Source organism: Sorex fumeus, unplaced genomic scaffold (genome assembly GCF_029834395.1).
Source record: "Sorex fumeus unplaced genomic scaffold, SorFum_2.1 ptg000047l, whole genome shotgun sequence".
Lineage (NCBI taxonomy): Eukaryota > Metazoa > Chordata > Mammalia > Eulipotyphla > Soricidae > Sorex > Sorex fumeus.
The window spans coordinates 48343481-48444928 of NW_026606104.1; the positions used below are offsets into that span (position 1 = coordinate 48343481).

At 52.4% G+C, this 101448-nt stretch overlaps 2 protein-coding genes and 1 pseudogene across 3 annotated transcripts; 1 reads left to right on the forward strand and 2 right to left on the reverse strand.

Annotated features, from left to right (window-relative positions):
• The first annotated feature begins 18887 nt into the window (after positions 1 to 18887).
• On the forward strand, positions 18888 to 50259 carry AZIN2 (antizyme inhibitor 2). Of its 2 annotated transcripts, none has more exons than XM_056123444.1 (10): positions 18888 to 19014; positions 19576 to 19772; positions 21735 to 21908; positions 32296 to 32468; positions 33718 to 33852; positions 34411 to 34576; positions 36888 to 37050; positions 38210 to 38322; positions 46544 to 46758; positions 49793 to 50259. In XM_056123444.1, exons 2-10 carry the CDS (start codon positions 19668 to 19670, stop codon positions 49926 to 49928), a joined length of 1380 nt encoding a protein of 459 aa, XP_055979419.1. In that variant the 5' UTR covers positions 18888 to 19014; positions 19576 to 19667; the 3' UTR covers positions 49929 to 50259. The 2 variants fall into 2 exon arrangements, with proteins under 2 accessions (XP_055979419.1, XP_055979420.1); XM_056123445.1 differs by having other exon boundaries at positions 19011 to 19126.
• A 1746-nt stretch (positions 50260 to 52005) lies between these two features.
• On the reverse strand, positions 52006 to 52105 carry LOC130032196 (uncharacterized; annotated as a pseudogene).
• Positions 52106 to 72340: 20235 nt separating this feature from the next.
• On the reverse strand, positions 72341 to 101226 carry TRIM62 (tripartite motif containing 62). The gene is made up of 6 exons (XM_056123443.1): positions 101071 to 101226; positions 100298 to 100853; positions 87592 to 87687; positions 81713 to 81969; positions 80617 to 80732; positions 72341 to 74289 (listed from the first exon to the last, which is right to left on the reverse strand). The coding sequence occupies exons 2-6, from the start codon at positions 100703 to 100705 to the stop codon at positions 73739 to 73741; spliced, it is 1428 nt and encodes a 475-aa protein (XP_055979418.1). The 5' UTR covers positions 100706 to 100853; positions 101071 to 101226; the 3' UTR covers positions 72341 to 73738.
• Positions 101227 to 101448: the final 222 nt, after the last annotated feature.

The window sequence follows — 101448 nt, forward strand, 5'->3', positions numbered from 1 at the left end:
GAAGCAGGGAGGGGAGAGTTTAAAATAAGCAGAAAACCCAGGTGGGCCGGTCAGCTTGGGCACTGAGCTCCATCTTCATCTGGGAACCCGGTCCTCTGCTTTGTTGCTCTGACATCCTCATCATCCTTTATCTCTTTGGGGGATTGTCATACCTGGCGATGCTCAAGGCTTACTCCTGGATCTGTGCTCTGGAATCACTCCTGGTGGACTTGGGGGACTGGATGTGGTGCTGAGAATTGATCCTGGGTCAACCATGTTCAAGAGAAGGGCCCTACCAGCTGCACTACCACGCCAGCTCCTAACCTGGTTTTGATACCTGGCACCACTTATGGTCCCCCAAGTGCCACCAGGTATCACTCCTGGGCATAGAGTCAGGAGTAGCACTGTAGCTCTGTAGTACTGTCCTCCTGTTGTTCATCGATTTGCTCGAGCGGGCACCAGTAATGTCTCTATTGTGAGATTTGTTACTGTTATTGGCATATCGAATATGCCACGGGGAGATTGCGAGGCTCTGCCATGCGGGCGGGATACTTTTGGTAGCTTGCCGGGCTCTCCGAGAGGGACAGAGGAATCAAACCTGGGTCAGCCACGTGCAAGGCAAATGCCCTACTCACTGTGCTATCGCTCCAGCCCAGAGTGAGGAGTATGCTCTGAAAAAGAAAAGAATTTTTACCTACTGCAATCTGTTCCTTTCCTTCCCAATGGACTCTCTCCCTTTGATGATATTCTAAGTTGGTTCCAAACTTTCCATCATTTTCAACTCCTAGTGCCTCTTGGGCATTCATTCCCCAGTATCCCCTGGGCCCCTCTCAGCCACTCCACTCATGTGTAAGCTAAGTTCTATAGACAAAACCTCCAGTTCCAGGGGCTGGAGAGATAGCACATCGGGTAGACGTTTGCCTTGCAAGCGGCTGACCCAGGTTCGATTCCCAGCATCCCATATGGTCCCCTGAGCACTGCCAAGAGTAACTCCTGAGTGCAGAGCCAGAAGTAACCCTTGTGCATTGCCGGGTGTGACCCAAAAAGCAAAAAAAAAAAAAAACTAAAAAAACCTCCAGTTCCAATGACTGTTGCCAGTTCTCATTTTCTTACTATGTTTCTGTATATCCCAAATATGAGAGAAATCTTTTATTTATTTATTGAGGAGGTGGTGATATCTATACACATATAGTTGACTAAATCTGTATAACTGCGATCATACAAAATTATAAATCAATGGTAAGTTAAAAAAATTTCAAAACTGCATCTTTCTCTTTTTGTAAATATGTAAGTTAAAAATTAATAATGTTAATAATCTTATGCTAATAAATCTTAAAATTAATATGTAATAGATAAATCCCACAAATACATAGTTTAGTAAGAGTGAGGAGAGGAGAATTAATAAAAATTTAAGGAAAAATCTGAATAGGCCAATAAAAGTATAAAAATGTGTTTTGTCCTAAAAAAGGAATACTGACTTTATGTTAGAAGTATATTAATGTGGGGCTGGGGTGATAATTACAGTGGTAGGGTCTTGCTTGTGGCTGCCCATATGGTCCCCCAAGTCCCTCCAGGAGTGACCCCTGAGCTCAGAGCCAGGAGTAAGTCTTGAGCACTGCTGGATGTGGCCCCCAAACAAAACAAAACAAAATTATTATAGATAACGCTTAAATATCTGCATTAATAAGTAAAATAAATTATAATAGAATAACTATACATGCAAAAATAATCTGAATTGACATAGAACATTCAATAGAAATGAAACATTAATTTACTACTGAGAAAGTATAAAATTCCTTAGCAAGCTAAGAATAAATAGACCTTCCTTTTGTGTATGTCTGTGTGTTTTGGGTCAAACCCAGCAGTGCTCAGGACTTACTCCTGACTCTCCATTCAGAGATCACTCTTGGCACTCTTGGAGGGTTCAGAGGATCATATGGGATGTTGGGGATTAAACCTGGGTCAGCTGCATGCAAGTGTCTTACCTCTTGTAGTACCAGACTGGCCCCCATGAACAGATCTTTCTTAATTTAACAGGGGACAATCATAAGCGGCATCAGCGAATGTCATACTTTATGGCTATGCTGTCTTTTAAAGCTTTTTTAGGGTTCTTGCAAAATTCAAGTCTATAAATTCCCTAACATGTTGCCTGTCCATAAAACTCGATGTCATTCATCCAAATCTGAATAATAATAAACTAGGTGGACGGATCATTCTTGCTGAGGTGTTCATTGCACTGCATTTTTGTGCTGTGTCCCACCCCTTCTCTTCTGGGTCACAGTCTCATTTGGTAGGTGTGCTGTGAATCTCATGGGCTGTCCTCGGCATGTAAGTACCTTTTTGGACTGCTTTCAATACTCTCTGTCTTTGGCTTTTGTCTTTCTGATCACAATGAATCTTGAGTCCTGATGATGAGGCGGGGGAGGGGCAATTGGGGTGAGAGGGAGAGCTCTCCTCCCTGCCCTCTGGTGCAGGTGACCCCAGCTGGCCCTCCCTGGGGGTTGACTCCTTTAGTTTGCAGGTGCTGTGTGCTGTGTTCCTATCCTCTCAGCCATCACACCTACTAAGCTATAGACTCGTGTGTGTGTATGAGTGTGTGTGTGTGTGTGTGTGTGTGTTTGGGGGCTAACAGGTGGTAGGCACCTCCAACAGGCCACAGTGATGACACGCTCTGTGCCAAATAGGTCTCAGCTCACCTTTCTCCTCCCACTTCTGCCCCCACATCTGTTGGTCCTCACATCTGTCCTCTGCAGCCCCGCTCTCCAGGACCTGCGGATGGAGGCACAGCCCATCTTTCTTCCTCATCTTGCCCACCCAGCGCCTCTCTAAACACTTGTTGCCCTTCTCTCTGCAGCGCTCATTCTGTTTCAGCACCTGTAACCCAAGAGAGGACCTTCAAATGATGCTGCTGGTGCGGAGAGTTCAGGCGCCCTCTAGTGGCACCGAGAACCAGACACCGCCCCCCCCCCCCCCCCCCCCCCCCCCCCCCCCCCCCCCGCCTGCTCCGGTTCCGCATTGCCCTGTCGCATCAAAAGACCCTCCACCTGATCTGACGCCCGCATTCTGTGGTCGGGAACTTAATGAGAAGTAGCAGCAGGAATGGCCAGGTTCGACCTCTGACATTTTCTTTCCACGATGGCTCCCGCCCCCTGTTCTGCACAGCCCTGTCTACGCCCCTCCCACTTTGTGTCTGTCTGGGTCAGCCTGTGTGGCAATTGAATATGACAGATGTGAGAGTAGGTCACTTCCGAATCCAGGTTAGGAGAGATACTGTGGCTTCAGCCTCCAGCGCGGATCACTTGCTCTGTAGGAAGGCAGCTGCCACGTCTTGCGGAGACTTCAGAGGCAGAAAAACCCATCTGGTGAGAGTTCAAGGACTTCATCAAAGGCACAGCAAAGGCTTAGAAGCCCTGGCCACCAGCTTGAGTGCAACTTCATGAGAGATCAACTTTAACCCCCTGCCCCCCCATCCAGACCTTTGTACTGCCAGAAACTACATGAGACAAGAAACATTCGTTTCATGCTGCTACTCTCTCTCTCTCTCTCTCTCTCTCTCTCTCTCTCTCTCTCTCTCTCTCTCTCTCTCTTTTTGGTTCACACCCAGCAATGGTCAGCAGTTACTCCTGGCTCTGCACTCAGTAATTACTACTGGTGGTGCTTGGGGGAACATATAGGATGCTGGGAATCGAACCCGGGTCAATTGTGTGCAAGGCAAATGCCCTCCCCACTTGAGCTCAGGCCTCAAGCTGCTACATTATTTTTAAAGCTGTTGCATTCTGAGGTAACTAGTTATATGATAACATATCACTTATACACTGTGTCTGGACCTCTGGCAGAGAAGACCCCTAATGCTTGGGGGTAGACCCAGATGTGGGCTGCTTTCTCACACAGCTAGTACCTGGGCTGAGAACCAGCCTACATGTGATTGGCCTCTCATAGCGTAGTTAGCTGGGTAGATAGCACAGCGGGTAGGGTGTTTGCCTTGCACGTGACTGACCCGGGTTTGATCCCCGGCACCATATATGGTCCTCTGAGCACCGCCAGGAATGATCCTGAGCACAGGGTTGGAGTCAGCCCTGAACATTACCAGGTGTGGCCCAAAACCCAAAAAACAAAACAAGCAAGAAAGTAGTCACAGCATAGTGATTGGGCTCTGAGAGGGAGTGTCTTAGGAGGGAGCACTTAGGGAGTGAGCTGTCTTAGAAATCAAGGAAGAAGATGAGCACTTCCTTTTGGCCCTACCTCAGAGGTCATGTGGCATAACTTCTGCTGTGTCCTGCTGTTACAAGTAGCAAGTAACCAAGGCAGCCCAGGTTCCCGAGAAGGGAATTTGACAGAAGAACAAGCAGGTTAGGAGCTGGATGGTGCCTTGGGTCTTGAGTCTAGGGGACCCGAGTGTAGATGGAGTTCAATTTGTTTTCACTTATTTATCTGTTCTTTATAACAGGGGCATCTCAGCCAAATATCTAGAAGAGTAGAAGATAAATAACAAATCTGGCCCCATAAAGTGACGCAGATCCCAGTAATAGCTCTGCCCCGGAGGGGATAGCGCTATGGAGAGCTTCCTAATGAAACCCTCACAGGCTTTGCTCAGGGGCTGGGATTTGATCCCAAGAGCAATAGAAAGTTGTCTCCTGGTTAGGCTTAATTTGTATTTTGACATTATTTGCATTTTCATATGAACGCTCTGGCAGCACTGTGGGGACTAAATTGGCAGGAGGATATTGGTGGGGAGAGTATTAAAAGTATTATTGCAGGTGTCCAGACTAGTGATGAGGGTGACAGTGCGTGTGTGTGTGTGTGTGTGTGTGTGTGTGTGTGTGTGTGTTTCTTGGATTTGTGACCTTGAAGGTCAAAGATGATTGCCACTGAATCTTGTCTCCCACTACTCATGCACAGTGTGATCCGACGGCACGTGGAATCTGGGACAGCTCAGTAATGATGGAATGCTCGGGCAGACACTGCTTTCAACAGCAGCTGTCCTTGTTCTCGAGGACTCTGCTTTGTGATTCTATGCCGGAGCTTACCAGAAGCATCCAGGTCTGTCCTGGGTCTTGGACCTGAGAGGCAGGAACGTGCTCTCTGGCTCCCTCTGGAGTGGGATCTCAGTGCATCCACCTGACCGACTGCTCACTGGTTGCACTGGGATCCATGTGTGTCCCGGATCTCTGTCAGCAGTTGGGGAGGCAAGGACAGGCAAGGACATGGCGGCCTGGATTCATGCTTCCTTGGGGTCAGTGCATGATTTTCTGGGACAGAACGACTCCTGCAATTCAGAAAGAGCATAGCCCAGGTCAGACTGGTACGAACTAGAGCTCAGCACACGGGCCTCTGCCCCTGCGAATCCCCACAAGAAATGGAACAGAGTTCCTCTGCCTACCCCCTGCCATATCAGCTACCTACTTCCTGAGCCCCTGAGCCCTGCAGTGTGTGCTGCAGCTCAGCACCCAAAACTCCCTAGGGACCAGTTTACTGATTTCACTCTGGCAGTATCCCTCTGACATTCCTTTTTTTTTTCTTTTTGGGTCATACTCGGCAATGCTCTGCACTCAAGAATTGTTCCTGGTGTTGCTTGGGGGACCATCTGGGATGTTGGGGATCAAATCCGGGATCAGCCATATGCAAGGCAAACACCCTACCCATTGTACTATTGCTCTAGCCCCTGACGTTCGTTTTATTTGCCACACCCAGCGATGCTCATGGCTTACTCCTAGCTCTGTGCTCAGAAATTGCTTTTGGCATCCTTCTGACATTCTAAATTTTCTCCTCTGTCACCTTGCACTTTGGCTCAGGATACCAGTACTTTTAAAGCTACTATTAAAAATACATAGGCTGGGGCTGGAGCGATAGCACAGCGGTAGGGCGTTTGCCTTGCACGCAGTCAACATGGCCAACACAGGTTCGATTCCCAGCATCCCATATGGTCCCCCGAGCACCGCCAGGAGTAATTCCTGACTGCATGAGCCAGGAGTAACCCCTGAGCATTGCCGGGTGTGACCCAAAAAGAAAAAGAAAAAAAAATACATTGGCTGGGGCCAAAGTGATAGTACAGTGGATAGGGCATTTGCCTTGATGTGGCTGACCTGAGTTCAATCACAGATGGCCCCTCAAACACCACCAGGAATGATTCCTAAGTGCAGAGCCATGAATGACCCCTGAGCATTGTTGGGTGTGACCCAAAAAATAAACCAAAAAAGTGCATTGGCTAATTTACATGTCAGAGCTTCAGTGTGATCCTGAAATTCTTATACCAACGGAGAAAGTAGGTCCTTATTATGCCCATTTTATAAACGAATACAGTCGAGCTCCCAGAAGCTGAGTAACCTTGTCCTGGATACTATAAAACATATGTGCCCCTGAAGTGTGTCCTTTATTGGCTGGAGGTAATGCAATCACTCAGCTTGGGTTGCTTTGGCTCCTTCCAGACTTCCTACCAGAGAAGGGCTGAGAGCATGACAGTTTCTCTTTTTTTCCCTTTTGGCCACACTTGGCTGTGCTCAGGGCTTACTACATGGCTCTGCGCTCAGGGATCACTCCTGGCAGTGCGCTGGGACCATATGTGGAGCTGGTATTCAAACCACGGTTGGCTGCATGCAAGGCAAACACATTCACCCCTGTACTATCTCTCTAGTCCCTGAGACTTCCCCACCCCACCCCACCCCAGGGGAAAACATAACATCAACCTCTTGCCTATTGGGACTCAAGTTTGTTTGGGCTAGCAGTTGTCAAAATGAGGGTCCTATCAGCAGAAATGTCATTTCTCCAGGGCCACGAGGGACTACAGACTCAGAAAGTTGGAAGGTCACGTGGTGGCCAGTCATTGGGATTTTATTGAGAGGGGGGATACTCCGGAGGTGGTGGGGGAGACCCCCAGGGGATCGAACCCAGGGTTCCTCCAGACTTTTGTGTCATCTTCCTGGCCCAAAATAAGTTTATGGATTAGCAGCTTGTGGGAACAGCAGAATCTTATTCCCTCATCTCCAACTAATGAATAAGAAATTACTTTGTGTTTGTTTGTGGGCCATACCCAGCGGTGCTCAGGGCTCATTCCTGACAATGCTTGGGGACTGCATGTCATGCCAGGGGTCAAATCCCAGTCGATCACTTCCAAGACAGGTGCCTCCGCCACTGTTTTATCTCTCCAGCCCCTTTTTGAGAACCTTTGGAGAATAGATAAGAGCTCTGCTATCAAATGTTCCTCCAGTTCTTCTCAGAGATTCTCTGGATTGTGACACCTATGCCACTAACGTAGCTTCAAGAGTACATTTGACTGTTTGCATGTCCAGCTGGAAGCTTGATTGGTTCACAGCTGCCAAGCCACAGCCACCTCAAAGGGCCAAGTTTGTAACGGGGCCATGTGCATGGCGGGCCAACGTGAACCCTCACACTTGTTATCCTTCTGTGTCCCTTTATGGAAGTTTTATTTTTTCACCTCCAGTTATTTATTATTGTTAATAACTTACTTTTTCTTTTATTTTTCTCTTTTTCTTTTTGGATCACACCCAGCGATGTACAGGGGTCACTCCTGGCTCTGCACTCAGGGATTACTCTTGGCGGTGTTTAGGGGACCATATGGGATGCTGGGAATCGAACCCGGGTCAGCTGCGTGCAAGGCAAACGCCCTACCCTCTGTGCTATCACTCCAGCCCCTCTTCTTTTCTTTTCTTAAACTTTATTTCTATAAAGTTGTTCACTATAATTTATTACGTTTAATATTTGAACACTAATCCCACCACCGGTCTCATTCTCTTAATCCTGAGAGAGCATTGAAATGTCTCTTTTCAAATCTCAGGGCTAGGAAGAAGGAGACGTTACTGGCGCCTGCTGGAGGAAATCGACGAACAACAGGATGATCGTGATCGTGAATCCCACCTCCATTACACCTTCCCACCACCATTTAATTTACTTTTTCTGACATACTGTTGTAAATAAACTACAAAGCAACTCTTTTCTTTTCTTTTTTTTTTAAAGAAGCCAATTTATTTATTTATTTTCCCTTTTTTGGAGGGGAGGGGTCACACCCAGCAATGCTTAGGGGTAATTCCAGGCTTTGCACTCAGGAATTACTCCTGGCGGTGCTTGGGGGACCATATGGGATGCCGGGGATCGAACCCGGGTCGGCCGCGTGCAAGGCAAACGCCCTACCCGCTGTGCTATCGCTCTGGCACCTCTTTTTTTTAAGTCTTTTTTCCATCACACTCCCAGTGGCAATGAAGAAAGTGAGAATTTGCAGCTGAGTCCATTTTTTTCCTGCTTGTTTTCGCATCACATTTGTCAGCCATGACTCAGGTCTGACTTGAGTGGAAGTGTGTGAATTCTTTAATTGTCACACACTATTAGTATTTTTCCACGTTTGTGCTCAACCTGAGAGTGAAAATAAACACGGAGAAACCCACGCTACTACCACGTTCCACAGCTGAACTTCTGACCAGCCAGTGAAGGTTCTGACTATGTCCCTAAATTCAGCCAACATGGAGCTATTTGCTGCCTGGTATCAGGCCCTGGCAGGGTGCTAAGACACAGACTGGGCCCCTGTCTTGCCTGGTCCCTGTGCCAGAGGATATAGTCACCTCCCTAATAACTAGAATCTGGGGAGTCGCAAGGGTTGGGGCCCCTGGTCTGCTCCAAGATGACCCTGGGCCACACCATTTAAAAATTCCTCACTGGTGCTCATTCCTGAGTTTGAGTCCAGGCCCTGTGCCTTACCAGCTGTGTGACCTTGGGCAAATTCCTTGACCTCTCTGAGCCTCAGTGTCCTCCATTGTGAAAATAGAGTGATAATTGCAGGTTTGTTGTGAGGACCAAGTTGTATATAGATTAGTGGTGACACTAACAAGCTACGGACCTTGGGCAGGTTTCTCAGACTCTCCATGCTTATTCCCTCTCCAGTAATACGAATAACATGTACCTCACAGGTTTGTGTGAGGTGAAGAGTTATAAAAATTTACATACAATAGTCGAAGTGACATCTGCAATTGTCTGTTTATTGCAGCACTCTTTGCAATAGGCAGAATCTGGAAAAAACCTGAGTGCCCGAGAACAGATGACTGGTTAATGAAGCTTTGGTACATTTACACAATGGAGTACTATGTAGCTGTTAGAAAAGATGAAGTTATGAAATTTACATACAAGTGGTACTACATGGAAAGTATTATGTTAAGTGAAATGACTCAGAAAGAAAGGGATAGACATAGAAAGATTGCATTCATCTGGGGAACATAAAGTGACAAAATAGGAGACTAACACCCAAGAATGGCCGAGATTAGTACCAGGAATTTTACTCCATGGCTTGGAGGCCAGCCACACATGCTAGGGAAAAAGGGAACTCAGATAGAGAAGGGAGCACCAAATAAAGGGTGTTGGGAGGATCCTCCCAGGATGGGAGAAGCATGCGGAAAGTAGACTATAGACTAAACATGATTGTCACCCATTGCTTCTTTTGCAAACCACAACACCCAATAGGAGAGAGAGAACAAAAGGGAATGCCCTGCCACAGAGGCAGGGTGGGATGGGGGGGATGGGGGGTTGGAGGGATACTGGGATCCGTGGTGGTGGGAAATGGGCACCGGTGGAGGGATGGGTATTTGACCATTGTATAATTGAAACCCAAGCACAAAAATGTGTAAGTCTGCAACTGTACCTCATGATGTCTCACTTACTTCACTTAATCACTTAACTTCCTGTTAGTCGTCGATTTGCTTGAGCGGGCGCCAGTAACGTCTCCATTTGTCCTTGTCGCGTGCTAGTGTAGCCCAATGGCATCTGTTCGCTCTGGGAACATGAAGAGCCTCAAACCAATCGTTCATGATCTTCACGAAGAAGTCTGACCATCTGGTAGGTGGGCGGTCACGCGGTCTTTTGACATCCTGTGGAATCCAGTCAGTAACAGCTCTATTCCAGCGGTCGTCTTTAAATCTCATTACGTGACCAGCCCATCTGATTTTTGACACCTTGGCAAATGAGACAGCGTCCCCGATTCTTGATCGTCGATGGATGTCGGAACTCTGGATTTTTTCTCTCATTTGAGTGAAATGTGATATTCCAAGCATAGCTCTTTCTATTCTTCTTTGGAAGACCTGAACAGCGTTCTCATCTTGTTTGCGTAGGGCCCAGGTCTCTGAGGCGTATGTTAATGCAGGAAGAACAGTGGAATCAAAAAGATGTGCCTGGAGCCGGAGGTTCTTCGTCCTCTTAGCTATTTCTTTGACGTTCTTGAAGGCGTTCCAAGCTGCTCTCTTCCTCCTGCGCAGCTTGGGTGCCAGGTCTTTTGTCATGTTGACTTCTCGACCTAGGTACACATAGCTGTTGCATTCGGAGATGGTCGTTCCATTGAGAGCGAATGGGGCGTCAGGAACGAGGCTGTTTCTCATAAACATTGTCTTCGTAAGATTCAGCTGTAGTCCCACCTTTCCACACTCACGGTCAAAGTCGGCCAGCATTTGTGCCGCTTGGCTGATGTTTGGTGTAATTAAAACAATGTCATCAGCAAAGCGGAGGTGGTGTAGTTGCCGACCATCTATCTTCACTCCCATTCCTTCCCATTCCAGTCGTCGCATGATGTTCTCGAGGGTGGCACTGAAGAGTTTCGGTGAAATGGTATCACCCTGCCGCATCCCTCTCTTGACATCAACGATCACTTCTTTGTAGAATGGTGAGATCCTGGTAGTGAATCCGCAATACAGCTCATGGAGGATCTTGATGTATTGGGCTTGAATGCCCAATTAAAAATTTTTTAATTAAAAATAAAACCTAAAAAAATTTACATACAAATTTTTTATTGGACTTTACATACAAATTTACATACAAATTTTTTAATTGGGCTTGAATACCCAATTAAAATTTTTTTAATTAAAAAAAAAACCTAAAAAGTTTACATACAAGTTATAAGATAGTACTATTATTATTGGTAAGTACATAAAACAGTGCCTGGATATAGTAGACATTCAATAAATAGTGAACCCTATTTCTAGTTTCTATCATTTTATGGGGGGGTGCACACGCAACAGTACTCAGAGGCCACTCCTGCCTCTGTGTTTCAGGGGAAACTCCCGACAGTGTTTGAGGGACTGTCCAGTGGCATTGAATCTGGGCCTCTTGCATATAAAGCATACAATTGAGCCATTGAGCTATCTGTCTGCCCCCTCTATCCTTTTTAAAAAAATAATTAAAAATATATTTTTTGTTTTCGTTTTTAATCCACACCTGGCAACGCTCAGGGTTCATTCCTGGCTTTGCACTCAGGCATTACTCCTGGAGATGCTCGGGGTACCATATGGGATGTTGGGGATCAAACCCAGGTCAGCCATGTGCAAGGTAAATGTCCTACCCATTATACTATTGCTCTGGCTCACCCCACAAAAAATTAATGTTTTGAGGGGGCAGGCAGAGAGATGACCCAGAGAACTGGAGCGCAGACTTCTCATGCTGGAGCCCTGGGTTTCAGTCCTAACACCTCATGGGCCTGTGAGCATGGAGCTGAGAGCAGCTCCTGGACACTTCAGGTTTGGCCCCAAACCAAAACAAAATCTGTATCCTTCCCTTAGTCATTTGTGTGGTGTCTGGGAGTGGGGGATGTCACACACCCTTGGTTATAGCTCTAGAAGTCCTACACAGCAGAGCTACAGGCTCTCTCAGGCCTGTGGGGTTGCGCTGGATTGAACTCACAGGTTCACACTCGCAAGGCAGGCGCTCACCATTGTGCTCTCCTCAGGGGCCTTCATTTCCATCCCTAACTTGAAGACATCAGATCCTGAACCCTCCTGTTGTCTGCAGAGGGGTGCTGGCTGACTTCGTGCCAATCCCCCTTCTGCCAGCCGGCGCCTGGCTCTGACCACCTGGCTCTTCTCTCCCTCTGGACTCCAGCTTGTTGCTCCCGGCCTGGTCCCTTTAGTCTTCGTCCTGATTGTGTGGCTTGTTCCTGGGGTCCTTCTCACAGGCCTGAGGTCACTCAGAGCAGAGCTAAGTCCCCACTCTATCACTCACAGTTGTGTGGCCTTAGGCTGAGGAGTGAACCCACTTTCTAACCTGTGAGTGGGGCTAACGATGCCTGAGCTGCAGGACTGTCAAAGATGAAGGGCAGATCCCGTAAGGAGCAGGCAGGACTCCACTGCCCTCCCCTTCCCGCCACAGCCACCAGCTTCCTGAGTCCTTGTTCCCTGCAGGGCACTCTTGGGCTCACGTCCCCAAACTCCCAGGGGACTGCTTTTTTTTTTTTTCTTTTTGGATCACACCCAGCAATGCTCAGGGGTTACTCCTGGCTTTGCACTCAGGAATCACTCCTGGTGGTGCTCGGGGGACCATATGGGATCCTGGGAATCGAACCCAGGTTAACCGCATGCAAGGCAAATGTCCTACCCACTGTGCTATCGCTCCAGTCCTGGGACTGCTTTTCTTAACCCAGCTCAAGTCCTGTCTCTGACCTTTCTGGCCACATGCACCTTGGGTCCGGGTACTAGTGCTAACACCTACTACTTTATTTTATTTTTTGAAAGTTGTTCATGAGAGGCTGGAGAGATAGCACAGCCTGGTGCAGGGTCTGGAGGCATCTCTGCATACAGCTACTACTTCAAATCACTGGCCTATCCTACCACATGCCACTGTCACTGTCACTGTCCTCCCTTTGTTCTTCGATTTGCTCCAGCGGACCCAGTAACATTGTGAGACTTGTTGTTACTGTGTTTGGCATATCGAATACGTCACGGGTAGCTTGCCAGGCTCTGCTGTATGGGTGAGATACTCTCGGTAGCTTGCCGGGCTCTCTGAGAGGGGCGGAGGAATCGAACTCAGGCCGACCGGGTCGGCCATGTGCAAAGCAAATGCCCTACTTGCTGTGCTATCGCTCCAACCCACCACGTGCCACATGCCCAATAAATGCATCTTTGCTACTCTGTCCCCTCTGCCAGGGGAGTGAATCTCACAGTAATCCTAGACCAATCAAAAGGGAAAATAACCTTTCCTGATAAGGTCCGAGTCTGCCTCTTTCCTTTTGTTTGTTTGGCTTCAGGGGGTCACACCCTATAGTAGTTGGGGACTGCATTGAGTTTTGTGCTCAGGGGCTGCTCCTCTGGTAGTGATTTGGGGACCATGTGGTGTTGGGGATTGAACCTGGGCCTCCTGTGTGCCAATCACGCACTCTGACTATTTGAGCTTTTTTTCTCTGCCCTTGTCCAGTTTCCTTTTCTGGTTTAGTGTTTTGACTTTGGAAGGGCATGAGAAAACAGTAAGATACTCAAGGAAAGACCGCGTCTTCCCCCTTCCCTCAATGATATGAAAGGAATTGCTGTCTGTGTCCTCCAGAAGTTATGTAGCGGTTCTAGCTCCAGTACCCGGCAGTACCTTATTTGCTTATTTGAAAATAGGATCGTTACACAGGTAAGAAGTTAAAATGAGGTCCTCCAACTGGTAGCCTTATTCGTAAAGAAATTGGGGTATCAAAGTAAAGTGCATTCCTTGCAGTGGCAAACCCCAGTCTGATCCCGGGCACCGCATGACCCCCGGAGCATCACTGCATGCAATCCTTCAGACCACTGAGCACAGAGCCAGGGTGGTTGGGTCATCTCCAGCACCCTCAGGACCCATTAGAACCACATCCTTGGGCCCTTGCATTAAGCCACCTGCCTACTTGGCCAAGAATCACTGGAAGGGGTCTCAAACTAATTGGCAAAACGGGGAATTTTGTAAATTATTTGAATCAGAGAAATTTGGCCACAGACTTGCAGAGGAAAGATGACATAAAAACACATGGGCAGAGACTCTATAATGATCAGAGCGAGGCCTCTACAAGCAAGAACCCGTGGATTGCTGTTAAACCCAGGAAGCGAGACGAAGCTCAGAAGGTTCTCCCTGGAACCATGAGAGTGAGGGGGGAAGAGAGAGAGAGAAAAGAGAGAGAGAGAGAGAAAAGGAAGGGAGGAGGGAGAGAGGAGAGAGAGAGGGAGAGAGGAGAGAGAACGAGAGCGAAAGACTTTTGACCCTGAGTTTAGCTTCTGTCTAGAACTGTGAGATAACACAGAAACGCTGGAAAAGAAACACAGGTGGGTTGGGGAGATGATTATTTAAAGAGAGCTTTCCTGTTACCTGAAATGTGCAAATTTGGTATTCAAACATTCAAATCAGTAGAGGGATGGGACTGATCAATCAGAAAGGACATGAACCATGAATAGTTTTTCTGATCATCGTTTTATGTAGTGGCTAAATACTAGCCTCAAGGACAGGCCTGCAGCTTTAGCAAACATTTTGGGGCTATGAGGTTGGAAGCCAGGAGGTGAGGATGGCAGAGTTGAGAGAGGAGATACACCAGTCCTCAAGACTGTGCAACAGACAGTTTAGATTCCCAGGGAGACCTTCAATCTTCTGCTACCTACACAGGAGAGTAGACTCAAATTTGTTTATGGCTCCGTTATTTTGCCTTTTAAATTTTCCTTAGTTCCAGACCTAAATTTAACTGCTATCCAATCTCATGAAGTGCAGGTAAACCTCAATGAATGATGGCTAGGAAAATATTTTGCAAACTCTCCAGCCTATAGATGTATTATATCTCTGCCCCTGTGTTAAAGCCTGTGTTCTTTATTTTTTTCTTTTCGTTAAAGAAAATAAATAAATTTAAAAAGTAACTTGGAGCCAAGGGAAGCACTAAATGCTTTCCTTTTATCCTCAGCATGGTCTGAATAATTGCTTAGGAAATACAAATTAATTCTTTAAATCATGAGTTTTTCAGAGGAAGAAAAATATAAAAATAGGACTAGAGGACTAACAAAGCAAGTAAGGTAATTGCCTTGTACATAGCCAACCAGAGTTTGATCCATAGCACCATATATGGTCCCTCAATACTCCTAGAAGTGATCCCTGAGTTTTCAGAGTCAGGAGTTAAGTCCTGAGCACTGCCAGTTGTAGCCCCAAAATAAAGAAGAAAAGGGAGAAGGAGAAGAAGGAGGAGGGGGAGAGGGAGGAGGAAGAGAGGAAGAAACCTTTTATTATTTTTTTAAAATTTGCTCTCCCTCCCCTTTTCATCGTTGTTATGGTAGTTATGGTGAGTGGGGGTTGCACACACACTTGACAATGCTGTGTGGCTGTGTGCAGATTGTCGTGGTGTCTCAGGTTAGTTATTATGCACTGGGCCACAGTGCTTCCCGAGGGTTGTGTACTTCAGTTGTGGTGCTTGCACATGCGTTTGCTGCAGGTTGCACTCTCCACTGAGGTTCACAAGCTCTGGCTGTGGTGCATGCTGGGCCTTGCTCTAATGCTACACACGTGCTTACTGAATTTCCTGAGTTTGGCACTCATGCAGCCTTCTAGCGGTGCTGCTTGCCAGGGAGAAATCCCCTTCCTGTGGAGCATATGCACACCCGACTGAGGAATGGCTGGGAATTATTCACGAAGTTGGAGAGTGCAGATATAGAGATGTCAGGTTCAAACAGCAGAGCTGCCGGGATCATACTTGGTGCACATGGGACACTGGGGATTTGAACTCATGACCATAAGCTTGCAAAGCAGAGTGCTAAGCCTCTATGCTGTTTCTCTGGGCCTTGTTAGGTTTATGCTCCTGCAGGCTCTATCCAGCATCAATCCTTGGATAGCAGTGGCACAAAAGGCCAACACAAGAGTAGCCACCAGCTGGGCTGATTGCCAGCAGGATAACTGAGCAACATTGTTGAGCGGGGGCCAGGATGCTCAACCCCTGTTGGATGTTAAGAATGAAGTTTAAGGGTTAGGACAGATGAACATAAATCTGGGCTCCACCTCTACTTACTGTGTAATCCTGGACAAGTTACTGAACTTCTCTGAGTCCCCAATTCCTGATCAGTGAAATGGGAACAATATAGCCCCTATGACATGGGGTTGTCATGGAGATACAGTGATGTCACATACCCAGTAGGGATAAAGATAAATCCATGACCTATTTGTACCCAACCCAGATAAGGCGTTGCACAGGGGTTACTCCTGGCTCATGCACTCAGGACTAACTCCTGGAGGGGCTTGGGAGACCATATGGGATGCTGGGAATTGAACCCAGGTTCACCGCATGCAAGGCAAACGCCCTACCCGCTATGCTATCACTCCAGCCCCCCAGATAGTTTTGTTTGTTTGTTTGTTTTTTGCTCTACTAATCCTTGACAGATTACAAATAAACAGACTGGATTCTGGTTCATTTTCTCTTTTATTGATTCATTCAATAAGCATGTAAGGATGTACCTTTTATATACTAGGTGATAAAAGAGTTAAGGAAACAGAGCTAGACTATTGTTTCCAGATATACTCAGCTGAATGATTTTAAAAAATAAGTAGAGTCAAAGTGATCCCATCTTCTAACTAGTTATATTTTTCTTCAATGTTTCTGCCATGCTACTCCTTTCTATTCCCTATAATAGATGTTTATTCAGTTACTCATATGTTGTACAAATGTTTACAAATCACTTAAAGCATAAGCCTGCAAATGCTCCTTTCCATAAACTGAAGGCCTCCTGAAAGCTTCTTCCTTCCTTCCTTCCTTCCTTCCTTCCTTCCTTCCTTCCTTCCTTCCTTCCTCTTTCTTTCTTTCTTTCTTTCTTTCTTTCTTTCTTTCTTCCTTCCTTCCTTCCTTCCTTCCTTCCTTCCTTCCTTCCTTTCTTTCTTTCTTTCCTCTCATCTCTCTCTTTCATATTTACTTATTTTGTTTTGGGGCCATTCTCAGTAATGTTCATGGGTTACTCCTGGCTCTGCACTCAGGAATCACTCCTGGCAGTGCTCAGGGGACCTTAAGGGATGATGGGGGATCAAATCCAGGTGGGCCATGAGCAAGGCAAGTGTCTTATCCCGTGTATTCTTTCTTCCTCTCATTCTTTTTTTTCTTCCTTCCTTCCTTCCTTCCTTCCTTCCTTCCTTCCTTCCTTCCTTCCTTCCTTCCTTTCTCTCTCTCTCTATCTCTCTTTCTCCTTCCTATCTTTTTTTTCTTTCTCCCTTTCTCTTTCTTTTTGTTTTTGGGCTACACCTAGCTGTGATCAGGGCTTACTCCTGACTCTGCACTTAGAGAAAATTCCTGGCAGTGCTCAGAGGAGACCATATGTGGTATGGGAAATCAAAACCAGGTCAGCTGTGTGCAAGGCATGTACCTTACTACTCTACTATCTCTCCAACTCAGTGAAAGTCTATTTCTCTCTCTGTCTCTTCCCCACTCTCTCTCTCATCTGTTTTTATGCATAGAAGACAAAGGTAGAAGGACCCAGAGAACAATTCAGTCGGAACCCTCTCCTTTTACAGGACAATATTAAACCAGCATAAATGACATTGGCTCCAACAGGATTACTCAGTCAAAGACAACTAGTACTCAGATGGCCAGGATGAGTGGTGACAGCAATTGCTCTTGAAGATTCCATGGCCACTGTCATACCAGCATGAGCTGAGTTTGAATGCTTCTGACTTTCCAGAAACCTAGTCTGTCAGAGAACGTGCATATGAGTTTGTCCCAGAGCCTTTTGACATGTAGATTTGAAAGATTCCATAAAGTGGAGCAAATTTTCCACTATGAAAGGGGTGATCTAGACTGCTTTCATCTTTTCTCTTTCTGCACCAGCACCTTGAAGTTTTAAGACTATAATTTTACAAAGAATCCTGATATCTGGTAGAGGACATTCTCACTTTTCAAGATTGTCTTGCTGTTCTTGTACAATTACTCTTCAGATGAACTTTGGAATTATATATATATATATATATTTTTAAAAATACAGGAAAAAAATTAAAAAATTAAAAAACAAACAAACAAACAAAATACAGGTATTGAATCTTCAGCACTCTTGTCTATAGGTGCAGGGCACTCTGAGGGTGCCAAGCCCTCCAGTCCTGCCCTTGAACATTCCCAGCCTAGTTGGGAAGTATAGCCAAACAAGAAGTGTAAAGCCACAATGCTGGGACATTGGGGTGTCCCAACGTGAGAGTGAAGAAGTGAGGCGTCCCACGGTGTGTAAATGCTGGGAGTTCCATCGCTTCTTCCAGCTCAGATTGTCACGAGGACCTTAATTGAAAAGGTGACACTGCACTGAACTTCAGTGGACAAGGAGGGACTTGTAAATTATAGAAGAGAAGTAGATTTCACTGGAGAGACAAGCAGGAATTGGCCTAATTCCGAAGGGAGGATGACGGGAGGCATTGCCCCGAGCTGCGGGAAATCACAAGAAAGCTTTCTGAAGGCATTTCAGCTAGGTTTTGAGCTGGAGGAATCAGAGAAGATGCTGAAAGAGACAATTTAATAAAAGGGATTTTATTACAAAAGCAATACAAGAGCATGACATTTGACCTGGGCTTCCAGGGATGCGTGAAAACGAGAAAGAGGAGTTCCACGGAGTTCAGGGATCACTGAAGTCTTCCCGGAGCAAGGAGGAACTCTCCTCGCTTCCTGCCCGCTCTCTAAGAGGCAGGATCTGAGAGTCCCACCGCAGAAACACGCTGCAGGGCCCCAGCAGGTCTGATTTTCTCAGCGCTGGGAAAAGACCGGCCCGGAGCGCTGAAGCTCCAGTTTGCGGAGCCTGCACGCCCAGCGGAAAGCTTTATGTCGGAATCGACCAATGAGAGAGCCGCGCCTGGTTGCCAGGACGACGGGGGCGCGGCGGAGGCGGGGCCTGGGCTGCGGGGCGGGACCTGGGAGGGGCTTATATAAGCGGGCGCGGGCGGAAGGCGGGCCGTGGGGGTCGGAGGCTGCTAGGCGGGCGGGGCGCAGGCCGCGGGGCCCGAGCCCGGGGGGAGCGAGGGAGCGGAGGTGCCGAGGATCCGATTCACTCGCTGGGGAGACCTATGGGCCGAAGCCGTGTAAATGCGTTTTAAGGCGAGTGTGCGGTGCGACTCGGGCAGTCTCGGCGGGGTGCGGGGAGCGGGCGCCCTGGAACCCGCTGCTGACCTCCCGCCGCCTCCCCCCTCCCCTCCCACCTCTTCTTGCCTCCTTTTAGCAGGGGCCTCGGCTCCGCAACTGCCACTCCTCCTTGGGGTGTTGCACAAGTTTCGAGGTCACCGGCGACCCCCCCTAGCAGCGCCCCTGGCTCTGGCCCCCGTGAAGGAGGACGGGGCTTGGTAAGGGGTTGCGGGGGGCGGGATCTCGACTCTGCACTCGGAAGGGGGCTCCAGGACCGAACCTCAGCCTTGGGTTCTCGCCGGGGAACCCGCGCCCCCTCCCCACCCTGAGGTCACCCCTGTGCACGCTTAGAATCCTGGCCCGCTTTGACAAACGGTGAAAGTGAGGCTTCGAGAGAGCGCGCGCCGCCGCGGTGTGTCCAAGGTCACGCACCAGTGGGGGCGCGGACTCAGACCCCAGACCGCGAGCTGCCCCTTGGGTGGGCGTGATCAGGAGTGCGGGGAGCACTCGGGAAACTCGATCGCCGCCGAGGTTCCACGCTTCCCTGCTCCCCCCATCCCTTCTCAATTCCCTCTCTCCGTGCCCCCCCCTACCCCGGTCCTCAGCCCTCTCCGCCCCATCGCGAACTTCAAAACTTGCATTTACGGTTGGGGAGGGGGTGGCGCACTGAGATTGGGCGTGGCCCCGACACCTGGACCTGCAGGGCACCGGCCAGCCGGGTGCAGAATCCCGCCTCCGGGTGCAGGGTGCCCGGCAGCGCCTCCTCCTTCTCCCCGCAGTGTGTTGCATACTTCTAAGGAGGCTGCAGCGGCAGCGGCGGCGGCGGCAGCGGCGGCGGCTCCATCCCGCCCACCGGCCCTCCCTGCGCGGCATGGCAGGTTACCTGAGTGAATCGGACTTTGTGATGGTGGAGGAGGGCTTCAGCACCGGAGACCTGCTGGAGGAGCTCACTCTGGCGGCCTCACAGGCCACCACGGTGAGGGGCCGGGAGCGGGAAGGGGCCGCGCGCCTCCGCGTCTGGGGAGCCCGCTGAGTCTCCGACAGCGGCCCCGGGACCTTCCTTCTCCTACTAGTTTACTAAACTTGGGTCTAGCCCATGCTTGTGGCAGGAAACAGCCTCCTTTTGCCCTTGCATTTCTGGCCCTTGTCCCAATGGGTCTCTCCTGTGTTCCTCCGTGATGATCAGTACCTTCAGACCTTGATACCCACCTCCCCCATCTTCATCACCAAGCACTGTGCGTTGGTGGAAGGCAAACCTGAAAGGCCTCTTAAGTGGCCTTCCAGAACCTCACCCAGCTCGGCCCTCCTCGCCCCTCAAGCTCCCCTCCTTGTCTCATCCCACCCCTTTTGACTGTTACAACCCCCACAGAATCAGAATTCTTTTTTCCTGAAGGGCCACACCTGGTGGTGCTCAGGGCTTACTCCTGGCTCTGCACACATGAATTACTTCTGGCCTGGCACAGAACCATGTGGGATGCTGGGGATCTAAACCCAGTTGGCTGCAGGCCATGCAAACGCTCTGCTTGCTGTCCTAGTGCTTTGGTACCGGAAGTCAGAATTCTTGGGCAGGCTCCCAGGGCTGGCTCTGAGGTGGAGTCAAAGCATTGCTCCTGGCTTCCCCCACAGACTCTGAGCAGAATTGTTAGTGGTGTTCCCCTGATGCTAGGCATGCCCCTCAGGCCTTTGCCCAGGCTTTTGGCTCTGCAGAGGGTACCCCCTCCAGCCTCCTCTCCTCCTTTCTCTCTAGCTTCCTCTCCTTCTCTCTCTCCATCCCCTATTTCTCCTCATTCCTTGAGATCAGTCACTGTCACCTTTTCCTGATTGCCCCAGGTAAACTGTGTATCTTCTTTCTCTAGGGTCTCTTTACCACCTTTGCAAGAAACTCCCATTTGTTAAATGAACTGGCATGTGGTTGTTTGTGGGTTTGTTTTCGTCCAAGGCTCTGAGCCGTGCCCAGTCATCTCTGACCCTGAGCATGTTGTCAGATACCAAATGGATGTCATCAAAGAAGTGTTGCATAAAAGGGAAACTGTGGGGGCCAGAAATAGAGAGTACAGAGGATAGAGCACTTGCCTTGAACATGGCCAACCCAGATTAGATCCCCAGCACCCATTATGGTCTCCCCAACCCACCAGGAGTGATCCCTTGAGCCAGGAGTAAACCAAGTACAGCTGGATGTGGCAAAAAAAAAAACAAAAACAAAAACAAAAACAAAAACCCACAATAAAATAAACTTGTTTTGTTTTGTTTGGGGGACACACCCAGAAATGCACAGGCATTGCTCTTGGCTCTGCACTCAGGAATCACTCCTGGGAGTACTCAGGAACTATTTGGGCTTCCTGGGATTGAACCCAGGTCGGCTCTATGCAAGACAAACACATTATTCATTGTACTATCTCTAGTACCCAAATAAAATTTTTAAGAAAGGAAAACTGAGTCCTAATAAAGTGACCTTTGATGACCACAGGGAGGCATATCAGGGATGGTGGGGCCAACCTCAAGTTTTCAAGGGAGCGGCCAAAGTTTCTACCTTTAAGGAGCTTGCTGTTTTCTGGAGAAGGCTGCTGGGTCTCACAGTTTCGAGATTTTTGCAGAGCACCTACAGAGTGCAATGGTAGCAAGTAAGGCAGGGTTACCTTGTGGGGTTAGAAGAGGCAGCATCTGAGCTCCAAACTTGCCAGACATGGGTCGGGGAAGGGGATTCCACAGGGAGGGCATGGTGGGAACAGGCTGGGAGGAAGAAACAATCCAGTCTGCAGCTAGCGCTCCAGCTGCCTCCCAGAGCCTTGAGCGCCTGACCAGAGTCACCTTTCTTCCCCGTCCTGCAGAATCTGACATTTTCATGGCCAGGGCTGAGCTTGCACATACTGGGAGGATGGTGGATGATGTGCCCGGGGCAAGCTGGGTGGGTCTCACGTCCACCCCTCTTGTCGTGCAGGGCGAGGTTGCTGCCTTCTTCGTGGCTGACCTGGGAGCCGTAGTGAGGAAACACTTCGGCTTTCTCAAGTGCCTGCCACGCGTCCGGCCCTTTTATGCTGTCAAGTGCAACAGCTGCCCAGGCGTGCTGAAGGTCCTGGCCGAGTTGGGGCTGGGCTTCAGTTGTGCCAACCAGGTGAGCCGCTGTCCTTCCCTGCCCCAGCTCCCGACCGGCCTTGGGTGTCCACGGAAGCACGGGTCACCTGCACTTGGACCACCCCCGTTGGGAGAGGGTTGAAGGGATAAGAGCAGAGGAAACATGGAATCTGCTGGCCTGGAAATTCCAAATTGGAACCTGTGTGTTCCTGGGAAGATGGGTCACTTTTTTCTTTTTCATTTTTTTTGGGGGGGAGGTGGGTTGGTGAGTGGGTGGGAATCCATACCTGGTGGTGCTCAGGGACCACCAGGGTTATAGACTTTGGTGGCCCTGGCTGGGGTGGGCACATGAGTGCCAGATATTTAACTCAGGGATGTGCCCTATCACAGAGGGTATTTTCCCTGTCCCCACGTGTAACTTTTGCCAGGGCAGGGGCGGCGCTGTGTTCAGTGCTTACTGGAGGCTCTGTGCTCAGGTCACTTCTGGTGAAACTCAGGGAACTTTATGGTGTGCTGAGGTTTGAACTCAGGTTGGTTGGCTATGTGCAAGGCAAGTGCCTTACCTGCTATACTGTCTCTCCAGCCCTGAGTTATGTTTTTGCTTGTTTGTTTTGGGGCTATATCCTGTGGTGCTCAGGGCTTACTCTTGAAGGTACTTGGGGTCCTTATGCAATGACAGGGATTCAAACTAGGGTTGGTTGGTTGTCTGCTAGGCAAGTACTTTACTTGCTGTACTTTCTCTCCAGCCTTTGGAGGTTGCATTTTTAATGGAGATCTCCCTCCTTTCCTTTCCTTCCTTCCTTCCTTCCTTCCTTCCTTCCTTCCTTCCTTCCTTCCTTTCCTTTTATTTTCTTCTCTTTATTTTTTTTTAATTTCTTTTTGTTTTGGGATCTTACTCTGCAATGCTCAGGGGTTATTCCTGGCTCTGCTCTCAGGAATTACTCTGATGGTCCTCGGGGATCATATGGGATCCTGGGGATTGTACCCTGGTCAAGCTGTGTGCAAGGCAAGTGGCCTCCCTGCTGTACTATCTCTCTAACCCAATTTTCAAATTTTCTTCGGATTGCATGATTTATTGAACTATATACAGAGCTGTACATAGAACTATACATTATTAGAGCTATTCTTCAAATAAAATGTCTTTTAAGTTTATTTTTCTTTTTTAAATCTTAATGTGTACCTGTGTATTTTCTTATCTGATCATTTTAGAGTTTTGTTACCTTTCTTTTTTTTTCTTTTTTTCCCACTTTTTAATTTTGTTGTATCACCGTGAGATAAGAGTTACAAAGCTTTCATGTTTGAGATTCAGCCATACAATGGTGAAACACCCATCCCTTCACCAGAGCACATTTTCCACCACCAATGTTCCAAGTATCACCCCCCCCCCGTCACATACATATACATCACAATCCCCACCCTGCCTCTATGGCATGCAATTTCCCCAATACTCTCTCTTTTATTTGGGGCATTAATTTTACTTGAATTTTCCCACCATGATTCACACCTACCTGCCAGGGGCAGATAGTAGATAATATATTTTCCATAGCTCATTTCGAATACCAGAGAGCTCACGCGGGTACAATTGTAAATGTAAATTTCTAGATTGTAAATGGTTGGGTTCCAGAGAAATCTCTATATGGCACTAATCCGTTTTGGGATTCATTTGGGAGCCTCTGGGCCAGGGCTGTTGGTGTGCCAAGATGGTGTCCCGAGGCAAATTGTGGGCGTGACGGCCAGTATTCTGGTCAGGTAGTGACCCAGGGAGGGATAGCCGGGGTCCTCTGCTACCATGTGGCCTGGAGATTTAGTCCTGGAACCCACATACCTGGGCCTTGCTTTGAAAGCTCTGAAAGCTCTTGGTCACCAGAATTCCATCTGGAGTAGGTGGGGAGACTGCACCTGCTCCCTGTGGAGTGTCCCGGTGATATTGGCTCTGTATGGGGCCCAGAGAGATCTCCGGCACTGCGGTATCATCTGGGACTTGCTGCTGTGTCTCTGGGCAGGGCTCTGGGTGTGCTAAAATGGTGCCCGGATGCTAATTGTGGACATGACAGCCAGTCTTCCGGGTGGGAGGGGGCCCGGGGAGGGACAGCCCGGGTCCTCTGCCACCATGCGACCTGGAGATGTAGTCCTGGAACCTGCATACCTGGGCCTTGCTTGTGGAAGCTCTTGGTCACCAGTATTCCATCTGGAGTAGGCAGGGAGACTGCACCTGCTCCACGTGGGGTGTCCCGGTGATATTGGCTTGGTATGGGGTCCAGAGAGATCTCCGGCACTGTGGTGTCTTCCGGAACTTGCTGCTGTATCTCTGGGCCAGGGCTGTTGGTGTGCTAAGATCCACATTACAGAATTTTCAGCAGATTATATCTTGGTGAGGTCCTTCCTGAGACAGTGGAGTCAGGCTTGGGATATGGCGGCAACTTTGGATTGTGGAAGCAAGTGGCTGCCGGGGACTCTGCTTGGGTGGGCACAAGCCGACCCGCCCTCTCTAATTTACTCTGGACTGTTCAGCCATGTATGGGTCTGAGCTTAACTGCGGCTCTTTGATCTCTTTCGAGATTTATTTAGGGGTCTCTGAGGCAAGGTCAGTAGTAGAGCTTACAGGGTAGTGCTGGAATTGGTTCATGGGGATGACTGCCAGTTCTTCCATGTGTATTGGGAAGTTGGGGAGGTAGCCCTTCCCAACTCTGAGTGAGCTTGTATAGCTGAGCTGGGGGTGGTTTGTGGGTGTGACTCCCACATACCTAACTTTTGGCCATTTAATTTCTTGGTAAACTTGTTCCCAAGTTGTTGGGGTCTGGCTGAAGGCACAGCGGCAATTAGAGGCTATTAGGAAGCCTGAAGGCAACATCAGGCTGCTGATGCACTCACCCTGCAGGTACAGGTTGACCTGTTGGTGGCACCATACCCCCAGTTTTGTTACCTTTCTGATTTGCTGAATGCTGTGGGCTTCCCTGCCCCCCCCATCTATATTTATTTATTGTTTTTTGGGGGGGTCATATCTGGCAATGTTCATGGTTTATTCCTTGATCTGCACTTAGGAATTGCTCCTGGTGGTGCTCTGGGAACCATATGGGATGCTGGAGATTGGGGTTGGCCACACGCATGGCAAACTCTTTAACCAATATACTGCATAGCCAGCCCTTCCCTTCTAGTCTTTAGATTGATGGAGACACTTCCCATTCACTGAGCTTCTGTCACATGACCGTGTCCATGCAAGGCAGGGCCAGCAGGGTAGCAATGCAGATAGACCCTGAAGGAGTGCTTAGCTTTATCTATCTACATTCAGGGTTTTTTTTTTTTTTCTTTTTGGGTCTCACCCGGTGATGAACAGGGGTTACTCCTGGCTCATGCACTAGGAATTACTCCTGGTGGTGCTTAGGAGACCATATGGGATGCTGGGAATTGAACCCGGGTTGGCCACATGCAAGGCAAATGCCCTACCTGCTATGCTATCACTCCAGCCCCTGCATTCAGGTTTTAGTAAGTAAAATTTTATCATCTTAACACTATGCTGTTTACTCAGAGTGAAGCTTTGAACATCTTTGTTCACTGAGCAAACCAATGTGTGGAGCCTACGACAGCCCCAGGTGGGGATTTAATGAATCAAACAAACAAGGTTTTTTTTTTTTCCATGGAGCTGAAGTTAAAAGAATGATAATCTGGAATATTTTAGACTGAAAATGCTGTGGGGAAAATTAAAGTAGGAGGGGAATCGAGGACTGAAATCTGAATACAACTGAAGGAAGCCTGGCATCAAGCCAGGAGGATAACTAGGATAACTAGGAGGAAAATATTCCAGAGGGAGAGACCATCAAGGAAAATATTCCAGAGGGAGAGACCATCAAGTGCTCCAGTGTGGTGGGAGCGTGTCTAGGGGGTGTTGATTTGTGATATGGCCATTACTGGGTTTTGTTTTCAATTGCTTTTAGGCTATTTTGTTGTTGTTGTTGTTGTTTTGGGGGTCACTTCCAGTAGTGTTCAGGAACTGCTCCTGGGATGGTGCTAGGGGGTGGTTCCTGGAGGTGCTGGGACTATGCAATGCTGGGGCTCGAACTTGGGGCTCCTGCATGCAAAGCTTACACGCCAGCCCTGGGAGCCATCTCCCCAACTGCCAGAGTGATGTTTTAAAGAGAAAGCTCTTTTATTTTTTTATTTAATTTAATTTTATTTTTGCTTTTTGGGTCACACCTGGCGATGCACAGGGGTTCCTCCTGGCTCTGCACTCAGGAGTAACTCCTGGCGGTGCTCAGGGGACCATGTGGGATGCTGGGAATTGAACCTGGGTCGGCCGCGTGCAAGGCAAACGCCCTACCCGCTGTGCTATCTCTCCAGCCCCGAAAGCTCTTTTATTTTTATTTATTTAGTTTTTGAGGAGCATTTTTTACATTATGGACAGCAGTGTGGCTGAGTGTTGGAGGAGGATTCTAGAAAGAGTTCCTGGTTAGAGAAAAGAGAGTTGGTCTGGGCAGGCTGACAGGGCTGGAGGGATTGCAGCGGGGGAGGCGGTCAGAGCAAGCAGGCTCCCTTTGTAGAGACTGAAGCCTCCTTTGCGTTAGCTCTTCCTTTGTATATTTAGTCAGGTGAGTGTGTGGTACAGTGGGAGAGAGATGGTTATTTCCCTTCTGGGATGCTGTGGTCCCCTGGACGTACTCGCAAGTAAGCAGAGCCAGGATTTACCACCTTATCACTTTCCTGTAGGTTGCTGGGCCTCTGTTCTGGGTAGAGAAGCACCCCTCCTTTCCCGCCTCCTGGGTCTAGGGGTAAAGTACAGTCCCGAGCCCTCGGACCAGAGCCCTCACTTCTGGAAATCCAGGCCTTGGGCCCTGGTCTTCTAGCCTCAGAGGCTGGTCTCCAAGAGCAGAGTTATGGGGTATCAGGGCAGAGAAAGATCTGGAAGTCAGTGGGGACATTAAGCGTCTTTGCAGTTTGCGAGTGCTTCTGTATGCCAGGCACTTTACTGAGCGTTTTTTGTACCTGCGCTCACTTTATTTCCGCAAACCCCCACGAGGCAGACACGAGGTCATCTTACTGCAGTTCTGACAGCAGCCCTGTGAGGAAGCATCTAATGGCAGGCAACAGCCGGAGATGGAACTGCTTCTCCGGAACTGTTTCTCGGGAAGTGGCCGCTTCTGGGGTTGATGGGATCTGCCTCGATTGCGTCTGGCTTTTCTAGGTGCTCAGGGATAGGGGTGGTGGATGCTGTGGGCTAAACCACAAGGTCTGGCCCCCTCCTGGTCAGAGGATGGGTGCAGCCTTGGGTGAATTGTCTGAGGTGGCTCTGCTTTTCCTGGAAGGCCAAGGCTGCCCTCTTCTGGTCAGCAATGGTGGTGACACATTTAACAGACACTGAGGGCCTGCGGGACCTGGTACCCTGCACAGGGGCATGGCAGGGTCTCTGGCTGGTGGAGAAGGGCAAAAAGCCAACGGTCTCCTGCCTTGTTCATTCCTGCCGGTTTGTGGACAGCTTTGCAGGGCAGTTGAGGAGGTTGAAGAATGCTGGTCTAGGGCACAGGTTATACTTGTGTGGGGCTCAGGCTCACGGAAGCACTTCCCATAGGTCTGTACTGACTCCTGCCCCCGGCCAGTCCCCTCCTGACATCCCCCTAGACACCACATCACACCTTCCCACCCCCAGACAATTCCTTGTTCCCTCTTTGTGGCCAAAACAAGTGGCACCTGGTGAGCTGGCACCTGGTGAGCTGCTCTTAGTCACCTTTCCCTTGTCACAAACACCTTAGGTCATTGCTTTGTAACCCCTCACTCTTACTCTTCCATGGAATCTCTTCTTATCAATGTTCTGATCATCTCCAGGATCCAGGGAACATGCTTTATTTAAACACTTTAAATAAAATATTTGAACACCTTAAATAAAAAAGCGATTTATTTAGAAAAATAAGTGGGACATCAACTAATTTTATTTTGTGTGTGTTGTTTTTGGGCCACACCCAGCAATGCTCAGGGATTACTCCTGGCTCTGTGCTCAGGGGTCACTCCTGGCGGTGCTCATGGGACCATAAGCAGCTCCAGGTCCAAACCTGGGTCAGCTGTGTGCAAGAGAGTGCCTTCACCTCTGTGCTATCTTTCTGGCCCCCTTTTTCTTGGGGGTAGGGGGTGATGTGGTGGCATAAGCCTTTATTTTTTATTTTTTTACTTTTTGTGTAAAAAAAGTAAACCCCTGGCGATGCACAGGGGTTACTCCTGGCTCTGCACTCAGGAATTACTCCTGGCGGTGCTCAGGGGACCATATGGGATGCTGGGAATCGAACCCGGGTGGGCCTCATGCAAGGCAAATGCCCTACCTGCTGTGCTATGGCTCCAGCCCTGGCATAAGCCTTTATATTTCCAGAGATAACCAGCTTGGACATATAGTATTAAAAAAATGCTTACAAATAGGATTTTGTGGGAAAATACAGGCTATTTTGTGATCTTGTAGCAATGTGTAAACGACACTCATGATCAGTAGTGGACCCCAGTTACTTTAAACTTAGCAGGTTTTGGGGATATGTTCTTGCTGATGCATGCGAGACACTCTTTGGTCATCTATATTGGTAATCTATTTGGTCATCTATTTGGTCATTGTCCTCTCAGCATTCAATACAGTAACTTTTACTTTCTACTCAGATCTATACTCAACACTTTAAAAGCAATTGTATCTTGCCTGCATGGCAAAGCTTGGCAAGCTACCCGTGACATATTCGATATGTCAAACACAGTAACAAGTGAGATGTTACTGGGACCGCTCGAGCAAATTGATGAACAACGGGAGGACAGTGACAGTGACTACGCCCGTTAGTACTCAGAATTCCCAGTAAAGTTCAGGAGACCAGGCAATGTTGGGATCAAGCCCAGGCCTCTGACCTGCAAAGCAAGTGCTCAGCCCTTTGGGACATCTCTTGGGGCCTCTGAGCAAACTTTGAAGGAACTGGAGACAATTGGAGCCCATAGTCTTCTAGAACTTCTGCTGGCACCAATTCATACCCATTGAATGGCACCCCTGTGAGTGACAGTGCTTTTCAAAGACAGTCCCAGTGCTCCCAGTCTTCAGATTCAGATGTGAGCAGGAAGTGGGCTGCTGCTCTGCCCCTGGTCGGGCCCCTGTGGTCCTGAGACAACACCCGCTTTCATACCAGTTGGCCTGGTGGAGGGCTGGGGTTTGTGTGTGCAGGTATTGGCTAGACTCTCCTAGTGCTGCAGTTCTTCCCAGGCAGCACTGTGGGGACCACATCCGGCTGTTCTCAGAGCACCTCTGGATTCCACCTCAGGCTTCCTTGAAAACTCGCCCTCCAGGAGTTCCGGCTGCGCACACAGATCTGCCCAGACCCGTCCGACTGGCTGCTGACCGGCTCCAGAAAGCTGCTGGGAAGCCAGTGTGTTGGGTCATGCTGGGGCCATCCCCTCCGTGGTGAAGGACCCTGCCTAGCTCTGGAAGGCTTCCCCAGTGACTAATGTCCATGCAAATCAGACCCGTCAGGTCCCTTCCTGAAACCTGTGCTATTTCCTGTTGCCCCAGGGCAGCAATGTAAATCCCCTGGATTTCCCAGTTGACTCTGTTTCCCTGGCCCTGGCCTCATTGTCTCTCCCGGATCCTTGACCAAGCCCAACACCTGTTTCCCTCAGAGCCTCCGTTCAGCTCACTCCTCTGCGGGAAACGTTCTTCCATTCCGTCATGACCTGGCCGAGGCCTCAGCTTAAACTCAGACCCTCCTTATCTCCTTTCCTTCCCACTCCTCTGTCTGCCTCTTCCATCTTCAGTCTTCCCGATCCCCCCTCTAGCCTGAAAGCTCTGTGGCTTTATCCCCACTGGTCTTAGGCCAGCCCAGGGCCAGGCGGTTTGCTTAAGCTCAGGAAATGTTTCTCAGCTCAGAATCTTCTCCTTAACAGCGCCAGCTGAGACACTTAAGTCATGTTTCACCTTTTCTAGGCAAAGCCAAACAAAGCCCTTTTCTCTATGTCCCACTTTACCTTCCTTTTATTGTTCCTGCAATGGCTGGGGTTGCCCTTTGGCCCTATGCTTACCCGAGGGCTGGGTCAGGGGTGCAGGTTGCATACTCAGGAACTCACCAGGGCCCTCACACTGACTGTGGCACTCCCAGGGTTTGGTAGCAGCTAAGCGGTGTGACTTTGGATAAGTGACATAAGCTCTGGTTCCTGTCTCATATTGGGGTCAGTGAGAATGGACGTAAAATGGAGACTAGGGCCCTGAGACCTGAGTTTGCCCCCCATCAGGACTGGTCTCTGAGCACAGAATCAGGAATAAATAAACCCTGAACGCTGCCGGATGTGCCCACCCCTTCCCCCACAAAAAGGAAGGCGGAGTAGGATGTAGGAGGAGTCTGTCATAAGGTGCCCAGCTCCTGTGATTGGACTAATTAATCCATGATGTCGTAGTGTGACTATTCCAACCCACAACCAAGTGTCAGGCCCTGTGGTCAGGACCTCCATGAGCTCAGAGTGCCTTCTTGTCTATTTGAATCTGGGCCACACCTGGTAGCTCAAAATCTGCACTCAGGAATTACTCCTGGTATTGCTTGGGACCTTAAGGGATGCCGGATCGAGTCAGAGTGCCTTTATGTGCATTTGAAAGTGATCTGGCACCAAATGGCCCCCAGAACTTAGGGTGGGGTGGGGTGGGGGAAAGCTCTGATGGGCTCATTGGGGTGACTCTGGAGACCCCTGAGCACCCTGAGATTCTGGGGCGGCTTTGTGACTCCAAGCTGCACTTCATCCTTGGGCCCTCACATTGAACCTGACTGGCTGAGAATTGCCAGGAGATGCTCTGAGTTCCCTGAGTCCTGTATGGGAGACCTCCCCATTCTGCCCCACAGAAAGAAAAGTTTCCTCTTCCACAAGATGTTTGCCATCACCAGTACCTGACTAGGCCTGGAACTTCCCAGACCAAGCTCTGGGTGCCCTTTGGTGCCCTGCCCTCTGTGCAGACGCCTCCACTGCTGCAGGATGGCCTGCCTGCCCACGCTGGGTTTGGGGATCTCTAAAAGTGAATACCGCGGCTGGAGCGATGGCACAGTGGGTAGGGCGTTTGCCTTGCGCACAGACGACCTGGGTTCAATTCCCAGCATCCTATATGGTCCCCCGAGCACCGCCAGGGGTAATTCTGAGTGCAGAGCCAAGAGTAGCCACTGAGCATCACTGGATGTGACCCAAAAAGCAAAAAAAAAAAAAGTGAATCCTGGGGCATGGAGCCATGGGACAGTGACCAGGGCACTTGTCTTACTGGCTGTTTCAATCCCCAACACCCTGTTTGGTCCCTTGAGCACTGCCAGGACTAAGCCCTGAGCTTAGATGGGACCCCAAAAACCAAAGTGAAAGTGAATCCCACTTAAAATTAAACTTCGTGGTTTACCAAGTTGTTCCTAATAGAGTTGTTTCAGACATTCAGTATTCCAACACCAATCCCACCACCAGTGTCCCCATTTTCTCAACTCTCCCCCCGCCCCCAAGCCTTGCCCCCTTAGCAAGAACACAATAATTTCTTTTATATTGCCTGTTACAACTAAATGGCTAATGGAATTATCAAAAATACTCCAGTAAAACAAAATTTGTGAAAACTGTTCAACTCACCATGGGGTCCTTAAGTCCTTGTCCGAGGGTTTACTGAGCTGGTTTGTTGCTTGTTGAGCCTCCCTTGTTACTGTTTTTGTTACTTGAGTTAGTTGGTTTCTGTGCTATTTTCCCATCTTATTTGGTGTGTGCCTACCAGGATGTCAATCTTGCGGAATTTGGAGGGTCTCCAGGATCTGTAGAACTGGGTTGGTGAATGGGTTGACACGGCAGCAGCTGTGGGGTATGGGCGTGGTTGCTGGGGCTCTCAGAAGTTACGAGAAGACTCCAGAGTTCTCAGCCTTAAAACTGCTGTACCTGGAAGGGTTTCCGTTTGTTCTCCACAGAGATTAATTGTGAGCTAGAGAAGCTGGGCCCTTGGCCTGGTGGCATTGTGGGGATGTGGGTGCCGCTGCCTTAGCTTCGGCAGGGCGTGGGCTCGGCCTGCCCCTCTCCTGAGGGTGCCCCGGAGTTTGCAGCCAGAAGACCCGAGCTTCCGTGAGTTCTTAGCGGCTTGGCATGCATCTCCTTGGAGGTTTTGTCATGACTCAGTGGAGCAGGACCGGTGGGTGAGCCCACATGGTGACGCCTGTGAATCCCACTTCTATTTTGTTGTTTTCTTGAGGCCGCAGTTGAAGGTACTCAGGAGCACTCCCAGCTCAGTGCTCAAGGGTTACTTTGGTGGTGCCAGGCTGGCAATTCAGGCTTTGACAAGCAGAACCTGTCCTCTGGCCCCCCTGTGGCCCCTGCCCAGACCCTGGGTCCCCCTCCTCACAGCTGCGATGTCACTCCTGTCTTGTGCGGCTCTGCCCTGGAAGGGCTGCTGGGCCCCGGGGCCTCCTCACCACCACCCTCGGACCCCACAGGCAGAGATGGAGTTGGTCCAGCGTCTGGGCATCCCCGCCAGTAAGATCATCTACGCCAACCCCTGTAAGCAAATCGCACAGATCAAGTACGCTGCGAAGCACGGGGTCCAGCTGCTGAGCTTCGACAACACCCTGGAGCTGGCAAAGGTGGTGAAGAGCCACCCCGGTGCCAAGTAAGGCGAGGAGCCCGCCTATGTGAGGCTTCACGCGTGCGCACATGTTTGTGTGTGGGGGGGGAGGGGGTGTAGGGGAGTGTGTGTGTGGAGTGTGTGTGAGGTGTGTGTGTGTGTAGGTGTGTATGTGCGGTGTGTGTGGGGGATGTGTGGGGATGTGTTTCAATGTGTGTGTGCAGTGTGTATGTATGGGTATGTGTGTGGAGTGTGAGTGAGGGTGAATGTGTGTAGGGTATGTGTGTGTGTGTTAGGTGTGTGTGTGTATAGGTGTGTGGGATGTGCGGGTGTGTGTGTGGGGTGTGCGTGTGTTAGGTGTGTGGATATGGGTGTGTGTGTAGGTGTGTGGGTGTGGGTGGGGTGTGTGGGGGGAGTGTGGGTGTCTGTCGGGTGTGTGGGGGGTATGTGGAGGTGTAAGGTGTGTGTGGTGTGTATGTGGGTGTGTGGGGAGCGTGTTTGGGGTGTGTGGGGGTGTGTTTAGGGGGTGTGGGGTGTGTGCGTTAGGTGTCTGGGTATGGGTGTATATGTTAGGTGTGTGGGTGTGGGTGTGTGGGGTGTGTGTGTGGGGGGGTTATCAGGGCCACAGGGCAGGAAGTCCAGCTGGAGCAGCAGGCCCTACCTCACACCCAGCCACAGGGGCAGGAGGGTGCGGTGGACCCGTGGGGTCCTGAGCCTGGACAAAGGGAGCGGGTCCAGCCCATCATCCCTGTTGGGTCCCGGGGAGAGGTGTCTGGCGTGGGGAGTGGCTGGTTCAGGCGTACGGCGGGTCAGTGTGGGCGCGGGTGTGGGGCATCCCAGTACCCGGAGCTAGAGGCTAAACAGGTTTATGGCCTGGCTGGAACGGCAAGGGACGCACAGGGCTTGGGAAAGGGCCAGGGCCCTCAAGCTGTGGCTTTCATAGGTCACGGTGGGGGTGTGGATGTCCAGGGAGGAACCTGGGGGTGACGGGGAGGCCAGCTGGGGGCCATTCTGGCTTACCCAAAACCTCTTTCAATTCATCTGGATTATTGGGGTGCTTATGTTTAAGGTCTGCGTCCCCTCCTAGGAGAAAAGCTGGAAACTAGTTGGGGTGCAGGCTAACTGGGAGGAACGGGGGCTGTGGAATGACAAGGTGTGCAGGGGAGATGTGGGGGGGACCAAGGCAGGAGCCCCAGGCTGGGCAGCTCGGAGCCACCAAAGAGCATGACTGAGACCTGTGGTGGGTGGGGGCGGCGGGAGGTCACCCGCAGGGGCGCCCCGCTTGTCTCCCCAGGTTGGTTCTGAGTATCGCCACCACCGACTCCCACTCCCTGAGCCGCCTGAGCCTCAAGTTTGGTGCGTCCCTGAAATCCTGCAGGCACCTGCTTGAGAACGCCAAGAAGAACCACGCAGAGGTGGTGGGGGTGAGGTGAGTGCCAGGAAGCCCAGCTCTGGAGCACAACCACACTCTCAGGAGGGCCTGTGCCAGGCATGCAGCTGGAGAGGCTCCTCAGGAAGGAAGGTCTGGGGTGCCCAGATAGTCCCGTCCTCAGGGCTTCCAGGAGGACCCGGCTCTCCCACCGGAGGGCAGAGGTGGACAGCCCCACCCTTGCCCTGCCTCTTCTCCTGCAGGGCCAGGGCTGAAGGAATCTTGTGACAGAGGTTTCATCTGTTTTGGATTTAGGATGTGTTAGGCACGGTGCTAAATGCGTGACGTACAGAATCTTCCAGCCTGTGGGATCTCATGCCCGCTGTGTTGATCAGGAAACTTGAGCCCGGGCAGGCTGTAGTGTTGGGAATGCCGTGCCCAGAGGCGGATGGCCGGAGCACGCTGTTCCACAGGGCTCCAGCGTCTGGCCTCCCGTTCACTCCTGACTCAGGGCATCACTGAAGTGGGCACAGTGTCCTGTGGACCTGCTCAGGGTCTCTCTCCAGGGAGGTGCCCCAGGACCCTTCCCGTGAGACAAGGCTCTTCCTCCTTCCCCAGTTTCCACGTTGGAAGTGACTGCCCCGACCCCCAGGCCTACGCCCAGTCCATCGCAGATGCCCGGCTCGTGTTCGAAATGGCCACTGAGCTGGGCCACAGGATGCACATCCTGGACCTCGGTGGTGGCTTCCCTGGAGTGGAGGGGCCCAAAGTGAGATTCGAAGAGGTAACCTGCACCTGTGGGTGTCACACGGGGCTGGGTGGGGGCTGGGGGGCATAGCGGTCATCAGCCTGCAGTGCTGTGGGCTCAGCCTGTGCCCTACCTGGATTTTTCTTTTTCTTTTTTTTGAGGCCTGGCAAGCTCCCCGTGACGTATTCAATATGCCAAACACAGTAACAACAAAATCTCCAATGGAGACGTTACTGGGCCCGCTTGAGCAAAATCGACCAACAACGGGAGGGCCTTTACCTTTACCTTTACCTTTTTAAATATTGAACAAATACAGTTGTTTCGGGCATTCCATGTTCTAGCACCAATCTCACAACCAGTATGGCCTACCCCAACCATTGTCCCATTTCCCACTTCCCGCCCCCAAACCAACCCTCTTAGTCACAAAATCATTTATATTGCTTGATATAACCACATGGTAAGTGGAATTATTTAAAAAAAATAGTTCGGGACTGGAGCGATAGCACAGTGGGTAGGGAGTTTGCCTTGCACATGGCCAACCTGGGTTTGATTCCCAGCATCCCACATGGTCCCCTGAGCACTGCCAGGAGTAGTTCCTGAGTTCAGAGCCAGGAGTAACCCCTGTGCATTGCCAGGTGTGACCCAAAAAGTAATAAATAAATTAAATAAAAAATAAATTAAAAAAATAGTTCAGTAAAAGAAAAGTAAAGTAAAAGTAAAGGCCCACCCGTTGATCGTCGATTTGCTCGAGCGGGCCCAGTAACGTCTCCATTGGAGACTTTGTTGTTACTGTGTTTGGCATATCGAATACTCTCGGTAGCTTGCCGGGCTCTCCGAGAGGGGTGGAAAGTTGTGGAAATTGTTATATCTCACGATGGGGTTGTTAGTCATTGTCTGAGGCTTTACTGAGCTGTTTGTTGTTCATTGAGCAACAATGACCTTCTGTGTTACTGTTTTTGCTCACTGAGCTCAGTGGGCTTCTGTGCTACTTTCCATCTATTTTGCTGGGCCCCGACTGGGCTGTCAGTATTCTGGGATTTGGAGGCATCTATGCGGCCACTTACTGGCTTTTCTTCACTTCTTCCAGTCCTGTGTTTGCTTCAGTGGCCCACAAAGGTCATAGCTCTGCAGCAGAGTGGGATGCAGTCTGGCTCTTGCCTGCCTCCCACCCGGGGCCATTTTGAGGTTTAACCGGCATATATCTGCATAAGTCACAAGTCTCGCTGAGGGGGTGGGCTAATGAGAATTCATGGGAGGGCAAGGGAAGGAAAACCAGCCTCCTGTCCTCGCCCTTCTGACTTTCCCAGCTATGAGCTGAAAGTAAAAAAAGATAAAACCCTGTCCCATTACTATCCCCACTTTAACCACTAGGGGTCGCTTCTCCTTAGGACAAGCCTGGGATTGCCACATTCAGGAATGGACCTGAGAAATCCTGGAACTGAATGCCAAGAATTCTAATCTGCTGTGCTCCTACTGGGCTGTCAGTATTCTGGGGTCCCAGCTGACAGAAGTCCGCTGTCCGTCTAATGCTTGGGGGTTATTGATGTTGATGAAAGCATTGCAGGGTGCATTACTTAGGTGAAAATATTTACTCAAGACAAAAGCGGAGTTATGTCCCTTAGCAAGTTTCTCATAAAAATAGTATTTGTATAAAAAATAACTAAAATACTTTCTTCAAAATGTTAACATTGAGCAGGTAAGGTGTTTGCCTTGGAGGCACCTGACCTAGGTTTGATCCCTGGCACCCCATTTCATCCCCCGAGCCCCCTCAGGAGTGAACCCTGAGCAAAGCCAGATGTGTCCCCCAAACCAAAAACAAACTAACCTGAAAAATGAGACAAAAAATTAACATTGTTTAATTTAATCTGGGTGATAGAATTAAGAGTGGCTATAGGGGCTGGAGCAATAGCACAGCAGGTAGGGCGTTTGCCTGGCATGTGGCTAACCCAGGCTTGAGTCCCAGCATCCCATATGGTCCCCCTAGCACTGCCAGGAGTAATTCCTGAGTGCAAGAGCCAGGAGTAACCCCTGTGCATAGCCAGGTGTGACCCAAAAAGGGAAAATAAAAGAGTGGCTATAATCTTTTCTCTGTATTTTCTGTAAAAATAGACAGTACCAAGCATTTGGGGGCTTTGGAAAGGTGGAGTCATACAAGCCTGAGGGTGCGTCCAGCTCTGCCTTCCACTTGCTTTCTTGGCCTGCTGTTTGCAGCTACCAGCGGGGGCCTTAGCAGCTGCCAAGTTTCTTCTTCTGGAAATCAAAGATGTGGTCAAGAAATCGGTTTAGCATTGTCTTCAGCATGAAGCCTCATTTCAAGCATGATTGTCTCCCATCTCCCTGTCATCAGATTGCTTCTGTGATCAGCTCAGCCTTGGACCTGTACTTCCCGGAGGGCTGCGGTGTGGACATCCTTGCCAAGCTGGGGAGGTACTACGTGACCTCGGCCTTCACCTTGGCCATCAGCATCATGGCCGGGAAGGAAGTTCTTCTGGACCAACCTGGCCGGGAGGGTAGGTACCAGGTGGGCCATGGAACCCCATTCTTCTCCGAAGCTTAGGACAGAGAGTAGCTGAGCTGGGTCCCATTTTAGGGATTGGGCGGGTGGAGTCTGGTGAATGAGTTCTTGCTTTAGGGATTTATTTTTTAATGGGGTGGGGGCCCACACCTGGCAGAACTCAGGGGTTTCTCCAGGCTCTGCACTCAGGAATCACTCGTGGTGGTGCTGGGGGTGGATCATATGGGATGCTGGAATTGAACCTGGGTTGGCTGCATGCAAGGCAAATGCCCTACCTGCTATACTATTACTCTCACCCTGACTTTAGGGAAACTTAGTGTGGGTACTGATTCGGGTCCTAGGATGTCCCTTCTGAACCCTCCCGGTCATTCTACTGAGTGGAAGGGGTCAAAGAAAGATGCAAAGAGATAACGCTGGTGAGAGCAATGTACCAGGCTCTCTAGAGGCAGGGCTGGGTATGGAGAGGGCTGTGATGATCATATGACTTCACTGTGAGTGGATGCTGGTACTGTGCTTGGTGCTTAGCTCGCTAGTAATTAACCCCACTTTACAGTCGAGCCAACCAAGGCTCACAGAGGTTACCTGACTTCCGAGTACATGCTGAGCTGACTGGATGGCCGGCTTGGTCTGAGTCCAGCCGGGCCACGTTAGGTATCTGAGATTTAATCAAGACATGTTTGCATAAATCAAGTTCCCTCTCTCTGCTAGGTAGCATCTTTGTTTCCTGGGCATGCTCTTATTTGATCAAGGTTGTTATCAAGGCAACCTTAGGAAGAATCGACACTATACCATACAATCTCATCAAACAGACGAAGCTGAAAACCAAAGATGTGCAAGTGAATGTCTTAAATATCTAGTAAGCAGGAAAGCCCTGTTGGACCTCCTGCCTGTCTCCTCTCCACAGCCCAGACCGCTGGTCTTTCTCTTCTTGGAACATGATACAAAAAATTTATGGCAGAATGTAGACACGAGAGGCTGAGTCACAAGCTCAGGGTCACACAGCTCCAGGCCTGGGAGTCAAGTTTAAGCTGGCCTGCCTCAAAGCTTCTCGGCCCACGCTGCTAATATCAGCACAGGACCCAGCCTGGAGCTGGGCAAGGGGCAGCCAGCTGTGGCCGCCTGCCTGACCCTCCCCTCCCCCTCCCTCCCCGCAGAGGAAACCGGCTCCACCCCCAAGACCATGGTGTACTACCTCCCGGAGGGCGTGTATGGAAGCTTCAACTCAGTCCTGTTTGACAACACCTGCCCTAGCCCCATCCCGCAGAAGGTGAGCCCACAGGCACGGCCTGTTTCCGTTCTTTGAAGCAGATGGTTTCAGGAATCGGAGAGGAGAGAACGAGCCCCTGAAGCAAAGGAAGAGGGACCGGAGTGGTAGTACAGGGGGTAAGGCCCTTGCTTTGCATACGTATAACCCAGGTTTGATCCCGCAGTACCTCATGTGGTCCCCTGTGCCCCACCAGGAGTGATCCCTGAGCAGAGAGCCAGGAGTAAGTCCTGAGCATTGCCCGGTGTGGCCCCAAAATAAAGCAAAGGAAGAGAAATGATGCCCCTCCCCAAGTTGGGGTGTGGACAGCTCCTAAACTGAATGTGAGTGGCTGCATTTCAGTTGGGTTATGTGCACGCGTTCAAAAAAGATTTTTCATGGGCTGTGTGTGTATGTCTGTGTGTCTGTGGATGGGTATCTTAATTTTAAGGTTTTTGGCTTTGGGGTCATGCCCATTCATGCTGTCTCTGTGTTCAGGGATCACTCCTGGCAGTGCTCAGGGGACTATATGAGATGTTCAGGGTTGAACCCAGGTCAGGCATATGTTAAAGCAAGCACACCTGCTGTAATATCTCTCTAGACACATGTGTGTGTGTGTGTGTGTGTGTGTGTGTGTTTGTGTTTTAATCTGAGTTTTTGTTTTTTTGGGTCACATCCAGCTGTGCTTAGGGATTACTCCTGGTTCTGTACTCAGGGATCATTCCTGGCATGACTTGGGGGACCATATGGGACCCCAGGGATCAAACCTGGGTCAGGTATATGCAAGGCAAGCACCCTGCCTGCTGTAATATCTCTTTCGCCCCCAATCTTATTTTTAAAAAGACGAAACTGGTAGAAAAGGGGCCAGAGCAATAGCACAATGGAGAGGGCGTTTGCTTTGCACGCAGTCAACCTAGGTTCAGTCCCCAGCATCCCATATGGTCCCCTGAGCACCACCAGGAGTCATTCCTGAGTGCAGAGCCAGGAGTAACTCCTGAGCATCGCCGGGTGTGACCCAAAAAGCTAAAAAACAAAACAAACAACAAAAAAAAGCAAAAACAAAAACAAAAATCCAAACAAACCACAACTAGTAGAAAATGGATGACAAAGAAGGATAAAAATAACTACCTACATATTTCTTCCCAGTCTATTTGGAGGTGGGGTCTAACCCGGCAGTGCTCAGGGACTATCTCAGCTCTGTGCTGGGGAGATCAGATCTGGACCTCCCGCGTGTAAAGTGCGTGCTCGGCCCATTGATTTATCTCTCTGTGCCCTCTTTTTCAGTCTTTTAGAAAATGTGTTGGACTTACCTCTCATAAAATTGGGGATCACATTTTTTGTAATCCACTTTTATGGTCCTGTTAATTTGGGGTGTAGCTATTGCATGCTATTAACCAAGGTTTGATAACTTGCCTTTTGATTATCACATAGTATTTTTGTTTGCTTTGGGGATACCCTGGTTGTTCTCAGGGCTTACTCCTGGCTCTGAGCTCAGGGATCACTCTTGATGAGGCTTAGGGGGTGAGGGGTGCCAGGGATTGAGCCCCAATCAGTCATGTGCAAGGCAGGTACCTTACTGGCTGTAATATTTCTCTGACTCCTTACACAGTATTTTAGCTGATCTAACAATAGTGGTTAGCTATCTAGTTTTCTGTTTTTAGGCATTTGGGGTAGGGGAGTGACAACATGGTGATGCACAGGGGTTATTCCCAGCAGTGCTCAGATGCTGCGGATCTAACCTGGGTTGGTCACATGCGAGGCAAGCACCCCACCTGCTATATTATCTCTTCAGCCCTAATTTTAAGCATTTTGAGGATATCTGGATGTACATCTCTGGTCACTGCTCTGAATAAAGTCCTAAAAGTAAAATATTTTATTTATTTTAGTTTGGGGGACACACTAATCCGTGCTCAGGGATTATTCCTGGATCTGTGCTCAGGGGTTGCCCTGGGGCTCCAGGGGTTCCAGGGATCAAACCTGGGTAGGCTGCACACAAGGCAAGTGCCCTACCTACAGTACTATCTCTCTGGTCCCTCCTAGACGTACAAAAAATTCATCTTCAAGGGTTGTTCTAAGTTAGCAAGGGGGAAAAAATGGATAAAACAGGGTTGGAGAGATAGTACTTAGGTAAGGCCCTTGCAATGCACATGGCTGACCTAGGTTCAATCCCTGGCACCCCATATGGTCCCTTGAGCTCTGCCAAGAGAGATCCCTAAGTGCAAAGCCAGGAACAAGTTGGATGTGACCGAAAAACAAAAACACAAAACATACTTTCCAGTCTCTAAAATTTCAGCCCAGTTTGAATTTTGAAAGGGGTGAAAACATCGGACTCCTCAAAATGTTTCCATATGCTTTTGTTGGGGGGAGGATCAGACTTGTGTGCAGAGAAGGTCGGGTGGTACTGGGGACCAAACCTGTGCTCTCTCCTTGCACTTCATTTTATTAGTTTATTTTTTTATTGTAGTAAGAACACTTGATATGAGACGCCCTTGTTCACAGATTCTAAATTGTGCAGTACAGTATTACTATATCCACACACTGTTCAACAGCAGACCTCTAGAAAACACTCTAACCTTGCACAAATTTTAACCTGCTTTTTGGAAACTCCCCATCCCTCCCCCACTCCCCCCGCCCCAGGCTTGGCCTGTCCTTTACTTCTATGACTTTGACGGTATCAGATAACCCATATATGGGGAGCTTGCAGTTACATAATGTATTGGAATTCCCCCACCTTGTTGTAAGTGGCAGAATTTCTCTTGTAAGGCTGAATAATATCTCATTTTATGATATGCTCTGCTAAGATTTAAAAAAAATGTACTGGGGCCACTCCTGTGGTGCCTGGGGACTGAGCTGCACCTGAGGGTGCTGCCCTCAGTCAGCCAGTCCCGGCATCATCTGACCTTCCCTTAGCTTCTGCTTCCTCTCCTGCCACTTCCGTCTCACCTGGCATTTCTTCCACACTTGCCCCTGACTGCTGCCTGCCTGAGGCTTCTTCAAACCTGTGTGGGCAGATACTTCCCACCATGCTCTTCTAGACCAAGGATTTTAGTGACTGATAGACTCTTGTCAGTCCAAATTTATGTCTATTGTGGACCAGACCCCTGAGCTCTATATTTGTGCTTCCAAATACCCACCTGACTTTTTTTGGGGGGGGGGGGGGGAGGTGGTGGGAATCACACCTGGAAATGATCAGGACTTACTCCTCGCTCTGTGCTCAGGAATCACTCCTGGCGGGCTCTGGGGACTGTAGGGGTGCCAGGGATCGAACCCAGGTCTGCTACATCCAAACCAAATGCCTAACCTGCTGTACCCCTTCTGGCTCTGCCCCTTCTCCCACTTGATATTTTTACTGTTTCAGTTTAATCTCAGCCACGCTGCCCACTAGTCAACTGCTGCAACTGAAAAGACCTGCCATTGTTCAAATTCTTCATTTCTTTATCTTCCCACCTGCAAGTTCTGCCAGCAAAATTCTTGACTCTAATTCCTATGCATGTATATAGTTTTGTTTGTTTTTGGTGTTCAGGGGCTATTCCTGGCTCAGTACTTGGAGGATGATCACGGCAGGGCTTGGAGGATTGAATCCTGACCTCATGCATGCAAAGTATGCTCCAGCGTTTTGAGCTATTTCTCTAGCACCACGGTCTGTCTTTAACCCATCTGATTCCTTTTCGGTCACTAACACAAGCTACCATCACTTCTTCCTGGGCTGCTGCAGAAGCCACACTTAGCCTCCCCTGCCTAACACCCTCCAGTCTTTCCTTCGACTACAAAGTGAGCTTTATGTTTTGTTTGGGGGCCACATTCAGTGGACTCAGGAACTACTCCCAGTGTGGTGCTTGGGCTTCACTACTGGCAGTTCTCTGGGGACCCTACGGTGCCAGAAATCAAACCCAAGGCCTCACATATGCAAGGCAAGTGCTCGTGCTCTACCACTGACTCAACGTCCCTGGCTCCTACAAGTGACTTAAAATCCCAAAGAGCCTGTCCTCTGTGTGCCAGACCCTCTGTTCCTACAGCAGCCCCAGCCTGTGGGCACTGTGGGCCAGACTCCAATGACACCTGCAGTGGCTCCCTGCATCCTGCCCCCTGCACTGACACTTGCACCCCGGCCTCCTTTCTGCTCCTGGAACACACAGCCCGACCTTGCGGTCCCCCGTCTCAGCTCAGAAATCACTGTTCCAGGGAGCCCTTTCCAACTCACTCTCTCCAAAGTGCACTCAGGGGTCACACTTGACAGGAACAGGGGACTAAATGGGGTGCTGGGCATCAAACCTGGGTCAGACGCGTGCAAGTCAAGCATCCTACCCACAGTATAATGGCTTTGGTCCCTAAATTTTTTTTCTTTTTTGGGTCACACCCAGAGATGCATAGGGGCTACTCCTGGCTCATGCACTCAGGAATTACTCCTGGTGGTGCTCGGGGGACCATATGGGATGCTGGGAATCAAACCCGGGTTGGCTGCGTGCAAGGCAAATGCCCTACCCGCTATGCTATCACTCCAGTCCCTAATTTTTTTTTATGGTGAAAAAAATTGTATTTAGGATTAGCCAGCTGGACTGTTTACATGATCCCAGTTTTGTGGCAACATAATCAGGAGCCATGCCCTTTTCTCTCCATCAGGCCTAATCAGGGTGTTGACCTTGACTACATCAATGTCCTAGAGCTTCTTCACAGTCTGTTTAATTTGGTGCTTGTTGGCCTTGACATCCACAATGAACACAGTGTGTTGTTATCTTCTATCTTCATGGCTGACTCAGTAGTCAGAGGAAACTTGATAATTATAATGGTCATTATAATGGTCAATATAATGGTTAAAACACATTTTAATGGTCAAGCTTGTTTCTCCTGGGGGCGCTCTTCCAAGGGGATTTGGGTTGCCTTCTCAGCCGCAGAGTTTTGGGTCTTCTGGAAGGTGGGCGACGTGCAAATCTTTTTCTTTTTCTGGCTGTGGACGCCTTTCAGCACTGCTTTCTTGGCCTTCAAAACTTTGGCTTTGGCTTCAACTTTGGGAGGGGCAGGGGCTTCCTTCTTGGCTTTCGGCACCATCGTCATAAAAAATGTTGTTTTCTTTGGGAGGGGGGCATCCCCAGCAGGGTTCAGGGCTTATTCCTGGCTCTCCACTCAGACATCACTCCTGGCAGGGCTTGGGGGATTGAACCCAGGTCTGCCTACCAGCTGTACCATCTCTCTGTAGGCTGAAACTTTTTTAAATGGGAAAAACAAGTAAAAAAATTTAGTGTCCTTATAAATCTGTGGTTGGGTATTTGGACCTTGCTTTTGTTATTCTTTTTTCTATGGGTGTTCCCTCTATCCAGCCCAGGGTCTCAGGCCTCAAGGAACAATAATGCAGGGACTTAGAGCACCTGCCTTGCAAGCGTGTGGTCACAAGTGCAACGCCCTCCTGTTGCCCATGCTTCACGGTGCAGAATCCTGGCAGCTCTGTCACTTGCCTTCCTTGGTACTGAAAGTCGTTTTTGATTGTATTGCAGCCAGGTGTGTGTCAGCACCACAAAAGGGGTGTGACCCCTGGTGAGCACCAGAAAGTGTGATATCTGGTAAGCATCTGTGAGCATCACAGTGACGACCCATCCCCCGCCCCCAGCACACAGCCTTAACCAGTGGGCCTCAGCCAAGAGTGTTAAGTGTTAAGAGCATGTGTGTGAGCACAAATGAAGGAGTGTGCACTGTGGCCCAATGTGTAACATGGGGAAGGCTTTGCATACAGCTGACCCGAGTTTGATCCACAGCATCTCTTATGGTCCCGTATGAGTCTGCCAGGAGTGATACTTGAGCACAGAGCCAGGTGTAAGCCCTAAGCACCACCAGGTAGGGCCCAACCACCACCCCTCACCAGCAAAAAACAAACCTCAAAATAGCAAACATTTTTTGTTTGTTTTGTTTTCATTTTGTTTTCGTCGGGCTGGAGCGATAGCACAGCGGTAGGGCGTTTGCCTTACAAGCGGCCAACATGGTCGACCCAAGTTCGATTCCTCCACCCCTCTTGGAGAGCCCGGCAAGCCACCGAGAGTATCTCGCCTGCAGGGCAGAGCCTGGCAAGCTCCCCGTGACATATTCGATATGCCAAACACAGTAACAACAAGTCTCATGATGGAGATGTTACTGGGCCTGCTTGAGCAAATCGATGAACAACGGGAGGACCGTGACCGTGATCCACACTTGGTGGTGCTCAGGGCTTACTATTGGCTCTGTTCTCAATGATCACTTCTGGTGGGCTTGGGAAACCATATAGGTTGTCAGGAGTTGAACCTGGGTAAGCTGCATGCAAAACAAGCATCCTACCTGCTGTACTAATACTTCGGCCCCAGGAAAGGGTACTTCTGTATTATTTTTTGGGGAAAGTTTTTAAAATGATCTTTTCTGTGATGTTTTATTTATACCACTCATAAGATGTGGGAGAACTGTAACTTGCCACTCAAGGGTGCCTTTTCTTTTTACAGGATGTGTTGAAACCTATTTTCTTAGGGACCCTCATGGATACGTTTATACAGCATTTCTCTCCTAAATCTTTAAAAGTTAGCTTAATGTTCTTTAATGGTTGGAGCTAAGGGAAATAACTGAAGCCATTGAGATTGATCTCATTGAGGAAAGCTGGCAAATAGGAACATGATGTTGTGTGCACAAGGATGGACTTCCTCCTCCCATCCTAGTCTGTGAGCTGTGGGAGCAGGAGTGAGTGGGGGCTGGGGCTTTGGTTCTGTGTGTTCAAGGCACCCCACCCAAGACCGGAGCCTAGTATACAGTAGGTGCTCATTCAGTGCCTGCAGCATGAGCTCAGGGATATAGGCTAGTGCCTACTGTGTTTTGTTCTGTTTTGGAGTCACATCTGACAGTGCTCAGAGCTTATTCTTTTTTTTTTTTCCAGTTTATTTATTTATTTTTTTGCTTTTTGGGTTACACCCAGCAATGCTCAGGTTATTCCTGGCTCTGCACTCAGGAATTACTCCTGGCAGTGCTTGGGGGATCATATGGGATGCCAGGGATCGAACCCAGGTCAGCCATGTACAAGGCCTACCGCTATGCTATTGCTCCGGCCCCTCAGAGCTTATTCTTGACTCTGTGATCAGGAATCACTCCTTGAAGTGCTCAGGGGAATCATAGGTGGTACAGGGGACTGAGCTCGGAGCAACCTCATGCAAGGCAAATGCCTCGCCCACTGTTCTCTCTCTCCAGCCCCTAATTCCTGCTTTTGATTCTAAGAGTCTATATCTGGTTTTCTTTGTTAACAAATTGCTTTCAGGGGGCAGTTTTTGTTGAGATTCAGAAAACAGTTGGGAGTCTCTGCAAGGCTAGGGTGGAGGGGAAGCAGGGAGTTCTCTTGGGGAGCCCGGGACAGCTGCAGTAAGTGGCGGCCAGGGGGTTCGGCAGATGGCGGGGCACAGGGCCTCTCACGGGGGGTTTCAAACCAGCTCTGTCGGTCATGACTTTTCTCCTCAGACCCCAACAGGATCCTTCCCAGGTGACAAATCTCACTGATATCTTGGTGGTGCCCAAGGGATGTATGACAGAGGTCCTTTCTGAAGCTGGAAGTCATTTAAGGCAAAGCGTCAAGTTCTGTGTCATGGGTGGTGGTGGCCTTGGGCAAGCCCTGTGACCTGGAGAGTCTGAGCCTGAGTGATTCTATCGGGGCCCCTGTGGCAAGGGCCAGCTCTCCCTTTGCTTGTGTTGGAGCCCCGACTTTTTTTTTTTTTTAAGGCTGGGGATGGGCTTCAGGGCCGTGTTCCCAGCCCCTAGCAGGCCCGACCTCAACACAGACTGAGCCAAGGACGTGGGGATAGGCCTCCCTACCCCTAGCGCTTAGACCCCAGTTACTGGACCTGGCTCAAAATGAGGGTGTCAGGGAGGCCGTCGTAGGATCCAGAGAAGTGGGTGGGAGGAAGGGAGAGGCATGGAGGTGGGAAGACCCTCACCCAGGGTCTGGGAAGTGTCGGCAAGGCCAGTGCAGACCCCGGCAGAGGGGGATGGCAACAGGAGCAGGAACACTCACTGCCTGGGCCCTGGTATGTGCCAGACGTAATTCTCTGCCTACACCCATTTTTTCTTTCTATGCCCCTGGGGGCCCTACAGCCAGGATCCCTGCTTTCCAAGGGAGTATACTGGGCACAAAGAGATGAAGGATGGTGCCCGGGGTCCTGGTGCCGGCGAATGTTGGAGCGGGGTCTGAGGTTAGCACCGCTGGGAGGGAAAGACCCCAAAAGCTGACCGCAGCTCTTGCTTTTCCCCGCAGAAACCATCCTCAGAGCAGCCCCTGTTCAGCAGCAGCCTGTGGGGCCCGGCGCGCGAGGGCTGTGACTGCATCGCGGAAGGCCTGTGGCTGCCTCAACTACGCGTAGGCGACTGGCTGGTCTTTGAGAACATGGGCGCTTACACCCTGGGCACTGGCTCCCTCTTTGGAGGAGCCCAGGCCTGCCGCATCACCTGTGCCATGTCCCGGGTGACCTGGTAAGGGGCCCTTGCTGGGAGGAGGCGGAATGGGCAAAGTGGGCAGGAAACTGAGCACAGAGATGTGCAGGTTGCATCCTGGAGCCCGCTCCTGCTGCGGCCCTGAATGAGCCTGAGCTTCCCCTGAGGAGCTCAGAGCCCTGGGAGACACAGGTCATGGTGTGTGTGTGTGGGGGGGGTGCATGCATGTGTGTGCACATGTGTGTGCGTGTGTGTGTGTGCATGCCTCTGTGTGTGCGTATGCATGTGTGTGCATGTGCGTGTGCGTGTGTGTGTGTGTGTGTGTGTGTGTGTGTGTGAGATGCCCTCATGGTCATACTCTGGGGGTATGCTTGGGTTGTGGGTGGGCGGTAGGGTATGTGAATGTGTGATTGTGTGTGTGAGAATGTGTGGGAAAGAGTTTTAGTGGATGTGAGAGTGTGGGCATGCAAGACTACGTGTGCATGTGTAAGAGAGTGTGTGAGAGACCGTGAGAGTGTGTGTGAAGTGTGTGAGTCTGTGAGAGTGTGTAAGACTGTGAAAGAATTGTGTCATTGTGTGAGAGTATGTAAGAGTGTGAGTGTGTGTGAGACTGTAAAAGAGTGTAAGACTATGTCAGTGTGTGAGTGTATGTGTGTGTGTTTGTGTGTGAGAGAGAGATAAAGAGAGAGACAGAGGCAGAGAGAGACAGAGAGAGAGAGGGAAAGAGAGAGAACAAAGAAGAGCACAAACACAGAGCTCTCCCTGAGACCCACACCTGCCCTGTGAGGAGCAACGCAGAAGGCAGAGCCTGGCAAAGGAGTGGGGTTTGCCAGCAGGAGGCAGAGCAGGTGGCGGGGCGCCCAGGTGAAGAAAGGGAGCAAGGCCAGAGCCTGTGGTGCCTCCAGGGAAGGCCACGTGGTGTGTGGGGAGGAAGCGGGGCTGTGCCCCGGGAAGGGCTTTGAGCTTGGAGACAGACTGGCTTGAAGCAAGGGAGCTGGATCTTAGGGCTCCTCTTGCTTCTGGGTGTGGGCAGGGAGGATCTGCCAGAGTCAGGTGACCCAGGAAGGATTTGCCTGTTCCCTGAGCCTCCTGGGGGGCAGGGGGCAGTGCTGTCCCGGAGAGGACGCCTGCTTGAGGTCACACAGCTGGGCAGTGGAGAAGACCCCTGCTTGGAGGGCTGAGATGGGGGGAGGCACTTAAGCAGGGTCCCCGCTGGGAACTGTGCTGTGCACTCGTGAAACCCTCCCCCTGCCCCGGCTGCTGCAGGACCCAGACCCGAGGAGGGGGCCCCAGCCTCAGACTTGGGGTTTGTTTCTCCAGTCAACAAGGCTTTCATCTCTCTGCTCCCTGCGGGGTCTGGGGCCAGACTGAAATGTCATTTGCTATCAAGGGGGAATTTATACAGGCTGAAAAAGCAAACTAAAAAAATAAACAAAAAACCATTCACCGGGCAGGGGTCAGGGATGTGGCTCCGGGGAGAGCACATGCCCGGGCTGACTCCCAGAACTACAGACAAACACGCACGCCTGTAGCCTTCCCACGCCGGCGCCAGCAGCAGTGGGCAAGGTATAAGGCGTGGGCAATCCATCTGCACCAAACCAGGAAGGAAACTACAGTGTCGATGGCCCTGCCGAATGCTATTCCCCGGTCAGAGTGGCCTTTTCATAGTGTCCTGCAGTGGGCAGGGCCTGGCCTTGTCCTGGGAGCTGAGGGAGGGGAATCAGAGCTTCCGAGCCAGTGTGGTGGCTGCGTACAGGCCTGAATACATGAGCACAGCAGTGATGGCCCCACAGGGAGGGCAGAGGGTAAACAGGCAAGTGGGTAACGGCTCCCAGGGAGAGCTGAGAGGACGCACATGCGCTCACGCGCACACACATACACACACAGGCACACATGGGCACAATGGGTGATGGCTCCTGGGGTGGGGAGGGCTGAAGGCACACAAACACATGTGCGGGCAGTGGTGACGGCTCCCTGGGAGGGTGTGCCAAGCGCAAGTCTGTGCACACATTGGGAAGGGAGTTCAAGGTGCAGGTCAGGGGCCCCTCATGGATAAGTGGTGAGCCAGGCGGTTGAGCCCCGAGGGGCAGATTTGCTGGAGCAATAGCACAGCGGGTAGGGCATTTGCCTTGCAAGCGGCCAACCCGGGTTCGATTCCCAGCATCCCATATGGTCCCCTGAGCACTGCCAGGAGTAATTCCTGAGCACAGAGCCAGGAGCAACCCCTGAGCATCGCTGATTATGGGCCCGAAATAAAAGAGAAGGACCTTGAGGTCCAGTTTAGACTTTACCGCGAGGGCAGCAGGGAGCCAAAGAGAAGGCTGAGAGAAACAAGTTGGCATGTGCCCCCCTCCTCAGGGTTCACTCTGCCCTCTGTCCGTACACGCAGTGCTCCTTCCTTCCCATCTGCGCCAGGTGGGTCAAAGCTGGTGATGCAGAGGCACCTGTGCGAGTCTGGCCCTGATCTCTTGGGAGGGGGCCCCGGGGACAGTGGTGAGGGGTGCCTGCTGACAGGCAGCCTCCAGGGGACAGTCCAGCTCCAGAGTGGGCTGGAGAGAAGCAGGGACCTGAGAAGGAGCGTGGGAGCTGGCGGGGAGGGGCTCAGCCCTGTGGGCCAGCCTGCATCGAGGGAGACGTGGGCACAGTCTGCTAGCCTGGGCCCACAGGAGGGGAGCACTCTATAGGTGCTGAGGAGGACTTGGAAACATCCCGAGTCTTGGGGGGGATGAACACAGAAGGTGGCTTGGGAGTGAGAGTTGGTTGAACCCCAGTCCACTTTCTAAGACGGGGCCTCTGGAAGGTACTTCTGAGTCTGCACAGCCACACTGCATTGAGTAGTGGGTAAGGGATTTGGGGAGGACCCGCTGCAGAGAAGAGCTCTGGTCTTGTCTCTGCCCACAGCCGGTGCTGGTAATTGTGGGTGCTTCCACATGGAGATGCTACCGTAGAGGTTGCATGGCAGAAACCAGGGGGCCTCTGTGTCCCTGCACGCACGCTGCTGTGTCTGTGGGGGTGGCGGGAGATGGGGTTCTCAGGAACCCACAGCCCCACTGTTCTCCTCTCTCGCCCACAGGGAAGCGCTGCGAGGGCGGCTGCCGGCAGAACAGGATGAGGGAGCTGACGGCGTGTGCAAGCCTCTGTCCTGTGGCTGGGAGATCACAGACACCCTGTGTGTGGGCCCTGTCTTCACCCCAGCGAGCATCATGTGAGCGGGCCCCGTTCCCCCCAGAAGCCCAGCGGGGCCGCAGAGCTGCCTGTGGGAGAGGCAGGCAGGGCATCCTCTGGCCAGGACTCTGGTGCCCACGCGGCCACCCCCCCACCGTGCTCTGCCCGTAGTGTTTCTGCCCTGTAAATAGGACCAGTCTTACACTCGCTGTAGTTTCAAGTATGCAACATAAATCCTGTCCCTTCTAGCCGTGTCCGCCTCCTCTGCAGCGCAAGCAGGTCGGTCAGCCAGGTGCTGGGTGTTCTCGGGGTGTCCCGGGGTCTCCTTCCCACCTTTGTAAATATGAAGCAAATAAATATTTAGGTTTTTCAATACTCGAGTGGAGTCCAGATGTTGCAGTCACAGATCAGCTGGGGCAAGGCCCAGGGTGCCGTTGACAGAGTGGGCGTCTCTCGCACCCCACTTCTCTGCCATCTCCCAGACCCCTCCCAGGCCTTGACATTTGGCAGGATGGGTTATTGGGGGGAGGCGGGGGGGTCAGTTATGAGGGCAGAGTTGTCTCCTTCCAGGTAGGGGCTGCCGCTCATGAGTGGGAAGGGGCCCCAGGGAGCTTAATGGGGCGATCATGGAGCTTTTGAAGCTGTCTGCACAACTCAGGAAACACAAAGTTCAAAGAGAGATGTGGGCTGGGGGAGGGGTTTGGCAAAGACCCTGAATCCTCCCTTTTCCTCTTTGTAGTCAGCAAAGCAAAGGAAACTGTGATGCTTTTGGAAAGCAATGCAAAATAAAACAAAACAAAAGGGGGAATTTCTGCATAATCCAGGAATGATGGTAGAACAGCCTTGATCACAGACTGTTGCTTCACGCAGAACCGAGACCCCAAGCTGGTCGCCCAGACAGGCTGTCCTTCGGCAGGAGCAGGCTCCTTTAAGTCCTGGGATCAACAGATTCCTGATTTTTGTTTTTTCAAAGAACCAACTCAGGGATCACTCCTGGTGGGCTTGGGGAACCATATAGGGTGCTGGGTGCTGGGGATAGAACCTGGGTCAGCCGAGTGCAAGGCAAATGCCCTATCCACTGTACTGTCATTCTGGACCCAGTCTCAATCGACATTTTGGATTTATTTTTTGGATTACAGTTCAGACATTTCTGTTCTCAGTTTTATTATTTCCTTCCTCCTGTCTGCTTTGCTCTTTTTGTGGATCATTTTCCGGTTTCTTAAATTGTGCAACCAAGCTATTTATGTGGTCCCTTTCTTCCTTCCTGATGAATGCTTTGCATAGCTATGAACTTTCTTCTTAATAACGCTCTTGCTGTGTCCCCCAAGTTCTAGTAGGTCATGTCCTCATTCTCACTTGTTTCCAGGAATCCTTTAATTTCCTCTTTGATTTCCTCTCTAATTCATTGGTTGTTCAGTAACGAGCTATTTAATTTCCACACATTTGAGTTGTTTCTCCATTTCTGTTAGTGATTAACATCTATTTTCAGTGCATCATGGTCTGAGAAGATTGTTGGTATGATTTCTACTCTCTTGACTTTGTAGAGGTATGTTTCATGTCCCAGCATATGGTCTATCTTGAAGAGTGTCCTATGAGCAATTGGAGATGAATGTGTATTTGGTTTTTGAGAATGAAAAGCCATATATATAAACATACATATATATATATGTTAGTAGTATATATATCTACTAACCAGCTCTCTTCCATTTCTTTCTCCAGTGCAATTATTTTCTTTTGAGCTTTGAGCTAGCTGATCTGTTGGGAGCTGACAGAGCAGTGTTGAAGTCTCCAACTATTGTGTTGCTGTCAATGACTTTCTTTAAGTCTATTAACAATTGTTTAAAGTATTTTTCTGGTCTCTGATTAGGCACAAGTATATATAGGATTGTGAGTTCTTCCCAATGTACTTACCCTTTGATCGTTAAAAAATGACCTTCACTGTATCTTATATTTTTCAGCCCGAAATCTATGTCATCTGATACTATTATGGCCGCTCCAGCCTTTTTGAGAGACTTGTTTGCTTGAAATATTCTCTTCCAAATTTTGAGTCTGTGTTGCTCTGACTGTTCAAATGTGTTTCTTACAGGCAGTAGAATCTTGGGTGCAAATTTCTTTTTTTTTTTTAATATGAAACACTTCATGAGTTTGTGTGTCATACTTGCGCATACTTATTTTCTCTGTACTGTTCCAATTTTAGTATACATGCTGCCAAAGCAAGCACAAGGGTTCAATTTTCTAATCCATCTTGCCACTTTGTGTCTCTTAATTGGTGCATTTAAGCACATTGACAGAGAGATTATTGTCATGGAGCTTCGTGCCACCTTTTTTGCAGGAATTTGGTGTGTTTGTGGGATTCATCTAGTCTTAAAGTAGCCCCTTTAGTGTTGTGAAGATAATTCTTGAGTCTATGAAGTTCCTGAGTTGTTTATCTGTGAAATTTTTTATTATTCTTTCAAATATGAATGACGAGTATGGCTGGTAAAGTTTCTTGGTGAGGCATTCATTTCATTCAGTTGGCTTTTTCTTTCCTTTTTTACTTTATCCAATCATAGATAGTCTTTGGGTCCAGAGTGTTTTATTTGATAAATATGCTCTATTCCTTTGTATGTAATTTCTTTTGATCTTGCTGTTTTTCAGTATTCTATCTCTATGGCTTTTGTCATTCTGATTAGCCTGTGTTTTGGGGTATTTTCATTTGAATTGCTTTTAGCTGGTACCCTTCCGAGTCTCCTGGATCTGGGTGCATGCACTCTCCAGCTCTGGGAACTTCTTGGCAATGGTCCTTTGACTGTTGCTTCTTCGTTCAAGTTGCCTGGCTGCCTGCTGGTATCCAGATAATTCTTGTTTCTCTTGGTTTTACCCCCTAGTTCTCTCGTCAACTGTTCATTTATTTTGAGCGGTTTTCCATCTTCTGCTGTTATCTTGAGGTTTTCTGCACCTCATCTTGGAGCTCACTGATTCTGTCCTCAGCTGCTGTTTCTCTGCTGCTGAGGCCTTCCAGTGAATTTTTCATTTTGCCTACCAGATTTTTCAGTTCTGTTCTGTTCGTGCTTTGATCGTTTCTGCTCTCATATACTCTTGTGTTTTCTTTTTGGGTCATACCTGTCTATGCACAGGGCTTTCTCCTGGCTCTGCACTCAGGAATTACTCCTGGCGGTGCTCAGGGGACCATATGGGATGCTGGGAATTGAACCCGGGTTGGCCGCGTGTAAGGCAAATGCCCTACCTGCTATGCTATTGCTCCAGCCCCACTCTTGTTTTTTTTTTTTTGGTGGTCCATTTCACTGTTTCTTTAAGCTCCTTAAACATCCTCCACATTTCCTCTCTAAAGTCCTTATCAGAGCGGCTATATCGCTCATTATTGCTGGTTGAGTCTTCAGGGCCACCATCTTTGGTGACTAAGCATGTAGGATTCTGCACTGCTTTCCCATTGTGACTTTTGCAACTAGAGTGTTGTTGTGTGGCTGGGTGATTGGGGCTAGGATGTCTTTGTATGTCCATCTTGAGATATGAAGAGATGAAGAAATGCCTGGCCAAATAGCAGATGCATGCTTTTCAGGGCCTCCTAACTTGGGGGCCAAATGGCTCAATGACTCGGCAGATTAGCAAAGGAGTTTAGATTTTAGAGTTCTCCCAGCTGCTGCAGGGAATCCTATTTATTTGTGTATTTTTCTGTAGTTGGAAAAGGTTGCTATAAAATCCACAAGTTTTAAAATTCACCCTTACAAAGTGTAGAATTTTGTGATTTTCAGTTATTTGCACCATCGTCACCATTGTCCTAATTCTAGAACATGTTTATCTCAGAAAGAAACTTTGTACTCGTTAACAGTCACTCCCGTATTTTGCTTTTTCCCAGCTCCTGGCAACTCATCCCACTCAGTCAATTTGTCTATTTAATTTCAACTGCTTAACCTTTTTTGAGATTCTCCCTAAGTAAGGGCGTGTGTGTGTGTGTGTGTGTGTGTGTGTGTGTGTGTGTGTGAGATTTAATTTCAACTCCTTAACCTTTGAGATCCTCCCTAAGTAAGGGTGTGTGTGTGTGTGTGTGTGTGTGTGATTCTCCCTAAGGGGGTGTGTGTGTGTGTGTGTGTGTGTGTTGCCACTCAATGCCAACCCAGCAGGATCCATGCCAACCCAATTCTGATACACTCTACCTGACATTGTCAGATCGCCCTAGGCAGACACCAATGTCCATGTCACCTCTGCTTCTGATCCACTGGCTAGACTGAAGGTTCCAATGACTGTTCTCCTTGGGTTTTCTAGAATGGCTCCCAGAATTCAGAAACTTGAGCTACCTCACTGGTCCATTCCCTCTGTTAGAAAGACATAAATGTATCCTCTTGGAACACCTCTCGGAGCAGCCAGGACAGAGAGGCACAGGGCAAGACCTGGGCCTGGGAACAACTTCCAGACTGCCCCAGCTCCCCTCTTTACTTCCCTCTAAAGCAATGCCATGTATGTGTGTGCCGGGCTCAGCCCCGCTGTAAGGCTTTATCAGAGGTTTCTTGTATTCTGGAGATGCAAGAAGATATGGAACCACTCAGGACTCCTTTTTTTTTTTTTTAATTGAAGAGGTGTGTGAAAAACACGTTTTCCTGCTGGGCTGGACCAGGGTGGTCGCTGGGGAGAGCCCTCTGTGGCAGCAGCTGGCACTGAGACTGAACAGATCCCTCACAGGACTGCTGCAAAACTTTTCTGAGAAAGAAACAGAGCTGGGAGTGGCCTACTTGAGCATAGCAGTCATTCCTTTTCAGTTATTTTGTTTTTATTTTTCTTTCCATCTCTTTCCAAAGAAGAAAGCTAGCCAGGAAGCCTATGGGGAGCTATGCGGCTTCAGCTGCTCAGAGGCCCCTGGGAGTCCCTGGCACAAGCCCTCCCCTCTTAGGGCACTCCTTGCATGCCAGTGCTCAGGCCATCTGGCTGCCCCAGAAGTCAGACGGTCTTGCTGGCCCCTCACAAACTTCTGGCTCTGAGTCCTCACCTAGGGACACCCTCCAACAAAGGTCCCAGCACCCAACCTGTGTTTCACAAAGGTTCTTTCTGAATCTTGCTCTGTCACTCAGATTTCTTCCCCCGACACCTGGTGTGGTTCTCAGGGTTAATTAACCCCGGTGGTTCTCAGGGTTAATTCCTGGCTCTGTACTCAGGGATCACTCCTGACCATGCTCAGAGGACCAACCATATAGAGTGCCGGGGAACTGAATCAGAGCCGGCCGCCTGCAAGGCAAGCACCCTAGCTGCTGGACTGTTTATTGCTCCTGTCCAGTCAGTCACTCACTGTCCCTCTCTCACTCTCACGCATGCTCACTCACACTCTCCCTGGGAGGTAACTAGAGATGCTTTGGACCCAGACCAAACTGCTATCATCTCACGCAGGGCCCCTTCCTCTCCACAGACCACTCCCCATTGCACAGCAGAGCCTGTCACTCCTGTGATTCCCTAAAAGACACTTCCAAGTCCTCACCCCTGGCCTTATAGACTTTCTCTGCTCCCCACTTTTTCACAGCTTCTCAGTCACACGCCCTCATATGCTGGGTTTGGGTGGTCCTGCTGGGCCTGTATTTACTGTCCCCTCTGGAATGACCTTCCCAATTTATCTGCAGGGCTGGTTCACTCAAGTTCTGCACGTCTTCTCTCAGGCAAGGCTTTCTCTGATCATTCTTTAGAAAAGTCTCCTCTCAGCGGGTTTTCTGTGTCTTCAGGGCACTGGTGTACCATTGGGCCTGGGAGGTTTGTTTGTGTGTCATCTGTGGCTCCTCCATAAATCCTACCAGTGAAACCTGATTTTCTTTTCACTGCTATGTCTCATCACCTGAACAGAGTCAGTTCTCGACAAGTGTTAAATGCACCAACTAATAGACACAGCACTTAAATAGCTATTTACTCACTTGAAAAATGTAGCTGTAGGGGTTGGAGAGATAGTACAGCGGGTAGGGTACTCGCCTTGCATGCAGCTGACCCAGGTTCAATCCTTGCACTCCAGATGATCCTCTGAACACTGACAGGAATGATCCCTGAATTCGGAGTCAGGAATAAGCCCCAAGAACTGCCAGTGTGGCCCAAAACCAAAGTAAATACATAAAATTAAAAAAAAAAAGAAAAATGTAGCTTCTAAAGATACTTTCCTTAGAGGGTTACTATGAGAAGAAAAATATTTTATCCCAGGATCTAGCACATAATTAGGTGCTTAATAAATGTGGAAAGGCGGGGGCCCGAGTGATAGTACAGAGGGTAGGGCGTTTGCCTTGCATGCAGCTGATACAGGCTCGAAGCCCAGCATCCCATATGGTCCCCCAAACACCACCAGGAGTGATTCCTGAGTGCAGAGCTAGGAGTAACCCCTGAGCATCGCTGGGTGTGACCTCAAAATCCAAGATCAACCAATCAATAAAACGTGGAAAGGCAGTTCCTTGAGCCTTCACTAATCATTTACTGGGGCCATGTCCTGTGGCCGACAGAAACAGAGACAAGTCCTAGGGAGTCGAGCAGCTGGAGCAGGCCCTGAACAACAGGCAAGGACCCTGCATTTCATTCTGAAGGGAGCCGGGAGCCCTGGATGATTCCGCAGATGATTGCTCCGGAGGGAGATGATGGTTTCGTGGATATCATCATCCCCTAGAAAACCCATCTGTTCAACTGGGCTCATTCTAACTGTAAAGGAAATATTGGGGAAATGGTTGGGACCCCCAATTAGCCCTCTGTTCCATTTAATCATAGTTTAGGTAAGATGGTTCAAGTTTTAAGCATAGAAGTTTGGAATTGATGTACAGTTACTGCATAGCACCATTACCTCCACCAAATGCCCATGACCCTCCACCACTGTCCTTATGTCACCTCTGGCTTGGTCTCTCCCTTACACCTTTTTGCCCAGGCTTTGTCATGGTTCGATGACAAACCATGTCATCTTTGTCCCTTTGTCCCTTTGTTTAGTCTCTATTCCACAAATGAGGGCATCTGGTATTTATTCTCTCTTTGACCTATTTTGCTTAATATAATCTACAGCTCCATATACCTCACAGCAAGCTTGGCTGTTTGAAAACTTTCTGGCACACAAAGAACTGAGTCTATATACATCTGACCAGCAAAATGATCTGATACAAGGCTCAGGGATGTGGCTCGTGGTAGTGTGCCTGACTTATAGGTGTGAGGTCACAAGTTTGATCCCTAGGACCACCCCACCTGCAGAGTGCGACCATGGCAGCCTAAGCATGCACAAACTAAGCATGCAGCCCCCATGAACACTGCCACCAAGGGTTTGTGTGACCCTCATACGTAGCAACAGCAATCTTCACCACTGATCCCATATAATCTCCAAACATTCAGAGTCTTCTTATAAAATGTGGACTCGATGTCAGTTCTTTGCTGAAAACCTTCAGCCGATTGTCATGGAATGCCAATGCAAGCCTGAGACCTCAGCCCACCTTCCCGATCTCCTCTAACACCATTTGCCTCAGTGTACCTCAGCCAATAGGATTCTTCTCACGTCCTCACATTTACCAAGTTCTTTTCTGCTTCCAGGTCCTTGTCCTTGCCATTTCTTCCACCTAAACAGCTCTTCTCTCCGGTTCTCAAGGGCTAGCTCATTTGCCTCATAAAGGCATGCTAGGGAAGTCTTGTTCTGAACACCCTATTTGAAGACTTTACCTTTGCCTCCCCATTATATTAAGACACATTTTATAAAATTGGATTCTAAAGCCAATACTCAAGAAGTGTGATCATATCCCTTAGAAAGCTACTTTATTATTATTATTTTTTTAATGTAGGAGTACTGCTATTTATTCAGCCACTAATTAGCTGATTGAATTGTGCATGAACTCCACCTTACCTTTTTTTCATTTTTTATAATTTTATTGAATCACCGTGAGAGCAGTTACAAAGCTTTCGGGTCTAAGTCTCTGTCATACAATGAAACACCCGTACCTTCACCAGTGCCCATTTTCCACCACCAAAACCCCCAGTATACCCCCATCCCATACCCTCCCCCTACCTATGGGGCAGATGATTTCCACATTACTCTCTCTCTACTTTGAACACATTCAATATTTCGACACCAGACTCACCATTATTATTTGAGATTTTACCCCAACACTAGGATCTGCTGAAAAGGCAACAGTAGACAATTTGTATTCTATTGCTGGTTATAAATAACATATGATGTCGCATGGCTGCAATAGGGCCATGTGATTTTGAAATTCTGAAATTTTAACACTTAAATCTGGAGGTATTTCTGCCAAAAGCCACCGGGTTTCGAGATTTGCTCCTGAGTCTCTGGGATCATGGCCATTGAGCAGCCTGATCAGGAGCCAGAGAGGCCGTTTGTGGGCAATGACTTGGGGTCTCATTGGGGTGGGGAGGACAGGCCTGACTCCAACCCCATCCCGTGAGGCCCAACAAGTTTTGTCACTGCGGGCCCAAGCCTGACTGTCCAATGGCCTCTGGAGGATGACAGCCACCGAGCCGCCAGGGGGAAGCAGGCAGAGGGACAGCACCCTTTCCCCCCTGGGGTGGCCCGGTGACAGTAACCTACTGTGTGGTTCGGATGCATTTCTGCCCAAAAATGCTGGGTTTCGAGATTTGTTTCTGAGTCTCTGGGATCATGGCTGTTAAGCAGCTTGATCAGGGGCCAGAGAGGCCATTTGTGGGCAATGACTTGGGATCTCGTTGGGGTGGGGAGGACAGGCCTGGCCCCACCCTCATCCCGTGAGGTCCAAAATGTCTCATCACTGCGGGCCCAGACCTGACTGTCCAATGACCTCTGGAGGATGACGGCCACCAAGCCGCCAAGGGGGAGCAGGTCGAGTGACAACACCCTTTCCCCCTGGGTGGCCCAGCAACAGTAATGTACTGTGGTGTCCGGACGCATTTCTGCCAAAAGCCACTGGATTTCGAGATTTGTTTCTGAGTCTCTGGGATCATGGCCGTTAAGCAGCTTGATCAGGAGCCAGAGAGGCCGTTTGTGGGCGATGACTTGGGGTCTCATTGGGGTGGGGAGGACAGGACCGGCTCCACCCCCATCCCATGAGGCCCTACATGTCTCATCACTGGGGGCTCAAACCTGACTGTCCAGTGGCCTCTGGAGGATGGCAGTCACTGGGCCGCCAGGGGGAACAGGCTAAGGCACAAAACCTATTCCCACCTGGGTTGGCCCAGCACCGGTGACCTACTGCAGGGACCAGACGCATTTCTGCCAAAAGCCACTGGGTTTCAAGATTTGTTTCTGAGTCTCTGGGATCATGGCCATTAAGCAGTTCAATCAGGAACCAGAGAGGCCATGCCTCCAATTATATAGCTGAGCCAAAGGTGGTTTGTGGGTGTGTTTCCCACATACCTAACTTGTGGTCGTTTACTTTCTTGGTAAACTTTGCCCCAAGTTTTTGGGGTCTGGCCAAAGGCACAGCAGCAATTTTGGGGTATCTGTAAGTCTGAAGGCGCCATCAGGCTGCTAATGCACTTGCCTCACAGGTACAGATAGACCTGCTGGCCAGAAAGCTACTTTATCCATATCCCCAGAAAGCTACTTTAGAGGCAGGCTAGTGTTCCTATGTGCCTCTTAAAGGTTGGCATACCTCCTTCTCCCCATATCCTTCTGACCCCCTCTCCCTCACCCCTTTAGGCCTTGGCTCAAATGTCACTCACTGTGCAGCAAAGCCTTCCCAGACACACTTCTAAAATGCTCCACCCCACTCCCACATTCCATATCTTTTTGGTTGTCTTACTCCTTGCTAACCAATTGAACCCCACCTAACTCTTTTGAATAAAGCTGCTCAGTACAGAGAGACTTTTGTTTACTGCTGTGTCCTCATTATCTCCACCAGCATTTTCCAACCTTTCACATCTGCGGACTACCACCTGTCTACATACTCCTCCATGCACCAACCATTATGACCACTACAGTAGACCTTTCTACACCTGCCAACTGGCAATTGAAGTCTAGAGGGTTGGCTATCCCTTTCCCACTGTGAACCCTTTTTGCCCAAGAAATTGTTAGTCCGGGTATATAAAATGAATATACAAAACAGACATTTACTGATAATGAGCTGTAAATTTATTTAACATTTTATCAAGCCTCATCATTAGGGGACCACCAGTTTAAGAAGCCAGGCTCTTGATGCCAAAGAGACGCATGCAGGCAACTGACCCGGATTCTACCTCTGCACCGCTAGCACACTGCCCTAACTTGAAATGTTCGGTAACTGTTGATCAACCTTTCAGGCCTCTGCCTGGGTCTCTGTCCCTTTTCTTCCGTTTTACACCTTGGTTAGGTCTCACTTCTTTTGAGTTTTCATAGCAAGTGATATCGGAAAACTATCTGCTTTTCACCTTTCTGCCAAACGTCATTCTACAGCCTTCCTCCTACTTGTCCTTGTGATCTGGGTTTGTGCTTAGCAGAATAGGTGCTTAGCTTCTAAGAAATAATTTGTCCGGGAGGGCTGGGGATTCTGGTCCCTTCTCAGCCCATAAAGTAGAGCTTAGTTCCCGCCCAGGGCAAGTCACTGACTGGCATGAACTTGGGAGGTCTGCTCTGGAAGACCCCTGAGCAAGAGCACAAGGCTACACGCTGTGGTGGCGGGGTGTGTGTATGTAGACTTGATGCCTCCCGGGTCCTACCTACCCTTCCATTCAATACCTCCTCGTGGCCAGGGCCTCCTATAAAACACAGAAGGACCGATTAATCCCGAATCCAGAAAAGCCATGAGACTTTCTATCCGTATATAGTCGTGTGCTCCACAGCAATATTTGAGATGTTACACTAAAGCATCTTTTGTTTAACGGAAGCGCGACTCAAAAGGGGTGCCCTGAACTTTCTTTGGTAAATTTGGCACCCACATCCTGGGAAGACCCTGTCTCACGCTGGGCCCCGGTTTCCCCGTCCTTGCCACGCGCATCTTCCTGAGACCTGCCTCTCAGGTGTCCCCCTACGGTCCCCTCCTCACACCCCCAACCGGAAGCGCTGGGTATGGGGAACAGGAGCGAGCGCCTTCTCCAGAAGCCTGGTTTCTCATCAGAGCAGCTCAAAATTTCAGAGTTGGAAACCAGCTCATCAACGAGCCTGATGGAGCATGGACCACTCGGTCCCCAGCCACGGTAAAGCCCACGCGAAAGTCCGCGAAGCACCCAGCAACCCGGTGCCCAGGAACTTCCGGTGTCTTGACGTCACTTCCGTGCCCGCGAGGCCCCGTGGTTCCGCGCCAGGCGCGCTCGCGCCCTCTGCCGGCCAGGAGGAGCGGTGGGACTCGATCCAATTTTAAGACGAGCTCGTGGAGCCCATTGGCCGAAAGACTCGGCCTCCGCCAATGGGAAGGCGGGCCCTGGGCCGGGGGCGGGGCTCCCACGGGCAAGGGGGTTAGCCCGGGAAGGAGGCGGTTGGGGGGCCACGGGGACGGTCTGCGGGGATGGGCGGCGCAGAGCCTGCCCACTTCATACCGAATCACACGGAGGGGGCTCCTTGCCAGCGTCGCAGGGTCCTAGAGTAAAGGCACTGGCGATGGGGGTGACTCAGGCCGCATCCATCCGCGTCTTAGTGGAGGAGACGCGCCTCGAGTGTTCTCGCCGACGGCCCGGAGCTTTAAACGGATTCGTAACTTCCAGCCCAAGGTGTTTGACATTTGGGAGTCCGTTCTCTGCGCTCGCTCTTCACCGTGATTTCATCGGATGCACACAAGCCCACGAAGGGTGTGTTATGCCAGACGCGCCACCAGTCGTTACCTGTGTGCCACTGTCTGTGCATCTGTGATAGGGAACGCTACACACTGTTGTTCTAAGAATTAATGCATTAACACCCAAGGGCGCTGGAACCCGAATAACCACAGAGTTTCTCCGTCCACAGATTAGGGAACAGGTGCAGACAATGAAGTAACTTGTCTAGAGCAGTAAAGCCAGTGGAGGCAAGTTGGGAAGCGTCTGTGCCACTTAGTCACTGTACCCTACCAGCGTCTTTCTGGACTTAGGGGAAACCTGTGGTCACCATTCTTGCCTTTAGAGCGTCATCTGTGTTTACTAGGTAGGTTCCTATTACCAGTGGCTGCTGGCTGGGCATTTAACATCTCGAGTTTAAGTGGGGAAGCTTCTCTCACTTGTTCCCCAAACCAGGAACAAGACTTTGGAGAAGTCAGGAATGGATGGCAAAATCCCTGCTAAATACCATTGACAGAAAAATGACAGTAATAGTTGTAAATGATTGCTTTGGACAAGAAATGAATTTTGAAAGCAGGTAAAGGGATATACCTGACAACCTTTCAGTATCTGTATTGCAAACCATAATGGGAAATGTACTTGGTGAAGGGATGGGTGTTGGAACATTAGCACTGTAGCACTATCCTCCCGTTGTTCATCGATTTTGCTCGAGTGAGCACCAGTAATGTCTCCTTTGTGAGACTTGTTGTTACTGTTTTTGGCATATCGAATCGCCGTGGGGAGCTTGCCAGGTTTTGCTGTGCGGGCAGGATAATCTCGGTAGCTTGCCGGGCACTCCGAGAGGGGCAGAGGAATTAAACCTGGGTCGGCCACGTGCAAGGCAAACGCCCTACCCACTGTGCTATCACTCCAGCCTGTTGGAACATTATATCACTAAAACCAAATCACGAACAACTTTGTAACTGTGTATCTCATGATGATTCAATTAATAAATACATTTTTTAAAAATGAACAGAAATGACTCTGAGAGTGTTGGATTTTGAGTTCCTGTGGGTATCTAAGTGGAGACATTGTTTATGGTGAGCTATGAGCTGCGTTAGCGGGAAGCACAAGTACCACAGGAAGTCTGGTCAGGGACATACAGAATTGCCTGCCAGGGTTATGATGGCGGCAGCAGCAGGCTTTGGTGGATGAGTAGGAGTTAGCTGGGTAGGAAAGCCTGGGGAGTTTGAGAGAATCATTCCAGACCAATGCAGTGGGGTGCACAAAGGAATAGAGGTACAATAATGTAGTCATTTCTTGAGAGCTGAAGTACTGTATGGAAGGAGAGAATGGAATGGAAACTAGAGCACGCTGGGAAGGCCGTGCTCCTGAGGCAGCAGCAAGGGGGAGGAGAGGTCTTATACTTTAGGCCACTCCCTGAGAGGTTGTGAAGAGAGTGTGGCCAGCCTCACTACTACAGCATTCTGAGATCCCACAGCCAATAATCACACTCTTCCAAACTTTCAGTCAATTGTTATATAGCAATGGAAGAGTTGAACATCAACAGAGAAGAGAGAGAGCTAGGGATAGAGAGGAGACGGTTGTAGCTCTAGGCAGAGAAGTTGTTAAATGAGGCAATGAGTGGGGATGTTTGAAAAGCAGGGGGTGCACTGAGATAAGAATGAACAAAGAGGGGCTGGAGCAATAGTATAGTAGGTAGGGCATTTGCCTTGCTTGCGACCAACCCGGGTTCGATTCCCAGCATCCCATATGGTCCCCGGAGCACCGCCAGGAGTAATTCCTGAGTGCAGAGCCAGGAGTAACTCCTGTGCATCGCCAGGTGCGACCCAAAAAGAAAAAAAAAAAGAATGAACAAAGAGCAGAGAAGGAGCACTGTTAGTGGAACTGTATGTGTGAAAGAGGCAGAAGGCAGAGAGGAGAACAAAGCCAGTGTTGGGATAGCAAGGGAGATGGTATTAGTTAGAGCTGCCAGCATGTGAGCCACTGGGGATCAGTTTAAAAAGTAGCTCCTTGAGATTTCTGGGCAACAACAAGAGAGATTATCAAGCTAGATGGGAGGAAGAGAGAGCAGCTGCTGCTTCTCTAAGGAAGAAATGATGACGTTAGAACAGAATCCAGACTTAGTCAATGGCTGAATAAAGAGCAGTGCTCCTACATTAAATAATAATAACAACAATGATAATAATAATAATAATAATAATAAACAATCCAGATGGGAAGAATGTGAAACCACTCTTGCCTGAGTTAGCTTCCCTTGTCAAGTGTGCAGGGTAATCCTCTCCTCTTCATCCAGTCCTTCCTTCAGCCAAGAGTCACAATGTCTTCTCTATGCCAGGCACTGTCCCAAGCCCCGGAGACACGGACATGAGCTTTCTTTAGTGCCCTACGGACACGGCATTCCTGTCTCGGTTGTAGGAAGAGAAACATGACTTGTAGCTTGTGGCAACCACTTTCTCTAGCTCCGCTTCTCTCTGACACTTTGATTTCAACATATACAGGGATGCTCTTCCCATTTTCTGTCCCCTGTGTCGTGGCCTCTTTCAAAGCCTCGTCCTTTCCTCTGAAGTCTCTCCCCTGTGTGGTCAGACCTTAGGCATTGCCACATCGAACCCTCTAAGCAACAACCCAAGCTTCCTCAGTTATTCTCCCTCCTTATTCAAACTCCATCAGTCTTTCAAAGCCAGGAGCGGAAACATTCTCTCGGCCTTGCCCAGGGCACCATGCAGTGCTGGGGATTGAGCCCAGGGCTCTGTAATGTGTTCCAGCCATCTTCCAGCACCTTGGGTGCTTTCCTTAACTCTCCTTCCCTGCTTGGTTCATGGTTTCTTTTCTTTGCCCCCCCACCACCCGGCTCCTGCACCCCACCCAAGAGCTTCTCATACTCAGTTGCCATTCTTCTGTTCTTACCCCAAGGGACTAACCGGTGCTTCTTTGTAGTTATGAGCCAGCATGTGACACATGTCGAAAGTTGTCTGTAGACAGTGGACTGGTGGAAAGTGGGAGCACATGTCTGAGACCCTGGGATTCAGGAAAAAGCCCAGATTTTTGTTCTGATGGTGTGAGACCCAGGTCTCTCTCTGTGGGCCCTTGAATCCTGGAGCCAAGGCAGTCGCTAAGGGATGGGGGAGGGAGTCACCAGCTCAGGTGCCAGTCTCCCAGCAGTTCCCAGGCCATTCAAGGTGTGTGGGTCAGGGGTACTGGGACTCTGCTTCCCACAGAGTCATGCCATGAGCAGCTGCTCCATGACCTCAGAAAAGAGGTATTTTCAGATGGGGCAGGGGGTGGCTGTGGGGAGCTCAATGGGTTAAGCACATGCTTTGCATGCAGGAGGCCTGGATTTGATTCTTGGCATTGTATGGCCCACTGAGCACCACTGTGAGTGAGCCAGGAGTACCCCTGAGCACTGCTGGGTGGGGCCCCAGACAGAAACAACAAAGGTGGGCAATTTTATATTTTTGGTGTTGTTCTTTTGTTTGTTTTTGAGGGGGCCACACCAAGTGATTGTATATATATACACATATATATACATACACACACACACACACACACATATATATATAGCACTGTAGCACTGCCCTCCTGTTGTCCATTGATTTGCTCAAGGGGGCCCAGTAACGTCTCCATTGTGAGACTTGTTGTTATTGTGTTTGGCATATCGAATACATAGCTTGCCAGGCATTGCCGTGTGGGCAAGACACTCTCAGTAGCTTGCTGGGCTCTCCGAGAGGGGCGGAGAAATCGAACTCAGGTCAGCCTGGTCAGCCATGTGCAAGGCAAACACCCTTCCCGCTATGCTATAGCTCCAGCTCAGTAAACAGTTATATATATATATATATATATATATATATATATATATATAATTGTTGTTCTTTTGTTTGATTTTGGGAGGCACACTCAGGGGTTACTCCTCGCTCTGCACTCAGGAATCATCACTCCTGTTGATGGTGCTTGGGGAACCATGGGATGCCGGGGATTAAACGCCCTCCCTACTCTCTCTCCAGACTCCAGAGGTGGAATATTATGAGGACTACAAGTCCTCGATAATGTGAGAGACATGCCCCAGTGAGTGCACCCATCCAGCCTGGAGGATTCCTGCTCCTATAAAGTTCCCCATGGAGGCCTCCGCAAGTCAGAGCGGGTATCCTGGGGAAGGAGGAACAGTCTCGGCCCACAGTCCCTCAGGGCCTCATCCAGGGCAGCAGATGCGCTTCCAGGGTCTGAGGGACTGGTGAGTGACGGCCACTGGTACTGGTGCCCAGCCCAGGAGCCTAGGCAAAGGGGCTGGGCCTAGAGGAGCCTTATCCAGCTCAGCCCAGCATCCCTTTAGCTCTGTGCACACCTTTACAGTCTCGATAGGGCTCCAGCCACAGGGCAGAGGAGACGAGAGCAGAGGTGGCACCCCTGGCCTGTGTGCACGCGCCATGGGACTCACCTAGGCCCCTCGTGGGGACGGTGTGCTGGGCCTGTTGAGCCGGGACCACCGGCGGCAGGTCCTCCAGAGGAAGCAGCTGACGAGCAGCAGAGTGGAGGAGCAGAGCAGGGTGGGGATGACGATCACCTCGGCCGTCAGGCCCACGTCTGGCCGAAGGGAAAGCGGCATCAGCACAGCTCCCGGCTGCTCCCCCGGTCCCCAGCAGCCAACCTGGGCCCCAGGTCCTGAGTGGGCAGCACGGAGGGAAGGTTCCGGTGGGGAGGCGCGTGTGAATGACTCGGAGCAGTGGCCAGGGGTTCTTTTCTGCTGGTGCTCAGACCATGTTGTCCTGAGCCCGTACACAGCAGACTAAAACACCGAGGGCTGTACACGTGTACGCGCGTGTTCTGGCAAGTGTGCTGTATGTGCCTGTTTGCAGCAAGCCTGTGGCACCAGGCGTGAGGCTCACTGCCTCCTTCCGAGGGGAAAGAGAAGGGAGCGTGCGGCCAGTGACACCAGCTCTCGCTCTGTGTTCCTATGTTCCTGGTCTTCTCTGGCCCGCAGGCTGCCTCTGCGCTTGCCTTCTACCAGATGGAGAAGCTGAGGCTGAAAGGCTGGAAGTTAGGAGGGGGCCAGGGATGTGGCTCAAGGGGCTGAGGGCTCTGCAGCCCTCATGCAGACTCTGCTCCAGCTCTGCCTGCCCGTGTGGAAGAACTACATCCCTGCTTCCACCTGGCGTCACTTTAGAGGCTTTGTAGGAAGTGGTGCTGTCTGGTCTTCTCTCTCCTCTCCCCTCTCCACTTTCCCTTCTTTCTCCTCCCCTCCCCTCCCCTCCCCTCCCCTCCCCTCCTTTCTCTTTTCCCTTCCCCTCCCCTCCCCTCCCTTCTCCTTTCCCCTCCCCCCTCCACTCCCCTCCCTCCCCTCCCTTCTCCTTTCCCCTCCCCTCCCTTCCCCACCCCTCCCCTCCCCTCCCTTCCCCACCCCTCCCCTCCCTTCCCCTCCCTTCCCCTCCCCTCCCCTCCCTTCCCCTCCCTTCCCCTCCCCTCCCTTTCACTCCCCTCCCCCTTCCCTCCCCTCCCTTCTCCTTTCCGCTCCCCTCCCCTCCCTTCCCCTCCCCTCCCCTTCCCTCCCTGCCCCTCCTCTCCCCTCCCTTCTCTTTTCCCTTCCCCTCCTCTCACCTCCCTCTCCTTTCCCCTCCCCTCCCCTCCCTTCTCTTTTCCCTTCCCCTCCCCTCACCTCCCTTCTCCTTTCCCTTCCCCTCCCTCCCTCCCTTTCCCCTCCCCTCCCCTCTCCTCTCTCCTCCTCTCTTCTCCTCTCCTCTCCCCTCCCCTCTCCTCCCCTCTTCTCCTGTCACCCTCCCCTCTCCTCTCCTCTCCTCTCCTCTCCTCTCCTCTCCTCTCCTCTCCTCTCCTCTCCTCTCCTCTCCTCTCCTCTCCTCTCCTCCCCTCCCTTCTCCTCCCCCCTTTCCCCTCCTTCCCGCCTCCTCTTCTTCCCTCCCCTCCTCTTCTCTCCCCTCCCCTCTCCTCCCCTGTCCTCTCCTCCCTCAGCCCTGTATCCCACATGTGTGCTCCACCCTCCTATCCATTGTTCTGGAACACAGAGCTCTGCTCTTGCTAGGCGGGCATGGCTAAGCGGGGTGGAAATGGTCCTCTCAGGCCAACGTGAGGATTAGACGAGAGAGAGGAGAGCTATGGCATGCATAGTGCTTCACAGTGTAGAGGGACAGGTCGTCAGTGCCAGGGACTTTGAGAGGACAGAGGAAGCACATTCAAAGTCATGGATCTGAACAGGTTTTAGATTCCAGAGCTCGGAAAGCCCTTTGGAACCACACAGTGAACTGGTGAGGAGCCAGAGCACCCTCCCCCCCCTCCCCCACACACACACCTTCAGCAGAGGAAGGTTTGCCCAATATTCATGCTCTATCCCACACTATTTGACTAGTAAAGTCCCCGGCCGAGCATGGGCTGGGCTTGGGGAGTTGGATATTTGCTTTGGGAACCCGCGTTTCCAAGGGGCTTTGCTCCACCTCCCACCCCGTCCGTCCCTTCCCCAGGCTGGGGCCCTGTCCAGAGGCTCCTGTGCTCCTTCTGCTTTGCTGCTCTGGCGCTCTGATGCCAGGAAGGGCAGCTACTTACGGCGGCGGTGCCCGGCAGAGAAATTGCAGGGAAGCTGCGTGCCCATCAGTGGGGTGCAGGCGGCAGGTGCTCAGGGTCTCCCGGGGCCTCCTTTCCTAAAAGGCAGGGGCAGGTGAGACTGCCCGGACCCACCACGGAACCCTCCCCGTGGAAGAGCAGGCTTCCAAGGCTCCCTGCAGTCCATCGTCCCTTATGCTAAGCTGATGTGTAGGAAATGACAAACACTGTGAACGGCTCCCGGTCTGCTTTAAGAGTGACAAATCTGGTTGCAATAAGAGGGGGTCAGAATTATTGAAGAACGTCTCAGGAAGGGGCTTTGCGGCCCAGGCCCAGTCTGCTGGGAAGCAGGGGACTCCGCCGGCTGTTCCTTCTCTGGGCGAAAGATTCCCCAGTCCCACATTGCCCGTGGGCCAAGGCCCCTCTCAGTCGGGGCCCAGGGGCCCAGTGGACCGGGCTCCCTGCCCGCACTTACCGACCACTCCCAGGTCCCCTGTGCTGCGTCACACGTGGCCCTGCCACAGCTCTGACCCGTGGCAGTGTGGGAGGTGGGTGAGGAGGGGCCCAGCTCCCGCCTCCTCTCCTGCGGAGGCTGTGGGGGCCTGACCACGCCTTCTCCCCTGGGCTCCGGTCCCCAGGTGTGGGGAGGAGGAGGGCGAATCTACAGTGGGGCGATTAGAGGTTCAGAGCAGCTGGCGGGGAGTCAGGAGGTCTGGGTCTCGGTCTGGCCCTCCCTGAGTCTCCCTGTTCTTCTGGGTACAGGACAAGGCTGATTTGGGGGCGGGGGTCTGTGATGAGCTGTCCGGGAGTCCATGCACGGGCCACCATGTGACCCAGACTGCCTCCACGCCAGGGGTTGCTTCTTGACTACGACCCCAGCTTCTCATCTGTCCCCTCTCCTGGGAGCTGTGTCCCTGTACCCCAGCCGGCCTTGGGCAGGGTAGCCTTATCCTCAGCGCGCTCTCTCTCTCCTCAGCCTGCCCCTGCCCCCTCATACACATCCACCCTCTGGGCATCGTCTCTGGCCTGGCTGGGCCCCTCTTGGGTCCCATCCTCATCCCCTGTGACCCCCTGCACGCTGACTGGCCCGGAGAGATGCTGACTGTCACGGCGTGGGCCTGGCTAGAAACGATGCTCTCTGGACCTCAGGATCGGCAGCAGCTGCCCCAGGCCCCGCCAGCTTCCAGACTATCAGGCCAGGCCTGCAGTTTCCGGGGATTCATTAGACCCCAGGTCTGGTACCTCTCACCCTCGTGCCATGGCAAGGGTAGGAAGTTCCTACTCGGGCCCAGCGCCTCAGTCTCCATTACATTCCTGGAGCAAGTATGGGCATTTTTGTGGGCACTTGGGCACTACTGCAGAGTCATCAACATTCTGCGAGGAGGTAGAAGACCCAGCTGTATCTCTGGTTTAAAAACAGACATAATTTCATTTAGATAGAAAAACACAAAACAATGAGTGTGTTTCGAAACACAAGCCGCCCCCCTCCTCCACCAGTTTCCTTATGGGGTTCAGAATCCCGGGGGCCGTGGGTGGAATCACGGGGGTCAGAGCAAGGAGTAAAAACACATGTCTGGTGAGAAAGATGAGTCTTCACTCTGGCCTGTACCGCACCCCTCCCAGACCCCCCACGCCTCTCCCCACAGCTCCCTTCCTGGAAGCCTAGAACACACCCTTTGCCTCTGCCCCTGGGGGCTGTACTGGGGAGATGAAAGCGCTGCCCCTCGCCCAGGCAGGGGGCACCCTGAGGCTGCCCTGGCATGAGCAGTCAGCTCCCGGGATGGGGATGACGTCTCTAGAGCAGGGGAGGCTGGTCCCCGGATCCCCTGAGACAGCCCCGTGCTACCAAGAAACCTTATCGCTGTTGTTTTCTGCTGGCGTTGCCTCCCTGGGGAGGATCAGAGCTAATGTTCTGGTTAGAGGCCTCAGGGGCCCATCCCTGCCCCCTCAGACAGACTCACCCAGCTCTCAGGTGGGATAAGGAGGTGCAGAGTGGGGGAGAGGGACCTGCTTGCAGGAGAGGGGGTATGAGGGTGGGTACGAAGTGCCTTCACGAGATGAAGGAGGCGCCACTTGCCAAGTGCACCCTGGCAGGAAGTTGGGCACACTCTGAATACCGGTCACTCTTCACCCTGTCTCTAAAGTGGTCCAGGAAGTAGAAACGCATTTTCTCTGTGTGTCTGTCTGTCTGTTGTGTGCATGCGTACATGTGTGTGTGTGCATGCATGCGTGCGCATGTGTGCGCGTGCGTGTGTGTGTGTGTGTGTGTGTGTGTGTGTGTGTGTGCGCGCGCGTGCACTCTGGATGGCCCTGGGTCTGGTTTGCAGCACTTTGGAGTCCTGGCTGTGGGTCCCCTGAGAAGCAGCATCTTGGCTCTCAAACATGGGGCTAAGGAGACCAGTCCACAGGCTCACTCTGTGATTGTGGAGCAGAACAGCATCTGTGAGCCAGCAATGGCCACTGCGAATCAGGTGACTGGCGTCTGTGGACTCTCTCTCTGAGGCTGGCTACCTTTGTCCCCACTTCACTCGCCCATGTCAGTGTGGGGTGTCTGCTATCAGCCTCCCACTTCAGATTCTTTAGCTCAGAAATTCCCTGAGGCTTAGCACTGCCCCGCATGCCAAAACTGATTTCCAGGGCACTGCCATCTGGTGCCACCCTAGAGTGTGAGAGACCACAGCTAAGGGTGCGTGAGCACTGGTCACTGCAACACCGACAAGGGGTGGAGGGGAGAGAGTTCTCTAAGGCCGGAGGAGCCCCACTTTCCTAGAATTTCCAGATCTGCATGCAGGTTAATCCCTATAATCACACCAGATACTCGAAGTGGATGCTGGGACGGGGCCAGCGTTTGTGGGACCTGGAGCTGAGGGGGAGGGGAAAAGGGCAGGATGGATCAAGGAGGGGGTCCCTGTGCCCCAGAGGGAGATGAGCAAGGACAGATCCACGGAGCGTGTTTTGGGGGACCCTCAGAGATGTGAGGCAGAGGAAAATGAGGGGTGGGCTGGGGGAGACTCAATTTCAAACCCCACCTAATGAGGCTGGAGATAGAGAACAGTGGGGAAGGTGCTGGTTTGCATATGGTTGGCCCGGGTTCCATCCCGGGCATCCCATATGGCCCCCTGAGCACTGCCAGGAGTGATTCCTGAGTGCAGAGCCAGGAGCAAGCCCTGAGTATCACCGGGTGTGGCCCCCAAAACAACAAAAAATCAAATATTCCCCAAGTTCTCCGTGACTGGGATGTTCTCCCTCTTCCCAACAATAGTTCCTTGAAGTCTTTGCCCATGACCCTCTTCTCCCTAGAACCTCAGACCAGCCAGTGACTGGGCAGTCCCCCTCTCGTCCCTCAACTACTGAGGCAGGGCTGCGGGGACTAGGGTGTCTCACGGAAGAGCGAGCAGGCTAGGGTGGGCCAGTTGCCGGCTCTTCACAGCAGGCCCCTGGGGACTCCGACTTACGGAGGCGCAGCAGTATGTGTATGTGGGGATGGGGGAGTGGGGGAGCACATCTGGGCATGTATGTCTACACAGCAGGCCCCACGGCTTCCAGGCCAATGGGCTCCCAAACTCCTCACAAGGCATGAGGGGGAAGGTGGATGCCTCAGGTTCTGAGCCAGCTCAGAGATTCAGACCACACTCCCACACACCCAGTTTCAGCTGCCAACTGGGAGGCAGGGCCTTGCTTATTACCCCTATTTCCAGGTGAGGAAACAGAAACAGAGGTGAAGTCGCTCCTCTGAAGTTCACAGTGGCTTTGGATTCATGCTCATGTGTATGGGGTTCAGAGATGGGGCTCTTGATTTTATTGTTTTCTGGTCACACCTCGCTGTACTCAGGGTTTACTCCTGGCTCTGTGCTCAGGGATCACTCTTGGAGGGCCTCAGGGTACCATAAAGGGTGCCAGGGTGCTGGGGATGGAACCAGGGTCAGCAGTGTGCAAGGCAAGAACCTTACCTGCTGCGCATCTCTCAGGGTCCAAGTCTCATTATTCCTATGAACCTCCATCTAGTCTTAGGGTACCCACACCCTTTCCCTCAGGCAAAGACTGGCTGTGTTTCTGGGTTGTGATGAGTGCTGGTTTTTAACTCCAGTATGATCTCGACCCATTCATTTACCAGTGTAGGCCATGGGCCAGTGGGCAAGTCATCCCTTCTCTTGGATCTCATTTTCCCTCCTCTGTGAAATGGGCACAAGAGGGACAACCTAACAGGACTGCTCCCATACAGACACGCAGAAGACAAGAGAGACAGGCGTTCATGCTTGTCAACAGGGACAGAACATCTCGCAACTTTATACAAATTCAAAATTCACAGAAGTGGGCAACACTTAAAATAAAAAATACTGCTTCAGGGTGGGGTGGGGTGCCCAGATTCTGGTAGCTGAAAGGTAGAGGATGACCCTGGGGAACCCACCCATGCCCCTAGGTTCTGTGGGTCTGTCTCTGCTGGGGTGGGTGTGGTGAGCCCCCTACCTTGCTCTCCCAGTTCAGAATCTGGGCTTGGGACCAGAGAGGAGAGACACAGCTGGGGAGTCCTGTCAGCTGCTGCCGATTCAGCTAATACTCAGGGGCTGGGCAGGGGCCGAGGCCCCTCACACGTCCCTTGGAGGCTCTGCTGCTGCTCCAAGGCCGTGGCGAGAGCCGGGACTCCAGCACGACAAGCTTCTTGCTCTAACTTCCTTCTAATGCGCCTGTTTGGAGGGTGGAGGCCGGGAAGAAGAAAACTACATTTCCCAGGCCCCGTTGCAGCCAAAGCTCTGGATAGGAGTGAAGTTACCCTGAATAAAATCCCTGGGCTAGAGATCGGAGTGGGGGGTTGAACTGAGGTGAGAGAGGCAGGCCTAGCTAGGAGGTCCATGTGCTGGAACTGTCTGTCTGCAGAGGCATGCTGAGTCCGGGAGCTTCTCAGGGCTGCTCTGCTAAGTCCTTTTCCACTAGACAAGTTCAAGCAGCGTCTGTGCCCTGCAACAGGATCTTCAGAGAGGATGACTCTGAGGCTGATGCGGGGCCCAGGGCTCAGGCCCCAACTGCCCCTGCTCCCCTCAGCAACGAGACCCGAGCATCTGAATCCTATTCCTGCTACTACTACCTTTGGGTTCTTGGGCTCTGCGTCACTGGGCGCACAGACCTGTGGGCAGGAAGGTGGAGGCATGGTGATAGGAATGTGCTCGGCGACCGGGACACCTCCACGAGGTCTCAGGTCACCTCTATTTTTTGCAGAGCAGTGGGGCAAGCAGGACCCCAGAGCTCTAGGGTGGGTCTGGGACAAGCCAGGACCAGCTAGGATCTGGGTCCGTTGTGTGCTGGAAGCAGGGCAAAACAGCCTGTCACTAGCGTGGTTGGGGGCCAGTCTGGAGCCTGGGAGCCGAAGGGGTCCTGTGCATCACGGCTGGCAACACTCAGTACTTTCTGAGCCAGGGCATCTGGGGAGGAGGGAGAGACCAGGAGGCAGAGCTCTGCCCTGGACAGGAGGGGAGAGAGGAGAGGCAGGCGGCACCCTTACACCACAGCTGCGTCCCCTGCAAGGTCGGGGCTACAGCACATTAGCACCGGAAGAGCGAGCTATCCCGGAGCCCAGCTTTCGTTCCACAGACGGGGACCCGGGGACCGCCAGGGAACCCGCTGGCCTGCGGTCTTGGGGAAGCCCTGCGGGCTCCCGCGTGGTCCTGGCCCTTGGCCTCTAGATGCGGACGGTGTTGATCCGCAGGGGCTGCACGTTCTTGCCGTTGGCGTGACTCTGCCCGGGGCTGAAGTAGGAGCACAGCTTGCCGGGGAACTTCTCGCGGAAGGTGTAGAGCCAGGACATGTCGTCGGCGTTGTAGAAGATGAGCAGGCCCTGGTCATAGTCCAGGAAGACGCCCACCTTGTCCAGCTTGTCGCGGACGTTGAGCCGCGTCCAGGGCTCAGTGCAGGCACTGTACTGGTTGCCATCATGCATGACGATGCAGTAGAAGCCGCGGCTCGGCTGGATCTGGATGCTGCCCTTGCGGCTGGCGGCCTCGTGGGCCAACCCGATCACCCACTGGGTCTTCTCGGCCACCACCACCTCCCAGTAGTGGACGCCGCTGCTGAAGGCCTCGGAGCCCAGCACCGACACCTCCACATCGAAGCGTTTGGGCGAGTCCTGCAGCGGCTGTGGGTGCAAGTTCCCATAGGCCACGATGGTGCAGTCATCGGACAGGATCAGGCGCTGGTGGGCAGTGCCCGGGTCCAGGGTCAGGGCAGCGGGTACTGTCGGGGGCAGGGGGAGAGGGTGAGTGGGGAGAAGGCCCAGGAACCCACTCTGCCAGGTCTCCATGAGAGCTGAATTTTAGGGGCAGGGGTTCCCCTGTGGGCTTTGTGACTCCTGAAAACCAGCTTGACCTTTCTGGACCTCAGCTTCCTCTTCTGTGTAATGGAAGGGTGACAGCTGGGGTCCTCCCAGAGTTCAGCCGGATTGTAGGGGAGCAGGAGCTCTGGGTCTTGTGCACTGAGCTGACTCACTAGATGGGACCCAGGAGAACGACAGGGTAGCCAACCCAACACCATCCCTCAGTTTCCAGCGCCCTACCAGACATGCTTGCCAACAGAAATTCTTTCCAGTGATTCAAAATGATAACTTGACTCTGCTTTATGTAGCAACATGGTACCATGTAGAAGGCATTTCTTTTTTAATTTCTTTTCCTTTTTTTTAATTTTTGGAGCCACAGGGGCTGGAGTGATAGCACAGCGAGTAGAGTGTTTGCCTTGCACGCGGCCCGACCCGGGTTTGATTCCCAGCATCCCATATGGTCCCCTCAGCACAGCTAGGAGTAATTCCTGAGTGCATGAACCAGGAGTAACCCCTGTGCATCGCTGGGTGTGACCCAAAAAGAAAAAAAAATTTTTTGGAGCCACAAGTGGCTGTGCTCAGGACTTGCTCCTGGTGGTGCTCAGGGGACCACAAGGCAGCATCAGGGGGAGATCAGGGTTGGCTGTGTGCCAGGATAACCAACCTCACGCCCTGTTGTCTGGGAGGCCAGGACAGGACTGTGTCAAGAGAGAACCTGTGAGTCTGCCTGGTTGGATCTGTCACTATAACTGCTCCCTTTTGATCTCCAGGAAGAATGTTGTGGCTGCTCTGCCCACACTGCCTGGGGCTGTGACCCAGGGCAGAACCTGGCCGGCCAGGCAGCGTGTCTTTCACGTAATGAGTGGACACCTCCGGGCTGGGCCGACATGCCCGGTATTTCATTATCTGTCACTGCCTTGGCATGACCGTCAAATCCGTACACATGTGGGGTCTAGATTCACATGCAACCCTGAAACTGTGAACAGTCAGCTGACCTTCGAGCATGGCCCAGGCTCCAAAATGAAACCCAAGATGGGAGGCAAAAGCGGAAAGTGGCTAACACGGGCTTTCATCAGAGAGACAAGGAAACTGGCCCACGGAGGAGAGGGGGCTACAGTCCAGCCTCCCGCCCCACTTCCGATTCACTGCCCCCCCCCCCCCCACGCCCCCACACACACACTCAGGCCGGAAACCTCTGCTCAGACTGCTGGATCCTCTGCTTCTGGAAGGCACCCTACCCCCACCCCAGGGCCCATTCTCTGAGAAGTTTCTCGGCTGCCCCATGGGGTGCTCACCCTCCCTCAACCCTAGGAAGAATCCTCTCTGTACACACCTGACCCCACTGAGGCAGAAGGACAAGGGTCATGTCTGAGACAATGAGATTTCCCCCGCATGGGACCTGGCACTGGGAAGGTCTCCGAAAGGTTCCCCAAATTAAACAAACACTCAGCCGTACAGCCCTGGGCACCTGGGCTGGTCACACTGGCTGAGCAGGCTCGCCAGTCTCAGGAACTCCTGTGGAGGCCTCTCTTTACGCCTTCCTCCCCGAGGGAGCTGGTTGCCCTGCTAGATGGGGGGACTTCAACGTGACTCTCCTTGGCCTCGATGACCATGCCCAGGCCAGGGCAAACAGAAGGGGAGGGCAGGGAGGGAAGGGAGAAGAAATCCTGCTACTGGATCCTCAAAGTGCGGGAACACTCCCCTCTGCTCTCTGGCGTGCTCCTTATCTGGTGGAGCAGGGACAAGATTATCCTTGGCCGGGACACTGGTCCCTGCTGCTGTCACCTCCGCTGGCTACATCCATGCTCAGGAATCAAACGCTCCAGTGCTGGCCACCCACCCCACAGAGAGCAGGAGCCCGAACTGCTTTTGCTCGTACATCCGACAGAGCAAAACTGTGTTGGGTTTTCCAGCTCTCTCTTCCTGCTCTTAGAACTCGGAGGGCTGCATGGAAACAATTAGCCCTGTGACTCGAGGGGTCACTGGAAACACAATTCTCTGTGCAGGGACCTAGCAGAGGCTGGGCCATGAGAGAGAAGTCACTGAGTCACAGGGTAAACATCCACCCTGCTGGCCTTGAGAAGCAGGGGGTCAAAGGCCAACCCTCCTATCCCCAGGAATGTGGGGACTCCTGCAGCGAGCAGGGTCCGCGTGCAGTTGGTGTGCGTGGGAGAGCCGGGGAAAGACAGAGGCTAATCAGATACAGATGGGGCCTCTTCACCTGGAAGGCATCCTCACAGTCTGCGGCGGGGCTGAGAGGGACACTACGGAGGCGGTCAGCAGCAGCAGCTCCCATGCCTCCGGCGGAGCCTGGCCCAGGTGACAGGAGAGCCCAGAGAACAGGCTGGGGGCAGCAGGCCCAGCGGAGGGGCCGGCATGTGGGCAGGAGAGCTCAACTCCTGATTCTTAAGCCCACGTCGGGTAATGACGCTCACTTCCGGTACCACAGGCTCATCAGGCCCACAGGAATTCCTGAATGCCACGAGTGGCACTCTGGATTGCTTCCAGGCTCTACGACTAGCTCCAGGGACTGGACGAGGGTCAGGTTCTTATTGGGTGAACCAGGTCATTGCCTGCTGCTCATAGGTGGTGCTGCCCTGGAGGCAGGGCCAAAGGCGTGGCCTTGTTTCTTTTCTGGTTAGCTGGCATAACCAGACTTACGTGTTTACATCCCAAAAGGTCATCCTGGCGCCTGCCTCCCATCCTGCCTCCTAAGCAGAGGTCCTTCTGGCTCCCCACCTGTGAGATTTGATGGGGGTTACAGCCCTCAGCGCAGCCGCGTGGATGGCCAACATCTTTCCTCTGAAAAGTCGGTGCCGGTGTACTGACTGCTTATCCTTCCACCTCCTCTCTTGTTCTCAGACCCTAGGTGCGCTATTTTACAGCTTCTTTCCTAGGTCTTAGACACGATTTTGTAAGAACATAAAGCCAGGGTCAGAGAGAGCTCAACAGGCTGACCACAAGCCTTGTGTGCAGAGGCCTGAATTCAGCCCCCTGCACCTCATGGTCCCCTGAACTCTGCCAAGAGCGACTCCGAAGCACCAGCTGGAGTGATTCCCCTAGAGAACCAAGAATAGCCCCTGAGGATTGCCCTGCCACAGAGACAGGGGGGATGGGGGGATGGGGGTGGGGGGATATTATCCACGGTGGTGGAAAATGGGCACTGGTGGAGGGATGGGTATCTGATCATTGTATAATCGAAACCCAAGCACAAAGAATTGTAAATCTACAACTGTAAAAAAAAAAAATTAAAATAAAGGGAAAAAATTAAAAAAAAAAAAAAAGAATAGCCCCTGAGCACCTCCAGGAGTGCCGGGAAAACGAGCAAAAATCTTTGCTCCATTTAAGCATCTACAAAACCTCCAAGTCAAGAGAAGCTGATGGCGCCCCAGGAAATGTCTCCTGACCATCATCAGCCACGCTCCACAGAGGCCCAAGGGAAACCGGTCTCAAAGAAGCAGACAGCTGAGTTCCACACCAAAAACCCTAGGAAAGCAGCCCTCGGGGCAGGAACTGTTAGACTGTAGAAAATGTTTCCTGATCTTGTCCTCCCCCCACAAGCAAGCTGAGATAACAACGCTCACTAACTCCTTAGCCAGAGCCTTTGTGTCGTCTGGCAGACAGTGCAACATGCCTCCAAGGCCGCTGGCCACGGAAGTCGCTGACTGCACAGGTGCCCACCCGTCTGTAAAATCTTCCCTTCCTGAAAAATTGATTTTGTTTTCCTAGGTAAACCATGTGATCATGCAGACAAGATAGTTCATCTTCTAACCCCACTGCCTTTTGCCAGTTAAGCTGTTTCTCGAGCTGTGGTCATGTCCCTTAGTTGGCACAAGACTGCCTTGGTGGCCATGGCACATCACTGTGGCTAAGCTGAGCCACAGAGATACCCCCGAGCTCAGCGCCATCACTTAGCAGCGTGGGCTGCTGTTCCTGAGGAAGAGGCTTTGAGCTCGATATAATGGTGGGTAGTACTGCTCTGCCCACTGGACAGACCTTTAAACAATGTGGGTTAAGTCCTCCTGCTTCCTCCTGCTCTGCTGCCCAGTTGGTGGGTATGTCACTGCAGCCTTGGGAGCACACACCACCATCCCCATTTTTCTTTTCTTCTTTTCTTGGTTTTTGGTTCACACCTGGCAGTGCTCAGTGCTTACTCCTGGCTCTGTGCTCACAGATCACTCCTGGCTGGGCTCAGGGGACCGTATGGGGTGCCGAGGATCGAACCTGGGTTGCCCACACGCAAGGCAAGCACCTTTCCTGTTGTACTGTCTCTCTGGCCCTGGCACCTGCTTTTCGGAAGAGAAAAACAAGTCTTCAAGGCACCTTCTCCGTGTGAGGTATCTGCTCAAGTTGCCACGTGGGATGGCGGTAGAATGGGAACCTGAGGTAGGGTCTTTTCACACCATGGTCTTTCCTCTCTGCTGAAGTGGGTGACTAACGAAGCACCCAGCTTAACTCCTACATATAGAACACGCGAGAGGCTGGACCGTCCTGCTCATGCCATCAGCCGGGCCCAGGAGACTTGCGGACCCACTGATGCTCGGCTCCTAGTTGGCCCGGCCACTTTCTTTCTGGATTAGGCTCAAATTATTTTACGTACCTCATACTCCTTTCCTGTGACAGAACGTTTTACATACACCTCACTCCTTTCCCTGGCTTGGCAACACTTCTCCTGCTCACCCGCTTCCCAGTATAAACTAAAGAGAGCAGGAACTTCCTGCCAAAGCAGCCCAGGGACACACAGTGGAGACCTTCCCCAAGAAGGCTGGACAGGTCTTCTCTCTCCCTGAAGTCCTGTGTCAGACTGACTGGTGCCTGCTCCTTTAATAAACTTACTTTGCCTTCGCCTAAGGGTCTCGCTCTTCTGGTAGCTTCTTTTTGTTTTGTTTTGCTTTCTGGGCCATATCCAGTGGTGTACAGGGCTTACTCCTGGCTCTGTGCTCAGGGATCACTCTTTTTCTCTTTTTTGCTTTTTGGGTCACACCCGGCGATGCTCAGGTTACTCCTGGCCCTGCACTCAGGAATCACTCCTGGTGGTGCTTGAGGGGACCATATGGGATGCTGGGAATTGAACCCGGGTTGGCCACGTGCAAGGCAAATGCCCTACCTGCTGTGGTATTGCTCTAGGCCCTCAGGGATTGCTCTTGGTGGGCTCGGAGGAACCATAAGGGATGCCAGGGATTGAACCCAGTTCAGCTGTGTGCAAAGAAAGCACCTTGGCCCCACCTGGTAGCTACTACTTGGATGTAGTGGGGCCTGGGTTCAAGTTCCAGTCCACATTCACCTGTGGTCCCAGAAAGCCTATTCAGCTAAACTGAGGAGCTGTGGGATTTTTTTTTATACAACAATAACAGCAAACAGGCATCAACATTGCTCAGTGTCAGGATTATTACCACAAAGAAACCACATGATTTAATTTTCATGCCTGCCGTGGGAGGTAAGTGCATCTGTCCCCAGTTCAGAGATGGATCAGAGAGTGTAGACACTAGCCCTGCACCACACAGCAAGGCAGTGGGTCTGCTGGAACCCCAGGCATCTGGACCCAGATGAGCAGGGGGGAAGGATGTGGTCAGAGTGAGGGGAGCAGAGACTGGTGTCCCCGGTACTATGGGCCACCTGGCTGGAGTTGGGGCATCAGACCAGGCATCTGGAAATGGGTTTCCTGTGTCAGCTGAGAGCCGGGGCTGGGGAGGGGTGGAGAGTAGGGGACCTGTACAGGGGAGTAGCAGTTGCTAGGGGATCTCAGGTGACCCACTAGAAAGCCCATGCTAACAGGGGAGTGGCAGGAAGCTGCTGGAATCCACAGGCTGGGTCTCTGGGGGCCCTGCCCCTCCCATCCAGACACAGAGGCCCCTGTCCTGGCAGAAAAGCCCGCCTCACTTCACAGGCCCCACAGACAAAGGAAGGGGCCCGGCTAACCAGGTCACTCTGCCCCACCTCCCCTGGGGCCTCTGTCCTTGGCAGGAGGCTGGGGTGTCCGCCATTGCTCCATCTGCCCCTCTTCTGCAGGTACTGCATCTCCCCGGGGGTGGGTCTGCCTCCAGGGGGTATGGGGCATTGCTGAATGCACTGCCCAGGACCTCAGATGCTTTATCTGGAGGCTGGGCTACTCACCAAGCTGTGTGCGTGGACCTTGGACCTGGAGCACTCAAGGGCACAGCCTGGTGCTGTGTCCCGAGAGGGCGGCAGGGCTGGGGTGTGCCCGAGGAGCTCTGCTCTGGCGGTGGGAGTGGCAGGCAGGGCCTTACCTGGATGGATGTCCTGGAACAGAGACTTCCAGATGGTGTACTGCAGGGGGCCTGTGTACTTGGATGTGGGGAAGTCTTCATAGGTTAGGTTGGTCTCGTGGACTTTCCCCTTCAACCTGGAGAGGGGGAGAGAGAACACATGGTTGTGTGGCATGGGGTCTACATGCCCGCCCCCCCCCCCCCCCCGCAGCATCGTTGGGGCAGCTGACTGGGGAAGGCTCACATGTGAAGCCTGAAGCCTACCAGGCCCAGGCTCAAGGCTGGCTGTGCCATTCACCCCTTTCTTGCTGTGACTGGGTGGTCTCCACAGATGAGCTGCCTTCTGGGCCACTGGGAAGCACCTCCCGGGCCTGGTGCTGAGTGCTCGGTCAGCACAAGACACCCTGGACACCCGCCACCAGTGCTCAGTACTGAGCCTCAACACACAGCGACTGGGGGTTGTTATAATTAAAGGTGACTCTCTGGTCCAGGCACTCACCATTCAACCCGGCCTGAGAACTGATCATTATGCAAACTCTTCCAGGTAATCAAAAAGGGGCAGTAATCCTTTACTCACTTTACAGTGCGGCTTACAGGCACGGCCATCTTTTTTTCTTTTTCTACTTTTTTGCTTTTTTGGGGTCACACCCAGTGATGCACAGGGGTTACTCCTGGCTCATGCACTCAGGAATTACTCCTGGCGGTGCTCGGTAGACCATATGGGATGCTGGGAATTGAACCTGGGTCAGCCGCGTGCAAGGCAAACGCCCTACCTGCTGTGCTGTCACTCCAGGCCCCAGGCACAGTCATCTTATACACTTTTTTATTTTAGGGCAACAGTCAGCGATGCTCAGAGTTTACTCCTGGCTCTGTTCTCAGGGTTCACTCTTGGTAGGACTTGGGGGACCACATGGGGTGCCAGGGATTGAACCTGGGTTGGCTGGTGCAAGGCAAGTGCCTTAACCCTTGTACTGTCTCTCTGGTCCCCGTATATATTTGTTAACCAAGATGTTCGTGATTCTCCACTAACCACCCCATCTGCCTTCATTCTCACCCCTGCGTGACTAGGGATGGGTGCCCATCTGGGGCTGGCCCTCGCTGGCGGGTGGGCACGTACCGCTCGGACAGCGAGGCTACCCCGGCCAGGAAGGAGTGTCGGTCGGTCTCGGCCAGCCGCTCCTGCAGGATCTGCGCGCCCTCCTGCACCTTGCGCAGCTGCTGGCTGTAGCGCTGCACCTTCTGCTCGATGTCGGTCAGCGTGCGGGCCGTGTCCGCCTCCAGCTCCTCCAGCATGGCCTTCTGCCGCTCCCGCAGCAGCCGGTGCAGCCGCTCGAAGGCCTCGCCGATGGTGGTCCGCAGGCCTTTGGTGGAGGACTGTGGGGACAGAGGGAGAAGGTTATGTCGGGGAGGACAGTTGCTGATCCCTGGGTGAGAGAGGGAAGGGCATGCTGTGGGGTCTGTGGGGGTCCACAGGGAGACTATAGGGCCTGTGTGGGGCCCTGGGGAGTCACTGGGGGGTGCTGTGGGGGGCGTTGGGGGGGTACCGGGGGCAGGGTAGGTGATGAGGAGCCTGCAAGAGACTGTGGGACAAAGGGGCCCCCAGCCAGGGCAGGGTTAGCAAAGGACCATGTGGAATGAAACTGCTCCACGGGACACAGGACTTGAGTGGAGAGCAGAGGGGCATGGGGACTTGAAATGACATTTAAAGAAAGCGTTTTGGACCCTAGTGACCCGAAACAAAGGGATTAAGGGTGATGCTCAGGTTTCTAGCTTGTGGATGTGCAACTGGGAGGGACAGGACATCTGGGGGTGTCAGGAGAGCGAGAAGATGGTAAGCTCTGGCTGGAGAGTGCAAAGCACTTATGTGGATTAAAACATCGAAGGGTTGGGGGTGGGGTGGGGTAAGGGGGCAGCTGAGCGGCAAAGTTTCTAGCTGGCCAGCACGAGGCTGTCTGTGAGTTCCACCCCCAGCATCGCCCCATCATGTGCTGAGTTTGAGGTCAGCAGCGCTGCAGTTTGGGATCCCCTGGTGCCGTGACAAAGGTGCACAGTCTCTGGTACGCAACAGGCAGGCGTGAGCCCAGCAGCCAAAGGCTGAACCCTACTGAGCTCTGCCAGGAGTGTATGAGAGAACCGCTACCAGCGCCAGGAGAGAGCACAGTGGTTAGAGCGTGTGCCTTGCAGGCTCCCTGACCCTGGGCATCGCCGGCTGTGATCCTTGAGGCTCCTGTCAATGCAGGGCCTGAAGCTGCATGCTCAGGTTCTAGTACCAAACCACCAGTCTGGGTGGCAGCACCCCGTCCCCTGATCCCTCCCAACAATGAAAGAGAGGGAGGCCCTGGGGAGTATGTGCGTGATCTATGCAATGAGCACGCAGCCCAGCAAGCACAGCACTGAGTGTGTGGGCACTGTGACCGAGTGTGTGAAGGACGAGAAAAAGAAGGAAGAAAAAGAAGAAAGAACAGGGAAGAAGGAAAAGGGAGAGGAAGGAAGAAGAGGCAAGGAAGAGGGAGAGAAGGGGTGGTTGGCAATGAAGAAAAAGAGGAGGGGAAAATTAATAAAAAAAAACCAATCGTGGGACGGCAGCACAAATGAAGAGATCACAGGTGGTGATCAGCTTTCTAAGCTGTGGGGCTGGAGCACTGTGGTCATGTGCCCTGTCCTGCCACCCTGAGAGGCCTGGACAAGATGGAGGTCAAAGCCATTCCACAGAAGGTCATCAAGTGACCTCTCATGATTGCAAACCATAATGCCCATAAGTAGAGAGAGAGTAAGAGCGAAAATGTCTGCCTTAGAGGCAGGAGGAGGGGTGGGATGAGTCGGGGGAGGGATACTGGGGACAATGGTGGTGGAAACTGTTCACTGGTGGAGGGATGGGTGTTTGGTCATTGTACGACTGAAACTCAAATATGAAAGCTTTGTTACTGTAGCGCACGGTGATTCAATTTAAAAAATTCAAAAATAAAAAGATTTTAAAAAACGAAGGCCATAAAGGACTGAGGCTATTTTTTTCTTGTCCTTATGGCACTACTGAGCTTGGGAAGGGGCTGAAGGGGCTGAGAGAGGAAGGACGCAGGTGCTGGGCCCTGATGCTGGTGAGAATTGAGAGTTTCATCTCTGGCTGTGGCAACCTCCGTTGCCTCTGACCCTGGTGTCTCTGCTTTCCCTTTCCACCCCTTTCACTCTGCTGTGCCCTTGGTCGGGCACTCGACCAGGGTCGTGCATCTGGTTGTGGGGCAGGCGTACACTGTACAGGTGCTGGCTGAGCCTGCCAAGCTCCGCGGTGGTGCTTGACCACGTACACTCAGGGCCGAACTCCTTTTACCATGGTGCTGGTGCACACTCTGGTTGTAGTTATTTGGGGGCCATCCTCCTGGTCAGGTTCGAGCACATCTTTAGCTGTGGTCCTCTTCCGGGGCCACGCACTTTAGCTCTGGTGCTGCGTGTGGTTGCTGTGTGTGGGAGGTCACTCATACAGCACATGTGGATGACCCCAGGGATCAGACTCGTGACCTCACTCTCACTCAGGAGCCGGCACCTTTTGCTCCTGAGCCCTCCCCCAGCTCCTCAACCTATTTCCTGCTCTGTGCCAAGGGTGACACATGGCAGGGTTGCAGTGAGGATTAGCCCTGGGAGCGCGCACAGAATGCAGGTATTGTTCACGGAGCTGAGACAGCCTGCAGATGCCAAGACCTAGTCCGAGAGGCACATCCCCGAGGTCTTCATGGGGAGCTAGCTGCTGAGCCCTGGAGGGCGGGAAGGATGTCAGCCGGGGGAGCGGGAGAGTAGGCAGAGGCCGCAGTGTGAGCCAGCCGGACACAGCCAGCAGGACCGCAGCGGCGTGTGGGGCCTGCCTCTGCAATTTCACTTTGTGGGGTTTGGCTGGGAGTTCAGAGAGTCAGGGACCCTGCTGTGTTCAATGCCCAGGGCTCTGTGGGAGGCTCAACAAAGGCTCAATTAGGGCCCGTTCCCTCCCCGCCACGGCTGCCGGAAGAGCTGCTGGCAGTAGGCCAACCTCCCTGCGCATGCCCACCCAGAGCACTGGGCAGACAAAGGGGGTGGAGGGGAGCCTGGGATGAGCAGCCGCCCGCTGGTGGCCCGCCCAAGCCCCTCACTTAGCAAGGAGCCAGGCTCTTGCGGTGCTGCTGCAGGTGGGTCAGACTGCATCAGCTGTGCATCAATGTCTGCCCTTGCTGCATCATTGCGGCTGCCCTCCACAGGTCCCCAAAGCCCATGGTCTCCCCCGGCTCCTCTTCTACCACTCTGTGGCAGTGCCTGGCCCCCTTCACTCATCACTAGCCCTGGCTGTTCCCCTGGCTCTCTGTCAGTTCCCTCTCTGCCCAGTTCCTCAAGGCTGGGCTAGGGCAGCGCTGCCTTCTCAGATCTTCCATGTCCACCCACTGCCCCAGGCTCACACTGCTTTGGAGGAGGGTGGTTCCCTGGTCCTTACCGAAGGCTCAGTAAGGCTCCTGGCCACCACCTCCACCTTGCCACTCCCATGTACTCCTGCCCCCCCCACGGCTCTAGTTCTTCAATCTGCAAGTCAGACTCATGTCTTAGCTGCAAACTTAGCCCCCTGAGCAATCCTTCTAAATATTCAAACTGGACCACAGCCAGAGCTACGTTTAGGAACATCTTCTGGCTCCTGGATGATTAATGAATGCTAAATTCCTTAGCCCAGCATCTAGTGTCCTCAGTCTGACCCCTTAATAATTACCCCTTGAAACTGGAATACCACCTGCCTAGGGTGATCCCCTCAAAAACAAACAAACAAACACCCCCCCCCCCAAAAAAATAAAGCAGACCCTAATTCAACTGGTAAATTCCTATTGACCCTGCCAGGTCCAAACTAAAGTCTGGGTCTACCTTCTCTGGGACACTTCCCTAACTTGATCAGATGGTCAAGTACTTCAGTGTTCTCGGGGCACTGGGAAAATACTCTTAATACAACTGTTCCCCCCGGCCTTTTACATGCTTTGCAGCTAGTAGGGGACCCCTCCCCATCAGGTAGGAAAGGCATCTCCAGAGGCACTGCAGAGATGACTGAAGATTTAAAATCTCTCCTGGGGTCCCCAGGATAAGAGGAAGGGAAGGACACTGGGAGGAAGGCAAGTCAGAGGCAGAACTCCGGGTATGGGTCCGTGCTGATGGTTCTGCTCCGCCCACCTGGCCTGCTGACCGCCAAGCCAGAGAACACTCAGCTGCAAGTGGAAGAGGCATGAGACTCTGCCAGATGGGCCCAGAGTTTCCCAGGGAGCTCCCTCCCCTGTGGGGCCTCAGCTCAGCCCTCCACCTCCTGGTGCCTCCTCTTCCTTGCTGATAACAAGTTGCAAAACACAGCTCCCACCTCCAGGCGTGTGTGTGTGTGTGTGTGTGTGTGTGTGTGTGTGTGTGTGTCTCCACTGGTCACATATGTGCTACAAGTGAGGGAGGCACTATGCAGAGCACTGACTGGGGTGTGAGGCAAGACCTGGAGTGGGAATCAATCCCCACCACTGAGTTGGACTCAACGACTGTGCCCTGCGTTCTCTAGTTCTCTCTAGGGCAGAGTCAGTCCACAACGACCCCGATCCCCCCAGCACCAGGGCCAGGAAAGCAGCTGTCACGGAGGCCCATCACCTCCCTGGGGACACCCCAGAGCTGGCGGGTGCCTGGCGGGCTCAGGAAAACACCCTGCCAAGAACGTGTCACTGGGCCGGGGCCAGCCAAGGAAAGCTCTGGGCCTGGAGGCGGAGATCAGACTAGCTGTCCCGCCTGCAGGGCCACCGGGAGAGGGGCAGGCGCCGCAGGAAGGCCTGGCCAGCACCAGGTGAAATATGACCTCCCGAAGCATTTCTTATATAAACACCCTGGTCCAGACAGGATGTGGGGTTGGGGGAGCTGCAGGGGAGGTGGCCCTGCAGGACCCCCCAGAGGTAGACAGATGGACAGGAAAGCAAGGGGAAGAAGAGGTCAGTGGAGAAAAATAAGAACGGGGGTGGGGGGCGGTACAGTGAGGAGAAAAGAACATGGGGAGAAGAAAGAGACCCTCATACATCCCCATCATCAAGCTACCGGCTTCAGTCGCCTTTTCTTCACCAGAGAGGAGCAGAATCAGCGGGCAGCTGGGGAAACTGAGGCTGTGAGAAGTCAACAGTCCCGGGTCCTGGGGCTACTTCCCAACGGCTGTCTGTTGGGGGTCCTGCCTTATAGGCACTCTGAAATGTTCCCTGAAAATGTTTGCCACGACCTCCCTGTGACCCCCACAGCTGCGGATGGCCACGCTGGGGTTCAGATCTGGTTCTCCAACGGCCGCTCCCAGGCGCCGGGAGACCTTGGAGGCACGAAGCATCCCCGCTGTGGGGCACAGGCCTCTGCTCACCAGGGGAGCCAGAGGCAAAGCAGCCCAGGGCTCAGCAGCTGGGCCTGAGACAGGCCAGGGGTGGAAGCAAGCCCTGTCAGTTAGTGAGATGCCGCTCGGGGGAAATCCAGAGAAGCTTCTGGGCAGGGTGTGAGGACCCACAAGTCAGGTCTGGAAGGAGCTGGGCCGTCCACACCACACACAGGAGGATGACGCAGTTCACCCCGAGTCACACCAGTGGCTCAGTCAGAACCCAAGAGCTGCCTCTCAGGTCTAGAAGAAAGACTTTTCAAGCCTCTGTACCAGAGACTGCAGGTTTGGCCTGGTTCTCTGGGTCTAGAGCCCTGCCCGGGCCTGAGCTTAAGGAGGGAGACGATTCTAGGGTCTCAAGGAACACTGGACTGGATGCCCCGCAGAGTTGGGGTTTAGGGGAGGAAAAGGATTACTGAAGTTCTCCCAGTCCTGCCAGGCTGGGGGGGTGGGTTTCTGGAGGGGACTTGCTCCCACCTCCTCCCACATCCAATCCTTCCCTGGAGTCCCTCTAGGGTGGCGCCCCACCCACTTACCTACAGCGGAGCCCCGCCCCCTTCCACTAGGCCCCGCCCCGCCTCCAGCCCTCTCCGAACGGGTCCCCGCCCCCAGGTCATCAGGCTCACCTTGGTCTCTGCCAGTTGTCGCTTGAGCAGCTGCAGCGCCTCCGTGTGCTCACGCTCGCTAGCCTGAAGGGCCTGAAGCTGCTCCTTCAGCTCCCTCTGGAATACACAAGGCTGGGATGGAGCCCGGCGTTCAGGCCTGGCTGGGAGTTAAGCCCCACCGGGTGTCTCCACCTCCCAGCATCCACCTCCTGTCCCAATTCAACCCCTCCGAGTCCTGTTACTGTTACGTTCCATCTTTCATCGGGTGTTTTGCAGCAGCTTTCTGCCTGGCCATCCGAGGTGAGTCCTGGGCAGGCTCCTGCCTCAGTGCTCTAAGCAAGCTAAGCTGTCCCTCGGGGACGAGCCGGGATCATTCTCCCCAGACTTCCAGAAGGCTAAGGGGCTACACTCAGCCCTTGGCTTCTGTCTGTCATTTGGCCCTCCCTGGAACCCAGGGGCCGGACTGTTTCTAAGGAAGAGACTGATACTGAGGGAAGAAACTGGCCCCAAAGCACACCAGGAAGCACGAGGGCAGAGTTGGAACTGGAACTCAGGCCCTTAGATTGTGGCCTGGGTCTGGACAGATGACACTGCCGCCATGCCACTCACGACAGGCAGCAAACACATGACCCACAATACAGCACCGCCGAGCACAGGGCCAAGATCAGTCTGCCTGATTTCCCTTCCCCTCAGGTTCCAACGCGGCTTGCTCTGGTCTTTAAGAATGCGATGCTGGGGATGGTGCTCGATGCTAGAGCATTTGCCCTGCAAGTGTGGGGGTTTGATCCAAACAAAAATATGATATTTTGTTCATTATATCTATATCTATCTCTCTCTGTAATTTTTTGTATTACTTTTGACTTTTAGAAAATGCATTTAATATTGCTCATCTTGATTCCTGAGTTTGGGGACATCACCTGTTTCAATCTGGTGCCTGAAGCAGGTGTCTCCCCATCCAGCCCAGGTGACCTTCATTCTGGCCCCGGGTCACTCTGGGTGTGTTTCTGGCTATTGCAGGGCACTTGCTGCTTCCTCTCAGATGCTCCCCTCTCAGCTGTTCTCCCAAGGGTGCCTTTGGATCACGTGTGGGTTACTCACATATGCTACCTCAGAAGCCTTTGACTGGACCACCCCTGTGTCACAGCCTCCCTCCGGCCATCACAGCCCTGCAGCACGGTCATCCCATCCCTCCCACTGCCACTCTTGCCCATTCCTTGGCCATTTCTTTCTTTAGTCATGTTTACTGAGCACTCCTCCATGAGCACGTTCACGGGTCTGCCTTCTATGCTGAATAACACCAGCACATTGAGGCCTGCCTCAATTGTTAGCTGTCAAATGAATGTATGGGGAGCCCCCCCCTTTCCAGTACTGGGTCCAGAGATCTGAACTTACAAAACCAGCCCACGGCATTACAGAAGATTCTCCTGCCTGTCCAGCTTCAAGTTCTCCAGGAAAGGCCCATTTTTTCCTTCTCGAAATCCCCCACAACCACTAATGACCTAGCATAGAGATGGAGCTCCAGTATGCTTACTTTGGGAACGAATTTCCAAGGAATTGGCCTCTGAGCAGGGCCTGGGGTCCTGAGCTAGCCCTGGCTGTGAGTGATGCCAGCAGGCAAACTTACCATTCCCATTCATCTCTTACCCATGCACCCAGTTGTCATGGGGGACCCGTAGAAAACACTGAGTCCCACCAATCTGACACACTGGATAGCAACACGCGGTAGCAACAACCCAGGAAGATTGTGGAAAACAATCCTCTTCGCTTGCTCTGCCTTAGTCATTATCTGACAGTATTTACTGGGCCACTACGATGTGGCAGGTGCTGCTCTGACTTGGGTCTACCACAGAGGACCCCACCAATGCTGCTCCTACCTCGGGGAATCTCCCAGTCTATGGCGAGACAGGTACTGAACAGGAGAAATAATGACCAAGGATGCTCTGTGCTCTGGAGGAAATACAGCAGGCTGCAGGGTGGGGCGAGTGTAGGAAGGGGGTGAGGGAGGCTTCTCTCAGGAGGGAACAAGTGAGATGACAGCTGGAGGACGAGGAGAAGCTGGCGTGAAATGCGAGTCAGGGAGAAAAGTAGGAACAGCTGTTTTCTGAGACTGGAGCGCTTGTACAGACGTGCTGACGAGAGGAGCTCTGGCAGCCGGCTCCGGCCACGGGGGCCCCCATGGAGAGGGGAAGTCAGTCACAAGCTGAAACCAGCAGGAAGGAGCCTGGGTCCTTGATGTCAGTGGGGGCAGTCAGACCCTCCAGGGATGGAGTTGAGATGTGAGGCCCTCAGGACTTCAGAGTGTTTGCCCTTCTCTGCAGTGTAAGTGCTCCTGCCAAAGACCATTTCAACCTCTCAGCAGGAATCACTGGGCAGGGCTGGGGAGAGATCTGCACAATCAGCTCGCAGGCACCAGGCAAGCTGGCACCTCCAGCCTATGGCCTGGGTCCCCTCAGAGGGATTTGTTTCACCCAGAAGACAAACACGCCCCTCATGTAACTGCAGCACTGCCCTGCCTGCCAGGTCTCGCTGACAAAGCCCTGAGCATCGGTCCTCACAGATTCATGGGGGAGTGGCGTTCAACTCATGGGGCAGAGGTCCTGTGGCCTGTCCAGCTCAGACACGGGCCTGAGATGCAGGTATGTGAGTGCTCCAATCCTCCCCCTTGGAGGTCCTAATGGGCCCACAAGAGACCCAGCCGACCCGGGCAACTTTCCAGATTCTCGGAGCTAACTGCTCGGGTGGCCGCGTTCTTCACATTGCTCAGGGTTCCTTGGGGACTTCGAGAAATTCCTCTTTGCTTCCAGGGCCAGGAAGAGGGGCGCAGTCCTGCCCCTCCTCCTGGACCCCGGGAACTAGGGAACTCTCACTCACCCATTTCACAAACATGGCCTGAGGCCCCTGGGTTCTAAGGGGTGTCAGTGACAGGGAGAAGGATGAGGGGCAAGACCCAACCGGTGGTGTGTGTGTGTGTGTGTGTGTGTGTGTGTGTGTGTGTGTGTGTGTGTATACCAGCCAGGAAGGTGGGGACACAGACATCAGCGTCACAGCAAACATGGACCACGAACCTGCTTCTCCCTCCAGATGCCCCAATTTAGCATCAGGTATCCCTGCTCCCCTCACCCTCCCAGCCAGAAATCTGGGAGTCACCCTTGACGGTGTTCATAATGACCACTCAGCACTCATGCTTGCATTGGCATTTCTCCCCATACCAATTGCCCCTGGTGCCATTCTCATCAGGGCTGAGGTTTCAGCCCTCTCCTGCCCCTGCCTGAACTCTCTAAATGTCCCACAGAGCAGTTGCAGTGACCTTTCTAAGGACCCATGTGTACATTTCTCCTCCCTGGCCTCACCCCCAAGCCCTTCCAGGGACTTCCATGTTGTCTGAGAAGGACACAAAGTCTGAGCTTGGCATCCAAGACCATCCCTACTGGGCCCAGATGCTTTCCAGGTTTGTCTTTTGGCCCAGATCTGCACTGGCCAATAGCAGCCACCAGCCACATGTGGCTGTGTGAAAGAAAGTTAACTAACATGCATCTTAATGGAAAGTGAGTTCTCTAGATGTCCTGGGTGATCCTGCGTTTACATTTCAAGGGCTTACCAGTCACATGTGACGGCTCTATCAGACAGTGCAGACAGAGCACTCTCATTAGTCTAGAAAGTTCTATGGACAGTGTTGCTCTGTATCTTGCAGTATTCTCCCCCAGGCCTTCGCGCCTGCTATTCCCTCTGTCCCCACAATCTTCCCTACCCAGAAGACTCACTCTCATCTCTCAACACCTAGATCAAATGATACCTGCCGGAGGATCCGCACTGTCCCAGACTCTTTGCGTGCACAGAGTCTTGGACCTGCACCACGAGGGTGCACCCTGCATACCCACTGCAAGGTCAGTCTCCTCTATGACCCTGCTCAGTGCCAAGGACAGGACCAGGCAGAGTGACCTCGGCAAGCATTTGTGGAACAAATGTGCCCAGGGAAGAAGCTGGGCCGCAACAAACTGCCTCTTTGACAGGAATAGGAGAGAGAGAGAGAGAAAGAGAGAGAGAGAGAGAGAGAGAGACAGAGACAGAGACAGAGACCGAGGCCAGCAGCCCTCCCCTAGCAGGCTGCAGAGCCAGAGGGATCAGTTAACTTAGGAAATCAAATCCAAGACAAGGAGGACCAGGAGGCAGCCTAAGCTCTGCCTCTCCCTCCTTCCAAGCTCCTTCCAGGTCTGGGATCAGAGCTGGGTCAGGAGTTGGACTCTGCCATACAAGCTGTGTGACCTTGGGCATGGAGCCTAGCCTCTCTGGGTCCCAGTCCCTCATCTGTGAAATGGGGCTAATACCTTCTAGGGTTGAGTGAAAGGAGCTATGAGTGAGAAGGGTTAAGTCTCATAGGATAGGGTCTGGCCTACACTGCGTTCTCAGAGACACGGCAGCCACCGGCCCCACGTGAGGCTGCTTAGTCACTTGGCTATGGCGTCAGCCCTTGCTGTGTCCAGATCCTTCCCTGCCTCATCAGACAGCCAGAGCAGTAAGGAAGTTCCAGGGACTGTCTAGTCTGACCTCCTGGGTTTCTAGAACAGAAAACAGAGGTCCAAGAAAAGGTCTGCCTGTCCTACAGGGTGACAGGAAATCAATAACAGCTATGAGACAGGAAGCTTGATGCGTCCCTAACCCTGAGGCAGGATGGGCCATGCCAGGGACTCAGGGACAGAAGGAATGGAGGGGGGACAGTCTGGGTTTGGAATTCCTGTCACCTGATTCTCAGAACTTCATGGTTAGTGCCCTCATAACCTCCACTCCCAGGAGGGGGAAAGAGGCTCAGAGAGGTCAGGTCGGCTCCTACGAGGCAGAGCTGGGGCTCATAGTGACTCCAAATCCCCGGAGGAGCCTCCTGCTCAGGGCAAGGCACAGGCCTGTCCCGACCCCCAGAGGCAGGCTTGGTGGCAGCCAGCCCAGGGACTCCATATCAAGCCCTTCCCTTAAGGAGATGGCCATGAGCTGGGGAAGAAGAAACAGGAGTGGACAGACTTCCAGGGAAACCAGGGCAGACACAGGCAAGCACCCAGGACCCCACCCCAGGGCTCCATCTGCTGGGTGTTGTCACCATCCTTCCGCCTCTGCGCCCCCCTCTGCGGAGTGAAGCCAAGAATGGTGCCTCCATCGTGCGTCAACGTTTCCTTCCTGGCCTGCCAGGCTGCCTCGGGTGGATGTGCCCAGTCACTCTTAGTTGCTATCATTATTGCAGTAATAATTATAATTATATGTGGAAGGGGGACTTGCGGGCGCTTGCAGGGGAGGGCTGGTTTCTGACGGGCGGGAGAGGGAGGACAGACGGCGGGTTCCTTCAAGTCTCCAGGGTGGAGTCAGAGTGTTCCAGGTAGAAAGAACTGGTCAGGCCGGGGCACACCCTCAGGCAGTGGGGGCAGGTGGGGATGGCTGGAACCAGGTATGTGATAGGTGGGTGGATGCTAAAGCTGGAAAGGCCAGTGGGGCCAGTTGGGGTGAGGGCAGCGGGGAGGGGAGGCCTTGACGGTCAGCCTAGTGGAGCTGGACTGCGAAGGCCACGTCAGAGTCAGGCACTCTTCAGCCTCCCTCTGCAGATGGACCAACAGGACTGGTGCTAGCCCAACACACAGAATGGAGAAATGTCCGCTCAGTGCTCTGGGGTTCTCATGGGTTTGGCGAGGTCAGGACCGGAAGTGGGGGATGGGAAGGGGGGGACAGATCACTAGGACACCCATGCACCCAGGGGCCAGCCAAGCACCCCCTCCCTTCTCCGCTCATCTGTGAGGACAAGCTGCAGCAGAAAGCCAGCACACTCTGGCCTCAGGGACGCCTCACTGAGCTGCCCAGTGTCCACAGAGCCCTGGTGGGGTGGGGTGGGGTGGGGTGGGGTGATCCTGGTCTCAGCACTCGTGCCCCATAGTTGGCGAGTGGATACAAGCACTCTGGATGGTGACAGGACTGAAATAGTATGCATGGGGACAGGACCCCGCCTCCTGGGTGCCCCTCCCCGCCCAGGACCCCTGTCTCCTCCCTGACTCCTTATCAGGTGAGCTGAAGTGGACTTCTCTGTCCACCACCCCCAGCACCTTGATGCTCCTGCTTCTCTCAACGCACCTGAGCTCTTACACTTCTGCCCCCGCACTGTCCACTCTGACCCCACCACCCCAATATGTCCTGGCTCAGCCTTACCAACCCCCAACTTGCACACTGCTCCTGACCAGGCCACACATACCTGTTCGAACACCTTCCTGCCTTGCCAGCATCTCAGGACCCAGTCCAAGCTCCATGGGATGTGGTGGTATACACGTCCCCGCCCCCTGCCCTGCAAACTCCTACTGCCTACCTGGCCCCCCGGCCACAGCAAAGTCCCCCAAAGGGGAGATCTCCTCCATGCCTGTCCCTGGGCACTCTCAGACATCTTTGGCCCACTCAAGAGGGGTGCTGTGAGGACTGAAAGAGGGAACTGCAGAGAGGGTGCCCGCCAGGCAGTGCCCTTGCCCCTGACCTTCCTGCACCAAGACTGCTGGAGTTGGAATGCTGCTCTCGGTGCTCAGGACTCAGCCCGGCTGTGGGCTCCAGGGAACAGCAGACGTGGCCTTGCCGGTTAGGGCTCTGTCCCGGGAAATTGCTCACAACCAGGCTGAGAGAAGCCAAAGCGGGAGCCTCGATGGAAGAAATAGCAGACTGACCCATGAATCCAAGAAGGAACCCACCTCCCACTCCATTCATCCCAGATGTTGCCCCTGAGCAAGGTCTGCAAGGTAAGGACGCAGTGACCAGTGACAAAGGAGCAAGCAGCCCTCCTGCCTCCCTGCTGTGTGTGTGGGGGGACTCCCAGGTCCCTCCCAGTGCAGAGGCCCCCAGGGCAGTTAGAGAGTTGGTGCAGGCGGGCGGGATGGAGCTCCAGCTCTCCCTACTCGCCCTGTGATCTTGGCCTTAGTGTGTTCATCTGCAAAATGAACGAGTGCCGGGACATTTGGGGAGCCACAGAGGGACACGGCAGCAGGGGGAGCAGGGTCCCGCAGACTGCCCCCGGCAAGCATGCAGCGGGGGCCCCAATGGAATGGGTATGATTTCATTTCTGCCGGTATCACTACAGATCCCTTTCTCTCTATAACATGAACATCCTGCGCTCTCCTACCCCCAACCCTAAGCTTCTGCTCCAGGACTGTGCTTGTCCAAAATGCCCTGGATGAGTGGGGTGTTTGGCTGTCTGCAGACCCCCGTAGGGAAAGAGTTCAATGCCCATAGCCAACCTTGCCCCTGTGGAGCCCGCTGTTGGCACGAAATTCCTGCTGTGTGGCAAAGGGATGGCAGAGGCTGTGTTTCCGGGACACGCTCTCTCATTGCCTGGGGTGTGCAGCTGCACGTCTCCCTCTCGACATTTGGAGTTGAAGATCTTGCTCTTCCCTCCGTTTCGCAGCCTGGGAAAGGCTGCAAGGGCCAGAGGCAGGATGTAAACCCAGTCCCCTCACCCCCCTTCTCACGTGATCCTCAGTTGTCTCTGCCGCTATGCCCCGCCTGCCATTGTCTCCCTGGGCATGAAGGAGGCCACAGAAAAGCTTCTAAGGAACACAGGACGCCTGAAAGGGTGGCCAGGAACAGAATCCAATCCTGTCTCTGGGGGAGAGGAGACAGGGCTGGCCAGAGGGTTGATGCTGTGCCTGACTCAGACGCCAACCAGCCACCCATGCCCAGTCCACCAGCTGCCACAGATACTGTGTCCTTAGCCTGACCCTTGCTGAGCCCCCAAAATGCAAAGATGGACCGAGTGCAATGGGGACCAATTCTCAGGCCTCCAAGGTGACTTGGGAGCCTATATGAGTGGCCCCATCAGACTGGCTTAAAATCCTGCCTCTGGTGTGCAGAGACTGAGCAAGGAATGACTCTGAGCCTGGTTTCTATCTAAAAGAAACAGTTATAGGGGCTGGAGCAATAGCAAAGCGGGTAGGGCGTTTGCCTTGCATGCGGCTGAGCCGGGTTCGATTCCCAGCAACCCATATGGTCCCCTGAGCACCGCCAGGGGTAATTCCTGAGTGCAGAGCCAGGAGTAACCCCTGTGCATTGCCAGGTGTGACCCCAAAAAGCAAAAAAAAGGGGGGAACAGTTATAAAAAGCTGTTCAACAGGGGATTAGAAAGGGTCAATGAGGGTGCCAGAGCAAAGGTATAGCAGATAGGGTGTCTGCCTTGCACACAGCTGGCTCGGGACCCCCTGAACTCCAGACCAGGGGTGATCCATGGGTGCAGCCAAGAATAAGCCCTAAAACCTGAGCACCTCCAGGTATGATCTCCCAACAACACCTACCCCCCCCCAAAAAAAGAAGAGACAGTCAGGTAATTACAAGAAAAACACTTAGTACCACCCATCAGTTGGGAAGGACTCGACATGCATTGGCTAAGGAACCCCAAACACTTCTGATTTGCAGCTCCCTCCCTTTTTGCTCTGTGGTCCAGGGACTCTGCAGTGAAAAAAGAAGAGGAATATACACACATTGTGTGTGTGCACATACATGGACACATGCCCAGATACTATATATACAACCAAACATGTCTGCAAAACTGTAAAGCAACTCTATGTTATTTTGCATGGGGTAGCACTCTGGGAGAACTTTTAACTCTGACATTTTGTACCTCTGCTTATTTACTGTTACAAAAAGTAAAGTAAAAGTAAAGGCCCTCCCGTTGATTTGCTCGAGCGGGCCCAGTAACGTCTCCACTGGAGACTTTGTTGTTACTGTGTTTGGCATATCGAATACTCTCTCGGTAGCTTGCCGGGCTCTCCGAGAGGGGCGGAGGAATCGAACTCGGGTCGGCCATGTTGGCCGCTTGTAAGGCAAACGCCCTACCCGTTGTGCTATCGCTCCAGTCCAAAAGAAAAGTTATTTAAAAAGTGCTGTGTGCCAGGCATAGTTTCAGGTGCTTTTGATAGAGCTTCCCAAGCCCTCACGGGTTCCCAGGAGAATCAACTTCCCGAGGCGGCAGATAAGAGAAGGACAGCGGCCTGAGCACAGACACAGCACTCATCAGTGATGCTGCCAGAATTTGACCCCAGAGCTGGAGGCTGGAGCATAGAGCAATTCTGTTGGGCAGTCCAGGAAAGCTTCTCAGAGAAGGGGGGATATTTAAGCTGGGCCTTAGCAGCCGAGTAGTACTTCTGGAGGTCAGAGCTCTGAGCCAGGGGTGATTGGAGGGGGACATCTGATGATTTTTAACTGTCATAACTTGGGTGAGGTGTGTGCTGCTGCATCTGTGGAGAGAGGACAAGGACGTTGCTAAACATCCCCAGTGCACAAGGTTGTTTTGCACGACAAGAACTGATCTGGCTCCAGCTGTCAGTCGTGTGGAGCTCATGCTGCAGCAGGTCACAGGTGCTATTTCCTGAGTGCAAGGATGGCTCTGGCAAACATCATCCCTGTGCAGCCTAACCCTATTACTGCCATGCTGTCCACGCAGAAGCCTAAGGTTAGAGACGGTAAGTAACCTCCCTAAGGCCCAAAGGCCTGAAAACGGCAGAGCCAGAAGCTGAGCACAAACCAGGACTCTTAACCTTCCTGCTCTGCAGATCCCAGGACAACAAACATATAAGCTTTAGGCCAAGAGGGTGTAAGGAGACTCGGTTTGAATGTAAGCCCAGCCTCTTCTGGTCTAGAGGGCAAGGTCCTGTCCCTCCCCCTCTGCCATTTCCCCATCTGTCTAGTGAAGGATGAGCTCTAAGGCCCTCCTTGTTCCAACTTTGTGATTCTCCAGGAGAGAGGCCTGAGCCTGGGGGACAGAAGCACAGCTGCTTAGAGAGGAGGGGAGGGAGCTGCTGTCTTCTCCTTCCTGGGGCAGACATAGCTAATGGGTGCTGCTTCCTGACAAGGAAGGAGGGAGAGAGGGGTGGGAAGGGCTGGGGCGTGGCTTGAACTTCACCCAGGAGCTCACCTTTCCAGTGGCGAGAGGTAAGCACCTTTGTGGGGTTCCTCTGCCACCTTCTTCCCAGGTCCAAAGGTGCACCCAAGGCAGGCCTTGTCCTCTGGCGGGAGAGGCAAGTTTGGGCATTTGCCTATCTGGGCACATGAGTTCTTGTAAGCAGAAGGAGAATGGATGGGACCGTGAGCTGACCCAGCCCTATCATGTGCCAGGCATCTCAAATAACAGGTTCATGCCAGGTCAGCCTCATGAAAACTCCAGCAGGAAAGAACTTTCCTGACCCCACTTTACAGGCGAGCGCACTGAGGCTTCTATGAAGTGACCTGTGGAGTTAGTTACACAATGTTGAGGGAAGGTTTGAAATTCTGGTGTGTCTGAGCCCAACTGACTATAAGTTTCCAAGAGGGCAACTGAGGGGGCAAACCCTGCTTTTCTTTTCACTTAAGAGAGTTTCGGTAATGTTGGGAGGAAAAAAACAGTGCAATTTCTCCTCCATTCCCCAGACACGAAGTGGAGAGCAAAGAGACAGAGCACATATGTCTGATGTCTTGGCCTACAAGCAGGGGCACGGGGGCCCACCAGGCAGGTGCCTCTTCGGCAGTAGCATCAGCTGGGAGAGGCAGGAGTGAGCCGCGGGGAAGGACCTTGCTGGCCAAGTCCCTGCATTCTAGCCAGGCTCTCTCACCTCTTGTAGCATGGCTGTAAGTCAGATCATATCTCCAGATCTCAGATCCACACCTAGAGAGCCAAGGGGCTGCACAGATGGCTTCAGACTCAATCTTTTCACACCCTCGCAACCTGCATTTAGTCCTGTCAAATGTTCGCTCCTCCTTCCCATTGATATGACTTCATAAACAGGGAAATGGGAATGCTAGTGTTTGGCACAAGGGACCCTGGGTGTGGGTGGACTGCTACCAGCCTTGGGCAAGCTCCCAGAGTCCCCAGCCTTGACTTTTCATCCTCAGAGTGAAAGGCACTCTGTGCCTTGGGGATGAAAGGCATCTGGAGTAATGATGTGAACATGGGCCCATTTTTCCTAGTGCCATCTCTGCGGGCATCCACTAAGTGGGCTGACACAAACTCATGTGCAAGGCACAGGAGGCCAAAGTAGGTACTAAGCTTTTGCTTAAGCATCTTGAGGGCTAGAGAACTCACAACCTCCTATATTAGACTATTGCATTTTCATAAAATGTCTGGAGAATCTTATGATTCCCAAAATTCTTTAGTCTGGATCAGCTCAGATTCCATTTTGATCATTCATTCATTCATTCATTCAGTCAGTCTTTACTGAAACGCACTGTGGGCCAGGCTTTGGGTCATCAATATAAGAAACTCTTTTGTCCTTGGTGAATGGTGTATTGGACTGGTATACCAAGGCTAGAAACAGGGGTTGCTATCTTGAATGGTTCAATCTGAGAAAGATTCCCCAGGCTCAACGAAGCCTGGGAGCCATTTTATTAAATACAGTAAAATGGATCGCTTTGCTGCAAGATTTATTCAGGTCCTTAATATGCAAATGTACACTGAGAATCCTTCAAGGAGAGTATAGAGAACACACTGTTTTCCAGTTAACTATAGCTGAGCTTAGACTGCTACATTTTGAAATACTATACTTATTAATGGGGAGCACTTGGAGGAAATGCAGTGGTTCTCATACTTTTTTTTTTTGGCCGTTGAAACTTGGGCAAGGTTTCAGAGAGAACATTTGAGTAGGTCTGGAAATTGAGTAGCAGTTGTCAGTGAATCTGGGAAGATTTAAGGTTTAAAATCCTAGGCTGACTAGCCTAAATTATCTGCCTGCACATTCTCCATCACTAAGTGCTCAGATGCCTGATGTAGATGACAGAGCCAAGAAGTCCTGGAGACTTTCTAGAGGCCCTTCTCTCCAATACCTGCTAAGGGGGTCTTAGTCTCCAAATCTTGGTCCTATTATCAGTTTGGCTCTACTCTGGTTTAAACAGGTTCTTTGCTTATCTGGACTTGGGACCAGTCTTAACCACTCATGCTGGGTCCCCTGGTACTGGGCAGTAGCCCCAACTTCTCAAGTAGTTTGCTTAGACTCTCAATTTGTTTAGACTCTCTCTTAGACTTATTCCTGACCTTCCCAGCATAATCTAATCCTGACACTCTGCGGTGACCTGACTGAACCTGTTCCATAACGCTGCCCACCCTGCTCTCAGCTAACCCAGTCTCCACACATACTCAGAAGGGTGCCCCGCCCATTCCATCTCTGTCATCTTTGTCTCCAATTCTGTCTTGAGCCATTCTGGGGAGTGGGGCAGAGGGTGAGTGAAAGGGTTCAGGTCACACTTTGGTGCTCAGGGCTTACTCCTGGCTCTGTTCAGGGATCACTCCTGGCAGTGCTGGTGGACCATATGTGGAGCTGGGATGGGGCCGTGCGCACCTTACCCGCTGTCCTCTGTCTCTGGCCACCAAGAGCCATCCTCGTGAAGGCTCCTGTCTCCTGAGTCAGTCTCCACCACTCCTGACAGTGGCCCTGCTTTTCCCCAGCTCCAGTTTGTCCCTATCCCCAACGTGTCTCCAGTCCGGTACCTGCTCCAACTTTGATCTTATATATATTCCTTCCCCCTCACGTTCACTCACTCCACGGGGGACCCATTCCCCAACCGTGGACCCACCCCAACTCCAAGTCGGCCTCAGACCCCAAGGTACTGACAGCTCATGGCCACGCCCCCAGCACCCCGCCCCGCAAGTGGCCACGCCCCCCGCGCTACACGAATCCTGATAGGGCCCTGCCCCGGCTGGTGGCCCCGCCCCGCCCTGCCCCGCCCCGCCCCCGCCCCGGGCCGCCGGGCCGCGCACCTGCAGCTCCTCGAAGGCGTCGTCGATGCCGGTGACCTGGTGCTGCTCGTGCAGGGCGGGCTCGTCGCAGAAGAAGCAGAGCAGCGCGCGGTCCGTGAGGCAGAAGAGCTTGACCTTGTCGTGCGCCTGGCAGGGCCGCGCGGCGCGGCGCGCGTTGAGGATGGCGTCCAGCGGGAAGGCGCTGTAGCGCTCCACGATGTTGGCCAGCTTGAGGCTGGGGGCCAGCGCGGGCTCGGCGAACGTGCGCCGGCACTCGGGGCAGTCGCGAGCGCCCTGCGCCTCCTGCCGCACCCAGTGCTCGGTGATGCAGCGGCGGCAGAAGTAGTGCTCGCAGCCCAGGCTCACGGGGTCCTGGTAGATGCTCAGGCAGATGGAGCAGAGCAGCTCGTCCTTGAGGCTGCACGCCATGGCGCCGGGGGCGGCGGGAGGGGGCCGGGCGAGACGCGGGCCCCGGGGGCGGGTCCCTCGAGGCGGGCGCGAGGGCTGCGGACCACCCGGGATGCCGGCCCGCAAGGGTGGCGGTCGTGAGGCAACGGGGGACCCCGAGCGAAGGGTGCTGGAGAGAGGAGGTCGAGGGTCTTTGCGGGAAGAGGCTCCTGACCCGGAGGGCTCAGGGGAAGGGACAGTCCGAAAGGATGGGTGCTGGGAGAAGGGGATCCAGGAGGGGGCGGAGGCTTGGGGCGGTGCTGGAAATCCCAGGGTGGGTGCAGCGGGGGGAGGGGGAGAGGCTGGGGAGGGGGGATTGTGAGCGAAGAAGTCAGGCGAAGCCGTACCTCGGTTGTGCCTGGCAGAGGAGGGGCGGGCACCAGCACACTCCGCAGCCCGGCTCCAGCCCGCAGACGTGCCCGGCGTTGCCCCTTACTCCCGCCGGCGCCGCGGCCACTGCTCCGCTCCGAGCGCTGCCTCCCAACCCGGAACCAGCCGAGCTGGAGCGGCCGGCGCCGGGCGCTGGCTCCGCCCCCGGGGCGGGCCCCGGAGACTCCGCCCCCGGAGCGGGCGGGGGAGGGGGCGGGCCCGCTTCCTGCTGCAGACCCCCTCCCCGCCCCCACCGTCCTCGGGTCCCGGGGGAGCTGAACCCAGCTGTTCCTTCAGAGGCAGCGGGAGGAAGGGCAGTGAGATCTTGTTTTCGGGCTCCTTGGGTGGGTGGAGCT

What these genes read in the sequence shown, in the direction of transcription:
- AZIN2 (XM_056123444.1), top strand. Translation starts at nt 19,668, where the DNA reads ATGGCAGGTTACCTGAGTGAATCGGACTTTGTGATGGTGGAGGAGGGC. An exon ending in GCTTCAGTTGTGCCAACCAG is followed by an intron (nt 21,909 to 32,295) that starts GTGAGCCGCTGT and finishes CGGACCCCACAG; the next exon opens with GCAGAGATGGAGTTGGTCCA. An exon ending in GGACCAACCTGGCCGGGAGG is followed by an intron (nt 37,051 to 38,209) that starts GTAGGTACCAGG and finishes CCCTCCCCGCAG; the next exon opens with AGGAAACCGGCTCCACCCCC.
- TRIM62 (XM_056123443.1), bottom strand. Translation starts at nt 100,705, where the DNA reads ATGGCGTGCAGCCTCAAGGACGAGCTGCTCTGCTCCATCTGCCTGAGC. An exon ending in GTAGCCTCGCTGTCCGAGCG is followed by an intron (nt 80,733 to 81,712) that starts GTACGTGCCCAC and finishes CCCCCTCTCCAG; the next exon opens with GTTGAAGGGGAAAGTCCACG. An exon ending in GTTCCAGGACATCCATCCAG is followed by an intron (nt 74,290 to 80,616) that starts GTAAGGCCCTGC and finishes TGCCCCCGACAG; the next exon opens with TACCCGCTGCCCTGACCCTG.